Source organism: Ambystoma mexicanum, chromosome 3p (genome assembly GCF_040938575.1).
Source record: "Ambystoma mexicanum isolate Mex_15411 chromosome 3p, UKY_AmexF1_1, whole genome shotgun sequence".
NCBI classification, from domain to species: Eukaryota; Metazoa; Chordata; class Amphibia; order Caudata; family Ambystomatidae; genus Ambystoma; species Ambystoma mexicanum.
The window spans coordinates 436,637,281-436,781,459 of NC_090925.1; the positions used below are offsets into that span (position 1 = coordinate 436,637,281).

The window sequence follows — 144,179 nt, forward strand, 5'->3', positions numbered from 1 at the left end:
CATATGTGAGCAGACTGAGGTCATTGCCAGGTGGAAGGCAATCAGGAACCATTGTCCCCACTATGGATAGGCAGACAATGGGAGCCGATTCTGGGTTTGGGTTCACGCTGTTCGCTTTGTTGGAGAAAGGGGGGGCCAGACCGCAGTATATCCCCTGGCCCCAAATGGATAAGGATAATTTAAGGTGCAAACTCCCCAGTTTAATGGCTGGGACAGGGAAATGGATTTATGAGCTAGAAAAGATAACAGGAGGAAATATTCTGGCAATAGGGGACATAAAGGGTCTCCTAGCAGCCATTCTTGGGGAAAGGGCTGATGACATTTGGACGAGAGTAGGTTACTCGAGTGTCACGGCACAAAATACAGCTCATGCTGAAGAGCCATTTAGTAACTGTAGAGCAGATGTCTGGAGAGCACTCAGGGTACAGTATCCTGATATGTCAGATATGGGTGCAATTATGGCACGTAAGATGAAAGATGATGAAGATCTACTTGCTTACATTCAAAGTATTCAGGAACGCTGGACTTTGAAAACGAGGGAGCCGTGGGGGAAATCGGTGCCAGTATTTTACCACATTTTATGTCAGGGATTACCAGAGCACATACAGAAACAGCTCAAAAAATGTGTGGGAATGGAAGCAAAGCCATTGGCAGAGATACAACTGACTATAGCACATCTCTGCCGGCTGTTGCAAGAGAAAAATAATAAGAAGGAAGATGCTAGAAAACTTGAGGAAGCCAAATTAGTTCAGAAGAAATTGTCAAAATATGCCAAAGAAGTGGCGGTATTGACAAACAGAGAGGGACTGTGAATCCAACAAGCAGTGGGTACATTGTAGGTGATTAATCGAAGCCAGATGGCTCAAGGAGGGAATGGGCTACAGAGGAAGGGGTGGTTGTCAGAATAACCAAAGCAGGTTTCAGAATATGCAGAATGATAATCAGAATGTGCAAGGTGGGATAGTTAGAAGAGCTCCTCCTGTATGTTGGACATGTGGAATGACAGAGCACATCACGCAAACATGTGGAAGCTAAGGGAATGTATAGAATGGACAATTCTCAAGAGAATATAGCTCACAAAATAGGGATGGGTTTGCCCAACATCAGACAGTGTATCAAGCACAAGCGCCGCAAATGCAACAGGTATTGCAACCACAGCAAACACCACTGAATCCGCTACATGGGCTGTCACAACACGCACCCATGCAGATACAGCAGAATGCAAACACGGGACAGTTATTGACTCCTAGAGTAAGGGGTGTCACTATGGTGGGAGGAAGTCCTTTTACATGTACACGGATACGTATGTACCCACAATAGGACAGCTGACAGGGTGACTTGATTTGTTCAGTACTATTGGTGACACCAGACCTCCAAGAGGAACCAATGGTTGATGTTACCATAGGAGGCAAATCTTTTTCTTTTTTAGTAGACGCAGTTGCAACTCGCTCATGTATATGACAGGGAAAATATCCATTATCGGGAAATGCCATGAATGCGCAAGGTTTCTCTGGAGCTACAAGCAGAGTTCCTTTTACTGATGAATTACCAGTTTCCATAGGAAAGTGTGACATGTCTGTTCCATTACTGTATTCATGGCAGACACCGGTTAATATTGTGGGCCGAGATTTAATGACAAAGTTAAATATGAGAATTTCTTTCACTGATGAAGGCATAGTGTGTTCTACTCCGGGGATACATTATCTGAACAAGGGCAATTTTATATTGGCGTTTACAGGGCAAATGGCTCTGCGAGGAATGCCATTAGAGGCAGAAGTTTTTCTTTATCGGAGCGCATTTTGTCGACATGGCTGATTATGAGAATACCTGATGAGTTTTTGTTCAGGCCACAGATACCTATGGACGAAGAGGGGGGACAGACTATTCCCCTAGGGTTAACTGCAGCCATAGTGCGAGAGAAATTGGCCATGCTCGAAGGAACCGATGACGAGGGCAGGCCATGGAGAACAGTGATTGCCATCGGGGCAGGGTATAGATTGACTGACGTCACTGACAATGATATATTCAGAGATGATCCCTCAGAAGACGAAGTAATATTCAAGATGAGTATTACATATTGGATCAGAATAGAGAAAAGGGAAATCCCACAGTAAATGATGATAGTGCGGCATCGTCCAGCATTTTCTGATGAAGATTTGGAAAAAGTGCCAAACCCTTTGTGGACTACAGGCCCCTATGATGTAGGACTATTGAAGGGGGCAGGGGAAGTTAAAATTAAGCTGAAGCCAGGAACAATTGTACCTCGAGCAAGGCAGTACCCAATGTCTCGAGAGGCGGTTGTGGGTATTTTCAAGACTATATCAGCACTAATGGAACAGGGTATCTTAGTGATGTCAGAGTCACCGTGTTATACCGCAGTGTACCCTATGAAAAAATCGAAAGGGGGGTCATGGAGACTAATTCAGGACATGAGACCAATTAACCAGATTGTGCAGGTAGAGTTTCCTTAAGTTCCGAATCCGGTGACGATACTATGTAATATCCCCACAGAGGCACAATATTTTACAGTGATTGACTTGAAAAATGCGTTTTTGTCAATCCCATTGCATAAGGACGCTCAAGACCTTACGTCATTTACGTTTCATCAGACTGAGCTGAAGAGCACTCGTTTGCCCCAAGGGTACTCTGAGTCTCCATCGATATTTAATAGGGTCCTGCAAATGGACCTAAGAAATATTGATTTGAAAAGTGTTGTGCTGAAGTACATAGATGATATTTTAGTTTGTAACGCAACAGAAGATGAGTGCAGGCAAGATTCAATTCAGTTAATGATGATTCTAGCAGACAAGGGATATAAAGTGGACAAGGAGAAGTTGCAATATTGTCAAGAAGAGTTGTATATTGGGCAGTTAATCTCACAAAAAGGGAAGAAAGTCACACCTGAAAGGGCTGAGGCGATTATGAAAACAGCAAAACCGCATAAGATAAAATACATGCAGCAGTTTTTGGGATTGTGCAACTATGTTAGAGCATGGGTATTTGATTATAGTTTGTGTACAAGACCCCTTTTGCAGGCTCTGAAGAAAGCACAAGTGAACAAGGAAAAAATAGAATGGACTGAAGAAATGGAGGGAGGGTTTGAAGAATTAAAGAAAGTCCTTTTTATTTTTGCACACAAATGGGACAATAGTGATAGCGGTGCTTACACAGAGGACTACACTAGGGTATAAACGTCTGGCATATTATATTGGGATTTTACATCCAGTTATGAGAGGACACTTTCCTTAAAAACAATCGCTGGCAGTAGCCACGTTCGCCATTGAGAAGTCTACAAGCATTGCGATGGGGTGTTCTCGGACGTTGTTTGTTGATCATGCTTTGTTTGCCGTTTTAAGTGTACATTGACATCTTGGAGGGCTTCTGCATATGAGGTAGTTATATTGAATCCAGCAATCAAAATAGTTAGGTGTAAAATAGTGAACCCTGCCACGGTTGTAGCTAAGCCTGTGGTAGAGGGTGAGCAGTTGCATGATTGCTCTAATTACGAGGAGTTCTACGATGATATCCCGAGGGTGAAGGAGAATGCGCTAGCAGGAGTGGAGGTTCTCTTCATTGATGGGTCTTTAGAAATTGATCAAACTAATGGGGAAAGCCATTCAGGTTCAGCCATGGTAAGGCACAGAGCTAATGGGGAATTTGAGGTTGTAGCAAGTGCAAGACTATCGTCTGACTTTTCGGCACAAGCAGCCGAATTGGTGGCGCTTACTGTCACCCTCAAGAAACAAGCAGGTCAGGAAGTGACGGTGTACAGTGACTCCGCCTATATGATGTCAAGTGGCACAGCGAGTAGAGCGCTCGCTTTGACACCCGTGCAGAGCCTGCTAACGCAGGTTCGAATCCCGGCAGGGCCAAACTCAGCCTTTCATCCTTCCGAGGTCGATAAATGAGCACCACACACCGTGGGTAATAATAAGCAGCGCTCAGATACCTGAGGGTTTGTAGCGCTATATAAATGCCAAATTATTATTATTATTATTATTATTATTATTATTATTATTATTATTATTATTATTATTATGTCAACCATGCATGCAGGGCTTGTATGTTGGAAAAGGAGGGACTACCTCAGAGCGGACGGCACTCCAGTACAGCATGAAGCATTATTGGACAGGCTCATCAAGGCACTACAACTCCCAGCGGCCATCACAATAGTTAAGTGTGCAGCACATACTAAGCAAACTGACTTTATCTCTCCCGGGAACAAAGCTGCAGATGAAGAGGCCAAAAGGGTTGCATATTCACCAGATATTTCAAGTTTTGATACTCTAGATGTAAAAGAGAAAGTAGTCACAATTATAATTGGAAATGAAGGGCTTAATCATTTTGCAAGAACACAGTTGATGGAGGTGCAAGGCAGTGCTCCACATGAAGAGCAAGAATTTTGGACACAGAGGGGGTGTTCTTTATCCTACTCTGAAGCATTGTGGCGACAGGACAGCACTGGAAAGCCAGTGATGCCTATAGGCTTGTTAAGGGTAGCGCTTGAACAGCTGCACTACCCTGCGCATGTAACTATGGAAAGCCTTGCAGCAGCTATTGCGGAGGACTGGTTCTTACCGAACCTTTTACAACACGTTGCATTTTATGTAGTTTTTTGCATCGTATGTCAAAAGTTTACTGCTGGGCACACATTGCGAACAATCAGAGGAGTGATTCCTCAAACGAATGGTCCTTTTCAGCATTTACATATTGACTATGCTGATATGCTGCAAGTATGTAGTGGATAGAGGTATTTGATAGTGGTGGTGTGTCTCTTTTCAAGATGAATTGAAGCAGGTCCATGTACACCCCCTGATGCCACTTGCACAGTGAGGTTTTTAGTCCAGGAAGTATTTCCCAGATGGGGAGTATGTGAGGTGCTGAGATCCGACAATGGGCCCATTTTGTTAATGAAGTATTTGAACAGATAAGCCTATTGCTTAGCATAAAACACAAGTTTTGTTCTGCTTATCACCTGCAAGCGAACAGGATATGTGAGAGACTCATCAGTCTTCTCAAAGAGAGAATTGCTAAATTGAAGTTAACATTGAAGAAGGGATGGCTGTATTGCCTGCCCCTTGCACTATATGCATTAAGGAATCAGCTTGGGTCCGACCAACACGTCACACCCCATGAGCTAGTGACAGGGAGGCAAATGAGAATGCCCTTGTCACCTCCATCAAGGAGCAGAAGTGAAACCCAGACTACTGCAGAATCGTTAGGAAATGAGTTACGTATGTATTTGACATGTATGACCGCTAGTATCTCTGTCATTTCAGATCAACTCAAGTGCAAGGGGTGTCAGTCTCAGCACACAGATGAAGACCATTGAGCAACCAGACTTAAAGAATGATTACCTGTATCTAAAATATTTATTGGAGACCCAGTACTAGTGCACAACATCACAAGGAAGAAAACAGCTGACGGCAAAGGAATATTCGAGAAGGCTTGCCTGGCCCAGTGTCAAGAGTTGGGGCCGCCAAGAAACTGGTTATCTATTTGAGGCGATACAATGAACGTGGGAAGCAAGACGGGTTCCTGTTGAGGTGTAATGGAAAAACACTAGAAGCACCAGGCTTTATTCATTTAATAGTGTTAAATGCGAAGAAGGAGCTCATAATGTGGTCTCCTGTCACACCGTCAGATTAAAATAGACTTTGGGCAAGCTACACCGAGACCAGAGGAAAAGACCATGCTCACACTCCCTTTTATTCTAAGGCATAGTGATCCTTTGCTAGGCCGGGTTTAAAGGACTAATTGAATGGTAGACAGCAGGAGTGATGATGGATGTTCGGCTAATTAGGTGGGAAGGCATAGTCAAGTCCAACCCTCCAGCATCTCGGGTACCAGCTTGCGTGCTGCTAGCGAGTGGAATATTCCAGAAGGGTACAAGCATACCACTGAAAGCCAATGAAACTTTGTTTATTTTCATGACATGTAAGATGTGGGCATAGCTGTCCACCTGACTGCAGAGACCCAATCACAACACGTCCCTATATAGAATGTATACCTAGATGTTCCCCTTAATCCTATCACAGTCCCACATAGGTTTTCTTACTTTTGTAACATAGTATGACGTTAGAGATGACGATTTTCTTTTATATAAGAACAGTTTTTTATTAAATGCCGTGAGAGAATGCTTGTGCGACATATGTTGATGCCCGTTGTACTCCCTGTTTTAGATAATTGTTAATAAAACATCTACTGTTTTGCCAACTTCCTTAATCGGTCTGATTATTGGTGCGAAAGTAAGATCTGCATCCCCATCCACCCATAGAGTGCTAGCTTATTTTAAAGGGCCTACAGGTTCAACCTCAGTGAGGGATCTTCGGGCAGTGGGGTTGAGGCAGCAGATGGTGGGATGTGGTTTTCCCCCATTTTTGTTCCTCTAACCCATCCTATTTTTCAGGATTCTCCAAGGTCCCAACTCCCCCCCTCCTCCTTTTTACACAAACACTAGGCTGCGGAAGAAGGTAACCAAGTAGCCAGACTAACTTTCATACATTGTACTGGACATGCCCCGTTAATCGGGTCAGGCAAAGTCTGGAACTTGACTTTAAGGGCATACACCTGATACCAATTATCTTTCTTCACACGGATAAAAGGCAGAACCTAGAGACACACTCTGAGCAAGGCGGAACACAAATACGAGCAGCACTTCCAGGGCAAAGGCAAAACTACTGGAGCAGAGCGACGGACCAAGGGACGAGAGCAGCAGGTCAAAAACCCCAGGAGTTCTGCACATGAAAGACAAGTGGAGACGGCCAGATCCCACATCAGAAGGCTGCATTGTGTTTCAAGGACGCCAGCAACCCTCCCGGGTGAACAGCAGAGTTGGGAGGCAAGGCCAAGCCTGTGCTACTAACCTTGACTCCTGAATTGGAAATTGGAAGACCAAGAATGAAACGCACAAACCCGGTGAGTTGTCAATGGACTTGAGAGATCGATGTGTGTTAAAGAAAGTTTGAAAGTGCAGCATTATATCGCAAGTGAAGGCTGCACGCATGTGGATGAGACGCGAAGAAAGGCAGACCTGTGAATGTACTTTGAAGTAAGGACAGCTGTGAAGTCAGCGATAATGAGTAACAGAGTGGTCAGGCGAAAGGAAGTAGCCCACTCAAAAGTCTCAGTGAAAGATGCATTGTTTGTAACGATAAAGTAAGAGAACTGCAAAGCGAAGTAAGCAAAATTAACTCCTGGACAAGGGAAGAGTGAAAGTTGAACCTTGAACTTTTCGTCAAAGTGGTCCTGCGGAGGTCTGTAAAGAAAGCCATGCACATTCGAACATCCAAAAGCTGTCCGAGCTGGACTGAGGGAGGACCGAAGTGTTATAAGCTTGGGGAAGGGTGCCCCCTTACAAGTCTTGTTAAGCTTTTTTCAGAAGAGGTCTGAGGCTGAGAGAGGGGGACCTATGTGAACTTTGTGAACTTTGTTGTGAATGGTCTGAGCCTAACAAAGGGGGATCCAAGTGAACTGTGTTTTGAAGGGGTCTGGGCCCAACAGAGGGAGAACTACGTGAACATTTTGTTGAAACATTATTTGGAATTCTGGAAAGAGAGATTTTAACATGGAAGGCCAGGCGGGCCTCGATCTATGTTTTGGAACTGTTTACTGTGTTGAAAACCGGAGCCAGAGAGTGTCATCCTGCCTACCGAGCCCACCTTACTCCATATGGTCTAACGTGTGGAGGAGAGCAGGTTCAGCCACATTTATTCTTTTGAACACTGATTTTCCCTTTATATACATTTGTCCTTAATACACTTTTTTGTACAAGAGGTAAGGTAGACATTAGATTTTGTTAGCATAGGCCATTCTGATTTGACAGACTCCACTAGGACGGTTTTCTTTATCGTTTGATGGTGGAGACTACTCCCACCTTATCTATAGGGCAAAGTAGGAGTTTTCCCAACCCCAGAAAGGTAAATGGAGGTTTTACAAATTGTACCTATTGTGTCAGTGTCGTACTTGTGATACCATGCCTCCCCTACAATGCCCTGACCAACTTTGGAAGTAGTGGACTCTTACGTCTACCTAGGATTCCAAATGACAGCAAACCCCTCTTCTCACAGGACTACGTCATTGACAAGATCTGGAAGAAATGGCTGGCTGTTAAGCGATATGTTAATAGCAAAAGGGGAAACGACTCTTCTGAGCTGTGTACCTGTAGAATCGTTAAGGAGGGAGTTTGGTGTTTACTCTCTCTCCTCTACTTGGCTTGTCCAGCACACTATCCTGTATCTCAGATTAACTGAGCCGAAAGACGGCATTGATAAACTTCACCAAATAGTGGGATTTGGCACACAGGTCATAAGGGCTCCCTGTTTATATGCAAATTAGCACATTCTGCAAATTCGCTTCTTTCCTCTCTGGACATACCGTTGAACTCTGCCCATACTTTACATAATATTGAACAGATCTTAAAACTGAGGTCAAAGGACCGGGACAGGATATTGTGGGACAGGCATCTTATCACAAGAATGACGAGGACACAAAAGATACAAATGACCAGTTTTATTAATTTCAAAAAAGGGGTTGGGAGAACTCCTGTCTTGCCCTAACACTAAAGATGGGAGTACACTCTACCATCTAAATAAAAAGGAAACAGTCGTAGTCCGTTGTAGGTCCAAAACAATAACAAATAAACTAGAAAACCTATTGCCTGCCCTCACTCTAATAACATACAACTGAAATAGGGAAATGTAATGCAAACAGGAGATCAGTGGGAACCAAAAGGATGTCAAAATGGCATATATAGATTCTTGTCCACATTGTATAGCATGCGGGTGGGGTGGAGCATTTGATGTATGGACATGCATTGCTATGCGAGTACACCTGGGGTAGCTGGCTCGGCCCTCAAGAGCCTGCTTGACATTCACATACTCCTTCTCAAAGTTCGGGGTTTTGACCTCTCGTGTCTCCCTCCCCACCCCAAGTCTAGGTCAATCCCTTGCGTTTTACATCACAAACACAAAAGTTCCAAGCTTTACAGTACGAACATAAAAGTTCCAAAGAAAAGTGCATTTTTAAGTCTCTATAGGCCCTCTCAACCGGCCACAGCCTCTCATTTTCAACTTCTTTCTTGGTTCTCATTTCCCAGGCTCAAACTGTTTCAATTTACTTTCTCTGGGTTCCCTTCCCCTATCTTTATTCTTTAGTGTTTGCTATGCCTTATGGTACTCGTATGCTTTTCACGCAGTTCCAAATATTTGACCAGATTCAACAGTTTGCACAATTGCTAGGCAGAAACCTGTGCAATTCCTTTGGGGACCACTGCAAAAGATTTAGGACTACAGGTGTTGTCAGTAAACCCATTTGGTAGCAGTCTGTACCACCCAGATTTACCTGGTAGCTGTGGCTGAGCAGTCAGACTTCCCTCAAGAAGACTTAGGCAGTATGCAAGGTATATAATTATTTATTTAAAAACACACTTATTGAAACACTCCAGCACTATTATTGTAATTCACTCTAAACACAGTTACTATTGTTATATATACACTCCTTATTCCTTATCAGACAAGTCTTAGTTAACACCACTTATTTCCAGACAGAGGTGAGCACTTAACTATAGATGGCACTCCAATAAGTTAACGAACAAGGGAGGGAAAAAGGCAGAATGTAGGAAAATACACCACACTAATACTTAGGAACTCTTAAGCAAGGAAGGAAAGTCAAAAGTTAATTGTGAGCCAAAGTCCATAGGCCGGGCCCACTCTTGGAGAGAGCAGGGCACAAATGCACCCAAGATCACACAATGACAACAGGCTTAAAAGGTCTTGCAGGGAGTTCAGAAAGGTTTTAGTTAGGCTCAGAAAAGTTTAGCCAGGATGTCCCAGGCTAACCCAGGGTCGAAAGCCAGGGGCTAAATCTACCCCGTACAGTCGGTTGCAAGGGAAGCCAGGCGGAACACGGTACCTTATGTGGAAAGGATCCTCCAGCGGGGGCAGTTGTTCCTGGCAGCGGGTGCAAGTCGCGGCATCGTCCAGAGGAAGAGAAGATCTCGACGTGGAGGAAAGATGAAGGTCATTGCACTGCCAGGGAAGAAACCAGCCGCGGAGTTTTCCGGTTAAAGGTACTACCCTTTGATTCGCGGTAGTGGTAAAACATGGTATCCCGGTTGCCGGGGTGCTTGGCACAGGCAAGGCGGCCACGAGATGCTCCAGGAAGCGAAAAAGGAAGCAGACTGGTTATCCCCACCAGTCGAAGGAAGAAGACTCTCCGGGCTGGAGATCTCCTCTGTCGTTGGGAAAAGTGGTGAGACGGTTCAGCAGGGCTCCATCGGTGGTGTTGTCGTAGCAGGTCGGCTCAGCTTCCCCCTCGTCGGATTCTTAGGTCCTGTGGCGACTTCTGAAGTTCCAGTCCCCAAAGCCCTGCTTTTATGCAGAAAACCCCCATTCACTCAGCCTAGCTGTCACTCAAACATGCTAAGTGGTGAGCCGGCCGGCTCACCACTTGGGCCAATCAGGACGGAGTGCGACTTGAGTTGCCTAGGCAACTCAGTCCAGGGTGCCTAAATCCCCCTCTACCCCTCCTAAGTACCCCAGACAGAGTGGCACCACTTTGGAGGGCTTCTGTGGAGAAGCCCGCCAAAATAGTGGAACAAAGGGCTCAACTTGGGTTGGAGTCACAGAAGCGAACACAAACGCCATTTTAGAACCGAGTTCTGGCAAAAAATACCAACCGGAGAATTAATATTAAATAAATAAACCAGCGGTATGTTCGAAGCTAGAGGAATTAAATAATTAAAGATGGTAGCCTCGAACAATGGGAAATCCCATAGGGATATATTCGCGGTCGAATATAAAAAGTAGTATCCGCTGCCTCCAGCCAAAACTCGATCAGGGGGGACAGAGACGTGCCCCCTCGACTAACAGACCCCGGGGCAATCGAATTGCCCCAGCCAGTACGTCCACAATATGATGGTTTGTACTGGTTCAATTCAGAATTTGAGACTAGTAAAGTCAATGGCGACTTTACATGCCCTGGGAGACAGTAGTCAGTCCCAGGGTATGGAGTTTATACTGGGGGGTCACTATGACATCCCTGTGTTACTGCACTGAGGGTGCTGTGTAACACACATCACAAAAACACATGAAGCCCTATGGAGTAAAAGACCCCATAGCCCATTAAACACATCTAGGATCCAAGAGACACACTCAAATCATGTCCAAGAGTGAGGGTAAAAGAGTGTCACTCTTGGCAGGAGAAAAAAAGAAACCCCAAAAATTCCTGCAAAGCTGCTGGGGGACTCAATAGGTTAGGAAATTCAGCCTAAACAGAGAATTCTCCCTAACACTCGCCCACCCCAGACTAAGGGACAGGAGGATTTAATCCACTCCTGGATGAACCTCATACCTCTAGTCGATGACATACATCCTAGAGAGTCCATCAGCATTTTGATGGTGACACCCTGACCTATGCTCAATGGTGAAATCAAACCTTTGAAGGTAGATTGACCATCTCAATAGTTTTGGATTTTCCCCTTTCATTTGCATCAACCATCTCAAGGGTTGGTGGTCAGTCTGAATGACAAAAGTAGAACCATACAAGTATGGCCTAAACCTCTTCAGTGCCCACACAATAGCAAAGCATTCTCTTTCGATTGTTGCCCACCTTGTCTCAGGATCCTTCAGCTTACGGCTGATGAAGCAAATGGGGTGCTCCCTACCCTTCTCATCCAGTTGGCTAAGGACTGCACCTATACCTACATTGGAAGCATCAGTCTGTACAATGAACGTTTGGTGGTAGTCAGGAGCTCTTAGTACTGGTGCCTGGCACAGAGCTTTCTTCAGGTTTTCAAAGGCCTGATTGCACTCCTCATTCCATTTTACCTTTTTAGGGAATTTTGGAGAGGAGATTACATTCAGTGGAGAAGCTATGGTCCCATAGTTCTCTATGCAATTCCTGTAATACCCAGTTAGGCCTAGGAAGGTTCTCACCTGGGTTTGAGTAGTAGGTGTTGTCCAATTCTGCACAGCTTCAGAGGCCTTATTTCTCCACCTCCTACCTCATGCCCAAGGTAGACCACTTTACTCTGTCCAATTTGGCATTTACTTGCCTTTATGGTCAGATGGGCCTGCTCAAGAGCCTGCAAAACACGTCCCAGGTGGTTCACATGTTCCTCCCAGGAGTGGCTGAAGACTGCAATGTCATCCAAGCATGCCATGCAGAAGTCCTCCATCCCAGCTAGAACTTGGTTTACCATCCTTTGAAATGTAGCAGGTGCATTTTTCAGTCCAAAAGGCATAACCTTGAATTGGTATAAGCCAACTGAGGTAGAAAATGCAGTTTTCTCCTTGGCATGGTCTGTCGGGGCTATTTGCCAATAGCCTGACGTAAGGTCAAATGTGCTGAGGTACTTGGCTGCGCCAAGCCTATCCATCATCTCATCTGTCCTTGGCAAAGGGTGGGCATCAGTCTTGGTGACTGCATTAAGAGCTCTATAGTCCACACAGAATCTCAACTCTTTGGATCCTGCCTTTGGTACTAACACAACTGGGCTAGACCATGGACTAGTAGAGGGCTCTATTACCCCGAGATCAAGCATCTTCTTGACCTCACCTTTGATGTGGGTTCTGACATGTTCTGACATTCTGTACCCTCTGCTTTTGACTGGCAGACAGTCACCAGTGAGAATATCGTGCTGGCCCCTAGGGGTCAAGCCTGGTGAAAGTGAGAACAGGGAGGCAAACTGATTTAACATAGATTTGCACTCCTCTTGTTGCTCAGGTGTCAGATCTGAAGAGAGATTAACTCCTTCAACCTTTTCGTCCAAAGGTAAGCCTCTAAGGAGGTCAGGTAGAGCTTCACTCTCCTCCTCCTCTTCCGATGAAGCTAGGAGCAAAGCTCCTACTTCAGGTCTAGAGACATAGGCTTTGAGGCGGTTGGTGTGGAAGACTCTGGGGGCTTCCCTGGGTTTGCCCAGATCCACCAGAGAGTTGACCTCTCCAAGTTTTCCCACAACCTGGAAGGGTCCCATCCATTTGTCTTGCAAGGCCCTCTGCCTTGTTGGGAGCATAACGAGAACTAGCTGGTCTTGAGTGAACTCAACCATGTTAGCCTTCTGATCATGCCAATGCTTGACCAGAGCGTGTCCAGCTTTCAAGTTGTCACTTGCTTCTGCCATCATGTGGGACATTTTCCGTCTGAGACCTATCACATAGTCAGTCACTCTGACTGGCTTGGGGAAGGAGCACTCTCCAACCCCTCCTTGATCAGGGCCAATGGACCTCTGACCGGATGGCCATAAAGAAGCTCAAAGGGAGAATAACCTACTCCTCTATAAGCAAAGAGAAGGCATGGCAGTAGAAGGACCCACTTTCATTTAAGGGGTTCCTCTAAAGCACCTATCATGCTCTTCATGGTTCTGTTAAACTTTTCTACCAACCCATTTGTCTGAGGGTGGAAGGCTGTTGAGAACTTGTAAGTAACTCTGCAGGTTTTCCACATGGCTTTCATGTAGTGGGACATAAAATTTGACCCCCTGTCAGAGATTACTTCCTTAGGAAACCCAACCCTGGTAAAAATACCAAGGAGGGCCTTAGCCACAGCCGGAGCTGTAACAGTCCTTATAGGAATTGCCTCAGGGTACATAGTAGCATGGTCTACTACAACAAGGATAAATCTGTTGCCTGAGGAGGTTGGGGGATGAAGGGGACCAACAATGTCAATCCCTACCCTCTCAAATGGGACTCCCACAACTGGGAGAGGCACTAAAGGTGCCCCATTCTTGGAACCAACCTTACCAGAAGTCTGGCAGGTATGGCAGCTCTTACAGTACTTATCTACTTCAGCCCCCATCTTTGGCCAATAAAAGTAGAGAGAGAGCCTTTCCTTGGTCTTCTTGAAACTCAAGTGACCAGCCAAAGGTATCTCATGGGCTAGTTGTAAGAACTGTTGTCTGTTTTCTTGAGGTACTACAAGGCGCTTGTAGTCTCCAGGTTCAGACTCAGTTGGTTCACTGTAGAAGAGGCCATCTTCCCAGTGTAACCTGTACTTCCCAGGCTCTTGCCCATCAGCCTGAGAAGTTGCCTGTTGGCGGAGACCTTCCAGAGTTGGACATTCTCTTTGGCCCTTACGGAAAGCTGATCTGCTGGGTCCACCTTCTGCCAGTAAAGACTGCAGCTCATGATGGTCAGCTGGATCTAAATCTCCAATAAGGTCTTGGCCTCCTACTAGCTCTTCTTCAGAGTCTAGTTCAACCACACAGGGTTCAACCACCCTCTCAGCCTCAGCTGGAGGGGGAGTTACTGGTGTAACTTTGGACATCCTAGGGGAAGTCCTTGTTGGAAGCACTGCTTGCTGCTGGCTTTTTCCTTGGAGTCTTGGGTTGCCCCTTGGCTCCTGATCTGGTTGAGACTGCAGTAGTTTGCTCCAGTGGAGGAGGAGTGATATCTTTCTTCATCATCTCCTGAGAAGAACCTCTCAAGGTTTTCTCCATTGCAGGTTTAGTGAGCTCCTGTAACCTTTTACTAGGAGGTCTGGGGGTATGTTACACAACTCCAAGAGCTTTCAGGTCATTACCCAACAGAACCCTTCCTGGCACCGCGCATTGTACACTGACAGGTATCTTTACAGTCATATCATTGCACTGGATGAGAACTGGTAACTGGGGACACATCTGCACAGGCCCTCCAGCTAACTTGGTGAGGCATTTGAGTGACTTAGCAACATCCTCTGCCTTGAAAAATGATTCATCCACCACAGTTATGCTGGCCCCAGTGTCTCTAATGGCAGGAGTCTCCTGACCATTCACTTGACACTGTCCTTATAATACTCTTTAGTACTATCTGGGATAGAATTATATACATCTAAATTCTGTTGTTCCCACAATCCCAGAGAGACTAAAGAAACACTGACTGAGACTCCCATGGGTTCATCAGCCAGCAGTAGAAAGTTTCCACTTGCCATTGGGACTTCCTCTTCTTGAGCGAAGGCTAAGGAGGCAAGTTGGATATCCTGAAGGTTTACCCTTACATCTGGGATCTCCTTTCACATGGTCAGTGGCCTTACAAACATAACAAGAGCCAAAGGCTCTCTGGAATGGAGGCTTGTTCTGACCTCCTTCTGGTCTGGGACCAGAAGGTACACTAGCCTGATTTGGTTTCCCTTGTGGCTTACCCTTATGGTTTTGTTTGGGGCCCTCTTTGGAATTTGCAGTATTGGAATTCTCTTTGGAGTCCTTTTTAGGCTGTCTCCCCTCATCCTTTTTCTGAGTTACCCCAGAATCCTTGTGAGTGGCCCGGTTGGCAACCCACAAGTCAGCAGCCTTAGCTAGTTTTCTGGAATCTAATTCCTTTGAATCAGCCAAGTGTTGTCTGAGCTCAGGAGAGCAGGCATCATAAATTGACTCCAACATAAACACATTTCTCATACCTTCATAAGTGTTCACTTTGTAACCCTTAATCCATCCCTCTAAGTTTTTCAACCCTTCACTCACCCAGGTAGCCCAAGGGGTACCATCATGCTTTTTGAGGGTTCTAAACCTCTTAAGATACTGGGAAGGGGTCTTCCCAAATCTAGCTATCAAAGCTAGTTTCACACATTTGTAATCCTTCTTATACTCCTCCCCCATTTCCATTACCACATCAGTTGCAACAGGGGGAAGCCTAGAGAACAACCAGGTGAGTAAGTCATTTCCTGTGATGTTCTGGAGCCCATGATTATATTCAAACAGAGACAACCAATCCAACACATCCAACTTAGGCTCATACATACCAATCAATTCCTTAGGCATCCGGGGTCTTTTTGGACTGGAACTTCTAGAGGAGTCAGAGAGAGAAGCATTGTCTACAGATAATTTCTTCATTTCTAGCTCATGCTTGAGCTCCATTTCCCTTAGCCTGAGTTCTTCATTCAGGTCCTGGTGTCTTTGTTCAGCCTGAGTATTCAGTCTCTTGAATTCTAATTCAAGTTTCATTTTCTGTAGCTCAAGATATTGAGGACTAAGTGTGGGACCTGGTAAAGATCCAGTAGGTACAGCTGGCAGAGCAGACAGAGACCTAGGGTGGACAGTCACAGCAGCCTCATCCTCCTCTTCTGACTCTTCCTCAAGATTATCAACATTTTGATCAACATCAATCTCTATTATGTTATCTACTGTTTCTGGCATGGTAAATTCCTCTGAACCATCATCCAGACTTTGGTTAGCTAAAGACCTTTCTATCAATTCCATTTTCTTGCCTTTAGTCAGGAGATTCTTATGCTTACAGAGAACTCTTAATCAATCAGCAGTTTTTGTAGCAAGGGACTCTTGACTATAATTTTCCATAGTTGACATGTTAGAACGATTACTTTTTCAGTGCTAAGCTTTGTGGTTAGTTGCACTAAGGTCTCTTAAAGCACTCTAAAGTGTATACTCAATACAAATCCCACCGCTGTACACCAGTGTTAGGCAGAAACCTGTGCAGTTCCCTTGGGGACCACTGCAAAAGATTTAGGACTACAGGTGTTGGCAGGAAACCCACTTGGTAGCAGTCTGTACCACCCAGATTTACCTGGTAGCTGTGGCTGAGCAGTCAGACTTCCCTCAAGAAGAGTTAGGCAGTATGCAAAGTATACACAATAGGCACTCAGATACAATAGCACAAGCAAACACTGACCAAAGCTTTGGTATCAAGGTATATAATTATTTATTTAAAAACACACTTATTGAAACACTCCAGCACTATTATTGTAATTCACTCTAAACACAGTTACTATTGTTATATATACACTCCTTATTCCTTATCAGACAAGTCTTAGTTAACACCACTTATTTCCAGACAGAGGTGAGCGCTTAACTATAGATGGCACTCCAATAAGTTAACGAACAAGGGAGGGAAAAAGGCAGAATGTAGGAAAATACACCACACTAATACTTAGGAACTCTTAAGCAAGGCAGGAAAGTCAAAAGTTAATTGTGAGCCAAAGTCCATAGGCCGGGCCCACTCTTGGAGAGAGCAGGGCACAAATGCACCCAAAATCACACAATGACAACAGGCTTAAAAAGTCTTGCAGGGAGTTCAGAAAGGTTTTAGTTAGGCTCAGAAAAGTTTAGCCAGGGTGTCCCAGGCTAACCCAGGGTCAAAAGCCGGGGGCTAAATCTACCCCGAACAGTCGGTTGCAAGGGAAGCCAGGCGGAACACGGTACCTCATGTGGAAAGGATCCTCCAGCGGGGGCAGTTGTTCCAGGCAGCGGGTGCAAGTCGCGGCGTCATCCAGATAAAGAGAAGATCTCGACGTGGAGGAAAGATGAAGGTCGTTACACTGCCAGGGAAGAAACCAGCCGCGGAGTTTTCCGGTTAAAGGTACTACCCTTTGATTCGCAGTATTGGTAAAACGTTGTATCCCGGTTGCTGGGGTGCTTGGCACAGGCAAGGCGGCCACGAGATGCTTCAGGAAGCGAAAAAGGAAGCAGACTGGTTATCCCCACCAGTCGAAGGAAGAAGACTCTCCGGGCTGGAGATCTCCTCTGTCGTTGGGAAAAGTGGTGAGACGGTTCAGCAGGGCTCCACCGGTGGTGTCGTCGTAGCAGGTCGGCTCAGCTTCTCCCTCGTCGGATTCTTAGGTCCTGTGGCGACTTCTGAAGTTCCAGTCCCCAAAGCCCTGCTTTTATGCAGAAAACGCCCATTCACTCAGCCTAGCTGCCACTCAAACATGCTAAGTGGTGAGCTGGCCGGCTCACCACTTGGGCCAATCAGGACGGAGTGCGACTTGAGTTGCCTAGGCAACTCAATCCAGGGTGCCTAAATCCCCCTCCACCCCTCCTAAGTACCCCAGACAGAGTGGCCCCACTTTGGAGGGCTTCTGTGGAGAAGCCCGCCAAAATAGTGGAACAAAGGGCTCAACTTGGGTTGGAGTCACAGAAGCGAACACAAACACCATTTTAGAACCGAGTTCTGGCAAAAAAAAACAACCGGAGAATTAATATTAAATAAATAAACCGGCGGTATGTTCGAGGCTATAGGAATTAAATAATTAAAGTTGGTAGCCTCGAACAATGGGAAATCCCATAAGGATATATTCGCGGACGAATATAAAAAGTAGTATCCACTGCCACCAGCCAAAACTCGATCAGGGGGGACGGAGACGTGCCCCCTCGACTAACAGACCCCGGGGCAATCGAATTGCCCCGGCCAGTACGTCCACAATATGATGGTTTGTACTGGTTCTGTTCAGAATTTGAGACTAGTAAAGTCAATGGTGACTTTACATGCCCTGGGAGACAGTACTCAGTCCCAGGGTATGGAGTCTATAATGGGGGGTCACTATGAAACCCCTGTGTTACTGCACTGAGGGTGCTCTGTAACACACATCACAAAAACACATGAAGCCCTATGGAGTAAAAGACCCCATAGCCCATTAAACACATCTAGGATCCAAGAGACACACTCAAATCATGTCCAAGAGTGAGGGTAAAAGAGTCTCACTCTTGGCAGGAGAAAAAAAGAAACCCCAAAAAATCCAGCAAAGCTGCTGGGGGACTCACTAGGTTAGGAAATTCAGCCTAAACAGAATTCTCCCTAACAACAATCTTCTCAGGCTCTCTTCAACCTTGCTTTACTTCAATACTTTATCCACAGTTTCTATACCCTTCTTCACACCCGACCCCTCGGGTTTTCCTTACCCGAGTCCGGGCCTCACGGAGATTGTAAAGTCCCTCAACTTTTATCAGAATCAAACACAGTTTTCATATAACTTCTTCAAACACAATTCTCATGGAGGCTTCCTTCTGTCGGGCTCAAGTCTGTTTGGCTCGCAAATATTACCACAGTTCAATTCCTTTAGGCTTCCCTTTGTCGGGCTCGAGTTTAAACACAGTGCACAGAGTCTTTAGAATGGGCGTACTTCCGTTTTTCACCGGACCACTCTGTTACTTTATTTTACAGTTCAATTTCACTTAATTTCAAACAGAACTTCAGGTCCCATAATTCCTTTCCTGGGCCTTTTTATTTCCTGCTTTCTTTCTCAAATTCAATGCTCAGGTTCCCGCTCCAGCCTCAAACACGCTCACTGAGATTTCCTCTCTCTCGCCATGAGGCTCACCCGGTTAGTGTGGCTTTGGCGAGCAACTTCTCCTTTCTGGGTTGAGGTCAGGGTCTTCCCACCTGCCTCTCAGGTACCTGGCCTTCGCTACATATGCCGAGGGGAAACAAGTATCTCTGTGGACAGAGTCAGCAGGATATACTCTGCCCTCTTTGGCTCTTGGAAGGCACAGCTACCCAGCCCTACTGCAGCCCTTCAACAATACAGGATCAGTGTCTTGGCCCTCAGCTCCCTTCCAGAATTTCCAGGGTTCTTTAAGCACTCTTTTCTGCTCTTCAGCTCCTCTGGTCCACACTGCATGCCCAGCTCGCTCAAGGTGTTTCACAGTGCTCCACCTTTTATACTGACAGGGAGTGTTAATTGGAGTGAGGTGTGGGCGGTTGAAAAGGGAGACCTGACTCTGCCTGTCCTCGTTAATGGGACAAGATGGAGACTGCCCGTAGGAATCCATGGTACATTGGTTCCTTTGGGCAATCTTCATCGCTCTGTTCATCTTCTTCCCAGTGGTTTTGAAACAAGGCAATGGGGAGGAAGTATGGGAGTTGTAGTTTTCCCTAATGATGGAGGGAAACTTCTATAAGTGTTTGTCAGGGTGAAGGAGGCAGATGTGTGGTTTTAAGTGAATGGGTTTTAGATGATAATGTCCCATAGTGACTGTGGGGATAGCGGCTAGAGATATATTTCTTCTCCTACGTCTCCCTTTAACATTAGTACCTGTTGGAATTGGGGAGAGGGCAACGGGACAGGATTCATAACAACCTGTAAAGGTGGAAGAAGTATCGGGTAGGAGTTTATCAGAAAGGGGGAACCCCGGTGTCTCTCCCAAGGGCATTCCTCCAACTGTCCCCAAGGACCCCCTGCTCAGGTGATCCTCCTCCACTGATACACCCCAGGGTCTGGTTCCAAATGCGATGGCCGTGCCCTGGCCACATGAACAAAGAATACCTGGGGTCCATAGGTGAGAAAGCCCTCAGGTTTCTCACAATATGTAGCTTGGACAAGCTTGCTACAATGAAACGCTACAGGTCTTATGCCAAACAAGGCTTTTTTTTAACCTAGTGGCTAACTGTCGCACGAAGCATAGTGACTCAGAATTAAGGAAATTTATGGTATAACTTTGTTTTAACCTACTGCCAACACAGGAATTTCAGGGCGCTTGGCAAAATATTCTTATTGCCCAAAGACTCTGTCGACTTTGTGGCAGAGAAACCAAAACAGACCGCCACATACTGTCTATGTGCCCCGCTTTAGAGTCCATATATCGAGAGAGCTATGGGAAATTAGTGCACCATATCGACCATGTTAAATCCGATCAATTTTGGATTAGCCTAAATGGAGCCACATATCTAGTCATCACTGCTGCAGCCTTACATGTATGGAAGATGGCTTTGACACTAATCCCATGATATGTTTTATTTCTTGGCGTAATTATTTTTAATGGAAATCATATGAATTTGATTGCATTTCCTGATTTTGTTTTGTTGGTCTTATCCATTTTATATAATTATCTGAATGTTTTATTATTAATGCATGTTATTCATGTATTTTAATGTAACTGGGCATAAGGTATTTAATGCAACCAAATGCACAATAAAATATATTAAAAAAAGAAACAAGACAGCTGCCATAGGAGGAGGTACCGTAGAGCTCCAAAACAGGCCCCCAGAGAGTGGAACGCAGCAACATCCTGCACACAGCTGGCCTAGAGGGTGATGGAGGCTCAGAGGTAATAGTTTGCCAAGTAGCAGACATAGTTGCATCTACAGTGAGTAGAGGAATGTCCTTTTGGCAATGTTGGCAAGTGATACCATGATTGTCACCCTGCTGACTCCAGGTCTGGCAATATACATGCATAATGAACAAAATCAATCGGTGGGCCTAATAGTGGTGGACCAAGGCAGGCCACACCCAGACAAGACTTCCAGTAAGAGATCACATGTTGTCAACGTACCAAACCGTTCACATATATGGTGTGTCATGTATCCTGGAGCATCCCGAAGGTTCTCAGTCCATGGTCATGCACTAGAACTTGTCAACCTCATATACATGCAGCCCCAGAGCATGATGGACAATGACCGCCACATCAGAAATATAATACACCAAACAGACATATTCTGGACATATGTCATCTACTCATGCACCTAAACAATGGATGGGTTTCCCCTACTTCGCTGGCAGGGGGGAAGCAACAAACGGTAATGAACAGGGGTCAAGCCAGCAGAATGAAAAATAGGTTCACTCAAAAAGACATCGTCCCACCAATTAGAAAGGGAAGAGTCCCCTAGTCCACAACACAGATCACCCTACATAAAACAGAAAATGATGTAAAATACTGAATTTGTTTATTTGAATTTATATCTTTTAAAAAAGAGCTTGGCACTTCCGGCCTCTTCCGTCTGAGTGTGGTCTACGTTTGGAAGAACAGGTTCTTTCTTGTCCTCATTGGAATTCAGAGGCTTGGTACATTTGGAACCTATTGACAAATGGAATTATTGTTCCCTTTGGGGCCGGACTAAGGACAGAGTGATCACCTTATATCTTCATCACTTCAGTCAGACCATTAAGTTGGTTACGACTGACAATTACAAGATGGTTTAGCTTGTTGCAAGATCCAATTCATTTGAGATCTTCTTCCGGTGTGGCCGGATTGTTATTTCCTGGACTTATAGACAGGCTTTCGGGACCAGCCCTAAAGGGTCGAGACTGTGGTGCAATTTTTGCCTTTTACATGTTTAAAATGTCAAATGGAAAAGTTTTTAAATCAAATCTGGGTATGTCCATAAAGACACAGATGAATTACCAAGAATCAATGATGATTACGGGAATGCCACGTCCTGAAGAAAATGGATATCATCTGCATTTAGGTTAGATGTGTTATTTCCATCGAAACTACTATTTTCTAACGGTGTCATGCTTACTGTATCGTTTGTTATTTTTATTATTTCTTTGCATTACACGTTAGTAGTCGACGTATAGCATCCCATGGTTACATTTTAGTGTGTGTGTGTTCTGTTTCTTTCGATTCGTGTTTCTTTCAGTTTTATGTTTGTTATAAAATTGGACTGCTACAATTGTTTTTTTCTTTATTACTGATATTGTTCAGATTACATTGGTACATTAGTTGTTTTCTTATTTAGATTTGTTTAGGTGACCGGGGGGTTCCTCATCTGAGTGATCCCCTTCACTCGCTCGGGTCATCCGATCCGGCACCTGTACATCAATATTTAGGATTATTGTGATTTATTCCTTTGTTATTTTTTGCAGCAGCCGAAACTAGCACTTTACCACACTATGCACTTTATCTTTGTGGCACAGTTATATGTTATATTTGTGTACATTGTACATGAGCTTTAGATGATGTAATACTATTTTTAAAAAGATATACATTCAAATAAACACATTCAGTATTTTACATCATTTTCTGTTTTATGTAGGGTGATCTGTGTTGTGGACTAGGGGACTCTTCCCTTTCTAATTGGTGTGACAATGTCTTTTTCAGTGAACCTTTTTTTTCATTCCGCTGGCTTGACCCCCGTTCATTACCTATCTACTCATGCACCTGCCAGTTGAAACGTAGCCTATACAGATGTATTACCCATCAATAATGGGACACACCAGGGTGTGTACCATAGACCTCTCAGCTCTGAACATCACCTGTACCCACTGTAGTGCCATTTTCACCTCACATCACCTACAGCATGCAGGTCCACAACATGCTTTGGGTAGACTATGAGAACAATTAATCAGAAAACGTCCCCAAGGTGAGTTGGCTATAAACATAAGAAATGCAAAGCCATGCCATCACAAACAAGTAACACACACTTCAAAGGGCTCATGTAACCCCAGGTGTAATGTCTACACCCTTCCTGGCATAATTTGCATTGAGCTGCCTACAAACTGGATTTTAGTAATTGACAACCATGCCCTTCTGAACATTGCAAGTGACTGCATGTTACATCTCTCACAACAGGTACCCAAGCTAGACAAGGAGTGGAAGAAGGTGCAAGCACAGTATGCACTTCTGTGACTTCTGTCCCTACCTCAGCACTTGTTTTTGCCTACACCTCCAGAGATACATGGAACAGCGGCATCATTCACTGGTAAACACATGGCAAGACATTGGGCCTCATTACGACCCAAGCGGTAAGGGGTTAACAGAGCCGTAAAAGGTGGCGGCACCGTCAACCCCTTACCGCCTAATTACAAGGTCCCTTTGCGGGTCCCTACCTTAATGGCTGGTTTTACCAGCCGTTAAGGATTGGACCCGCAAAGGGACCTTGGAGGTAATTACAGTACCGCAATTTGCGGTACCGTAACTACCACCTTCCCCATTTCCATTGAGCCCTATGGGGCAAAATGGGAATGGGGAAGGGCCAATGGTGAATGGGGAATTACCGCCCCGCCAACCTTGGAATGGGGCGGTAATTCTGCCATTCACCATGGCGGAATCGGTAAAATACCGGCAGCAACCATGGGGTAACTAGCGCAATGGTTACCGCACGGGTCGTAATGAGGCCCATTGTCTGCAATCTCATTGCCTCTGGTTACCACCTGTCTCCAGCATTAGATTCCATTGCCCCACTTAAAATGTGTAAAAGTAAACCAAAGTCCACCTCAACTCATGGGTAACCCCCCAGCTAAAAACTTTTCGGGCAGAGAAAAGAAAACTGGAAGTCCCATGGAAAAAACGAGCCATCCAAAGAAAATAAACACAACTTGACTGAAATCTCCATAAAATACAAAGCTGAAATCTTACAAACTAAACGCGTAACGTACAATGACAGAATCAATAAAGCTAGCTCCAGTTCTAAAAAACTCTTTACGATCCTGAGGGAAATGGAATCCCTCATCACACCTGATGATTCTTGTACAAGGATAAAGCATGGTCTATCAACATCCAAAATGCTCTTTCTACCAAAATCACCACCCTAGAAAATAAAATTTCAGCAAAAAGGCTTACCCTTACCAAATCAGATACCCTTCCTAGACTCCAAGAACACCACCCTCATCTTACCCAGGAACCTACATTCTCTCAAGTCACCGCAAAAGAAATTGAAAAGATTATCGCATCACTCAAGCCTTCAAGATGCCAAGGTGACAATCGGCCAGCCGAAATAATTAAGGAAGCTGCCAGAGACCTGACGCCTTTCATCACCAAACTAATAAATGCCTCATTTCGCACTTTCAAGGTCCCTACCAACCTGAAGGATGCGCGGGTTCTTCCGTTGCAAAAGAAAGTGTCACTGGACCCAACCATTCCAACTAACTATAGGCCCATCACCACGGTACCGTTCCTTCTCAAAATCATGGATAAAGCTGCATACCTGCAGATCCAACTGTACCTCAAGACCAACAATCTCCTAGGATTAAGACAATCGGGTTTTAGACCATGACATGGCACAGTAACTGCACTGATAGACTTGAAAATGCAAATAAACCAACTCAAATATAATAGTCAATGTGCCTTACTACTCCTACTAGACTTATCAGCCACTTTCGATTTGGTGGACCACAATGTCCTTTGTAAACACCTTTCATCCGCTGCTAACTACTCCCAAGAAGCCTCTGACTGGGTTCAATCCTTTCTTAACAACAGGCCTATGAGTGTCTTTTCTCCTTCAGCTGCTGCTGACCCATCCCCCATTACTTGTTAAGTAACAGAGGGCTCATGTGTGTCACCCACCATGTATAACACGTTTACAAAGCATTTGTTTGATGACCTGGATCATCTGGATGTTATCCACACGAATTATACAGACGACACCCAGATATTCCTACCTCTCTGTGGCGACTATGACACAGACCTGGCCCTAGTCAACAAAATATTCCTAATCATTCAGGCATGGATGGCAGTCCACAGCCTGTGCATGAATGATGACAAAACTGACATCCTTATTTTAGGAGCCCTGCCTCACCTCAATAAACTTGACGGTCAATACGCATCATTCAACACTGCTGGTATTGCCATTAAAGTTGCTAAAGAAACCAAAACGTTAGAATTCTACTTGGACTCAACATTGAATATGGGTAAGTAGGTGAACACCGTAGCCTCTGTAATCTTGTACACCTGTAAGCTAATTCATGCTTGCAAACCTTATCTATCTACTAAGAGTTGTATCACATTAGCGAGAGCTCTTATCCTCTCAAAACACGATTATTGTAACACCCTTTATGCAGGGGCCAGAAAACATACCACGAAAAAAATCCAACTACTACAAAATAATGCTCTTAGATCAGCACTAATTATTCCCAGGAGAGAACACATTTCCGAGGCTAGAAGAAAGCACAAATGGCTCCCCATTAAAGATCGGATCCAGTTCAAATTAGTCTCCATCACCTACAAATGTTTAAACAATGCGTCCCTGCATTACCTACGAGAACAAAAATATCAAAAAAGCCTCAACATGCCCTACAAGGACGGTTAACTCCTGCTGCATTGTAGCTCCCAGATATAACCTGAAAAGGGCAGGTGGTATCATCTTCCCTGTCCAGGCTGCCCAACGTTGGAACGCCCTCCCACCCCTCCTGCGAATTGACAAAACCTTCATAGGTTTTAGGAAAAACATTAAAAACTGGCTAGTTATGAATGACATCTAACTCCGCTTAGACTTCTATGACTTTATGCCACACCTGTCTTTATTCTTGACCTTCTGCAATGTACCTGACTTTCTGCAATGTTCCTGCTTCCCGTTTGTATAATGTGTTAGCTGCTGTATTGCTATACGATGTTTCAAAAACTTTTTATGTGTATGTAACCTTAACCTTTCAAAATTTTGCGCGAACGTGCCCAGATATCTACGGGTTTGGTGCACTTTACAAATTAATAAACAAACAAACAAACAAACATTGTAATTAAGCGTGGTCAGCGTGGGGTGCTTCATTTCTGTTAAGGCTTTCTCTATGTCATCTGCAGGGACGTGGGTATTGTGACTACATAGTGTGGCGTAATAAGTAGCAAATATGTAATTGATTGCTGATTGCGCCCTCCATGGTACCCCACTTTCATCTTTCAGTAGAGTGATCAGTGTTTTGGGATGCTCTCTGCGGCATAGCCATGCAAGGAGCCTCCCTGATTTGCCCCCTTCCGTAGGTGTGCGCTCAGTGCTGGTGGTGTAGTCAAACTTGGATAAACGCTCCCAAGTAGTTTGGTGGTAGTGTCAGGCTTCCCGTAGCGTTCGCTCAGCGACTCCCCGTGTGGGTTGTATTGTTTCCAGTTCTCTTACTTTACTTTCTAGAGCCTCAAGCTCCCCCTTCAGTTGTCTCTGAGTACCCCCAACCCCTGCAATAACTTCTCCTCTAGTGACCACTTTTAGGGTTTCACATGTCACATACACAATTAAAATCCCCGCCCCCTATAAAGAATGTGTCCCTGTGTGGGATAATACGGGCAGTGAGTGTTTATATGTATGCTGGTATGGCTTGGTTTGGAAAATAAGAATTAACTATGACCACCTCCACACAGCTTATATGCCCTTTGAGGATGACGTATCTGCCCTCTGCATCCGTATCGCAACTCAGAAACTGAAAGGGTAGTGAGTCATTGACACCTCTTGGAGTATGGGGCCCCATAAACTGCGCCTCCCCAATATTTAGCTACGGCCTCTTGTTCCTTGCCTGTCAGGTGGGTCTCTTGTATGAGGGCTATTGAAATTTTCTTGCGTTGAATATATGACTTAAACCTGTTCCTGCACATGTATGTGCCAAAACCTCTAACATTCCGTGTGATGATTTTAATCTGCGTCATCTTCCCGCACATGTCTTACTGAATGGGAGGCTCTAGCACTCTGCATTTTAGGGTATATGTGAATGTGAGGTTGCAAGCGGTGCGATACATGGTTCAAACAATAATCTTTTTTGCTTACTCTCATATTTATGCAGTGTAGAGAACAAAAGGCATCAAACTTCTTCTTGGTTGGGTAAATCAAACTGAACTTCAATAACCAACCCCGGAACATGGGGCTCCAACTGTGCCCAATAGATGCGGTATGCTCGGTCCTGCCAGTGCTGGCTTTTATGAGAAGGCACTGGCCAAGAGATTCAGCAGGGGTAGCCTGCCAAATGTCCATATGGATCGGGGGGGGAGTCCATCAGAACTCAGAGGGCTGGGTCTCCAGCTCCGGCGTATGAGCTGCAGTTGTAACTGCTTCGTTCTTATCTTGTCGCAATTTGTCATGCAGTTATATTTCTAGTTCCCATGTCCAGACATTCATAGCGATCAGACGCGGTGGTAGTCGTCTGCCATAGTGTCTAAATAGCTGTGGCCTTTGTCCCCTATTGTGCAGGATCTTCATACGAGTCCAGGTTGTTGTGCTTTAGCCACATCGTTACTGCCTCTTGGGTTTCGAAGAACCTTGATCTGCCATCATGTATCACCTTGAGTCTTGCAGGGTACGTGAGCATGTATTGCATTCTTTTCTTTCAGAGCCTGGATTTGACTGTAATGAATCAGTTTAATTGTTGCTGTTCTAGGGCGGTGTAGTCCGGGTATACGGCTACCTTTAAGCCACCACGCTCAATCTCTCCACCATCTCTGAAGAACTGCAGCAGCACCTCCCTGTCATGTAAGTTGAGTATTTTGGCTATAATCGGATGGGGTGCAACCAGGTTGGGGGCTTCTTTTGGAGAGATCTGCATGCTCTCTCTACTGGGAATGCTTGTGAAAGCTGATTTCTTGTAGGAACAAGTTTTCAATACATTTCATAGGGTCTCTGCCTTCTGTGCCCTCCGGAATACCGAGTATCCTGACATTATTTCTGTGGGAGCGGCCTTCCGCGTCCTCAGCCCTATGCTCGAGAAAGCGATTTTTGGTTTCTAGAATTTTCAGCTTAGCAGCCAGGTCAGTGGCAGTAGTTCTTTTAGCTGTTCCTCCGTGTTAGAGACTCACTCTGCCAAATTCTGCACATCGTGGCATAGTAGTTGCACATCTATTTTAACCTCATCTATTTTATGTTCCAGTGAGGTTCTTAGGGCTGCAATCGCCGCTAGCACCTTGTCTTCTTGTGGATCTGAGTGGGCGTCTGTGTCTGTTTCCGTTATTTCTGGACCGCTTTCTGTTGTAGTTGGTGTCTGCTCCTTTGCGAGCCCTGCAAAGGAGTCTGTTATATTGCCTTTCTGTTTATTCTTTGTAGCAGGCATGTCACCTGCCTGTGCTGTTGCTGTTTGTCCTAACGTTGATGTACCTCGGTGTACACTTCAGAGGATCGCTACTTCGTGGCCGCCTGTCTTTCTATTGTGACCACTGGCCTGTGAAAGCGTGGCGTAGCCAGGTTGTCTGCAACAATGGTTTACTCAGTTCTTCAGTGTCTCTCGCCTATGACCTTGCCCTACTACCGCTGGAGTAGTTCCTTCAACCCTTATGCGTTAAAAAGGGATGTGTCTTCGAAGTGGGCTGCACTCCAGTGTCTTAGGCCCCGAGAATTGTGTCTATGATTGGGGTTTTCATTAAGGTAGCGCTCATGTCCGCAATCCACCATATGCTTGTCTGGACCTACCTAGGGGCACTACCTGTTGTAAAATAGGCTCTTCTCTGAAGTTCCTTAAATGCTGGCATGCGTGTCATGGATAGCACACCCCTATGCCAATTGAAAGAGTGCTGGCACGATCACTCACCCTACCAACCTGCTGGAGCGCAGCGCCTCTGTTGTTGGTAGACTATGTGCAGTTCATGTGTAGGCGTTCACAGCTGCAGGGGTTCAGGGGTCTGCGTTATGTGTGAGCAGGAGGAGTCTCCAAGTCCTGCACAGGCTAGTTAGTAGGGTCTAAGTAGGTCCCTCTCGGGCAATTGCAGTAACTGCTCAGGCCACACTGTCCAGTGTCCAGGGCTCAAACAATTAGTCGTGTAGACATTCAGGTCTCAGGTTCTGGGAAGGGCTGGGGGGAGTCACTTTATTGTTGATACCCTTGTAGCTCCCAGGAGTATTCTCCTGCTGTCACGCTCTCAGGCTTACTCCTGTACCTGTACCATGTGTCTCAATAGAGACGGTGCAGCCTGGGCTTTGGGTGCGGAAGGGGAGCTCCCGGTCTTCGCTCTGTCTACCAGCTGTGTTTTATCTGCGCAAGGGTAGCTGCTGCCTGTCTGCAGGGCATCAGCAGTAGTGCCAGGAGAGGATACATTGCCTGGTGGCAGTCTTCAATGTAAGTCACTTTGCAGAGCCTCTGCCGCTTTTGGCTCCTATTCTATGTCGGCTCTTGCTACCAGTCGTGCCTGTGTAGCTTCACAGGCTGCAAGGTACAGATTAGTGGGTGGGTGTCTTGGCGGATCCGTCGCCACCCGTCTCCCTTGTGAGGGGCTTCATGGGCTCGCGTCCCAGCAGGGATGTTATTCGGTGGGAGTAGGAGGGGGTCCGCGCGGGTCTCCAGGTGCCTTACTGTCCTTTTGTAACTGTTAATATCTCCCGATCATCTTGCTGCTCTCTATTGCGGCTGCCGTGTAGAGCTGTGCATATTAACCCCAATTTTGCCGTCTTCAGCTTTGTGTGTTCTTTCAGAGTCCACTCAGATTTCAGACTGCAGAATGACTTCAAACGTGTTCCGCACCCAGCACTATGCAGCAGTAGAGGTTGTCAAGTAGGCACTGTGGTGAAATATAGTGGGAAAAGGCAGATTTGTCACCGATTTCCGGATCTTTGTAAATGGTACGCTGGAGCTAAGCACACAAGAGCCTCACGCCATGAGCTCCAGGCCACAACCTTTGCTGTAGCCTGGATGGTACACAGTTAAAAATGCCATGTCACAGTAAGGCATATCTGCATGGGTTGCACCAAAATGCCAATCTAACCACATAGGAACACGTATCATGCTTGCTTTATCATAGATGCCCAGAAAAATATACAATGCCAAAGTAAGGACTGGCTGCACCCAAATGCCAGTCTAGCCAGGTAATTACACTTATCACTCTTACTTTATTATAGATGCTCTGTCAAAATGTCATGCCACAGTAAGAAATTACTAGACGGGCTGCACACAAATGCCAGTCTAAACAGGTAATAACACTTATCATGCTTACTACATTATATATGCACAGAAAAATATGCCATGATGCAGTAGGAAATTACAAGTCAAGTCAAGGATACATGGGCGTAGGACATAGGGGAATTGGGGGGACAAATCCCCCCCACAATTTTAAGTGGGGGGATAATAGCTTTTATCCCCCCCCCAGAATGTGTGTCTCCAGCACCTTCACGTGTGTGTGTTTCATTCCTGTTTCATTCCTGCGGCAAGGTTGCATTGGCCCCTCGGTCTCTCGGCCCCTGGCTGGGCCGAAATCGTCCCTGGGCAGTGGGGGCCGGTTTCTGGCAAGCCTGGGCCTGTTTGAAAAAAAAAATAAAACGATTTGAAAAAAACCCATTATTTTGCAGATGAACTTAACTGGTCTGCTGTAAAATATTAGTTAGCACTTTAATGGTATCCACTACAGAATAATTGCTCATTTTACTATAGCCGATATGATAGCTCAGTGGGTTGAGCGCTGGCTGCTGAGATGTGTGTGTGATCTGCAGGTTTGAATCCCAGCAAGGCCATCTCAGCCTTTCATCCTTCTTAGGTCGATAAATGAGTACCAACACAGGTTGTGTGATATTGTATGCATATTTGTTCTATAAAAAAGAGCTTAAGCGTAAGTGCTATACAATAGCATATTATCATTTGGCCTTGGACGTCTGCTTGCATTCACAGTAATTTGACAATATGGATGTATACACACAGATATTAATGATACATATGGTGATCCATTCTTATATGGAATGTATATCACAACCATGTAAATCATAACCATATTTTTTGTAGTGTACTTAACAATGCTATTTGATGCCACTTCCTGTTTTGTCAAGGGGTGTCAAGGGGTGAAAGGTAGTGTTTCATCGCTTCCCGGGTTGTCACTTAGGGTGAGGTCAAATTATATCACTTCTGGTGATGTCATCAGAGGTCAAGGTGTTAAATGGGAAATCATATAGTGCCTTCTTTTGATGTATATTGGCCTAAGCCTAGTCGCTCTATGAAGAAAACCGCGTTGCAAAGTTCCGATTTTGGATCGACTTCGCTGCCATTTTAGAATCATCCGCCATTTTGATTTATGTTCGTACATTCTCTGTTCTAAAATGGTGGACTGTGTTTTCAACTTGCAACCAAACCTGTCGACCTTTGAGTTCTGTTAATGTTTAGACTGACCAAGAGCCGACTGTTTAGACTAGGTAAATGAGGCCTTGTACTGAGCATGAACTGTTGTCCCAGCATTGTCTGTGCTCGCAAGACTAATCCACGAATACACGTCTAAGACAATGAAGTGTAAATGCCAAGCGTGGACACAGGCCGAACTCAATTGTAACATAGTTGTAAAAGATGCTTGTTGTAGGATTTGTGAACATACACTGTCATCATTGTATAACCCCGGAAATAAAAAATCATATAATCCTTCTGCATGTTATTGTATAAACTGTATGTGAACTATGCACAAACTCTAGACCGCAGATTATTAACATGGGGCTGGACAATATTGTTGAGAAATGTATAAAAGTACGAATGTTTCTAATGTCCAGCACTCTCTCTCCTCTCTCTGACGGGCTGGTACTCATTGCGGGGTGTTGAGAGCCAGACAGCTATCTGTATCTATGTTTCTTTGTAAACAGCGCAGAATTAAAGATCTGTGAATCTTTATAGCCCGTGTTTGGTGTATTTCCTTTTTGTGGTACTCAGCCTCGATATTTGCTTGTTTTTACAGATGGCGCCCGAATAGGGACCCTCAAGATTGATGCCACCTCGTTGAAGTGTTGATGCGGCTATCGGACCGGGATCGGACGGTGAGAAAGGGGGCCCCTTCTTGGATGAGACGCGACAACTCAACAGTACTGCATGATCCGATCCCTGGACGGTGAGCTCGCGGTCTGAGACGGCATCTTGACGAGGGTCCATATATCGAGGCAGGCAGTTTTGCCAAAATCACCAACCACGAGGGTCCTTTGTTGTCCTTAGTAATCTGATCAGACCTCCCTTAGTTGTTTGATCAGGTGAGTCATGCCCTGATTCCTAAGTATCCTGATATTTGATTTGGTGCATTGTCCTCGCGAGTACAATTATTGACCAGGTAACACCAGTAATCTGATATGCCTGAGAAATTGTCTGCCTGTTTCAGGGCATTATTCCGCAGAAACAGACAATCTTTGTAATTTGGCTGTCCGGCACCACAGGAGGGTTCGCCGGCATGTACCATGTACTGTAAGCATGGCATTGGTAGTATAGTGTTTAATGATATTTGGCACAGACAAACTAGAAATGCTTCCGAACTTCAATGGCCAATAAATGGTAGCTTTGAGATTTCTCGCATAGAATATTTTGAATCTATATTGTTAAAGAAAAAAGCTAGACCTGCAGCGTTTGATGTATTACAAAATTGGAAGAAAGAAGCTATGCAGCAGCTTAAAAGTAGGGAGAAACATGCACGCCGACATATGTTGAATGCCGAGAAAGTGTTATTGTATGATCAACAAAAACAGTCAGTTAGAAATATGGATAGGGCTTTCCAACTTGGCATCCAGAAAATATACCCATCTAAAGATTTCCATGCGTCAGACAAATTAATTGACAAGCTTTTAAATGAATGAAGGCCTGACGCCACTGCGCCACCTCCTTATGTACCTATTCCTGTTGCTTTACCTCTTCCTGCTGCCGTTCCTCCTCCCGTAGTAATTCCTGTACCTCTTATTGTTCCTCCTATTGCTCCTCCGCCACCAACTATTGCTCCGCTTCCTATTGTTGTTCCTCCATCTGTACCTCCACCTTTGCCTGCTGCTGTGGGTTTGGTAGATTTGTCTTTTTCACCAGTGATAGCACCTTTGTTACCTAGTATGCAAGATTTGTCTACTCTTTCTCTTCCGAGTGGTTCTGTTCCGCTTGTAGTTGATAAGGGAGCGGAATCAAAAATTGTAACTCGTAATACAGTTTCTAAAGAAAGAAAACGAGAATTGAATGCATGGGCTAGACAGTGCATGGAGAAAGGTGAACAATCTGATGTTTTTGCTCCACTCTCTAATCTAGAAGGGTTTCCTGGGAAAACTGTTTTTATTGAAGGGTTGGGAATTCATGTATCCGTAATGTGGAACAGACTGAATGATGTAGATCATCCACAAGGGTTGAGGGTTCTGAATGTTTTAGCATATTCAAGAGATACTGCGGAGAAAGTATATGAGCACGTCGAGAGGGTTTTTGAGTATAGAAGGGAGTTAGAAAGGTTACGGAATGATGAAATAGATGGTGATAGTTTGGGTGCTATGTTTGTACAGAAATGGTTCCTTCCTCTTTGTAAATCGATGAGTGAAGAAACACGAATTTGCACAAAAGATGCACTTAGATGGATTTCAGCCATGTCGATATCCCCCGTAGAAGTATATGATACGTATAGTCAGTATACGCCAAAAATGCAGAGGAAAGTGATACAAGTTATGGTAGAATACCTGCAGGATGAATGCATAAAAAAAAGATTTGTTGTCCCGCAGAATTATTGAATATCTATAAGAGAGCTTTTTCGTCTGACACTTCTTCAGTTGCTTTAGTGCTCGATTTAGCTCTGTTGCTCAGTAAGCGTTCGGAGTTGCCTACTTCTCAGTTGCCTATGAGAGAGGTTCCTCCGACATTTGTCCCTAAAGTTGAGGTTCCGGCTAACACTGCAACGGGTGTGGCTGCCTATGACATTGATGCACATTATGTATCGCAGTTTGTTCACGTCCCGTTCTCAAGACAGGAGGTGAATACTATTAGACAATCTATCCCAGATATCAGGAAGAATCTGACAGGGTTTTATAAAGAAATAGAATCTGTCTTGCAGTCGTCAGTATTCACTTTGGGTGATATAGATTTGTTGTTTCCTGTGCTCCTACTTGCCGATTTGTGGAAACAGATTAGGACAGTAGACGATGTACCAGGGTTAGGGGACACATGGGATAATTTGGCTACACAAGATAGAGATAGACCAGCTGGTGAGAGACCACCACAGGTAATACTGACTTTGCCTGATAGAATAGTGACAAAACTGAAAGCCTTAATTCCTGAGAAAAGGATTGTTTGGGACAAACTTACTGCTTGTGTCCAAGGAAAATCTGAGGGTGCTACCGAATTCTTTAATCGGTTTGAACAAGTATTTTCAGATTTTAGTGGACAAGATTTAAGCACAGAGTCTGGAAAACGATTATTTGTGGACACATTTGTGCGTGGATTTTTACCTGACATCCAGTCACAAATTATGACTTCTGAGAGCGCTTGGCAAGCTAAATCTCAGTCTGAAGTGTTGCATATGGCTCAGTATTACAACAAACTGTTAGAGGTCCTAGAGGGGGTAGTATACAGTTTAGGGGTCAGTATGTTCCACAAGGTAATGTACCATTGGTTCTTGTACACGCAAACCAATGTGCTTATTGCAGACAAGAGGGTCATTGGCGAGCACAATGCCCGATCCTCCAGCAGAGGTCGAATGACACATTTGGTATAATGGGTAGATGATCCAGAGGCTGCTATGGGGTAGGGGGTCCTGCTAGAAGCCAGTTTTCTCAGAATCCTCAGTCCTTTTCGCAAGACAATCAGCCACTGAGTATGGATAAAAGAAATATTTTTGATCATCCTTCCACTGCTTATCTCTCTGAAGATCTTCCCTTTGATGATATATTGTTTCACTAGGATTGCCCGAAGCAGGGTTTGGAACCGATGCCTATTCCCATTAATCAGAAAGGTCCCTACGTTGAAATGATAGTGGGAAATAGGAAACATCTATTTTTGATAGATACAGGAGCACAGAAGTGTTCCATTGACCATTCACGAGTTCCAGACATTCAACTGTCAGGGCAAACTAATGTTTCTGTAGGGTTTTCTGGTACGCCAGTGGTTAGTCAGGTTTCTCTGCCGGTACCGATTTCACTGGGTCCATTTACAGACAACTGTCCGTTTCTTTTGACATCTAGCTATGGTGAGAACAGGCTGCGGTTGAATCTGTTGATGGAATTAAATGCGGTAATTCATTGTTCTTTGGATTGGGTTCATTTGACGATTTCACCACAGCAATTTTCTGCCTCACAGTTTCTGACTAGACCTTTTCCGCCGGAATTTAGTGACGTTCCGGAGTGTTTATGGGCGATTGATGACAATGATGTTGGTGTTTTACAGATTGAGCCTGTTAAAATCATTTTGAAACTTGGAGTAAAGTTGCCACATATTCCACAGTATAACATTTCGATTGATGGTGAGCAAGCTTTGAAGTGTATAGTTTCTGATTTTGTTGCCCGTGAGGTAATTGAAGAAATTGCAGGTAGCTTGTGCAATAGTCCGATTTTACCGGTGTATAAGAAAGGAGATAATGCAATTCCTTTCCGTTTTATTATTGATTTACGCGCTATCAACAAGATTGTTGCTCCATAATTTCCAATTGTGCCTGATGTAACAACGATATTAACGATGATTCCAGCTTCTGCTACTCATTTTAGTCTTGTAGATCTTAAGAATGCCTTCTTTAGCATTCCTATAAACAAGAATAGCAGATACCTATTCGCCTTCACCCTAGGGGGACTCTCGTTTACATTCACCCGTGCGCCGCAAGGGTACACGGAAAGTCCAAGCATTTACAGTAGGGCTTTGAAAGAGCAGCTCGATACACTTGAGTTGCCTGCTACTTGTACATTGCTTCAGTATGTCGACGACCTTCTTTTAGCTGCAGACTCAGAAAGTGCTTGCAAGGCGGGCACTGTGTTGTTGCTTATTCATCTAGCAAAGCATGGACATAAAGCTTCACTGAAAAAGTTTCAATATTGTCGACAGGAGGTCGCCTATTTAGGCTATCTCCTGTCAAAGGAGGGAAGAAGATTGATGCCTGAACGGATTAAAATCATTTCTAGCATGTCTGTCCCAAATACACAGAAGGAAGTCAGAGCCTTGATAGGAATGGCTTCTTACTGTAGGCAGTGGATCCCAAACTTTTCACTAGTGATCAAACCAATGTTGGCTTTGACAAAGAAGGGTATTTCTTTGCCATTGCCATGGAACTTGGAACGCCAGAAAGCTTTTGATTTGCTCAAGACTGCACTGTGTTCAGCACCAGTTTTGGGCACACCAAATTACAAAAAGGCCTTCGATTTGTATGTGCATGAACGTGATGGATGTGCTTTGGCTGTACTAACGCAGAAACATGGGGGGAAGAATAGGCAGTGCGGTTACTTTTCCTCCACCCTTGATCCTGTAGCATGCGCTTTGCCGAGATGTCTTAGAGCTTTCGCTGCTGCGCTCTGTAAAACAGAGCGAGGGTATGGTCCTAGGCTATGCTTTAACCTTGTTGGTACCTCACTCTGTAGACGTTCTATTAAATAGGACGCAAACACAACATCTCACCTCCGCATGATTAACGAGATACAAATTGATCTTGTTTGCACCGCATATTAAAATTAAGAGGGGTTGTGTATTGAATCGGCTGAATTATTACCCCTTCCGCAAGATATTGCTTGCAGTGACGAAATGTCACATGACTGCCTTTATACCACAGAGCAAGAAACTAAAGGCAGGATTGATTTGAAAGACACACCTTTGAACGATCCACAAGGGGAGCTGTTTTGCGATGGCTCTTGCTTCAAACTTCCGGATGGTACATCCACTGCTGCTTATGCCATCCCTACAATAAGCACGATTGTGGAGACCAAAGGAATTGCGCATAACTCCGCGCAGGCCGCAGAGATTTTTGCATTGACTTAAGCTTGTGAACTTTCCGAAGGGCTTAGAGTAAACATATATACTGATAGTCAGTATGCTTTTGGGCTAGTTCACAACTTCGGTAGACTTTGGGCAGAACAAGGTTTCTTGACCTCACATGGAACGAAGATCCAATACGACACCTTGATTGTTCAGTTACTCTCAGCGCATGCACTTCCCACTTAGCTAGCAATCATGAAGTGCACGGCTTATCAGAAAATTACAGACGATGTAGGAAAAGGGAATGCTTTCGCTGACCAGATAGCCAAACAAACTGCTACTGATCTCTATTCAGATATGTAGACTACAAGGGAAGCCACAAATGTCTGTACGATAGATGAAGGTATTGATCCTATAAAGAATATCCAAGCCGATGCCACTCTAGAGGAAACTAAGCATTGGGCTGAGGGCTTGGCTAGGTTGGATGATGATGGGTGTTGGGTGGATAACTTGGAGGGAAAATGGATGCTGCCAGATGAATACATCACTATGATGGTTTCAATGGCTCATGGTCCCACTCACATATGTGAAAATTTGCAAAATGTTAGAAACTGTCTGGGTAAATATTAACATCCTGAAAACTGCTGAGTGTTTGTCCAGAGTTGTATGGTCTGTCTACAGCAAAATATGGGGAAAAGCACATCAACACCAACGGGTAGTTTTGGTCCATCCTCTGTCCCTTTCGAAGTGATTCACTTTGACTTTATTGAAGTGGAGCGTTTCAAGAATTTGAAATATGTCCTGGTTGTTATTTGTGCCTTCAGTAAATGGGTTGAAGCCTTCCCTGTAAAAGATGCCACAGCAATGACGACGGCGGAAAACATGCTTAAGGAATCTTTTCCTAGGTTTGGTTTGCCGAGGGTCATCTGGTCAGACAATGGTCCACATTTTATCGCTGCTGTAATTCTACAAATATGTGCGGGATTACAGATCGATAAACGGTTCCATTCGGCCAGATATGCTCAGAGTGCTGGATTGGTAGAACGGCATAATGGAATCTTGAAGAACAAGCTCTCTAAGACGTGTGCCGGCACCAATTTGAAGTGGCCGGACGCCTTACCAATAGTGTTACTCTCTATGCGCACAACCCCACAGACTAGGACTGGGCTCTCCCCATATGAGGTGGTAATGGGCAGGCCAGCTAACATTTTGAATCTTCCTAAACCTAGGGCTTTGAGGGTTATAGAGCATGTACTTCTTTCTGAATATTGTGAGCAGTTAACTCAAAATTTGTATTTGATTCATCAACAGGTGCGAGAAGCCCTGCCAGCCAAATACGAGGGGCCAGGTCACAGCATCAGACCTGGCGAGTGGCTAACTAAAGCATTTGAGAGAGCATCCTGTCTCGCACTGAGGTGGAGAGGGCCGCCTCAGGACCTGTTGGCCACACAGACTGCCGTACGAGTGACTGGAAAGAAACACTGGATCCACGCTTCGCATGTCAAGAGGATACCTTTCCCTTTGCCACACGACGGAGAAGATAACGAGAAACTTACTTGCTCTGCTCCCAGCGATCATTCAGCATTGAGCAATACTGAGAGTGCTTCTGAGACACTCCCTTAGCCCGCGGGGCCTGGGGAAACTGTTGCTTCGTCTTCACACTCTCCTGCAGATCCATTTGCAACTTTGTCTGGTTCTGCTGCAAATTCATCACTTCCATCCATCAGGACGTGCTGTTCGCAGATCACACAGTACCAGGAGTCACAAGGTACAATCTGCGTCCACGGAGCTAGACTTACTGCACGGTTCGGCTGTGCCCAAAGGAAAATAAACATAGGGCTTATTCTTCGCCCCATATTTTGCATCTGAAGGAAAATAGGCGGCTGGGGATAGGGAAAGACTAAGAAAATGCCTGATCAGGAGATCACCAGCAAACGGACTACGGAGTTTTCGCTTCAAAGGAACAATGCCTGTTATAGACCCTACTCGTGCGGCACAAACAGTCGCATGTGTGGCCAACAATGACAATGGACGATCAAATACATTGTCATTTAAAACATGTTGTTATCTTGTAATTGCGTTAACCAGTTTCACAATATTAGCTGCCTTAGGATTTTGGTATATGGAGGAAGTATGCCCACTTGAAACATTCTTGCCTACTGAAAATGTTTCTACTGTATCTACACCTTTCGTGTACCTGCAAACTCTATCTCCTAGAGACTCTCAACATAGACAGAGCTATAGCTATCCTAACAATACATTACTGCTTATAATGAACACAACTCATGCCATTTTGAATAGGACTAACTGTTGGATCTGCTCCCATTTGCCGCAACATGGCAAAAAAAGGGTTGGGCTGGTATATTCACCCTTTGCCTTTAACTACTGCATGTTATGCTTCTCTACGGGCACTATTCTTTGGCCGATGGAATGATAGCATCTCGGGGAACTTTGATGGGACGAATTTGAACAAATTGGAAAGGCGAGTCCTAAGCCTTTGGGATGCTCACTCTTTGCAAATAGGAGCAAGCTTACAGGCCGATTCATGGAATTAATGTGCGCCGAAAATTCCGGCGCAGAGGTGCCAAAACGTGCGATTCACAGTAAAAGTGCGAAAATCGCAGTGTAACTGCAGAAATCGCAGGGAAACCAGCGCACATCGATTCATGGAAGTCCGTGCGCGAGAAAAATATTGGATGTGCGCTGAAAAAGTGCGCGGCGCACGCCGGCGCACAGGTCATCCAAAGGCGTGCGCCACGGCCGCTGCTAAATCGCACATAGCGCGGCACACATTACAAAAGTAGGCGGAACACGGGGCGTAACACTCGGAATGGGGTACAACGGGTGAAAATATGGGCGTCACGGGGGAAGTACAGGAGGCAAGTGCGCGGAACGCCCACATGCTCGCCTACAACTCGTATTCATGGAATCGAATAGGGCAAACCAGCGCACGGTCAAAGACGCGCACAGGACCAAACAAGTACGTCACAAGAAAGCAGGTGGTAGTGTCCCTGCGCCTGAAATAAATGTGCGCCAAAATGTGCGCTAACAAAAAGCACCCATATACAGCTATGATGAATGATCCATACAGTGGCCCTCTAGGACAAATGAGGTGCAAAGGGGTACCGACAAACACGGACACCCGCTGTGTGAAAAATAGCGTGTGCGTGTATTACGGGGTTCGCGGGAAGTTCCACACGCGATTGGCCTGGGCACGTGTATTCCGGGGTGCGCGTGAAGTTTCCCACGCGAATTAGCAGGGTACGTGTATTTCGGTGTGCGCGTGAAGTTCCACACGCAATTTCATCAGGGTACGTGTACTCCGGGTGCGCGGCAGATTCCACAAGCGAATCCAGCAGCCTACGTGTATTTCGGGGGTGCCGGGGAGTCCCACACGTGAATTGGCCGTGTGGGTCCTCCCAGCTGTTCCCTATACACCCTGCACGGCCCCTGCAGGTGGCCCACACCACAGGGGACTACCCTGCACCCCTGCACATGTCCCGCAGGCAGCCCATCCACAATGGCCATGCCCCCCAGCCAACCCACATGTCACCTTGCACTACTGCCCACCAACGCATGTCTCCCAGCACCCCCACACCCCAGCACTGTAGGGCACCCTCCACCAGGCCCCCACTCCTGTCTCCCTGCACCCCAACACCCCGGCATCCAGGGGCACCCTCCACCAGGCCCCCGCTCCTGTCTCCCTGCACCCCCACCCCCACCCCCCAGCTCTGTAGGGCACCCTCCACCAGGCCACCACTCCTGTCTCCCTGCACCCCCACCCCCCAGCACTGTAAGGCACCCTCCACCAGGCCCCCACTCCTGTCTCCCAGCACCCCCAGCACTGTAGGGCACCCTCCACCAGGCCCCCACTCCTGTCCCCCTGCACCCCCACCCCCCAGCAGTGCAGGGCACCCTCCATCAGGCCCCCACTCCTCTCTCCCTGCACCCCCACCCCCTGCATCCAGGGGCACCCTCCACCAGGCCCCCACTCCTGTCTCCCTGCACCCCCACCCCCCAGCACTGTAGGGCACCCTCCACCAGGCCACCACTCCTGTCTCCCTGCACCCCCACCCCCCAGCACTGTAGGGCACCCTCCACCAGGCCCCCACTACTGTCTCCCAGCACCCCCAGCACTGTAGGGCACCCTCCACCAGGCCCCCACTCCTGTCTCCCAGCACCCCCACCCCCCAGCACTGTAGGGCACCCTCCACCAGGCCCCCACTCCTGTCCCCCTGCACCCCCACCCCGCAGCAGTGCAGGGCACCCTCCACCAGGCCCCCACTCATGTCCCCCTGCACCCCCACCCCCAGCACTGTAGGGCACCCTCTACCAGGCCCCCACTCCTGTCTCCCAGCACCCCCACCCCCCTGCACTGTAGGGCACCCTCCACCAGGCCCCCACTCCTGTCTCCCTGCACCCCCACCCCCCTGCATCCAGGGGCACCCTCCACCAGGCCCCCACTCATGTCCCCCTGCACCCCCACCCCCCAGCACTGTAGGGCACCCTCCACCAGGCCCCCACTCCTGTCTCCCAGCACCCCACCCCCACAGCAGTGCAGGGCACCCACCACCAGGCCCCCACTCCTGTCCCCCTCCACCCCCACCCCCCTACATCCAGGGGCACCCTCCACCAGGCCCCCACTCATGTCTCCCTGCACCCCCACCCCCCAGCACTGTAGGGCACCCTCCACCAGGCCCCCACTCCTGTCCCCCTGCACCCCCAAGGGAATCATCAGCTCAGTATATGCCAACTATCCAGGGTCCACCCACGACAGCTTCATTTACAGGATGTCAACCCTAAACCGGGACATGGAAGCTGGGCGGCATGGCGATGCATGGCCGCTTGGTGAGTAGAAATACCACAGCACACGCATGCATGACAGATACAGAGTAATGTCAATACCCCACTAATGATCCCCATCACCACCTCCCCAGGGGACAGTGCCTACCCTCTGAGCACACACATAATGACGCCAATTCGGAACCCCATCACGCCTCCCGAGGTAAGATACAACACAGCCCATATTGCAACACGGGGCATAGTGGAGCGCACATTCGAAGTGCTCAAGTCAGGCTTTCGCTCCCTTGACCGTTCTGGTGGGCAGCTGTTATACGCTCCCCCAGTAGTGTGCAGGATCATAGTGGCAGCATGTGTCCTGCACAATGTTGCAACACGCCGGGGCCTGGCTGTGGACATGGTGGTGCCCCCACATCCCCAACCACTTGCACGACCGCTGCGCATGGGAGGGGAAAGGGCACGGGGTGAGGCAGCCCATACGCAGCTGGTGGCTAATTACTTCACATAGAAAGCACACCCCTGTGGAGTGCACACAGCCCTGGCACATACCATCTGACAATCAATGATGACTCAATCTGACAATTCTGATGAATTAAGGGACAGTCAACTGTCAGAACCATAGCAGCCTGAGATTGTTCATCTGGAAGTGTCACAATGTGTGCATCCCTACCTACACAAACACCACCAATGCAGTGTCATCAAAAGACACACTTCCATGCAGAAAAAATGAATACCCACTTGCAAAATACAACATGAGAACAGTGGCATGTCACCCAACCCCTCCCCGGCACGGCCACACAACACACCATGGCATGTCATGCAATGTGAGAGCAAACAAATTAATCCCCACAACATGAACCAAGTGTCACCAACTACAGTGTCCCTAATGGAAACTGGCCACACATGAAATGCTCACAGTAATGCAGGACCAACAACACACATTACCAAATACTTACCAATAATACCAATCACCTGCACAACCTCCAACCTACCATAAACATGACAGTACGGACTTAAAAAATTGGTAGCCTCACTACCTGATAATGCCAGCACTTCGAACACTTCCAACTATACAGTGTTAGCATCACGCAAAAGTGTAGGTGCACTGCTTACACCATGGACTCCAGTTCCAAAGTAGACCGCCTTGTGAAGACATGAGAAATGGACCTGCAAATTAGGAGGATGAGATGGATGCAGAGGCACATATCAATACACCATGCAGTGTACAATACAACAACAATATGTACTAGGAATGCATACACAGTATTGACTACAGACTGCCCACACATCAAATGGGAGTCTAACGTCACCGTGTAAGTCAATGTCACTTGGGCATACCCTTTGCAAGCCCATGGAAACGGGAAGCAGGAGGGGTGTGTGTCACACAAACCCAAGCATCTGACCCAAATTCAGGGCAAGCCTGCATGTGCCTAGCCACAATACAGTGTATGCCCACGGGAGCCACACAAGGCAACACACTGTCCAAAAAATCAAGAATCAAAAAAAAAAAATAAAAAAAAAAAATACAAAATAAAAAATGGCCATGAATGGGCCCGGGGGGGGGAGGCCACCCAGGAGGTCCGAGGACAGGGTACACCCTAAAACCCACCTGTGTGGATCTTGCGGAAAAAAAACACCTCCATGGGCTCATGGCCTGCACGACTACCCTATTGTGGGAGAATCGCTGCTGTCGCTCTCCTCACCCTCTGCAGCTGCATCAGGAGGTGGTGGCACTATGGGAGGCAGCCCACGCAAAGCCCTAGTCTAGTCCTCCATGGCAGCAAGCATGCGGGTGTGGAAGGTCTGGTTCTGGAGGATAATTGTGCGGAGGTCCCCATGCAACAACTCACAGGATGCCCGGACCTCCTCCCTAGTTGCCTGTATCTCAGCTGAGAGCGTACGTGTGAGCCGCTCCAGCTGCTGTTCTGTCCTCGTGTTAGCTGAAGCCTGAAGCTCAACCAGAGTTGCCCTGAGCTGACGGAGTTCCACCCTCAGGGCTTCCCTGTGGCCCTGGGACTCAATAGAAATGGCTTCCCGCAGAGTCTCCAGTGCAGCCCGCCTGTCCCTGTTGGATGCCAACATGTCCTCCCTGTGTGACTGGCTAATGGAGTCTGTTGCCTGCTGTAGTTGTTCAATTAGCCTTTCTTGGGGGACAATGGAAGTGGCCACCCTATCCATGGCCTGAGCCATCATCTCAGTTGATGCTGCCTGTTGGTTTGCCATACCGTACATGGATTGCTCCCATGCGGTATTGCCAGGTGGCGTACGGCCACCGCGTCGGCGGGCACCACACCTGTCTGGGGCAAGGCGAACTGCGCCTTGCTGTGCCGGCACTGCCTGAGGCTGCAGGACTGCATTCCCCCTCTGATCTGCTGGCCCAGGAACAGGATCAGATGTAGCGGAGTGTGACCCTGCATCCATAACCACCAAAGGCGGACCTACCAACACTGACATCCCCATTGAGTTTAGTTTAGTTTAGTTTATTTATTTGTACCGCGCACCGAACCCTGGGGTAGCTGGGCGCCGGAGACTTAAAAACAGTTACAGCATGGCAAAAATATACAGTACAGATTGTGAAAAAACAACAACGGCTTAGTAGACCGGGTTACAGGTGGTCAACAAAGGCAAGCAGAGAGAAAGTGCATTAAACGGCATTTTTGTTGGAAAGCCATGTTTTTGTTTTGGCTCTAAAAGTCCAAAATGAGGGTTCTGCTCTATTGAGGGTTCTACCCCTGGTGCAGGTGGGTTGGACAGTACAGAATCCCTCCCAGAAACACTTACCTGCGACGGCACATAGGTCTCATCATCCGAATCGACACCTGAATAGAGCTCGGGGGAGGTGCACCCAAAGACACCCCTTGAGATGACGGTCTGCAGCAAGTGTGGGTTCTCACCCACCACCACACCACGTCCCTCACTGGTGCCCGGTCGGGCCTGAGACCCCTCCTGGGTCTGCACCATCTCCACAACCCCAGCAGTATCAAGTGCGTCATCCCCTGCAAAGACATGAAAGAAAAGAAATGGGAACAGGCATTAGCACCATGGAACACAATTAGGGCTGAGAAGCAACAGAAACAGTACTTCATTGACACATGTCCCACATGACTATAACCCTCCCATACATGCACTGTCACTGCGTATGAAGGGGAGGCAAATGGCACACATTGATGACACCAAGATGGAAGACCAACACATTTGCTGCATGCTGCCTAGCAGTGCCATCACACATTGGCCTGTGATTGGCATGTCCAATACACATGCATGACACATGCCATCACACAGATGGCATGTACCCTAGCCATGTCACACATGTGACAATAGGACTGAGAAATGCCTAGTGAAAGTGGTGGAATGCCGACAATCAGCCTGAATGAACACAGAATAACATGCAACTATGTTGTGGCAAGATGACACTTCAAGGGCAACTGGCGTGAGGTTGGGCTGAATGTCTACTGTTGCCAGAAGGGATATTGCAACACCCAAATCCTGGTGCGCAGAATGTATTGGATGAAGCACATGGGTGACCCAAACCACTCAGGCACACACCCCCTCACCTGGCACTCAATCAGAAGCACTCACACACACACCATGCACATGGATGACACACACATGCATGTGCACTCACCGGACAATGCCTCGTAATCTGGCAGGTCTCCCACGCCTTGGATCTGTTCCTCCATGACGTAGGTCCCAGCAACATACTCATGTGGAGTGAGTTCTATGTCCTCTGCCGGAGACCCACCTCCAGTCACTAGAGTTGCGGCATGACTTGAGGCCAGCTTTTTCTTTGCCCTGCGCTTAAGGTAATTCCAACGCTTGTAGCAATCATTAGCTGTGCGCCTCACGAATCCAAGGGCACTTATGAGTTCCGCAATGATCTGCCAGTGTGCCTGACGTTGTGCAGGTGTGGTCTTGCATCCTGCAGTAATCACCATTTCGCTGTCGTGTGCGGACACATACTCCACAAGTGCATCAAGTTCGGCCTGATTGAAGCTGGGCTTCCTTGGTGGGCCGGACTGTGTAGCCGTGTCTGGGGCATCAGCCTGTACTGGACGAGCACTCTTCCTCTTCCGCTTGGAAGGTGGTGGTGATACTGAGTGTCCTACGCCGCTCTGGACACTAGGGGCAAGAGCCCCGGTGGACTGTGGGCTAGGAGTGTGGGAATGAACACTCACCATGGGACTTGGTGCAGGCATTAGCTGAAGTGTGATGTAGTCAGGGGAACGTCAGCAGGATAGACTAGGACCGACACTGTCCTGGCTGGGAGACTCAGAGCTGGGGTGGATGGAGCCGCAGCTGCCCCTGCAGCCTCCCCACCCTGCCTACTCGGGGCAGCAGATGACATAGCTGCCCCTGATCCACGTGGGCTGGTGACACCAACGTGCACTGCCACACGTGGCCTAGACCTGCTGACCTGGAAGTCATCCATGGAGTCACCCTGTGCCAGGTCTGGTGCCACAATGGGCTGGTCCAACAAGGGCTGAGCAGGGATGGTGTCAGCCACGTTACCCTCAACCAGGGGGGGGGGTCCCTGACTGTTCACCCACACATGGGGGGCTAGGGGCACCCTGCAAGTCTTGGCCACGTCCCCTACCGTATCCACCATGGCCACCTCTTGTGGCTCGCCCACCTTTGCCACCCTTACCGCGTGCTCGCCTCCCAACCATGGCACTGATGTTGTTGTGCGTATGGGAGTTGCAGTAAACTATAGTCCTGGGAAATTGGGGGTCAAAGGGGTAGGGCACTAGATGGAATTCGTACCCTAGTGCTCTTGCAAGGCTGTATATGACCCCTGGGGGAAGATGATGGGTCACACAATGCACAGGCACCCCGAAAAAGGGAGATAATGTGCACGCAACCCCTCCTAGACCACATGCGTGGAAAAAAAAACCTGCACTATGCTGTGGCACCCAGAAACACAAAAATGAACGTATGCGTGTCACACGCAGCCTAGACTGACCTCTGAAGGGGTAGGCAACACACGGGCAAGCACAGATGTCAAATATGTGCGCGACTCACCGTCTGCCAGGAAATATCGCGTGAAAAATACACGCGTGTGCGCGTTGGCAACACCCCTGCCAAAAGAAGAATTGTACGCTGTCTGAGGAGACAGGACAAAAGGAGAAGTGAAAGCTGTTTGAGGAAACAGGCCCAGGAAAAAGACAAGAGAAAAAGCTGTCAGAGGTAACAGGGAGTACGAACTTGGAACGCCGTGAAGTAAATCGCGTGTGAACCGACAAGAAGTACAGATTTCACCCACTCGCTCTCCACGAAAAGCACGTACAAGGAAATGGCGTTCTACACGTACCTTTTAAAGATGCCCACACGTCCAGCGTCACTTCCGCGTGTACGCGCTAAGGCCCCATCCTACAATTACACGAGCTGACACTCTGACGTGCAGTCATTGGATGTGTAACATTCACCCGTGTACAGGGAAACGCCCGCGCACGCACGTCACAGACGCGCATACGCGCTGGTGGCCTTTGGGCCAATGAATTCACCTACGTGTGCTGATGCGCTTACGCGCTAAGGCCCTTTCCTCGAATTACACGCAGATGTGCTGGATTTTCACGTGCCAAATCACTCTGTATCAAGCTGGCCACGCGTAAGCACACGGAACACCACGCTCCTGCCCAGAAGGCCGAATTACTGCCCCCCAGAGCCCCGAGCACGCTCCCACCTGCCATCTGCTGCTGCCTGATTGCCTGCTGCCCACGTGCCCTGCCATTTGCTGCCTGCACATCAGCCAGGGGTGCTGTTGCTGTGACCACCCCTGCTGGAACCAAAGACTCCCGACTGGGATTCCATCGCTCCACAGACCAGCCCCAGGACCCAGTTGCCCACCCACTCCTGCCTCTGGGGTTGTCATGTCGGGCACTGCAACATCTGGCACCACTGACAACCCCCGGCCAGAGAGGCAGAGGGGCACCAGCTTCACTGCCACCGAAAGTTGGTGTCCTGGTGGAGCAAGTCCTGGGGCAGTATGATGCCCTCTTCGGAAGTTTGTGCGCCGACAAGGACATTGTGACTGCCATCAACACGGAGGGGGTGGCAGTCCGACTATTCCATCATGTCAAGAAGCGCTGGGAGGACTTCAGGTCCACGACCCTCAACAAGGCCCGACGCCTCTTGAAGGCAGCGGATGCTGAGGGGCGCCGGGGCCACTTGTCGGACGATTAGACGAGGGACCTGGAACGCATATCCCCAGCGCTCCACGTCCAGGTCCTTGAGAGGCAGACCCGTCTGGAGTCGAGCGGTAAGTGTACATGCATCATGATTGTGTGCTGTGCGTGTGGTGATGTGCCAGTAGTGTGCAGGTTGCACATGTGTTTTTATGGTGCCATGGTGCCAAGTATGGGGGGGTGTACAGGGCCGTGAGGCTAACACATGCGAGGGCAGTCATGTGTGAGACATGGATGGTGCTTGTGTGTGTAGGCTTGCATGCCAAATGCAGTTGTGTGGGCACAAGTTTGGATGAATGTGTATGTAAGTAGGCATGTTCGTGATGTCACACATGGATGTTGTTTTCAGCTGCATGTATCAGCACTGTGTACATGTGCATTTGTGTGTATTTGACAAGGGTGCAACAGTGATGCAACATGGATGCATGTGACAGCGGGATGTGGAAGCCTGATTGGCAGATGTGACATGGATGCCAATCTGAACACTGCCACAGTTGGCAGAGGTGTACACATGCATGCAAGTGTGGTGGTGTGTGTGCATGTGTAGTGCACTTCCTGTGTTGCATGTGATGTCTGGCTCACCTTTGCCTGCTCATGCTGTTATATGTGTATGGATGGTGCTGGCTGTTGCGATATGGCTGTGGTATGGCTCATGTGTGCGAGTTGAAATGACATGTGTGTTGGCGATTGTGATGCCATGTCTGAGGTTTGCCAATGCCACTCATGTACAACTGTCATGTGTGTATGTGTCCATTGTACAGTGCCCTGATGCCTGTGTTTTATTTCTCCCTGTCTGCAGCGTCAACTGATGAAGAGGGCGGAGAAGGTGCTGTGGAGCACAGCGGCGGGGATCGCACCGCCAGCCGGAGACGCAAGGCCTGGCTCCCCTCCCAGGTTGTGATCTCGTCGGGGAGTGAGGAGTCCGGTGCCGCGTCCCAGGCCGCAGCTGCCGGGGGGAGGTCCAAGAGGCGGAGGTCGGAGTTGGACTCCTCGGCAGCAGAAGGGGCAGCTGGGACCCCACAGGGCCCAACGGGGGAAGATGGCACGGAGTCATCCAGGTTGGTGGGGGGTTTGGTGGAGGAGGAGGTCGTGCAAGCGACAGAGACGGGGTCTGGAGGTGGGGATTCCACTGGTGCTAGTGGTGCAGTACAGGACCAGGGACAGGAGGCAGCACAGGCCGCCGCGGAGGTGCCTGTGTGCAATCCTGTCCCTGATCCTGTCACTGCATCATCTTGCACCAGCAGGGATGCCTACGTCCAGACCCGTTTTCAGGCAGGGGATGAGCTCACAACAACTGGCCTTCCTCTGCCTGCGGACGTGGCTATCCAGGTATGGGTTGAGCCTGTCCTGACTGGTGTGGCGTTGCGTCAACGGGCCATGCGAGGTGACCTGCAGTCTATTCATGAGGAGACTGCACGTCATCTCGAATGGCTCGTTGACCGCCTCGGCCTACTGGGATAGGTCACCCAGGCCGGATTCCTCCATTTGCTGCAGCTTGCTACGACCCCCTCCTCAACTGAACACCCTATGCGTCCTCTGTGCCATCTTCCCACCCATTTGTCACCTGGGTGCCCTGTGGAGCTGCTCTGACGGTGCGGCCAGGCTGGTGGAGGAGGCACCAACAGTCGGGAGTCGGACGGCCAGCAGGGGTGGCCACATCAACGACTGCACCCCAGCCGGTGGTGGATGTGCAGGCAGCAGGAGCCAGGCATGGGCATAGGCAGAGGCACAGCAGCAGCAGCAACGAGGTGGGAGCCATGATGGCTCAGGGCCTTCGCCATCGGAGGGGCAGGCATCGGCCGGAGGGCAGGAGGACCCAGGACGGGAAGTGTCTTACGTGTGGCAGCGGTTGGGCCACGCCATAGATGCGGATCGGCAACGGGCGGAAGAGGCACGGCTCACGATGGTCAGGGCGGAGAACTCCATGCGGAGGGCCCTGAGGCGGGCCGAGTGCCTCGAGGCAATCCGCAGGGAGTTGGAGGTGAACATGTCGTCGGCCCTGCGGACCCTCGGGGCCATGGAGGAGGACCGCCTCCGGGACATTGAGCAGGAGTTTGATGATGCCCTGGCCCGGAACATCCCGAAGTGAGCCGTCGGACTAGCCCGCTGCCCTTGTAAATAGTTCTGTAGTTAGTGTTAGGTTTCCTTTGCTTTTTTATATTTTTTGGACCTTTTGGACAATGGGCCACATTTTTGTATATAGTTATTTTTTATTAGGTAGTCTTATTAGATAGGTTTCATTTCTTCTGTTGGGATCATGGACCTTGGATTGTTTTTCTGTATATAGTTGACTGTTGGGATTTTTTTTTTTCATTTTGATTTTACCCATGCAGCAATGGTTTTTGGTCTTATTTTTCCATTGGATTTACTTTTGTGAACTGTGACTTTGGACACCTTTCCTTTGGATTATGATTTGTGGTTTTACATTATTTTACGGACATGCTGCTTTTTGTTTTTAATTCACATTTTCGTTTGTTTCTTTTTGATTCCATTTATGTTGCTTTTAATACATATTTTTTCATCATACTTCAATGTGTAGTATCGTCTCATTGGTTTCATGCATGTCATGATATGGGTTTTGACATTCCCTGACACCCATTGTGTGTATGTGAGGGAGATGTGTTCATTTACATACTTGCCATTGGGGTTGTATCATGTAATTGGCATTTCTAAGTGGGTGGATGCAATACTTGGGTGGGTGTTTGGCATGTGGAGGCTCCCCTTAAGGGCCAGGGATCTAGATTGTGATGACGTGTTGGCTGGGGGACATGTGTGGGAGCCTGCTGGCAGGTGCCCCTGACTGGTGGGGGGTGGGGGTGCAGGGAGACAGGAGTGGGGGTCTGTTGGAGGGTGCCCCTGGATGCAGGAGGGTGGGGGTGCAGGGGGACAGGAGTGGGGGCCTGGTGGAGGGTGCCCCACAGTGCTGGGGGGTGGGAGTGCAGGGGGACATGAGTTGGACATGAGTGGGGGCCTGGTGGAGGGTGCCCCACAGTGCTGGGGGGCTGGGGTGCAAGGGGACATGAGTTGGACCTGAGTGGGGGCCTGCTGGCAGGTGCCCCTGACTGCCGGGGGTTGGGGGTGCTGGGAGACATGAGTTGGACCTGAGTGGGGGCCTGCTGGCAGGTGCCCCTGACTGGTGGGGGGTGGGGGTGCAGGGAGACAGGAGTGGGGGCCTGGTGGAGGGTGCCCTGCACTGCTGGGGGGTGGGGGTGCAGGGAGACAGGAGTGGGGGCCTGCTGGCAGGTGCCCCTGACTGGTGGGGGGTGGGGGTGCAGGGAGACAGGAGTGGGGGCCTGGTGGAGGGTGCCCCTGGATGCAGGGGGGTGGAGGTGCAGGGGGACAGGAGTGGGGGCCTGGTGGAGGGTGCCCCACAGTGCTGGGGGGTGGGGGTGCAGGGGGACATGAGTTGGACATGAGTGGGGGCCTGGTGGAGGGTGCCCCACAGTGCTGTGGGGTCGGGGTGCAGGGGGACATGAGTTGGACCTGAGTGGGGGCCTGCTGGCAGGTGCCCCTGACTGGTGGGGGGCGGGGGTGCAGGGAGACAGGAGTGGGGGCCTGGTGGAGGGTACACTGCACTGCTGGGGGGTGGGGGTGCAGGGAGACAGGAGTGGGGGCCTGCTGCAGGTGCCCCTGACTGGTGGGGGGTGGGGGTGCAGGGAGACAGGAGTGGGGGCCTGCTGCAGGTGCCCCTGACTGGTGGGGGGTGGGGGTGCAGGGAGACAGGAGTGGGGGCCTGGTGGAGGGTGCCCTGCACTGCTGGGGGGTAGGGGTCCAGGGAGACATGAGTTGGACATGAGTGGGTGTTAGGCAGAAACCTGTGCAGTTCCCTCTGGGACCACTGCAAAAGATTTAGGACTACAGGTGTTTGGCAGTAAACCCACTTGGTGGCAGTCTGTACCACACAGATTCACTTGGTAGCTGTGGCTGAGCAGTCAGACTTCCCTCAAGAAAAGTTTGGCAGTATGTGGAGTATACAAAATAGGGCAATCTACACAGTAGAACAAGCGAACACGGAACAAGGCTTCGGTGTAAAGATATATAGGTATTTATTTATAACAACACATCTATGGAAAACACTCTGGCACTAATACGGCAAACAACTTCAATCACAATTACTATAAGCGAAAGATCAATCCCCCTAACAATAGTTCGACAAGTCTAGGTTCAACGGCACCACTTATTTGCAGACAGAGGTGAATGCTTTAACCTAGATGGCACTCTAGTATTCGTTAGGACGGGAGAGAAAAGGCAGGTTATGAAATCACTCGGCACCAACACTTTTACGAACAAATGCAAAGCAAGTAAGGCAGGGTCTACTGCAGATCACAAAATTCAGAGGCCAGGCCCACTCAGAGAGAGGCAAGGCGATATGTCCCAAAAAGTGTCTCAGTGGAAATGCGCTTCGAGTCTTTATCGCAAATTGTTATAGAAAGATTGGACCAGTTAAGAACAGAAAGTGAAGAAAGCTTGGAGGCGACCCAATGGAGAGGCGAGGATTAAGACACCTCACTCTATCCAACAGAAAGGGAAGCCAGGCGGACACGGTACCTTGTTTGTGGAGAGACAGCTCCGGCGGGGGCAGTTGTTCCTGGTGGTGGATGCACGTCGGGTCTTTGCCAAGAGAAGAGAGGATCTCGTCGTCGAAGGAAAGTTGAAGATCGTTGCACCACCAGGGAAGAGACCAGCCGCGGAGTGCTCCGTCACAAGGCACCACCTTTTGGTCGTGGTACAGGGGTAGTGGCTATCCGGTTGCCGGGGTGCTCTGCACGGGCAATTCGACCACTGCGTCCTGGAGCGTAGAAAAAGCAAAGGGGACTGGTTGTTCCCACCAGTCAGGGGAAGAGATTCTCTGGCGGGGAGATCTCATCTGTCGTCGGGAAGTGGTAAGTCGGTTCAGCAGGGCTCCACCGGAGGTGTTGTCGTTGCAGGTCGGCTCAGCTTTACCCTCGTCGGATTCTTAGGTCCTGTGGTGACTTCTGAAGATCCAGTCCCAAAAGCCCTGCTTTTATGCAGAAAACCCCCATTCATTCAGCCTAGCTGTCATTCAAAACACGCTAAGTGGTGAGTGGGGTGGCTCACCACTTGGGCCAATCACACCAGAGTGCGACTTGAGTTGGCAAGGCAACTCAGTCCAGGGTGCCTAAACCCCCTCCCACACCCTCTGTGGTACCGAGACAGAATGGCACCACTTTGGAGGGCCTCTGTACAGAAGCCCGCCAAAAGTGGAACAAAGGGCTCAACCTTTGGTTTAGGAGTCACAGAGACGAACACAGACGCCATTTTAAAAACCGAGTTCTGGCAGAAAATACCAACCGATAGATTTATTTAAGATAAATAAACCGGTGGTATGTTAGAGATTAAGGAGAAAAAGTATTAACCTCCAACAATGGGAAGAATCCCATAGGGTTATATTCGAGGTCGAATATAACAACTAGTTTCCACTGCCACCAGCCAAAACTCGACGAGGGGGGACGGGACAGTGCCCCCTCGAATAACAGACCCAGGAGTAATCGAATTACCCCTACTAGTACATCCACAATAGGATGGTTTGTACTAGTTCTGTTAGTAAATTTAGGTCTAGTAAAGCCAATGGTGACTTTACATGCCCGGGGAGACAGTAGTCAGTCCCCGGGTATGGAGTCTATGGTGGAGGTCCGCTAGGACGCCCCGGTGTTACGGCACGGAGGGTGCGGTGTAACACACATAGAAAAACATATGAGACCCTATGGAGTAAAAGACCCCATAGCCCATAGAACACATTGACAGTCAAAGGAATTACACACATTCATGTCCGAGAGTGGGAGAAAAAGAGTCTCACTCTTGGCAGGATGGAAAAAACAAACTCCAGAAATCCAGCAAAGCTGCTGGGGGACTCACTAGGTTAGGAAATTCAGCCTAAACAGAGAATTCTCCCTAACATTCGCCCCCCCCAGACTAAGGGACAGGAAGATTTAATCCACTCCTGGATGAATCTCATACCTCTAGTCGATGACATACATCCTAGAGAGACCATCAGCATTTTGGTGGTGACATCCTGACCTGTGCTCAATGGTGAAATCAAACCCTTGCAGGCAGATCGACCATTTAGTTTTGGGTTTTCCCCTTTCATTTGCATTAACCATCTCAAGGGTTGGTGGTCAGTCTGAATGACAAAAGTAGAACCATACAAGTATGGCCTAAACTTCTTCAGAGCCTACACGATAGCAAAGCACTCTCTTTCGATTGTTGCCCACCTTGTTTCAGGATCCTTCAGCTTGCGGCTGATGAAGCAAACGGGGTGCTCCCTACCTTTCCCATCCAGTTGACTGAGTACGGCACCTATTCCTACATTTGAAGCATCTGTCTGCACAATGAAAGTTTGGCGGTAATCAGGAGCTCTGAGTACTGGGGCTTGGCAAAGAGCCTTTTTCAGGTTTTCAAAAGCCTGATTGCACTCCTCGTTCCATCTAACCTTTTTAGGAAATTTGGGCAAGGAGATGACATTCAGCGGTGAAGCTATGGTCCCATAGTTTTCGATGAAATTCCTGTAATACCCGGTGAGGCCTAGGAAGGCTCTCACTTGGGTCTGAGTAGTAGGTGTTGTCCAATTTTGCACAGCTTCAATCTTACTGAGCAAAGGCCTTATTTTTCCACCTCCTACCTCATGTCCAAGTTAGACTACCTTACTCTGTCCAATTTGGCATTTACTCGCCTTTATGGTTAGATTGGCTCGTCCAAGAGCCTGCAAAACATCTCTCAGGTGGGTTACATGTTCTTCCCAGGAATGGCTGAATACTGCTATGTCATCCAAGTATGCCATGCAGAAGTCCTCCATCCCATTCAGAACCTGGTTTACCATCCGTTGAAATGTAGCAGGTGCATTCTTCAATCCGAAAGGCATTACCTTAAACTGGTATAAACCAACGGGGGTAGAAAATGCAGTTTTCTCCTTGGCATGGTCTGTCAGGGCTATTTGCCAATAGCCTGACGTCAAGTCAAATGTGCTGAGGAACTTGGCTGCGCCAAGTTTGTCCACCAACTCATCTGTTCTTGGCAAAGGGTGGGCATCAGTCTTGGTGACTGCATTAAGAGCTCTATAATCCACGCAGAATCTAAGTTCTTTAGATCCGGCCTTTGGTACTAACACAACTGGGCTAGACCATGGACTAGTAGATGGCTCTATTACCCCGAGATCAAGCATCTTGCTGACCTCACCTTTGATGTGGGTTCGTACGTTTTCTGACATTCGGTATCCTCTGCTTTTGACTGGCAGACAGTCACCAGTGAGTATGTCATGCTGGCCCCAAGGGGTCAAGCCTGGTGAAAGCGAGAACAGAGTGGCAAACTGATTCAACATAGATTTGCACTCTTCTTGTTGCTCGGGTGTCAGATTTGAAGAGAGATTCACTCCTTCAATGTTTTCGTCTAAAGGTAAGCCTCTGAGGAGATCCGGAAGAGCTTCACTCTCTTCTTCTTCCTCGGATGATGCTAGAAGCAACGCTCCTACATCAGGTCTTGAGACATACGCCTTGAGTCGGTTGGTGTGGAAGACTGTCGGAGCCTCCTTGGGATTGCCCAAGTCCACCAGATAGTTAACCTCTCCGAGTTTACCCACAACTCTGAAGGGTCCCATCCATTTGTCGTGCAAGGCCCTCTGCCTTGTTGGGATCATAACGAGAACGAGCTGGTCTTGAGCGAACTCAACCATGTTAGCCTTTTGACCATGCCAGTGCTTGACCAATGCTTGTCCAGTTTTCAATTTATCGCTTGCTTCTGTCATCATGTGCGACATTCTCCTCCGGAGACCTATCACGTAGTCAGTCACTCTGACTGGCTTGGGGGAAGGAGCACTCTCCAACCCCTCCTTAATCAGGGCCAATGGACCTCTGACGGGATGACCATAGAGAAGCTCGAAGGGAGAATAACCTACTCCCTCCTGAGGGACTTCTCTATAAGCAAATAGAAGGCATGGCAGTAGAAGGTCCCACTTATGCTTAAGGGGTTCTTCTCAAGCACCTATCATGCTCTTCATGGTTTGGTTAAACCGTCTACCAACCCATTGGTTTGGGGGTGGTAGGCTGTTGAGAACTTGTAAGTAACTCCACAGGTTTTCCACATGGCTTTCATGTAGTGGGACATAAAGTTTGATCCCCTGTCAGAGATTACTTCCTTAGGAAACCCGACCCTAGTAAAAATACCAAGGAGGGCCTTAGCCACAGCCGGAGCTGTAACAGTCCTCATAGGAATTGCCTCAGGATACCTAGTAGCATGGTCTACTACAACAAGTATAAACCTGTTGCCTGAGGAGGTTGGAGGATCAAGGGGACCAACAATGTCAATCCCTACTCTCTCAAATGGGACTCCCACAACTGGGAGAGGCACTAAAGGTGCCACATTCTTGGAGCCAACCTTACCAGAGGTCTGGCAGGTGTGGCAGCTCCTGCAGTGTTTTTCTTCTTCGGCCCCCATCTTTGGCCAATAAAAGTAGAGAGAGAGCCTTTCCTTAGTCTTCTTGAAACTCAAGTGACCAGCCAAAGGAATCTCCTGGGCTAACTGCAAGAACTGTGGTCTGTTCTCTTGGGGTACTACAAGTCGTTTGTAGTCTCCAGGTGCAGACTCGGTCGGTTCACTGTAGAAGAGGCCATCTTCCCAGTGCAACCTGTATTTCCCAGGCTCTTGCCCTTCAGCCTGAGCTTCTGCCTGGTGGCGAAGACCTTCCAGAGTTGGACATTCTCTCTGTCCCTTACTGAAGTCTGCCCTGCTGGGTCCACCTTCTGCCAGTAAAGACTGCAGCTCAGGATGGTCAACAGGATCCAGATCTCCAATGGGTTCCTGGCCTTCCATTAGCTCCTCTTCAGAGTCTAATTCTACCACACAGGGTTGTACCTCCCTCTCAGCCTCAGCTGGAGGTGGAGTTACGGGTGTAACTTTGGACGACCGCGGGGAAGTCCTTGTTGGCTGCACTGAAATGCTGGCTGCTGGTTTCGGGGTAGAAGTCTTAGGTTTCCCTTTCGCTTCTGATTTCTTCAAGACAGCGGCCGAAAATTCCAGTGGAGCAGGAGTGATTTCTTTCTTCATCATCTCCGGGAGAGTACCGCGCATGGTCCTCTCTCTTGCAAGTCTGGTTAGCTCCTGTAACCGTTTACTAGGAGGTCTGGGGGTGTGCGATACAACTACGAGAGTTTTCAAATCGTTACCCAACAGAACGCGTCCTGGTAACTCACTCTGTATGCTGACAGGGATCTTCACAGTCATGTTGTTACACTGGATGAGAACTGGTAATTGGGGAAGCATCTGCACAGGCCCTCCAGCTAACTTGGTGAGGTGTTTGGGTGCCTTAGCAACATCCTCAGCCTGAAAAAAACGATTTATCCACCACAGTTATGCTGGCCCCAGTGTCCCTAATGGCAGGAGTCTCCTGACCATTCACCTGGACACTGTCCTTATAATACTCTTTAGTATTATCGGGGATAGAATTATAGACGTCTAAATTCTGTTGTTCCTACAACCCCAGAGATACTAAAGAAACACTGGCTGAGACTCCAATGGGTTCATCAGCTAGCAGTAGAAAGTTTCCACTTGCCATTGGAGTAGCCCTGTTGGCAACCCATAAGTCAGCAGCCTTAGCTAGCTCCCTGGAATCCAATTCCTTCGAATCAGCCAAGTGCTGTCTGAGCTCAGGAGAACAGGCATCATAAATAGACTCCAACATAAAAAGATTCTTCATACCCTCATAAGTGTTCACTTTGTAACCCTTAATCCATCCCTCTAAGTTTTTCAACCCTTCACTCACCCAGGTAGCCCAAGGGGTACCATCATGCTTTTTGAGGGTTCTAAACCTCTTAAGATACTGGGAAGGGGTCTTCCCAAACCTAGCTATTAAAGCTAGTTTCACACTTTCGTAATCCTTCTTACCTGCCTCCCCCAACTCCATTACCACATCAGTCGCAAGAGGGGGGAGCCTAGAGAACAACCAGGGAAGTAAATCATTCCCGGTGATGTCCTGGAGCCCATGATTGTACTCAAACAGTTTTAACCAATCCAGAACATCCAATCTCGGTTCATACATACCCCCTAATTCCTTCGGCATCCGGGGTCTTTTGGGACTGGAGCTTCTAGAGGAACCAGAGGAGAGAGAAGCATTTTCCACAGACAACTTTTTCATCTCTAACTCGTGATTAAGTTCTATTTCTCTGAGTCTTAACTCAGCCTGCTTTTGCTCAGCCTGGGCATTCATCCGTCTGAACTCGAGCTCTTGGTTTCTTTCAGATTTAGCCAAGAACCGTTTGTATTCTAATTCGAGCTTCATTTTTTCAAGTTCAAAATAAGCAGGGTTACATGTGGGACCTGGTATGGGCCCCGTAGGTACAGTAGGTAAGGCAGACAGAGGATCAGAGTGGCTAACTTCATTAGGTTCACTTTCCTCTTCTGACTCATTATCAAGACTTTGATTTAGATCAATACCATTACTGTTTTCGACATTCGCTGGAGACGTTGGTTCCTCTGAACCAGTACCTAGACTTTGGTTTTCCAGCAATCTCGCTATCAGTTCTACCTTCTTGCCTTTTACAGAAAGATTCTCTTGTCTACAGAGGGCTCGTAAACTCTCAGTATTTTCACCTGACAAGGACTCTTGACTGTAAACTTCCATAGTAGACATGTTTTTGAAAGTTGCTTTTAGTGCTAAGCTTTGTGGTTAGTTATCCTAAAGTGTTAAAAAGCACTCTAAACTGTATACTCGATACAAATCCCACCGCTGTACACCAGTGTTAGGCGGAAACCTGTGCAGTTCCCTCTGGGACCACTGCAAAAGATTTAGGACTACAGGTGTTTGGCAGTAAACCCACTTGGTGGCAGTCTGTACCACACAGATTCACTTGGTAGCTGTGGCTGAGCAGTCAGACTTCCCTCAAGAAGAGTTTGGCAGTATGTGGAGTATACAAAATAGGGCAATCTACACAGTAGAACAAGCAAACACGGAACAAGGCTTCGGTGTAAAGATATATAGGTATTTATTTATAACAACACATCTATGGAAAACACTCTGGCACTAATACGGCAAACAACTTCAATCACAATTACTATAAGCGAAAGATCAATCCCCCTAACAATAGTTCGACAAGTCTAGGTTCAACGGCACCACTTATTTGCAGACAGAGGTGAATGCTTTAACCTAGATGGCACTCTAGTATTCGTTAGGACGGGAGAGAAAAGGCAGGTTATGAAATCACTCGGCACCAACACTTTTACGAACAAATGCAAGGCAATTAAGGCAGGGTCTACTGCAGATCACAAAATTCAGAGGCCACGCCCTCTCGGAGAGAGGCAAGGCGATATGTCCCAAAAAGTGTCTCAGTGGAAATGCGCTTCGAGTCTTTATCGCAAATTGTTATAGAAAGATTGGACCAGTTCAGAACAGAAAGTTAAGAAAGCTTGGAGGCGACCCAATGGAGAGGCGAGGATTAAGACACCTCACTCTATCCGGCAGAAAGGGAAGCCAGGCGGACACGGTACCTTGTTTGTGGAGAGACAGCTCCGGCGGGGGCAGTTGTTCCTGGTGGTGGATGCACATCGGGCCTTTGCCAAGAGAAGAGAGGATCTCGTCGTCGAAGGAAAGTTGAAGATCGTTGCACCACCAGGGAAGAGACCAGCCGCGGAGTGCTCCGTCACAAGGCACCACCTTTTGGTCGTGGTACAGGGGTAGTGGCTATCCGGTTGCCGGGGTGCTCTGCACGGGCAATTCGACCACTGCGTCCTGGAGCGAAGAAAAAGCAAAGGGGACTGGTTGTTCCCACCAGTCAGGGGAAGAGACTCTCCGGGGGGGGGAAATCTCCTCTATCGTCGGGAAGTGGTGAGTCGGATCAGCAGGGCTCCACCGGAGGTGTCGTCGTTGCAGGTCGGCTCAGCTTTACCCTCGTCGGATTCTTAGGTCCTGTGGCGACTTCTGAAGATCCAGTCCCAAAAGCCCTGCTTTTATGCAGAAAACCCCCATTCATTCAGCCTAGCTGTCACTCAAAACACGCTAAGTGGTGAGTGGGGTGGCTCACCACTTGGGCCAATCACACTAGAGTGCGACTTGAGTTGGCAAGGCAACTCAGTCCAGGGTGCCTAAACCCCCTCCCACATCCCCTGTGGTACCCAGACAGAATGGCACCACTTTGGAGGGCCTCTGTACAGAAGCCCGCCAAAAGTGGAACAAAGGGCTCAACCTTTGGTTTAGGAGTCACAGAGACGAACACAGACGCCATTTTAAAAACCGAGTTCTGGCAGAAAATACCAACCGATAGATTTATTTAAGATAAATAAACCGGTGGTATGTTAGAGATTAACGAGAAAAAGTATTAACCTCCAACAATGGGAAGAATCCCATAGGGTTATATTCGGGGTTGAATATAACAACTAGTTTCCACTGCCACCAGCCAAAACTCGACGAGGGGTGACGGGACAGTGCCCCCTCGAAATACAGACCCAGGAGTAATCGAATTACCCCTACTAGTACATCCACAATAGGATGGTTTGTACTAGTTCTGTTAGCAAATTTAGGTCTAGTAAAGCCAATGGTGACTTTACATGCCCGGGGAGACAGTAGTCAGTCCCCGGGTATGGAGTCTATGGTGGAGGTCCGCTAGGACGCCCCGGTGTTACGGCACGGAGGGTGCGGTGTAACACACATAGAAAAACGTATGAGACCCTATGGAGTAAAAGACCCCATAGCCCATAGAACACATTGACAGTCAAAGGAATTACACACATTCATGTCCGAGAGTGGGAGAAAAAGAGTCTCACTCTTGGCAGGATGGAAAAAACAAACTCCAGAAATCCAGCAAAGCTGCTGGGGGACTCACTAGGTTAGGAAATTCAGCCTAAACAGAGAATTCTCCCTAACACTCGCCCCCCCCAGACTAAGGGACAGGAGGATTTAATCCACTCCTGGATGAATCTCATACCTCTAGTCGATGACATACATCCTAGAGAGACCATCAGCATTTTGGTGGTGACACCCTGACCTGTGCTCAATGGTGAAATCAAACCCTTGCAGGCAGATCGACCATCTCAGTAGTTTTGGGTTTTCCCCTTTCATTTGCATTAACCATCTCAAGGGTTGGTGATCAGTCTGAATGACAAAAGTAGAACCATACAAGTGTGGCCTAAACTTCTTCAGAGCCCACACGATAGCAAAGCACTCTCTTTCGATTGTTGCCCACCTTGTTTCAGGATCCTTCAGCTTGCGGCTGATGAAGCAAACGGGGTGCTCCCTACCTTTCCCATCCAGTTGACTGAGTACGGCACCTATTCCTACATTTGAAGCATCTGTCTGCACAATGAAAGTTTGGCGGTAATCAGGAGCTCTGAGTACTGGGGCTTGGCAAAGAGCCTTTTTCAGGTTTTCAAAAGCCTGATTGCACTCCTCGTTCCATCTAACCTTTTTAGGAAATTTGGGCAAGGAGATGACATTCAGCGGAGAAGCTATGGTCCCATAGTTCTCGATGAAATTCCTGTAATACCCGGTGAGGCCTAGGAAGGCTCTCACTTGGGTCTGAGTAGTAGGTGTTGTCCAATTTTGTACAGCTTCAATCTTACTGAGCAAAGGCCTTATTTCTCCACCTCCTACCTCATGTCCAAGATAGACTACCTTACTCTGTCCAATTTGGCATTTACTCGCATTAATGGTCAGATTGGCTCGTCCAAGAGCCTGCAAAACATCTCTCAGGTTGGTTACATGTTCTTCCCAGGAATGGCTGAATACTGCTATGTCATCCAAGTATGCCATGCAGAAGTCCTCCATCCCATTCAGAACCTGGATTACCATCCGTTGAAATGTAGCAGGTGCATTCTTCAATCCGAAAGGCATTACCTTAAACTGGTATAAGCCAACGGGGGTAGAAAATGCAGTTTTCTCCTTGGCATGGTCTGTCAGGGCTATTTGCCAATAGCCTGACGTCAAGTCAAATGTGCTGAGGAACTTGGCTGCGCCAAGTTTGTCCTCCAACTCATCTGTTCTTGGCAAAGGGTGGGCATCAGTCTTGGTGACTGCATTAAGGGCTCTATAATCCACGCAGAATCTAAGTTCTCTAAATCCGTCCTTTGGTACTAACACAACTGGGCTAGACCATGGACTAGTAGAGGGCTCTATTACCCCAAGATCAAGCATCTTGCTGACCTCACCTTTGATGTGGGTTCGTGCGTTTTCTGACATTCGGTATCCTCTGCTTTTGACTGGCAGACAGTCACCAGTGAGTATGTCATGCTGGCCCCAAGGGCTCAAGCCTGGTGAAAGCGAGAACAGAGTGGCAAACTGATTCAACATAGATTTGCACTCTTCTTGTTGCTCGGGTGTCAGGTTTGAAGAGAGATTCACTCCTTCAATTTTTTCGTCTAAAGGTAAGCCTCTGAGGCGATCCGGAAGAGCTTCACTCTCTTCTTCTTCCTCGGATGATGCTAAAAGCAACGCTCCTACATCAGGTCTTGAGACATACACCTTGAGTCGGTTGGTGTGGAAGACTGTGGGAGCCTCCTTGGGATTGCCCAAGTCCACCAGATAGTTAACCTCTCCGAGTTTACCCACAACTCTGAAGGGTCCCATCCATTTGTCTTGCAAGGCCCTCTGCCTTGTTGGGATCATAACGAGAACGAGCTGGTCATGAGCGAACTCAACCATGTTAGCCTTTTGATCGTGCCAGTGCTTGACCAATGCTTGTCCAGCTTTCAATTTATCGCTTGCTTCTGTCATCATGTGCGACATTCTCCTCCGGAGACCTATCACGTAGTCAGTCACTCTGACTGGCTTGGGGGAAGGAGCACTCTCCAACCCCTCCATAATCAGGGCCAATGGACCTCTGACCGGTTGACCATAGAGAAGCTTGAAGGGAGAATAACCTACTCCCTCCTGAGGGACTTTTCTATAAGCAAATAGAAGGCATGGCAGTAGAAGGTCCCACTTACGCTTAAGGGGTTCTTCTAAAGCACCTATCATGCTCTTCATGGTTCGGTTAAACCGTCTACCAACCCATTGGTTTGGGGGTGGTAGGCTGTTGAGAACTTGTAAGTAACTCCACAGGTTTTCCACATGGCTTTCATGTAGTGGGACATAAAGTTTGACCCCCTGTCAGAGATTACTTCCTTAGGAAACCCGACCCTAGTAAAAATACCAAGGAGGGCCTTAGCCACAGCTGGAGCTGTAACAGTCCTCATAGGAATTGCCTCAGGATACCTAGTAGCATGGTCTACTACAACAAGTATAAACCTGTTGCCTGAGGAGGTTGGAGGATCAAGGGGACCAACAATGTCAATCCCTACTCTCTCAAATGGGACTCCCACAACTGGGAGAGGCACTAAAGGTGCCACATTCTTGGAGCCAACCTTACCAGAGGTCTGGCAGGTGTGGCAGCTCCTGCAGTGTTTTTCTTCTTCGGCCCCCATCTTTGGCCAATAAAAGTAGAGAGAGAGACTTTCCTTAGTCTTCTTGAAACTCAAGTGACCAGCCGAAGGAATCTCCTGGGCTAACTGCAAGAACTGTGGTCTGTTCTCTTGGGGTACTACAAGTCGTTTGTAGTCTCCAGGTGCAGACTCGGTCGGTTCACTGTAGAAGAGGCCATCTTCCCAGTGCAACCTGTATTTCCCAGGCTCTTGCCCTTCAGCCTGAGCCTCTGCCTGGTGGCGAAGACCTTCCAGAGTTGGACATTCTCTCTGTCCTTTACTGAAGTCTGCCCTGCTGGGTCCACCTTCTGCCAGTAAAGACTGCAGCTCAGGATGGTCAACAGGATCCAGATCTCCAATGGGTTCCTGGCCTTCCATTAGCTCCTCTTCAGAGTCTAATTCTACCACACAGGGTTGTACCTGAAAAACGTTTGAGACCCTATAGAGTAAAAGACCCCATAGCCCATAGAACACATTGACAGTCAAAGGAATTACACACGTTCATGTCCGAGAGTGGGAGAAAAAGAGTCTCACTCTTGGCAGGATGGAAAAAACAAACTTCAGAAATCCAGAAAAGCTGCTGGGGGACTCACTAGGTTAGGAAATTCAACCTAAACAGAGAATTCTCCCTAACAGTGGGGGCCTGGTGGAGGGTGCCCCACAGTGCTGGGGGGTGGGGGTGCAGGGGGACATGAGTTGGACATGAGTGGGGCCTGGTGGAGGGTGCCCTACACTGCGGGGGTGGGGGTGCAGGGAGACATGAGTTGGACCTGAGTGGGGGCCTGCTGGCAGGTGCCCCTGACTGGTGGGGGGTGGGGTGCAGGGAGACAGGAGTGGGGGCCTGGTGGAGGGTGCCCTGCACTGATGGGGGGTGGGGGTGCAGGGAGACAGGAGTGGGGGCCTGGTGGAGGGTGCCCCTGGATGCAGGGGGTGGAGGTGCAGGGGGACAGGACTGGGGGCCTGGTGGAGGGTGCACCACAGTGCTGGGGGGTGGGGGTGCAGGGGGACATGAGTTGGACATGAGTGGGGGCCTGATGGAGGGTGCCCCACAGTGCTGGGGGGTGGGGGTGCAGGGAGACAGGAGTGGGGGCCTGGTGGAGGGTGCACTGCACTGCTGGGGGGTGGGGGTGCAGGGAGACAGGAGTGGGGGCCTGCTGGCAGGTGCCCCTGACTGGTGGGGGGTGGGGGTGCAGGGAGACAGGATTGGGGGCCTGGTGGAGGGTGCCCTGCACTGCTGGGGGGTGGGGGTGCTGGGAGACTTGCGTTGGTGGGCAGTGGTGCAAGGTGACATGTGGGTTGGCTGGGGGGCATGGCCATGGTGGATTGGCTGCCTGCGGGACATGTGCAGGGTAGTCCCCTGTGGTGTGGGCTGCCTTCAGGGGCCGTGGAGGGTGTAGAGTGAACAGCTGGGAGGACCCACACGGCCGATTCACGTGTAGGACTCCACGGCACCCCCGGAATACACATAGGCTGCTGGATTCGCGTGTGGAATTTCCCGCGCACCTTGGAATACACGTGCCCTGCTGAAATCGCAAGTGAAACTTCACGCGCAACCAGAAATACACGCACCACGGACAATCGCGTGTGGAATTTCCCGCACACCTTGAAATACACGTACCCTGCTGAAATCGGGTGTGGAACTTCCCGCGCACCCCGAAATACACGTATACAGGGCAATCGCGTGTGGAACATCCCGCGCACCCCGAAATACACGTAACCATGTCCATCGCGTTTGGAACTTCCCACGCACCCCGAAATACACGTAACCAGGGCAATCGCGTGTGGAACTTCCCGCGCACCCCGGAATACACGTACCCAGGGCAATCGCGTGTGGAACTTCACGCAAACCCCGTAATACACGTACCCTGCTGATATCGCGTGTGGAAGTTCACGTGGACCCATAATACACGTACCCTGATGAATTTGCGTGTCAGACTACACACGCACCCCTGAAATACACGTACCCAGGCGGATCGCACTGCTGAGGGGTGGGGGGGTGGTAGACAGGAGTGGGGGCCTGGTGGAGGGTGCCCCTGGATACTGGGGGGTAGGGGTGCATGGAGACAGGAGTGGGGCCTGGCCTGGTGGAGGGTGCCCCTGGATGCTGGGGGGTGGGGGTGCAGGGAGACAGGAGTGGGGGCTTGTGGAGGGGCCCCTGGATGCTGGGGGGGTGGGGGTGCAGGGGGACATGAGTTGGACTTGAGTGGGGCCTGGTGGAGGGTGCCCTGCACTGCGGGGGGGTTGGGGGTGCTGGGAGACATGAGTGGGGGCCTGGTGGAGGGTAGCCCTGGATGCAGGGGGGTGGGGGTGCAGGGAGACAGGAGTGGGGGCCTGGTGGAGGGTGCCCCACAGTGCTGGGGGGTGAGGGTGCTGGGAGACATGCGTTGTTGATCAGTGGTGCAAGGTGACTTGTGGGTTGGCAGGGGGGCATGCCCATGGTGGATGGGCTGCCTGCGGGACATGAGCAGGGGTGCAGGGTAGTCCCCTGTGGTGTGGGCTGCCTGCAAGGGCCATGGAGGGTGTAGAGGGAACACCTGGGAGGACCCACACGGACAATTCACGTGTAGTACTCCCTGCGCACCCCTGAAATACATGTGCCCTGATGGAATCGCGTGTGATACTTCCTGCGCACCCCGGAAATACACGTACCCTGCTGAATTTGCGTGTGATACTTACCGCGCACCCCTGGAATACACGTGCCCTGACGGATTCGCGTGTATTACTTCACGCGCAACCCTGATGTACACGTACCCAGGACATTCGCATGTGAAACTTCCCGCAAACCACTGAAATACACGTTCCCCGCTTGGCGTTTGCTGTTTGGCAGCCCTGTGGACTGGTCCAGGGTTAGTGCAGACATTTGCGATGAATTGGGAATTTTGATGGCTTTTCCTTGCGCGAGGGCGTTCTTGGGGGCGTAACTGGCGCTGCTGCAGGGTTGCTGCGCCACTCTGCGCCACGGCTGGTTTTGGAGGCTAAAATCCATGAATACGCTGTGCGATGAAATGGATTTTTTCACACGCGGCTGGCGCAGTGTATCGCACGGGGACACTGTGCGCCAGCCGTGTGCGCCACTTTTGTGCGAAATTCTATGAATTACCCTGTTAATGTTGCTTCTATTAGGCCTTCTGATAGATTGTCCCGACCTTTTCAATCTTTGATTTCTTTTAAGATGGCTCCTATAGGCAATAGGGACGCCACGCCACCTTCTTACACTGTTAACCATAGCCCCAACTCAGTTTCTTTCTGCATACAGAGGAATGGTACTCAGTCAATGGGTGATTTTGAGGGTTGCACTAGTGTTGCAAACTTGACCAGTGAGGACAGACCTCTGTATGTAGGTGAACCTGTGCACTTCATTTGCGGTAATGAAGCTTATCCATGGCTACCTAGGGATTGGCAGGGAACTTGTTATTTGGGAATTTTGCTACCTGGGGTATATGTAGCCAGTACCATCGAAATCTCTAGAGCTCGTCCTAGGCGGGACGAGAATGGAGATAACCCATCACAAGTTCTGGGCGATGTAGCGAAATCCTTTGTACCTTTTTGGGGACAGATCCTGAATTCCGAGGATATCAGGAGACTAGCGAGAAATACTGGAGAAAACCATCAACCGGACCACAGCCATACTCTATAACATGACTTTAGAGCAAAAGGCAATCAGATTAGTGGCACTACAAAACCAGATGGTATTAGATGTCATCCTGGCTGAACGTGGTGGAGTATGAAAATTAGAGGTGTCCGTTTGCTGTGTTTTCATACCAGATTCCTCCACAACCATCTTTAAGGCAATACAAAATCTGCACGTCCTAAGTTCAGAAGTACATGTTCCTGAGGGAAACTGGGATCTTAGTGCTTGGTTCTGGGACTTCTTACGATCTTGGGGATGGAAGCCTCTCTTGGTCTTATTGATAATTTTGGGTATTCTGTTGTTTTGCTGTTGCTGTATACAATGTCTTTATGCCATATGTTCAATGTTAGGGGGATGTTGTGCACAGACTATGGGAACGTTAGGACCAAAGGTATACGCACTGGAAAGAATAACCAACGAATTTGTGATGAAGGAAATTTCTGTCACAGATCTTATGGCGATTGATATATCTGACCAATGTGATTCAGGATGTATGGACATTGAAACGTGGGGTTACTTGTAAAGCGACTAGTTTTTAATTTAGCACTTGGCTTAGGCCAAAAGGAGGGTTTGTTAAACGGGAAATCATATAGTGCCTCCTTTTGATTTATATTGGCCTAAGCCTAGTCGCTCTATGAAGAAAACCACGTTGCAAAGTTCCGATTTTGGATCGACTTCGCTGCCATTTTAGAATCATCCGCCATTTTGATTTCTGCTTGTACATTCTCTGTTCTAAAATGGTGGACTGTGTTTTCAACTTGCAACCAAACCTGTCGACCTTTGTATTCTGTTAATGTTTAGACTGACCAAGAGCCGACTGTTTAGACTAGGTAAATAAGGCCTTGTACTGAGCATGAACTATTGTCCCAGAATTGTCTGTGCTTGCAAGACTAATCCACGAATACATGTCTAAGACAATGAAGTATAAATGCCAAGCGTGGACACAGGCCGAACTCAATTGTAACATAGTTGTAAAAGATGCTTGTTGTAGGATTTGAGAACATACACTGTCATTGTATCACCGCGGAAATACAAACTCATGTAATCCTTCTGCATATTATTGTATAAGCTATATATGAACTAGGCACAAACTCTAAACCACAGATTATTAACATGTAGAGGGGCTGGACAATATTGTTGAGAAATGTATAAAAGTACGAATGTTTCTAATGTCCAGCACTCTCTCTCCTCTCTCTAACCGGCTGGTACTCATTGCGGGGTGTTAAGAGCCAGATAGCTGCCTGTATCTATGTTTCTTTGTAAACTGCACAGAATTAAAGATCTGTGAATCTTTATAGCCTGTGTTTGGTGTATTTCCTTTTTGTGGTACTCAGCCTCGATATTTCCTTGTTTTTACAAAGGGTCATGGGCGAGGGGTGGAACACTTTTTTGAAGCGAGGGGTGGGCCACTTTTATTTGGGTGTCCAGGCCTATTAAAATGAGACACATTGAAATGGGGAAGATTAACATGTGCAGGCTTCCTACAAGGTAGTACTTAAGGCCATTCTCAAATGGTGCCGACTACAATGGCTTCATTGTGCCCCTGACAAACTGGTCAAAATATAATAAAGATTTCTCCAAAATGTGTTTACGCAAAGCGCAAAATGTAAGCACCACACCTCTCACATCAACCTCATTTGAGGGGGGCCAACGGCATCCTCCTTGGGATCAGCTTCACCCTCAAGAAAAGCCAAAAATATTTCATAATCTAGAAAGGGGTGGGCGGACTAGTAATCCCTCATTACCGCCAGAATATATGTGATCTAATTTGTTTTTAACAGGATCACCACTAGCAACATCTGAATTCGGCCATCTTGAAGGGACAGGTGGTTTAGCTGGGCCTGGAACACCAGGCAAGTATCTGCAGCGTGTAAAATACGATGTCAGCTTGCAAAAGTTAAAAGTTGACTGTCTGCAACTTCTGCTGTGGTGCCCGGTGCCTGCGCATAATGAGCGTGCCCAGGCCGGGGAACAAACTGCACGTGCCCTGCCTGCGCAGTGCACTGCTGCGCAGCCTCAGCCTTCGTTTTTCCAGAATGAAGGAGAAGCCAGGCAGCGACCCGTGCTCCAGTGACTCTGGGACAGCGTGTGTTATCGAGGGAGACAGAGTGAGACAGACTCCGAGTCCGACTGCGACTCGACCTCCACCTGAGACCTCAGCTACTGTAAGGTAAGTCAAGTGGCCTGGCCCCCCTATCCTAGGTGCAGAGCGACATGGGGAGGATTTATTAAAGGCAATGTGCCACTGCCAACGTCAGATATACAGTTTCTAAACACGTGCGGCGCGTTGGAAAACCGATGGGAATCCTGGCCTCTTAATATTTCATGATGAAGAGGCCATGATTCCCTGATCAGTTTGCAAGGCACTGTGCGTGTTTAGAAACTGTATATCTGACGTTGGCACACTTTCATGGATTGAAAAACCTGAGGCCCTGCTGCCTTCAGGTTTTCCAATTCATGAAAGGGTGTCCCTGCCAAAGAGGAACATCGCATTGGAACAGCTCTTTGTTCGTTCCTTACTGTTGGGCAGCCAGGGCTCACATTTAAGCTCCAACCATTGGCCAACACAGGCTTGCAAGGCCGCACAAACAATATACAGAGGCCATTCACCGATACAGCGGAGGATCAAGTGTGCACAATGGGAGCTGGTATTTGTTAAGATGGATTTCTGAACTCTGACCTGGTGGGCAGAGGTTCAGGAGGCCAACCTAGTTTCTTGGAACAGGGTTACCTTCTGGATAAGCCAGACCAATCAAGGTAGATTGGCGGTGGTAAAGACTAGGTCTCAGGAGGGGTGAGGGTGACTGAAATACCTCAATGAGCAGACAGAGTAAAGGACACTTACAAATAACTCCCAGTCAGGTGTAGATATATCAAAAATACATATACATGTATTTCAAGGCCTTCAAACACACAATCAAATCACAGTAATACTATTTAGACCAACACAATACTATCAAAATACATATATACAAGACCAATGGGGTCTAAAGGGTTAAAACACAAAATGGGTCCACAACCTAAAGGGGAGGGAAACTGGCAGTGCAAATAGTCTTTAGCCCCGTCTACATCCAACACACTCCTAACTAAGAGGCAGTCCAATCCCTAAGAAGGGAGGAGCCTAATGCACAAAAGTACAGGCAATGCAAGCACACGCGGTAGTTCCAATGGGCAAAACGGGGTCTCTTCAGGGGTCTCTAGCAGCTTGGAAGGTGGGTGAGGCGATGAAGAATAGGTTCCCACTATTCGAGGAGGGTCTCCACTTGAAGGCAGATTCGATTCCATGAGTTGGGAATAGTTCGCTAGTTCGCATTAGCAGTGGAAAGGAGAGGGGCCTCCAGGGGCCACTCATGCGTAAAAATGGATGGAGGCGCAAGGGGCCACCAGTTATGGTTGCGATTACTCACCGACCACCATCGCACTCCCGACCAAACTTTGGCAGTCGAGTCCACTTCGGTTGCAGGTTCAAGTGCAGCAATTTGGCGGCTCTGCGGCTTTCAGAGACGAAGATATAGCAATGATTCCCAAAAGGGACAGTGGCAATTTCTCCACTCCTGGTGGATGGATCAGGCCAATTTCACTGCAGCAGGCTTCAGGGGCAAGAGGGGTACAAATGCAGTGCACCTGCAAAGATCGTCACCACAGCTGGGCGACACAGTAACCGCGTATGCTCCGGTTCTGGCACACTCGTCTCACCTCGGACCTGGGAATGCCAAGTGTACGAAATTCGGTGTGAGGGTACCGTGAACAGAGAGCTAGCAGTATACCAAGTTTTGAGGGCCTCCTCAAAACGACAGCGGAGACAGAGCAAAGGTCCTGCGTAAGTTGGTCAGCCCACTGGTTGGCCCAGGGACACTTCCGAGAAGGCTTACTTGCAGGTTTTGGTGAAGGTGCTGAGAATAGTTGGTCCCACTATTACAATAGTTCGAAGTGTCTTCGCAGATCTTCTATGATGACCAGATGCAAAGGGACGACAGCGGGCTCAAGAAGGTGCCAAACCTTCCAGCAGGTCACCAGCGGTTCCTCAATTCGGCTTCTTAGCTTCAGGATACTTGGATCCTATCCTTCATTCAGTGAGAACTCCAGAGATTGACATGGTATAGCTGTTTGGGGGCTTCTCTTATCCAGGATCTCCTTCGTGCCAAAACGAAGAGGACCCAATGGGAGATCTGCTCACATTCAGGCATACCATACGTGGACCAATTATGGACCATGGTGGTCCCAGGCATTCACAGCACTCCAGACTCTCTGGCATCCAGGATGTGCATTGGGGACAGACACCCCAACCCACATCCTGGAGGCACACACACAAGGCATGCAGAAGCCTGCGAAAGCTTGGCGTTTTGTAGGAAAATGCATGCCCAAATAAGGACTGACCCGGGTCGGCTCGACCTGGGGAAGGCGAAGGGGCAAGATGGCCAAAGGACAGGACAAAGAACCTTGTGGCATGGCCATTTTGGAGCCAGGCCACCTATTCGTGCCAAACGCGGTTATTGCTGTTTACCTGGCAGGAAAGGGTTAAAGTTATCTGAAAAGATAAGCTGCTACCAGCCTGTCCGTGACACATCTGCACTTCTCCTAAAAAATCCTTCAAGAATATCTAGGGCCTTTGGAAATTATTAAGAGACCCAAGTGCACTGTACTGGAAGGTACATTGAGATTGTTCCTAGTTTATTTCCTTAGATTTGGATCACGCTGACTGCACCTGACATGTTTCTCTGCAAAAAAAACATTACAAATTCTATGAATGTATCTATAACTGCTTCCCAAAATGAGACCCGGTCCCCCAGCTGGAGGTGACATCTATTGCTGTGACACTTTGTCCCTCTTCGCACTCACTCAACATGCTTAGCATACATGGAGCAACAAGAAACTCTGTTAGAACATTTACGATTGAGGCATTTCGTTATAGTGTACACTGCCAACTGAGTCACTTCTAGGTAACCCCAAGTAAACCTTTAGAGAAAATAATGCACAGTGAGGGGTCACACGATTCGCCCAGGATCACACAATCTGGCAAAGACTGGATTTTCTCCAAGATGTCCCTGTACCACAGGCCTGGCTTGCAAAGTGCAGACACTGCCTGAGATATCCGCCTGACATTGTATACAAAATCCTCATGAAACCATATAAAGTAAAAGGAGGATGAGCCAATCTCAAGAAGGGCCACTACGTGGGATGTGTGCTCTTTTCCATAGTAGTGTCTAAGGTAGGCAAGGGAAAACACTTGATGTATACTCTAATATCAGTAGGACTTAAAGCACACCCCTCCACCTCTTCCCACCAACTCACACCTGCTTGAGGTTTGGATGGTACCACACCTAAAGCTTGGTCTCTGACATGAGGGCTACTTGCATTTCACTAGTTCAAACCCAGCAGCAGCCGGGTCCACTTAACCTTTCATAAATTCAGTACCGTTCAAATGAGGGTAATAATACCTGCTATTACATTGACTAGAAGGTGAAAGCATCTAGCATGAAGCGCTATGACCAAAGTGTTATTATATTCTATAAAACAAACTATTACCAGCCCAGACCTGAACTCTGTCCCTGTCCAAAATATACCATTTGTTGGTGCCCATCCTGCGCATCTCTCAAAAGAAATCAAGCGCTAGTCTTCTGTAGGTCTTGGCTAAGCTTCACCCTGTTTTATTCAGCCTGGCTGTTTCTGTCAGCGTACTTGAGTGGTTGCAGTGCGATCAGATTTTAGGGGTAGAGCCACGGTAGTACGTGGATTTAGTGACTTCTGTGTCTGTCCCCCCTTCCAAATATACATGCTCCTGACTATTTCTTAAGAGTTAATTCTTGCAGGTATCAATGGGCCCTTTTAAGGCCATGTATCTGGCATGCCTGTTCCAGCTTATTCTGAGAAGCTATATGGAGTGGTTGGTCATGCAAGGCGGGCAAGAGGAAACCTGTGAAATGTAAGCCAGGACATCGAAGATTGAGGAGAAAGTGCTGAGTAAGTGTACAGATGAGAGTTGTGTGGGGTGTTGGCCATGGGGGAATGGGAAGTGAGGGACTGGGGTGCAGTAGAGTGTGGGACTGCAAAGTGAAAAAGGGTAGAAAGGGTGCACAGGACAAAAAAAGAGAGGAGCAAGGGAGGGGAGAGATGGGAACAAGAACAAAGTGCAGATGAAAGATAGGGATGGTTTGCAGCACGGGGTGGCCAGAGTGTGCTGGAGAGAGAGGGGAGAGACGTGTCCAGGAAAGACGAGAACACAGGGAGAGTGGTTTAGAGCAGAAATGGCATAGGAGGTGCTTTGGGTTTTGCAAATGAGAGCGAAGTACAGACAAGTGAGAAAGTGCAGACGGCAGTGTGTCAGAGGAGTGACTTGGTGTGGGGTGCCGGGAAGGGACTTGGGAGAAAAGGGTGTCCAGCAGACAAGAATGTGGAGTAGAGAAAGGTACAGAGGGCAGATTTGTACAAGGAAGAATGGTGGCTTGCCTCATTTTCCCAGATAATGGGTGCAGTCACGAATGCGTCTTCTAACGCTTGATCCATGCTCATGAGGCCTGCACGAGGACGATTAGAAGTCGTTTGTTGAAATAATGGCAGATGTATACACTACACCACATCTGTCTGCGCCTTGATTGGGCCTGATAATACACACAGTGAACCCCCTCTACCAGGTGCAGGCCGGCATGGGGAGGATTTATTAGAGGGCACGTGGGAGCTCGGGCTCGGTGTTCTCCCACTGCCCCAGTGTCCTTTGCACTCCTGTCTGGTTCCTCTCCAGGAAGAGACAGTCACAGCAGGATGTTCCTGCATCAACTCCCTTTTCACTCAATCCTAGCTGCAGCCTAGGTCTGAAGTCAGGACTAACCTTAAATGAGGTATATATTCACCTCTGACCTGTCCTGTAGTGGGAGCTGGTGCCAGGTTGCGTGGCATCTTGCCTTGTGACACAGCATCATGTTATTTGGGCTATCTTAGCATCCTTCTTCGGTTTTTGGTGGATGGATGCCACGCAGGCGCAGACTTTTCCTTTTAAAAACACTAGAATTATCTATAAAGGGCACGTAAAGTGGCAGTTCTGGTTTAGATAAAGCTACTGACTTAGGGATCTTTACTACAAAGCCCTGTGTAGTTAATAACTTAATTTGAGCTGGGAACATACTACTGGTGTAATACAAAGTCTTATCCAGGGATGCCTTCAGCCACTCTTTTAGCACTATGCATTTCTTTCACTGAAGTCCTGCTAAAAACCAGCAATGGCAAGCGTTTGCTTGAGTATAAATATTGGGCATTTGCCAGGCACTTCTATTAAATGTCAGGTACTTGCACCATTTTGCAGCTGCCACATCAGTGGGTACCTAATACCACTAAGGCGGTGCTTGGCAAGTGCCTTTTCTATGCCTACATTAAAGCCGAAATGGTTGTCGTTGCCACCGCTTGTTTTAAAATAGGGATGCAACTGCATTTTTGGTACCCACCACCAGCTGAGTTGTAGACAAGTTTTAATAGAGGCCACCATAAGCCATCTGGGTGGCCCAGAAAAAAATAAAGCAGAGCCTCGAGATTCACAACAGCACTTGTTCTGCTATCCATGTAAAGACAGTGAATACCCTGGTGCTGAGGTATGATTGCAGCCACTGCTGTAAAGGGGCACAATCATGTTCCATCATTGAGGGTTCAAGTGGAATAGGATAGGATGGGTTGGCCAAACTCCATAAAGCACCTGCACTTAAAGTGCAGGTGAGAGTATTATAAAAGATCTCTCTAAAGGTTCATACCTGGGAGGATTTTATACTCTGAACTGCTTTTCTTTTTCTTAATTTTCTTCTGTTTTCTTTACTTGTTTTCTCTTGTTTTATACACTGATGATATATGTAATTTAATACATATTGCTTGTTTAATGTTGTGAAAAGTCAAGTTATTTGACTAAAACACAACAAATACATTTTAAAAAGCAAAGTCCCCCAGGTGCCCCCTGCCCCCCTGATTTTATGGGTCTCCTACGCCCCTGCAAGTATAGCATACAAGTATACACATTCATGAATACAACACATAACTTGAACCAGTTGGATATAAATGCATGACATATGATCTAAAAGTGCATTAGTTATCAATGAATACTGCATGTAGAACACAGGAGTAACATTTAAAGTGTTTTACACGGGATTCATTTTCAAACAAAAGCATTAATTGTCCAATAAATACCCAATTCGATATCTACTAAATCCCTGTCCTATTGGATTGGCATTGTTCAACAGAAATTTCAAAAATAATGATACACACTTTAAAAACGAGATGCTTAAAAGATAATAAAAGGTATGACATCCTAAAAATAGGGAGAGTGAACTTGCAGCCCCAATATAAAAGTATTTCCAGTCTCAATAGTGACTTTGCAGAAGAATTCAGACATCATCTCTAATAGGGGTCCAGAACTTCGTCTGCATAACCACGCCAGATGAATATAGCTTGCAATGCTTATCAGAGAAGTAGGGCTAGTGGTGCTTTCACAAAGTTTTAAAGCCTCCACTACTGAACGTATGCCCTTGCTTTGTCCATGCTCTCACCCGTTTCAATGGTTCACATAAAAATAAAAAGTGCCTAATCCTTTCTTCTCCTGCATTACATAGAGGACAGAGGCCATTCCCACCGTTTTTCCATGATTTGCGGAATCAGCCATTTTTAATGCCCCTATCCTGAAGATAACAAATCGAGCACACACATATGAAGGCTTCAAGTAATCCAAATAATCTTCCGTTCCAAATTCTGGCTTGCATGCTAGATAGTTGGGGCGCAACTTTAACATAGCTGCAACTTCCCCCATTTTACTCCTATGTAGGGCAGTGGCTTTATCCTTTAGCCTAGATATGTCGTCCTTAACAATGGATTGTGGATTCATCCATAATGAAGTTTCATCAAGGTGTTATAATACCATTTTCACATGGGCAAGCCAGGGGATGCTGTTTCCCCTTCTAGGGCCAGGACATGTGACACTGCATCCAGATATTTCTCAAAGTGCTCCACAGCCTTATCCAGTAAAAAAACAGGATGCATCTGTTCTCCAGTCGGATACACGTCTGTTTCCAAGTGTGACAATGCATTTGGGAAGCCTGAAGGAACCTGAAGGAATTGCTTCAGATGTTTGTTTGGTGAGCAGTGGCATATTTCCCCAGGGTAGTGCAGGCTTTGTCTGAGTGGGCACTCCAGAGAACGTTCTTATGGCAAATGATTCCAAGAAAATCAAAGAGCGGAACCTGTTCTAATCTTTCCCCCTCCACACTAATGGCAAGCCTGTGATGCTTAGAAAACCTGGGCCTGAAAACCAGGATCTTAGTTTTATTGATATTCAATCTCAAATTTAGTTCTTCCCACTTTCGTACGGAAATATTCAAGGTTACTTTCAGATGAGGAGGGGTGGTTGATAGCAACACAGCGCCATCTGCATATAAGGAGTGCAGGATACTTTTCCTCCCCCTTTCTCAGACAGTCCAAACACTATTGTATCAGAGGCACAATGATCTGCTCTATATAAATGCAAAATAACAGCGGAGAAGTAGGCACCCTTCGATACTGACAAAAGATTTCGCAGCTTCTCCAGCCAGGCCATATCTCACTGCTGCTTCATTGTTACTATTGCCTGAATAACAGAGTTGAAATGGTAGGGTGCTTTCCGTTTCTTAAAACTTGCCAGAAAGCTTCCCTACACACCCCGTCAAAAGCGGTTTTTGAGAGCTACAAAAATTGCATTTAACTTCATGCCTCTCAAAACCGTATACTTTTCAACTATCATGAGTAATCGGAAGCTTTGATCTATTAGGCATTTATTTTCGAAGCCAGGCTGGCGGTCGCTGATAATATTACTATAGTAACAAATTACTGTAATGGCTGCCCCCAAATGCCAGTCTAGACAGGTAATAACACTTTATCATGCTTACTTCATTATAAACGCCCAGGAAAATATGTTGTGTTGCAGTAAGAAATTACTAGACTGACTGCACTGCAAATACCAGTCTAGACAGTTATTAACACTTATTATGCTTATTTTATTATAGATGCCCTGTAAACATCTCATGTCATGCCACAGTGGGAAATGACTAGACTCACTGTATCACAAAATTAGTCTAGTCGCTAATGACACATATCATGCCTGCTTTAACATGGAAGCCCATTACATCATGGCACACCCCCCTCTTACCCCAACCACCTGACACATCCCCTCAACCTTCCACTCTCCTCCTCCAAACTCCAAACCCAAAATCTGCACATTGACCCAGCGTTACCTCCGCATCCCTATTCCTCGTCCCAGTACTTACAGGTGGTAGAAGGACCAGCACTGGGAAGAGGAAGAGTACGACTAGGAGTAATGAAGATTACTGGTAAGTAATCCAGCCATTGAAAACAAGAACACACATTCACACAGCATTCACATGTTCATTTACATGTGCACCCATTCCCTCACCCACGCACACCCCACTACCTATACATCATGCACTCACTCACACACATTACATAATATACATATACATACACACCCTTTCATGGACGCACGCACACACATTTACAAAAAAAACACTTTCTTACCATTCTCAAAATCCATTCCTGCAGGCTGGCCTCTCTGTCTCCCATGCTCCATGCACGCAAGGCCTGTCATGCTCAGAGCAGGGGTGCCAGAGAATTCCATGTCCTGTGCGGGGCAGTTTCTTTTTTTTGTAAGAGCCCTCTATACTTTTGGTTTCTCTCTCCCCAAGGGGTCGCAGAGGCAGAGCCAGGGGTTGTATGGGAGTTGCCAGTTGCGACCCCTGGCAATCCCCAATTTACGTTTTTGGATGGGAGGTCATTTTCCCCTGTGTAGGCTTACCACCTATGAATGTTGACATCTCTTACTGGGTTTCGATTTGGTCACCTGACCTTCATCTATAAACTGAGGTCTGGAGGGCGGGTTTAGGCTGTTGCGATCAGACTCCTTATAGTGAATGTCTGATGGCAGTAATTTGTCTTGCTAGATAACAAAGTTGTGTCTGCTTTGCTACAATACTAAACTGATGAGTGAGCTTGGTTTCTCCAACTGTTTATCTTAACCACCTGCTCTGGCCTCTCAAAGTTCCTGATGGGAGTAATGATCCACAAATTTGCAGATAACCTCAGTCACCCGAAAGGCATGGTGAAGGGAGTATTTATTTATTGACAAGGTGCTGATCTGTCAACCTTTGTAATACTTTGCTGGTGGCCTCCGTTTTATGTCACTTCCATATGGATGAGATCACCCTACCATGTGCCATGGAAAGGAAAATAGCCTAAGTGTACAGCCCATTCTGTCGCATAGCAAAGGTGTTAACCACGTTTTACATTTCACCACCATAACGGCATCATGTAGCATACTCTAAGCCCAGTCCATTATTTTAACTTGATAATCTGGGCTGATGTTACCCCACATTTGTGTGGCACATGGTTTTTTTCCATGAGTTACGAAGCATTCGTTGATGTCACAGGGTTTATACCAAATTTAAGTTATGGGAGCCAACTTCCCTGCATGCCTGGGTGCACACCGGTGGTTTAGCATTGTGTCACACTGTGTACAGCAGACAGGAGGCTTGTGACTCTTTTACACATTTTAAACAATGCATTCTGGTACATATAGTGCTTTCATCCACAAAGAATGCAAGGGTAAACAAGTGACTTATGCAGGTACCATGCTCCTCAGGGTAGAAAGGTGTTAGCCATGTAATGTGGTGCCCTTGCAGCCGTGTGCATTATGCACAGGGCAGTTTGTTGGTATTTATGCAGTTGGAGAACAAGGCTGACGCTTCTATTTAGGGTGATGACCAACAGTGGCATCTTTATACGTTGTCTTGCAGGCCAAGGAAACAGCATCCTCCACCTAACAGTAATTTACCTAACTGACCTGATCCACCCGCCAGACCCTTCACCTTTATAGATCACTGGTCACCTGACAGAATTGAAACCCCAGATTACTCTAGAACATAACGCTAGGCCTTCCAGCACACTTATCCCGACTCCCGACAAACAATGCACCCATTTATCATTGCATTGTCTGTCGTTTTAATGATTTCTTCCTGTTATGATTTCATATGACGACTTCGGGTCTGTTGATCCCTGCCAAGGGACTATGGACCTCCTGTTGCTTAGGAGACTTCTTATTATTCATCACAGTTCCAGCTGGTTACAGCTATCACGTGGGTATGTTTGAACTTTGTACTGTTTCTTGCTTAACAGATAAAAAAAAAAGAAATTATCATTTTTCAAAAAACGGTACATCAACATTTTCTCTCTTAAACCTCAAAACATTGCAATTGTAGCAAGCCCCATCATGTAATGTAGCTGTAATACTCTACATCAGATATATTTGCTTAGCCTTAATCACCCCTTTCCTCTCGAACGGCAGGTTTTTAATTTTCCATCGAATCACCAAACAGGCTCTAGCAGCTGTGAGAACCTTGAGGGTATTCTCCCAAGTAGACCTCAAGAATCCCTTATTCAAGTGGCCAGGGAAGGGCTGGCGCTCTTAGAGCCCATCCCTGGGGGTGGACGAGTGAGGAAGGATCATCTGGGTAGGGGAGCCTGGGGTTGTGCTCCGGGGAATACCTTAGGTGAGCCGCTGTATTATACCGTGGAAGAATGAGAGGAGGCTGAAGTCCCTGAGGCTTTTGTAGGATATACCACATCTACCTCCCTTCAACCCAATGAATCTCCTTTGCCCAAATCCAATGAACCCTCTGTGCATGGTAAATCCAGTAGGAACTCAAACACCTCTGCACTAGGACACTATAACTCCCAGAATCCCTGTTTTCCTGTTGCATACCCAAATACTCCCAGTCATTCTTCTCCACGTCCTCTGATTATTATTTCCCAAACTCCCAGTCTGATTTGACAAAACACTACCATTCCCACAATCCACCTTATTGATCTCACAAACCTTACAAATCTCACCTTCCAGAGTTGACCAAACACCCCCCTCTTTCTACACGTACACTTTCTCACACCGTGGCAGACAACGGACTAGTACCAAAGCCGTTCATCTGACATGTCCCAACACAAGGGTCAGGCAGAGTCAGGAAATTGCTGACAACCACACACACCTGACTTCCCTTTCTCTTCTCCATAGTGATAAAAGGAGGAACCTTAGAGCACACTTTGAGCAAGGCCAAACGCATGAGGAAGCAGCTATTCTAGACCGGCAGTTCAAATGGAGGAGAAAGGCAGCAAGATCTGAAAGGACAACGAGGAGGGAATTGCCCTTGCCCTTTTCAACTCAGACCTGCAAAGCTTCCGAAAGGGAAATCATAAGACCGGGAAGTCCAGCAGGCGTGTGGTGTGACAGGTGTCAACGGTACACAGGGCCCTTCTGCGCTGATGGCCAGAGCGGGGAGAAGCACTTGCCGCCGTGGTGCCGTCCTTGACTCCCGAGACAAGAAACTCCAACAGTTCAGCACAGCCAGTGAGTCGGAGAGGACAGATAATGATCAAGTTGTGCTGGGCCCATGGTTGCAGGCGGCAACATTGTTGAACAAAGAACTTGTGCCAAAGAACTTGTGTATTCGAACTTTTAAAGAAACCCCAATGAAGGTCCAGATGCAGAGTGGTCCGGCATTGCGTGGTAGCTCATTCAAAGTACTCTGACTGGTCCCCTTTGTTGAAACGACAAGTACCAGGAGGCCCTAGGAGAGGCTGGCGTGAGGAGTCAGAGGCCAGTGTGAGGAGTCAGAGGGGTCATACAAGGGTCGAGTCAAAACCCTTGTACAATCAAAAGTCTCTGACGCATTGACAAGAAGGAAAGCAAAGGGAAGCCTGGCTGGGGGCTTAAAGGAAAGCCTGACTGGGAGCTGAAATCCGGACTTAGGTAAAAGGAAGAACATAAGGGGCCTCATTACGAGTTTGGAGGCAGCCATGGCACTATTAGCGCCATGGCTGCCTCCAAACCGGGCTCCATTACCGGGTTCCTGCTATGGGGACTTACTGGGTCATTCCGACATAGGAGGACCCGGTAATTCCTCCTTCCAGGAACCATTCCCCATTCCCATTGAGCCCATATAGGGCTCAATGAGAATGGGGAGGGAGGTAATAATGGGCAGATTTCAACTGGCCTGTTATTACCTCCCTCTTCCCCTCGCGGGACCCAGAAAGGATGCCTGGTTTTACCAGGCGTCTGATCCGGATTGCGCAAAGGGAAGCTTGTAATCGGCACTCCCGTAATGAAGGGGGCCGGTCCCGTACTGGCACCCTTCATTACGGGAGCGCCAGCACCAGGGTCATAATGTGGCCCAAGGTGTCTAAAGGAACTTTCGTGTGAATTGTGGCAAGTGTAAACCTGACGGAGGGATGCCATGAGATAGCTGGGGGAAGGGAACCCCTGCTTTCTAATAAGGTTATGAAATTGTGAACTAAGGCAAGTGTGAACCCCGATGGAGGGATGCCAAGAGAGATCTAGGGCAAGGGAACCCTGCTTTCTGATGAGATGAGCAAATCCTGAACTGTATTAGAAAATCATGAACTGTGTTAGAATGGTAATGTGAACCCGACGGACGGGTGCCAAGTGGAAAGCTAATGAGAGTGAATTCCGCATTGTGAGAAAGCAAAGTGAACTGTGTATTTGGCAAACGTGAACCCGGCTGAGGGATGCCTGCGAATTGGGGTGAAGCTTTATACACCCGTAAACATTGTGTTGAGAAGAGTGAACCCGGCTGAGGGTTGTCCACAGTGAATGGTTATTTAAAATTACATCAAGACTCTTGAATATTACAAGCTGCTAAGAATTTGAATGAAAGGCCATAGTGAACCCGAGGATGGGAGGCCCACCTTGTATGAAGGATAGGAGCCTGGCTGCGCGGGATCCTAAGGGGAAGAGTAATCGCCCTGTGAAGATGAATTGTAGGAACTTTTGTTTTTGTTGTTAATGGCACATCAAGTCCTCTTAGGCAAGAGACTTTCGGCCTCATTACATGAATGGCGGAGAACCATGGCGCTATTAGCGTCATGGTTCATGCCGGTAAAATACCGGCACCGCCTTGGCGGAAAGGGGAATTACTGCCCCATTCCAAGGTTGGCGGGGCGGTAATTCCCCCTTCCACCATTGCCTTCCCCATTCCCATTTTTGCCCCATAGGGCTCAATGGGAATGGGGAAGGCGCTAATTACGGTACCGCAAATTGCGGTACCGTAATTAGCTCCCTGGGTCCCTTGTCGGGTTGGTTTTTAACGCCTGCAAAAAGCAGGCGTTAAATCCACCAACCCGCAAAGGGACCTCGTAGTAAGGCGGTAAGGATTTACCGGTACCGGTATTTTACCGGTACCGGTACAACCTTACCGCCACCCGTGTAATGAGGCCCTTTGTGTGAAAGAGACTTGGCCACAGAATTTTGGAAACAAACTGTAACCTCATGCTGGCGAGGCTCAGGAGTGTATTTTGCTTAAGAGTCTCAACTTGTCCCCTGCTAAAAACTTGCGGAAAGGAGACCCCAGTTATACCTTCCTGACTTATCATTATGAGAACACTTCTTTCTTTTCATGTGAACACTATCCCACACTATTTTGTAGCATAGCGGTGAGGAATGGTAATAGTTATTTTAGTATAGGCCCTTTGTATTTGGCTAGGCTCCACTCGGACTGTATTATTATTATTTGATGGTCGTAGCTTGCTCCCATCTTAGATTTAGGTTTAGATTAGCTGTTTTTCTCACCCATTTACACAGTTTAATAAACACCCTTGAACTATGATCACTTGTGTCTGTCTTTACTGTTGCCACCATGAGTTCCTTACACAGCCAAAAACAAGAAGTGAACCATGTGTGGAAGCGGCCTCCATGTCCCCTCTCTTCCTCCAACCCGAACAGCAGCCATACTGGATCCATTCACCCTTCAAGCCCTTGCACTCCCCTGATTCACTGTAACACTTCCTTCCAAAAGGCCTGAACTTTACTACAGGACCACCACATGTGCCAATAAGAGGCTCTATGCCCACAGCCCCACCAACACATTGGATCAACCACGGGAAACATTCTGGACAGCTGCACTGGATCATACAGCCACCTGTGCAGGAGCTTTAACCCATGCATTTTATACTGTCACGCTATAGATGTCTCGAACGCCCCCCTACACATTACTCCCCACAGGTCCTCATCTATGTCCCTCCACATGTCTCATTCCCATTTAGCATTCACATGTTTGTAACTTCTACCCCTTGCCGACAGCAAAGTCCCATAGAGGGTAGATATCAATCCCCTGCTACTCCAACACGTATCCAGGAATTTGCCTAAATGTTTCAACTCCCGCTGTGTCTTGACCCTCCACTTCTCCGCCATCATCGCTTCTTTCAGTTGTGGTCTCCAACTCCCGTATTAAAATATACCTCACCTTTACCCAAAGTTGACCCACCCTCTCCAACCCTGCCTCATACCATTCCTGGAATCTCAGCAGGTCTGGCAACTTAACCCGCAACAGGGGCGCCCACAGATGGCTTGAAGGAGATGGCCATGCTGTAACCCCCTGGATCCCGGGGTGCTGCCTCCAGATATCCCACTGCAAATCCAAAATACCATGTTCCCTAATACTCCTCTGAATTTTACCCCATGAAACCCATAACCACTCCGCTACTGTAACCGGTATCAATCTAAAAGTTTCCAGATAGACCCATTGCTACTGCTGGCCCATCAGCAAGTGGGGGACCAATACCCTCAAGTGCGCTGCCCTGTAGTATGTGCCGGGTCTGGTGGTCCGACCCCTCACTTTTAATTAGGTAAAATTGACATGCTATAAGCCATCCTTTGCTTTTTACCTTGTCATAAAAAGCGCAACCCCTCGCTTCCCCCAACATTTGCTCCAGTATGCTAATTGGCAGCATCTGGAGCAAATAGAAAACCCTGGGAAGAAAGTTAATCTTCAAGGCATTTAGTCACCCCATCCAGGAGAGATTTAGTTTACCCCAGAGGTCCATTTCCCTGTACAGCAACAACGGAGGAAAGTTTGCTTCCATTAACTCCTCAAGTGACCTGGTCAGCTTCGCCCCAAGATATGTAATATTCTCAAGACGGATCTCCAGCCCCAGAGACACAAGTTCCTTTATGTCCCTTTCTGAGTCCACACCAAATGGGAAGAGAACTGACTTTCTTTTGTTAATTTTAAATCCAGAGAATGTCCCATTTTCCTCAATTATTTCAAACACTGATGGGACCCTCCCACCGGGGTTCAACAGATGTAAAAGAATATCGTCCTCATAAAGTTCCAATTTAAACTTCTTATTGCTCCACCTGAGGAGCAGCGCTAATTCATTCCGCTAACAGTCCAGCGTGAGGGCAAACAACATTGGAGACAGTGGACAACCTTGCCTCGTCCCCCTATGTAATGAGAACCATCTCAATGTTTCCCGTTTACTGCTAGTATCGCAATAGGTTCCATATAAATAGCCTTGATCCCCTTTAAAGTTATACTCCCAAACCCAAATTTCTCTAGGATAGCATACATAAACTCCCACACCACCCTATCTAACGCCTTCTCAGCATCCAAGGCAAGGAGCATTGTGTTACCCCCTTCACTCTTCCCATAGCCATAAGATTCAGCATCTTGCACATTGTATCTGCCCTCTGCCTCCCCGGGATAAACCCCACCTGGTCTGGAGGGACCAATTGCAGCATGATCCATTCAAATCTAAATGCTATTGTCCTTGTGAACATTTAAGCATCCACATTCAGCAGCGATATTGGCTTGTATGATGTACATTTCTTAGGGTCCTTATCCGCCTTCGGAATAACCGCAATTAAAGCCTGTCCAAACATAGGTGGATCCCTGTCAGTCTCCACTATGGAATTAAATAATTTAGTAAAAAATTGAGGGATCAATAAAGCAAATCTCTTGTAGAACCCAATAGAGAAACCAACTTCCCCCGTGCCTTCCCCGAAGGCATTTTAGAAATGGCTCTCTGGATTTCTTCCTGAGTAAAAGGGTCTTCTAAGATTTGTACTTTCTCTAAACTCAACTGCGAAAGTGGAGTATCCCTCAGATACTGTTCCATGAGCCCCTCATCCAACTCCTTGTTTTTACTGTATAGAATCTCATAAAATGTTAAGTCCTGTGATATCGTTCTGGAGGCCTACCCCTCTTACCACCTTTCTATCCAATCCCGGGTATGCCCACATATTGAAGTCCCCCTAGAACAACAGGGGCCCCAGAGACTATTTTAGAACCATATCCAAAGCCGGAGCCACCTGTCCTGGATTAGGGGCATATATTGTTGCAACTGTCATGTTGATCCCGCCTATACCTCCTTTAACCACTAATACCCTTCCCTCCCTTGCCTCTCAACCGTTTATGAAATAGGACTCCCACTCCCCCCTTTTTCACCTCTCCGCGGTACAATAAGACACCCGTACTTGCGCACATGTGATATGCCTTTCCTCCCCTTCTAGTAGCCTTGTTTCCAGCACCATCAATATGCCCAAACCCGCCTTTAAAATTCCTGAGCCACCAGGGATTGTTTCGTTGGAGAGTTCAGGCTCTTCACATTCAGGGTTCCCACCTTAATCTGACGCTCCATTGTTGCCCTTTCCCCACCATCGTGAGCCTACAGCTTGTCTCCTGATCATTCCCTTGGCTTCATCAACCCAGCTAACCTCCACTTCCCCCTCCACCTCCCCCTCCTGCACCACCCAATTTACGGCTCCCATCACTCACCCCAACCCACCTCCCATCTGCCCCTGCATCCTCTTTGACCAACATCCCCCTCCCCCACCCCAAGATGCCCATTTAAACATGCCTGCAGTCCAACGATGAGAGTGCACCCACTGGGTTTCAACCATCTCATTAACTGTCCCTTCATTGGGGCGGGCGTTCCCAGCCATTGAAACCTCCTTCCTCCTGGGACACGTTTCCATGTGGGTAGTCCCGTCAGCGAATCCCTATTGTTCACTGTACCATCTCCAAGCAAAACATTCCCCTCATCCTGTACCTCCTCTGAGAGATGTTGGAGGGCTTGGGTCACTTCAGCACCCAATGTGATCCTGTAGTCCACCTCTTTGACCTAAAGAATCATGGCAAATGGATAGGCCCATCTATATCTTACACCCTTGTCATTCAGCCAGGCCTTTAGTTGTCTACATTCTCTCCATCTTGCAAGCGTAAAACTCAATAAATCCCGGTATATACTAATCTACTCACTTTCATATTGAACCTTTGGATGGTGTTGTGTTCATTCCAGAACTGCAAACTTTTTGGCATAATAATGGAAGCGGACTACCACCGAGCTGGGGCCTTTATCTCCTCCACCTCTGCCCCTGTCAGCTCTATCCAAGGTAGCATCTTTATTATTATTTTTTTATTATTAGTTTTATATGGTTTACAAAGAAAACCTTTAAAACAGATAACAAGATACACTACTTCCTACTTCTTTCACCAAACATATGTTGTTAGACGATTTGTCAATCGTCCCCTCCTACTGTCGGAATCGGCTCTTTTAGACGGGTTTTCAATTCCTTCAACAATTGAACTAAGCCAAACATAATTTTTCGGTCAGAACCTTCAAACATAACTTTCCACCAATCATCAGCCGTATAGGTACTTCGTGCCTCAAAGAGCGGTCCGAATAACTTTGTTCGCAAAGAGCGAAATTCTGGGCAGAACAACGTCAAGTGTTTTAGTGTCTCTGTCGAATGTTTACAAAAGCGACAGATTAAATCGACAGGTTCCTTACGTAGCCAAGTACCTGTACGGTCTTTTGTCATGAACAGATTAAGTCGAAAGTGCAGATATAGTAATCTTGAGTTCTGATCAGGAAATTGCGTCAGATACGGTTGTAGTTTGTCTAGCTCTCTTGCTTCTGGTGGTACTTCTCTTAAGAGACGAGAGCTAGATCTGTCAATACAGGTTTGATGCCAGTCCACACTCCATAGTTTACGTTTGGCCTTGTCAGGATTTTCAAGTAAAGTAGCATCTTTACCACCTTCTCAGAGAAAGAGAATATTAACAATCTCTTTAAACTTCATCTCCATGTCTTCTTCTTTTGCCCCTCTTGGCTTCTTGAGGCTGATAACCCTCAGGTTGTTCCTCCTCTGCCTGTTTTTGAGGTCATCAATTTTCAACCAGACATCTCCCCGACCTAGTCTCTAATTCCAACAGCATCGCATCATAACGCATCTCCAACAAGTCCATGCTGATTTGATTATTCTAAATAACTTTGATCCTATTTTCCAGTGAGTCCACCTTCACCCTCAGGTCAGAGATTGAGGGCTGTATATCTCCTTTTACAGCTTTAATTTCTTGGAGGATGCCCTGTATGTCAACCTTCATGACGACTGCCAGGGGGCCACTATTATCAGCCTCTTTCTGAGCCATGTTTTGTTGCAGGGCCTGCACACCTTGCAGGCTTTTCCCTTCCAGTCCGCCTCTAACAACTCAGATAGACACAACCAAGCATTTTTCAGGCCTGCAGAATGACCCTGCCACACCTTCTTTGAACTCCACGGGGCAGCCCTTGTATCAACCAAGAGCTTTCCGAGCAAACGCCTCCCAGCTCCGACCAACACCTTAATACAATAAGGTCACCAGAGATACTGCTCTCCTGCGTGGGCCCCTTTACCAGGATCAAACCTAGATCCTCGCTGAAGGCATTCGGGACACCCCTCAACCAACCACTCGAGATCCTGGTTGGCAGGGTCGCATGTAATGAGTCACAATCCCTGTTGTGTGGTCTTTATTACCCAACGCTCTTATCCAGTGGTTGCTCCTCCACCGTTCGGTTCCTTGCTCCGAAAGCACCTGGAGCCAGACCACCTCTCTCGTCAGCATCAGCAATGCCAATCTGCTTCCTCTGTGCACCACTGAATTACCGACTCACTCGCAGGGAGACTGTACTCCTCGCTCCTTTGCCAAAATGTTCAATCTCCTGTCCCACCCAGGGTGGAGGGGACCCTCTCCAATCCACTCGGATGCGCTCCCTGGGGTGTACTGCAGGCAGGCACTGCTTCCCTCAAGGCTGTCCCGAATCTCCCGCTATGCAACTATGGGCACCACTTCACTGCACTCTTCTGTCCCTCCCGAAGTGATCACTTGCTCCGCACCGGGGCACAGGGCATCATCCATTGCTCGTCGTTCCTGTATAGTATCAATACCGCAACCTAATACTGAAGAGTGGGGGAATAACAGGAGTTTGGCTTTAGGTGGCGATCTTTAGCCGTGCCCCTAGCGGTCTCCTTAAGAGCTCATTTAAACTATCTCAGGCTGCATGACCAATAAGGTAAATGGGGGAACAAGTATTGACAAAGTCAATAGAGTCGTCAATATCTAAACGTCGGTTATAAAATCAACCTGGATATTAGCAAATGGTGCAAAAGTAAAGACATGCCGTTATGTAATGGGTACAGGATTTACATACTTATTCTGTAGGTAGATAACACACCTTCTGCAATAATCGTTAGCCATGGCCATGAACTCCAGAGTAAAACAGTTGTTGTTTAAAGTTGAAATAATTCCTCCTTTGCCCACATGTGCCAGCCTATGATAAATTCTCACTAAATGAGATCAGATTATCTTCGGGGCTACTAAACATTCAAGTTAATATCTCCACAGATAGTCCTCATATAAGTATCACCCTTTACAGATCCAAAAGTATTTTCCATTGAAAGAGCAGCCGCTTGTATTTGCTCCAGTTCCTCAAGAGTTTTGGAAGACAGCGTCGATCTTTCCCTTCCCTAGTTGTAATACAATCGGAAATGGCAGCCATCTTCACAGACGAACCTGCAAAGCCATTCCCACAACTAACCTCACTATCTAACTGCTGGTGTGCTGCAAATTTGATTATAGCTATATGTATGAGCAAAATACTTATAATTTTACAGTTATATATGCTTTTGAGCAATTCAACCATCCGCACAGCGGGTGTGCACTCGCCTGGGCTTTTTTGAAAGAAATTGAATGATGGGAGATCTACCTTGGAAAATGTGTGTGGCTAAACCGCCCACATTCCTATGCTCGCTGCACAACAAACACATTGTCACATGTACTCTGGGTGGATACACCCTACAGGCGCAGTCCCCCTGTCATTTTCAGCTGGAATGTCACAGCCACGGGTACATCAAAGCATCTCACATTGTCACATGTACTCTGGGTGGATACACCCTACAGGCGCAGTCCCCCTGTCATTTTCAGCTGGAATGTCACAGCCACGGGTACACCAAAGCATCTCAGGAAAGGGGAAGGCAAAACCTTCCTCCTGCCGTGGCCACCCTAATTAAATATCAAAGGCTCCATGGATCCACCCTGCCTATTGTCAAAGTTCTGCTGGTGGCAGTGAATACTAATAAGAGTTAATTGAAACAGGCCTGCAACAGGCCGGATCACAGAACTGACAAAAGGGGACAGGAAACCAACACCTCTCTGAAATGCAATGCGTCAACTTGAAGCTAGCACCCACCCCTTTGTTTGAAGGGCAGTGAATGTTATATCTGGGACACCTGTTTACAGTAGGCAGCCCCTGCAGGGGGACCCCCTTTCAGAGGGAAGAAGTGTGTTATTTTATGGAGACAGAAAGCCTGTTTTCACCACAAACTTCAAGGGGGACCTACGATTTGATCAGAAACCACAGAGAATGTAACCAGGTCATGAAGTCTTTGAAGTCTGATGTAGTTCCTGTAAATATAGCCAACACATCATCAATGTACCGGGTCCATAGTGTGACCTGGGATCTGAATTCAGACTTCAAAGACTTCATGACCTGGTTAAATTCAAGGAACAGGTACCTTAAATGTACACATTGTATAGCAATACATACCATCCACTTTCTCGATGCGGAGATCACAGCGACACAAGGCAAATTAGCAACAACTGATTACTCCAGCTTCCATCCTAGGAGTCTTTCGAGAAAATGTGCCTTTTGGACAATTCCTGCGTTACAGGAGAAACTGTTCCAGCTTGCAGTAATATGACACACAGTCCAAAGGACTCACAGACCGTTTACTCGAACGGGGGTATCCCAAACAAAAAAATCATAAAAAATGCAAGGAAATGTGTCGAGAAATATACCCCGTGATATCACCTTGCAACAGAAAGAGCGCCCGGCAGAAGAATAAACCATCACCGTGGTTTCCAGCTATTCGAATAAGGTCAACCAAATCAAAAGGGAAATAATGAAACTATGGCCCATTCTGAACGTAGGCCCGGTCACCTTACCTACACCTCCCTTTGCAATGAAAAAAAGAAGGAATCTAAGAGATACATTGATACACTCGTATAGGCCCATGAATGAGTTCAGTAACCAAACCACACTCTGGAATTCCGCACAGCCACTTGGCTACACTCCCTGTGGACAATGCAATGTATGTATATTAACAAAAAGAACCAAGACTCTAGACCTTGGGCTTAATATGCCTTGGAAGCAAAATTCATTGACAACTGCAACTATTCGAACGTAGTTTATATGATTAAATGTCCATGTGACAAAAAGTACATTGGCATGACCACTAGGCCAATCAAAAAGCGGATACAAGAACATATGTCATGTATAAGGACGCAACGCGAAAAATGCCCCAATGGTAGAACACTTTACGCAGAAAAAACACCAGGCAAATGAATTAGAATGGACCATAATTGAGAAGGTTAAATGCCCCAGAAGAGGGGGCGATATGGCCAATCTATTATTAAAACGAGAACAAAAATGGGTGTTTCGATTGAACACAGACAAACATGGCTTGAATGACAACATCCTCTAGCATTCCCTTGCCTTAATTACATGAACTAAGTGAGTCAGTGCTCAGCAGTATACAATCCACTGGGAATGACCACTATCTAATAGGAGATGGACTGAGTGATTGAGGTATACTTGTCACCTCTTCTTTGGTGGCGCTGCTCACCTGCTCCCTTGGGATGCAATATTGAACCTTTAGTCTTCGTCCATTACGGCTTTTTTACCCGGTAATGTTAGGCCTGACATTGGGCCTCATTACGACCCAGGCGGTAAGGGAACAACAATGCCAGTAAAGGATTACCAGCATCGCTTACCGCTCATGACCCGCCAATCCGCTATTAGCGGCACCGTAATTAACGGTGCCTCTAATAGCGGCACGGGCATGGGCATGCAACCCTTCATGTTGGCAATACCGGCATGGCGTAAACAGGAGGACATCACAAGTCGGGTGGCCATGCAAATAACAGCCTACTGAAGGCCGAATAGTACCTTACCGGCATGGAGCAAATACCGGCATCGCGGACCACCCGTAAACGGCCATGTGCAGTGTTCCCAACTGCCACAGGTGCACACAATCAGCACAGATGGAGGAAATATAGACTAGGCCAGCACAAAAGGAGCACACCCCACCCCTTCCCACACCCAGTCACACACCAAAATGATTCCCATACTGCTAGCAATGCTGGGGCTGGAGGACATGATTGCAGTGGAACTCCAACTACAACAACAACAACAACAACAACAACAACAACAACAGGCAGCACAGAGGAGACGCAGGAGGAGAATGAGGGTTAGGCAGGCCCAGCATGCCCCACCAGTGCAGCCACTGGTACCACGCAGGCAGCCAATCCCTCGCATCAGAGCCAGTCCATACAACCTAACCCCTGAGCAGATCCACACCCTGTACCGTCTGGACCGGGACACCATCACCACCATTGTGGACATGATACATGACGACATTGTCAGCCTGATTGAAACATGCACCGCCATCCCACCCCTACTGAAGGTAGTGTCTGTGCTCCACTTCCTGGCCACAGGCACCTAGCAGCACACAGTGGGGCACATGCATGGCATATAACAACCATTATTCTCACGTACGCTGACCAAGTGCTTGATGCCCTCCTGAAGCACACAGGTGACCACATTTACTTACCACGGACTGCCCAGGAGATCTCAAACACCAAAGTTGGTTTCCATTCACTGGCCGGCATCCCTGGTTGCATTGGCGCCATCGACTGCACCCATGTGGAATTGGTGGTCCCACATGCCATGGAGGTAGCGTACCGCAACCGTAAGTTATACCACTCCATCAACGTGCAAATGGTATGTGACTCAAAAAAGATCATCACACATTGTTGTGCCCGATTCCCTGGATCAACCCATGATTCAATGGTCCTGCAGAACTCCACGATACCACGCTACATGGAGCGACATGCAGGGCAAAGATCCTGGCTTCTCGGTGAGTTGCATGTTAGGCTCATGGAAATGCGATGTGGGTAGGTGATTGGGGGAGAGATGCATACTTCACCTGGCTGAGATGGGGGGGAGAGATGCATACTTCACCTGGCTGAGATGGCGGGGAGAGATGCATACTTCACCTGGCTGAGATGGGGTGGGGGAGATGCATACTTCACCTGGCTGACATGGGGGGGGGAGAGATGCATACTTCACCTGGCTGCGAGTGCCTGAGAGAATGGACCATGCTCATACCCCAAAGCAGGCCAGACCGGACCTGACACCTGACCACATAATGCAAGATGTAAGCTGCCCTACCATGTAAATGATGCAGTGTCACAACCATTCCATAGCCATCTACATGTGCACTGTACTCAATAAGACCGTATCCCCCGCAACACAATGCAGCTACAAGCAATTAGTATGGCCAATACACAGCACCAAATACCATCAACAGAAAGGACAGTCCGCCATTACTGCGTACAAATGAGTCACATGAGGGCCAAATACATTAATACACCACTACACTGACACAGAGGTCCAACAAAACTGCATATCACCATTTGTTGTGCATAGTGAGATCATCATGAGGTTGACATCAACGGTGACAGGATGAAAGCATACAAATAACTGCACATCAGCCAGATCATGGAAACAACCGGTGTGGACTAACACAGTGCATGAGCACTCACAAGGAACAGGACCCCCCTGGGCCCACTAGACGATGGCACGCACACCTGTCCATAAGAGGAATACACACATGGCAGTCACATCGTGTGTCTCCATTCATGCGTGGTTGCAATCAGGAAATAAATGCATGCTATGGTGTCATTGATACAGGTCCCATATGATGTGATGACTTACACATATACATTGTTTCCCACATGCAGGTTATTGCAGGCTATCCCTTGAAGAGGTGGCTCCTTACCCCAGTCCGGAACCCACAGAACAGGCTCGAGGAGGACTACAATCGTGTGCATACACGTACCCGTGTGGTGATTGAGCAGACATTTGGCCTCTTGAAGGCACGGTTTCGCTGCCTCAGCAGGTCTGGTGGGGCACTCCTGTACGGCCATGAGAAGGTGGCCAAGATTTTCATGGTATGTGTCATGCTACACAATATGTGCATCAGACGGAATGTGCCACTGCCCCCTGATGCTAAACTGCAACCACCTGACGATGAGGATGAGGAGGGTTGAGATGGGGCTGCACTTCAGAGAGGCAGCGATGCACAGGAGGGACGTGCCGTGCGTCAGACTCTGATCAACCAATGTTTCTAGCACACATGGATGGGGAGTGTGACATGGAGGTGGCACTCAGGGCACTGGGTGTGTCAGGGGCATGGACACTGTAGACTGTTCACATATAAAGTACACATACACAGTAAGCAATGTCTGCACATGTGAATTATGATTTCCCAACAGGTGTATTAAAGAAATATAACAAAGTGCACAAGCCCTCCACCCCACACCCCCTCTCCCCCCTCCCCCTCAATGCCCCCACACACCCTCTCCCCCCTCGCCTCCCCCCTCAACTCCCCCACACACCCTCTCCCCCCTCCCCCCTCAACTCCCCACCACACCTTATCCCCCCTCCCCCCTCAACTCCCCCATACACCCTCTCCCCCCTACCCCCTAAACTCCCCCACACGCCCTCTCCTCCCTCCCCCCCTCCCCCCTTGACTTCCCTACACATGGTGTGCAGTAGCGTGCAACATTAGTCCACATGGCACCAGTATGCCTGGCTGTACCTACAGCCCTCCCCCTCTTCCAGCACCAGGTGCACTCCTTTCCGATCGGCGCAGGTTCCGGCCAGACCTACGCACAGGGCTTGTCCTGGTTGAGCTTGCATTGGAAGATGTCCCAGGTTGTTCTAGCAACTGTAGTGGACGCATGGCCTGCATTTCTGCCACCATTTCGTAGAGGACCTGCCACATTGCAGCCAATTCGCTGCAAATGTCCTTCGAGGTGGTCTCGATTGCTGTTTTCAGGGATGCAGCACATTCCCTAATGTCATCCCTTGCCCGGCCACATTCTGTTATATGCTGTGTCAACAGCCCTGTCAGCTCCTCCTGGCACTTCTGAATAGCCCTGATCCCCTCTTGGCTGGTTGGAACTGTGGTGGATGTGTGAGGGGTTTCCAACATGCTTTGTTCCTCATGCACAGTTGGCGTGGGGCTAGAACTTGTGGGCCATGAATCACCAGGAGACAGCCCGTGCATGCTGCTGTTGTGCAAGCTGCATCGAGAGGGTTGTGGTGAATGCAGGGGGCCTGTGTCGGTAGTTGCGCCATGCAGCTGAACATCTGCCTCATCATCCCACACGGCTGCTGTGGCAGCTGTCTCACCTGCTGTGCTGCTGGCAGCCGATGCAGTGCCTTCTGCCACTGGCTCCTGGTTGCTGGTGGCTGGTGTGGGTGCTGTTTTGGGGGCCGTAGTGCACATTGATGCTGTGGTCTCTCGGGTTTTCTTGGCCTTCCGCAGTGGTGCAGGTTGGCCTCTACCCCTTGAAGTCGAGGGACGGTGTTCTCCCTCCTCGCCCCTGGCCTTCTTTAGTGGTGTGGCATCATCCTCCCTAGTGTCCTCGTCACCGCTGTCTGAATATGTGCCTGTGGGGGACCAATAGAGGGAGAGGGTTAGTGATGGGTCTACAGGCATCAGGCATGCATTGGGGTGGCTGCATTGTGGGAGTAACATACGGGTTGCTTGGCTTTTGGGTGGGCGATGCATGGAAGTGTCTGGTTTGAAACACATATGGGGTGCATTATGCATGTGGACAAGATGATGCTGTGCACTGCCCGTAGGCAGTCTTGTACATTTGTCTGGTGGATCCTGCTCTACATCATTGCACTGTCAGTTCAGGTGGACATCATCGTGTTGGTATTAGCATTGTTTCATTTGGGACACCTACCTGCATTGGCCGATGACGGGGCTCCTCGCTCCATGTCCCCCACTCCCTCAATTGCCTCTGTCCCTATGGTGCTTGCGCAGATCTCCTCCCATGGTTGCAACTTGATGGGGGAATCCGCACCTCTGCCTGTCGCCATCCCCAGGTTGCGGTTGGCAGAGAGGATGCTCTGCATGCATAAACGCAGATCGTCCCAGCGCTTACGGACATCTTTGGGAGTGCGGGGTGTGGTGCCAACGGCACTTACTTTCTGGGCAACCTCCGCCCATATCTGTTTCTTGCGCTGCACTGCAGGGCGGGACATGTCGGAGGAGAAGACAACATCTGCATGTTCCTGCAGCACCTCCGCCAGCATGGTCCACTCCTCTCAGGAGAAGCGCTCCTTACGCAGGCGATCTGTGCTTTTTTTGACAGCTTTCGGTATGGTGAGATGCAGCAGGTAGTGGTGGAGGTGTGTTAGAGTTCTGGGGGTCAGATGGCTCCTGGTTGTGGTGGATGGCAATGGATTGTGTTTTTAAAGATGGCCGCCGTGTTCTTTCCCATTCCTGTGCGATGATGCTACTTCCGGTTCCGCTTATTAGTGGTGACCGCTAATAGCGGTTACCGCTATTAGAGGTGACTGCTATTAGCGGTCACCGCTAATGCCCATGGCTTGGATGCCGGTGGAGCTATTTGCACTTCGTACGATGCTGGAAAGGGAGATTTTTCGCCCTTTTACGGCATGGCGGTGGGGTCATTACCGGCATGGCGGTGGGGTCATTACCGGCATGGCGCAAAGCTCGTGCCCGTGTACTCGTAATAGGCCACTTTTAGTGGTCTATTACCAGCACGGACACGGTAGTTGCTCCATGCCGGTAATGACCGGTACTTAGCGCCCGGGTCGTAATGAGGCCCACTGCCTCTCTCTGTCTTTTGTCTTTGTTAGCATTCTTTTGGCTCGGATCACTGTGCTTAACAGCCATGTGGAGTAAATGCACTGCGAACTACACCAGTATGCGCAGGGACACCTCTAAAAAGGTCAGGGCATTCATGCGGTCTAATGTCTTTCCCGCTTGCAGTACCCTCCTTGTCTCCTTGTCCCCTTCGTTTGCTACCGCGTGGGCCAATAGGGGTGCAAATTACTACTGCCAAATAGGAGACGAATCAGATTGATTTGGTGATTCTCTTCTTATGTTACACAAGATGGAGTTGTGCAGTGTTATGTGGCTAAGAGACAACAGATCAATGGGTTGTCTAATCGCCCCTTTTTTTAACAATCCACATAGAATTTACAATAACAATGATTAACAACCTTCTTTAGCAAATGTGGTAGCACTACCAGCAGTATTGAATTTATGAACAACATGGAATAGTGTGTTTTTCATAGACAATTGATTTGAAGTTATCAGCCCTGAGGTAACTATGGTATATTTTCTTTTTGTCCATAGATTCCCTCCTAAACTTATCCAGCCTTTTGGCACCAACGACTAGGTGGTAAAGTATACATACTCCCATCTGTCGAAACTTTTTTTCCTTCAATGTGGTCAGTACTTTGTTGACTGTACCCATTGACCGAATTTGAAGACTGTCCTGATGAAAGTGGCTTCACTCACACTCTTGCCATTGAAACCGGTCGACAGTGGTTGCTACACACAAAAGGCATAAATTGGGCCTACCTTGTAGGTTGAGCATACCTTTTTAGTCTGAAATCCCACACCCTGCTAAACAACATTATTGACAGACGGAGAGTGGGATTTTGGTGCCTTTGTGTTGAATGTTTATCTTTGACATTGTTAGTTTCTGTGTCATTCTTGCTTTCTTAAAACCCCAGTTTCCCAGGGTCAACTAGACAATCTGTAGGTTAATAAAATATGACATACCCTACTAGATGCCTATGTACCTGACCCCTGGCGTGCTGTTTTAAAATTATTTTTTCTCTTCCATACATGCATAAGCATAGTTGAAGAGAGTGGTGTAGGACCCACAAGGCTGAAAGTATTACCACACCTAGAAGTTATTCGTTTATCTCTTATCCTATCCCTGTTAGATAAGCGGCACACCATCGCAACCTAGTTGAGGCGTGGGATTGAGGCAGGGATATTTATACACTCGCTCTATCCTTTCTGTCCCTCGCCAGAGCCTTGTTTTTCCTTCTTAGAAACTGAACATTGGTCCTCACCACTTAGGTTTTAGTAGCTGGATTCTAATTGGCTATAACACAATTATGAGACAGCTGGTTTGTGCCTATTTTTCATGTTAAAATGTATATAAAGTAAGGGCAATGCCCTGTTAACTTTACCTTCTGCCCCCCCCCCCCTGTTTGGTCGAGACTGATACAAGACCGGTCTGTGTTGCAGCCAAGGTTGCAAGCAGAAACATTGTATGTCGAGCGTTGGAATGAACTTTGAAATACGTGTGATAAAAGATGAAAGTAGAGATGAACTGCTGATGAGTGATTGAACTTTTTGAAACCAAGATATGATAACTTTGATAGAGTGGTCCTGCACCGCATGTGTGCTCAATCGATGGTCTCTATAAGGTATCCAGCTGAAAGATGAAAGAGTTGTAGAGAATTGTGAATCAAAGTGGACCTGCAACGGGTCAAGCTAAATCATATGCACAATCAAAAGTCTTCGATGTTGATACAGAAAAAGGAGGTTTGTGGCAAAGTAGATAAAGTTGGTCTGAACCCGGCATAGGGAGATTAACTGAAAGCTTTGTGTTAAAGTGGGTCTGAGCCCGATAGAGCGGGACCCGGGGCGAAGCGAAAATCATCCAAGAAGGTTTTGTGTTAAAGTGGGTCTGAGCCCGGTGGAGGGGGAACCGTGGGTGAATCGAAGCTCACCCAAGAAGGTTTTGTGTTAATATGGGTCTGAGCCCGGTGGAGGGGGACCCCGCGTGAACATAAAATCACCTCAGAATTTTTACATTTGAAATACTAAGAAGAAAGAAACTGCAATGTTTGTCGTGTTGCATCAGGCTCTCTGAAAAAGAGACGTTGAATGGCAAAGACAGTTTGGCACAGAAAGCCATGATGTTGAAGTTTTGAACTGCACCCTCGTGCTAGAGAAGCCAGAGACCGTGCTAAGCTCCAATGTGTCACCTTATCCGTGCTGAAAATGTGGGGAAGGAGAGCCAATGGCTTGAATATCCTGACATATCATTTCTTGAACACTTTTCTTTTGAATTACATTGTTTCCCACACTATTTGTATTTAGAAGTACCGATTGGCAATAGATTTATTAGTATAGGCCCTTTTTATTTTTACAAGACACCACTAGGACTGCGTTATTACTATTTGATGGTCGTAGCTTGCTCTCATCTTTAGATTTAGGATTACATAAGCATTTTCCAAACCTGATTGAAGTTCAAAACACACCTTTGAACTGTGATCACTTGTGTCTGTGTTATTGTTTGATACCATGCCTTCCTTACAGCAGACACCCTCATCCTTAACCTCCCCCGGGCTTCACCCTTGTGGTAGGAGGCCCAGGTTTTTATGGTAATGGGGGTGGGGAGGGCCGGAGCAAACAAGGCGCTGCTTCCTTCCCTTCCGAGGTAAACCGCAAGCTGCAAACTGCGGGTTGCAGAAACCTACACCCAGGGACGTCATTTGGGGGTTGCCAGAGGTCGCAACTGCGACCTCTGAGGTCTCCCTTGCGACCTCTGTGGACACCCTTGCAACCTCTAAAAAAAAAAAAAAAAAATAGAACTTTTTTTTTTTTTTTTTATGCAAGCTCCTGGGCTGTGGCCAGCACCATATGGCTCTTTACTTCTGGAATGGCTGACCTTCTTGTTCAGGCCCCTTAAAAAAAGAAGAAACGTGGCACAATTCTAACACTTTCAGCACTGACCCTAAATAAGAAAGAATAGGAATACCAAATAATGTGTCCTTCTGGAATTCTATGCATTAATTGCTAGACTCATTAAAGGTTTATTTCAGGCACACTTCAGGGCGAGAGTCACTAATTTAGTCTGTTCTTAAATGCCTCAACTCAGCCTTTCATGCTTCTGAGGTCGATAAATGAGTTACAACACAGGTTGGGTGATACTGGGTGTATGTTTTCTATATAAAACGCTTAAGCGTTAGTGCTATATAATAACACATCATTATCATTTGGTCATGGATGTCTGCTTGAATTCATAGTCATTTGGTAATATGGGCCTATACACACTGATCTTAACGATACATATGGCGATCCATTCTTGTATAAATGTACATCACATTATAGTGATATCGTAACCATATTTTTCGTAGTGTACAATGCTATGTGATGCCACTTCCTGTTCTGTCAATGGGTGAAAGGTTGTGTTCCATCGCTTCACGCGATATCAATCCGGGGTGGGGTCAAATGACATCACTTCCTGTGATATCATTGGGGGGTCAAGGGTCATGTGATGTCACTTCCGCTACCCCTGGCATTTTGGTGAAATGACGTCCCTGCCTACACCCTTAACCTCCCACTGACTTTATATTTGTAGGTACAGGAAATAGATATGTACCATGTTTTGATCTTAAGCAAGAGGGCAAATACTGAATGGGGAACTGCAACTTTCAGGGGAGAACACAAGGCAGTATTTTCACATTGTTGATCCGTTATAGCTGCAGCTGATGCAGAATGAAGACAAGGAGGTAGGCATATCCACAGCTACTAGATGTAGCTCCTTACTGTAATATGAAATAGGTCTCAAATACTGTCCATGCGTTTACATCAATGCTGCTAATGCTATTGCATTTTTTTTCATGAGAATACAGGGTGAATTTCTTTCTGTAATCATGAATCCCTACAGCTGGTGCGTCAGTCAATTGTTTTTTTACAGTTTCAAATGCTTCCTCTGTCTCTGGTGTTACTGATGAGGTTTTACATTGTTGGCCTTTGTATAGTGTTGTAATGGATTTACTATCTCTGAGTTACCCAATATCCATTGCATACAATAACCTACCATACCTAAGAAGGCTCTCATTTGTGTAACAGTTTGGGGTTTAATAATCTTGTACACAGCTTCCTTTCTAGATTGGGCTATGACATTAGGTCCCATTATGATGGCACACCCTAGATGGCTTATGCTTTCCCTACTTAATTGTAATGTCTGCTTGGATGATTTATGTCCTCTGTCAGCTAAATAAGTTAGTAATACTTGGGTGTCCTATTGCCATGCTTCATATGTTGGGGAGGCAAGTAGCAAGTCATCTAGATTCTGAATTAATGCTGCCCTTCTAGGAAATTTAATGTTGTGTAAATTCTTCTTGAGATGCTGTGTGAAAAGCATAGGTGACTCTGTATAACCCCTGGGAGATCTAGTCCAGGTGTACTGAATTCTGCAACATGAATATACAAACAACAATTGGTTTTTAGGGTATATTGATACAGTACAGAATGTGGAATATAGATTCACTACAGTGAAATGCATGGCAGTAGGTGGTATGCAAGACATGACGGTGGCTGAATCAGGCACCACTGGAAAAGCTGGGATGAACATCCCCAACTGCTGAATTTACAGATCCCAGATCGTGTAGAGAAATCATGTGTATTCCTTCTGGTCTTCTTGACAGACAAAAACAGAGCTTTAGAGGAAATAGAGGTAGAAACGGTAATTCCTTGTTTCAAGAATGTTTCCTTAACTGGGGACAACGCTGTGTCTGCCGCTTGCTTTAATGGGCACTTTGGAATACAGTGTAGTTTCTTTGTTGGATCGATCTTAAACTTGATTTTCAGCATTTCTTGTACAGCCTACCTCATCATGTATTTACCAAAGGGATTAAAGGACGGTGTTGATACATTCTTGCAAATCTTGTGACCACTCTCTAGCGGTAGGTGAAAGAGGCTTTTTCTGTACGACATGCAGGGAGGCTAAGAAAGCTTCAATGTGTTTACTAGGGACACTCGTGAATACTCCATCAGGGCTGCAATAAATGGTGCAATTGAATGTACACAACAAGTCCCATATAAGTAAGTTCACAGGCACTGACGTACTGAAAAGAAATGCCTGTGTATCAGTGATTGCACCTAAGGTAACCGTTACAGGTTCAGTGACTTCACGTGGCACTGGGACATTGGACATATCCATTGCTTTCACAGTCTCAGAAGATAACACTCAGATTGAAATGATGACCTACTAGCTCCAGCATCAACCAGGCATGGAACAGACTGTCTGTCAATTTCACAGTGAACATAAGGCCCTTCCTATTCTAATGATATCATAGGGTAGTTAGTGAGGTGATCTCTCGGGCTGTGTCAGAAGACTTCATCTTTATATTGGTGCTGCAGTGGGTTATCTAGGGTGAACTTTAATGCAGTGGGCTTTGGGAAGGTACACTTTCGTAGAGCACGAGGTGGAGGAGGATGCAGGTTGTTTCTTTGTGACCTGTATGGGCATTAATTCTTCCAGTACCCCAAGTGCTTACAGTGATTGCATTATATGGGTCAATATCATCCCCATTCTGCCTTTGCTTATTTCCATTTGGATTCATCTTCCCCTGGCCCTTCCTCAACCACCAAATCATTTGGTGAACCCACCTCTCCATGTCGGACGTCCCTGCCATTGTAAATTCAGTAATTAAGCTTACTTTCATATTCTCTTTCTTCTATTACTGACAGGCAACACATTGACTTGCTACAATTACAGGCCTTATTCTGCCACCAATAAAAGTAGTCTTAAGCTGCGTGTGTATTTTTGGCTGCAGACCAGAGACGAAAGTTAGCGATTGCTTCTTAGGTGTTCTCATTGGGCTTAGTTATGCCTCAGTGTTGGGCAAACACTATCTTCAAACAGGCTAAATAGCCTGCTGGTGATTCTTGCTTATTCTGCCTACAGTTACATATCTTGCCCCAATCAGTCATTCTGGGAGACACCTATGGGTCAGCAGCTATAATTCTATTTCAAGCTTAATCCAATTCATCCCCTATACCAGGATCAGCAGCTGACCGATTGGCAGGCTGTACGAGCCGCGGCCTAATCTCCAGAGGCATAGTCACACGCATGCGCTGTTTCACATCACCGCTGGCAGGATTATAGCACTGAATAACTGTCTGATGCTCCTTGATAAAACATTAAGGTTCCTCCTATATATTTAGAAATTCTTTGGTTAGATTTCTCAGGTCCCCTGAAGTCCATGGAACATGAACAGTAACCAGTGGTTTACCCTCTCCCTCGGCTCTGACTGCTCAAGGGACCTGCCTGAGGGTTGCCTGAAAATGGAACTGTCTCGTCCTTACTTGGTACCACTCCTCGTCACAGATGGAGAATGTGAGGGAGATGACATAGGTATCTGTACAAATCTAGAGGCGGCTGTCTCTTTCTGCTATAGGGGAAAAGGTTCATGTGTGCTCGTTGCAAGTTGGGAAGTCACTCTGATTGGGACAGAGTTTGCTGAGGTGGCGGAGGAGCAGGAGGAGCTAGAGCACTGGGCAGAGCCAGGGTGGTCAGGCAACCACTTGCGCTTCCTGGGCCATGTGTGCATTTTAGCAAAAAAGTCTATGATTTCTTCTACTGTTCATCATCTTGCTTATTATATACTATCTGTGGACAGATCAACAAGGAGGTGTTATCTATCTTAGTTGTCCCCGATCTTCTCACATACTTAATTTGGCTTTTTAATCACTCATTTGAGTCCTCAAGCCCCCTGATTTTTTAAATGTTCTGTCAGTATCTGGCCTTCTCAAACCAGGCAGAATATTCTCCCCACTGTCTTGGACCTTTTGTCAGCTGCACACCTTACCTGTGTTCCTTTCTGGGTCTGGTTAGGGAAGAGAAAGGGTCTGTCCTTTCGGGCAGCCACCCAGACCCATGACTGAACAGGGGGAGAGAGAGGCTGAACCTAAGGACAGATCCTGGTCTAGCGGAATACCCAATGATGGGGAAAAAACCCTGCGTAGTAGAAATGCAGTCACAATATGCAGGTCTGCAATGCAGGATGATGTAGCAGAGTAGACTAGGGCAGCTGAGAAGGCTAACAAGTCAGAACTGGGCATCAGCTGGTGCAGAAACCAAAAAAGGAGAGGAAGCAGCAAAACACAGTGAAGGAGGAATCAGGAGCAGCAAAAATATAAGGAAGCAAAAATTAGGACCAAGGGAATAACAAGAGTTTCTTAGTAGTAGCAGGATGCAGGAAAAACAAGGGGACGCAGAGGAGAAACAAGCGTTATAGCAACAAGTAAACAGTTACAATGCAAGAGTTTACCGGTGCCAATGATTCTTGTAGGCAGTGCAAAGCTGGAATGCCTTCCGCGGGCCACGTCGCGTTCACCCTGACTCTCCGTAGTGGCTGTCGTTTTAGGGAGGTCAGGGTGAAGCAACTCGGCCTCCATGGTGGAATGGGCACCTTCCTCCACCAGCGCCACCAGACCGAGACTCACTGCTGCAGGTGAGCCTTTCTGACACCTATCTTCCCTTTGCCCACTCAAGGGCATGCTTCAAAGCTGCTAATCATCTCAAATGGAAGCCCTTTCTAGTACTAACTGAATTTGTCTATTCTCCTGGGTCAGCTGTGCCAAATTTTGATAAACTCACATGTTCCATTGTTGTAGCTACTGAACATGTAATGAGAAGGTGTGCCCTTAGGTGATGGTACAAGCACCTGCTTCGAGTGCCTCTTGCCTATATGTGGCCATTGTTTTAGTGCCACTCACTCAAAACTCACCTACCCCGGTTCCATACACATCGCGGCTCCTCTTTCTGATGCGATCCTCAGTGAGTGGGGGGTGTCCGGAGACATCGCTGAGTTGTCCTGACAGGGCGTGGGGCACTCACTCTCAACTCGCCCCATCTGACCCTATTGAAATAGGCTGTTCCAATAGTGCCATTCCTGATACGTTATCCAATTATCAGTTTATTTTCCCATTCCCTAAATACAAGGCCAGATTACCAGAAGACCATTTGGCCATTACCAGACAGAGTTCCCAAAGAATCAACAGAGCCTTTGCAGATCACAATGACCAGAAATCAGAACTGCTAGTACTTTGCCAGGTCTATATTAGGAAAGAGCAAATATTTTACGGCAAGAATCATAATAATACGCTAGGCAAAGATGAACAATAAAACTAAATAACCTACCCAGAATTTCCAACACACACTAGCATCACCCTGAAACAAAACTGCGACTTGTTTAGTCATCATGAAAACACTTAGCTCCCCTGAGCGGCGCACACAGCTGCACCACTTATGGTCAACCTTCTTTTGACAATGCCTAAAGTTTTAAAACAGGATTTTTTACCTCTTGGTTTGGCATGAGCTGGCTCATTCGAGAGGAGATCGTCTGCAAGATGACAGTGTTCCAGCGTTGCGTGACAGGTCCGAGGAGGAGGCCAAGGAGCCAAAACTGTCAGAGAAACCAGGTTCACTCATCATTTTAGGGTGATAACAAACAGCATCTTTATTCATTGTTTTTGAAGCCAAGGCAACAGCATCCTACACCTAATTCGAATGAACCTAACTGATCTGACCCGCCCTCCAAACCTTTCACCTTTATAGATCGCTGGTCACCTGACAGAATCAGAACTCCAAATTATTCTAGAACCTACTGGTATGCCTCCCAGCACACTTATGCCACCGCCTGCAAACAAATAAATCCATTAATTATCTCATCGTCTATTGTTAATGTTTACTTACGGTTATGGCATCATACAATGACTTCTGGTCTGCGGATCACTGCCATGGGGCTTTGGAACTCCACCCCCAGGATCACTTCAGTCGCTTCTGAGCCATCTTATTGTTTATTTCAGTTCCAACTGCTTTAAGCTATATTGTTGGTGCTGTTGACATTGTCACTGTTTCTGTGTTGTGGGACTGTTTCTCCCCTCTTTCCCATTCCCTTCTTTTTTCTAGCTCTCCATGCACGACTTAATTGACGAAATTCAAGTACGCTACCCTCTGTTGGTGTCCATGTAACCTGGCAGTGTGCTGTTGTTTAAAAAAAACTTGGGGTTATCGGTGCACACTAATGGTTTAAAGTACATTTTTCATATATGGATATGAACATTCTAGAATTTTAAGGTGCAGGGGAGAAAAAATGGTCTTGGCACAAGACCAGTATTACATAAAATGGGAAGAGTCAGAGGATCCAAATTGGGAGCCCTCCTGTCCCCTGCACACTATGTTATGCTGTCAAAAGACGTTCAATGGTTCAAACAAAATTCAACATGCAAAACACGTTCAATTGTATTCAATAATGATCTCAGTTTAAGAAATTAGAAACATTTAATCAAACAAACAGATTTTTTCAGTTTTAAGTATATTGATATTCAATGCAACGGAGCACGTCCATGAGTTCAATCTACTTGGCTGTTGCGTTTCGAGGTTGTTTCCTCTTTTTGAGCCTAATTGAACTAGGGCACATTAAAGCCAATTGTAGACAAATGGAGAATATGGGAAAAAAAGGAGGTGGGGGAGGGGAAAAAAGAAAGGGAAAAAAATATTTCCCATGAGAATGTTTTTCATAGTTATGTATAACAAAGAATACAAAGCAGATGGTAAGAGCTAATGCCCAGCGGTAAGGGTTAAATGTAGAAACTACAGAGTGCTTAGATAATCGTAATATAACATACTATACATTTTCTGGACGGTAATTCCAGTGACCAGTATCCTACTGGTTTTAGACACTCAGTGTCTCAAGGGCACCCGGTGAGCACCAATTTGCCAAGCATAAGTTGAATAGGTTGTCAATGTAGCACAATAATGACCCATTGTGTGTAGGGCTGATAAGTGACTAGTATCGTGATATTCATGGAGTCTGGCTGATTTTACGGCATCAAGGGCTGACAAATTATGCAAAAAGAGATAATGACTAATCAGGCGAAAAACAGCGTGATAAATGGTAGATATGGTTACTCACATTCAGGAAAGAATGAACAGAGGTGTCTTTCTCTTGGCGTTAAATAAATAAATCCTTAATTCCAGGAAATACAATACAATTGTATTCTAATGGATTCGATAAAGCTAACCTTATCTGTGGGTTAAAAGAAAGGGTATTATGTGTCACCTGACGAGTAGAATCGGAATAACTGTTTAGCACGTTGTGTTTAAAAGATGAGATAACTAAGGAAATCGGGCAAACTCACTCGTGTAGCACTTAGGAAGTCACACAAATGCAGAAAAACTCGTGGCTGGAAAATACGTTACAGCGCGTCCAAAAACGTATCTTCTTTCATGCCGGTTTGTAGCTCTATGCATGCTCTAAATTGGAGAGAGCAAATATACGCTATGTAACACAAGACATTCCTATAAGTCTGACAGGAAATTCTTATTAAGTGGATTGTATCTCTGAATTAGAATAACTGTTTTAAGAAAGTATGTACGCGGCGAGCGCATTGGCATAGCGTGTGATGGTTACTATGGTGATAGTCGCTGGAAGCGGCAGTCATTAGCTGTAGTACAGGTCGCTGCCCTTCACAGAAGTATGTCACTAGTGTTCAGTATCTCTTAGCCAGTATCTGTAGTGATCAAGAGAAAAGAATGATCACTGTTGGGTCAGCGGGAAAAATGTCTCTAATCAGTACGTGCTGATCGAGGGTTTACCTGTCTGTGCACAACGTCCGCTGTGTCTCGCGAAACTGCACTCCAGGATGCGTGGTGGTTGCCACGGTAATGGAAGTCTGCAGACCTCGTGTAGGTAGCCGCCATATTGGATCGGTGAAATGAATTGCTGGATAGGTCATTAAGACGAGGTTCTAACATGAGTTCCATATTGAAGTGTGTACTGTAGAGTAAACTTCAATGCAGAACATTAAACAAATCAAGATATGCATGTATAAAGAAACATGCGGTACGAAACAAAGTAGTCTGACTCATCCTAAACTTGTGAACCATATTGTCCAAAATCAATATTCTCAGCGTGTTATCTGCCCCCAATCACCCTCCAAGGGGCAAACAACCTGGGGGACGTGTAGGAACAGTGTCCCATATTACAAAAATAAAAGAGTTGGACAAAAAGAGGAGGATTTCTCGAAAAATAAGGATTTGTCATGTTATTACACATGTTGGACTAATGCTATAGATTGGTGTGGAGCGGGTGCCCTTTTACTTTGACTAAAATCGTAGTATCATATGTTTCATATTCAGATACAATATCCAGCAATGATGCTCTGACAGTATGGGTCCCAATTAGTTTCTTTAGAATGAAAGTATAGCAAGTAAAACACAGTTAGTGATCAGTTAATAGCCATGTATCAATATGTTTGAAGTTCCCAACTGTACAAATGCATCACAGGAAAGACCTTGTCATGGGTTACTGCTAGTAGTTCATGAAAGTTTTTTTTGACATAGTAACAATCTGATCTTAATCCAGACCACCGTGCTTGACGATGGTGTGTGATGCTCATTCTGTAAATGGCCCGCTAGGCAATGTCATCATCTTCAGGGGAGCACTCTAGGTCTAGAAACCTAGTTGATAATGTGGAAAAAGAGATAGTAGAATGTTTATGGGCAAAACGTGTTCATAAGGATTGTAATATCCATCAGGTCGACATACGATATCTGCGTGGAAACAAGTGGGATTTCAACATGAATCAAATGAAGCATCTCCCAGGGTGCTGTTGTTTAGCAGAATGGTTTCTTGAGTTGAGTGGGGGAAACAGGCACAACAGTGGCTCATGTCAGATCAGAGTTTCACGTCATCTGTATGTTCATGAAATAGCACTGTTTTCATTTGCGGTATACCTGTTCCACTGCCTGGCCAAGTAGCAATGCCATGTGCATGCAGTCTAAGGCTGTAATGACGTTGGGTTTCCTACACCTGAGCCAGGGTGGTGCAGCAGGGACAAGTGGTTTGGTGCATGGTTGATAAGTGCATCCAGCACTTTGGCCAACACTTTGGAGTAGGCTAGCTGCTGGTATGTGGCATTCAGGATTCTACGGGTGTGAAATGTTATCCAGTGGCACAGAAGTGCAGAATTGTTCCCAGCTTCAGCAGGGTGGGATTTCAGTCTTGATGTTGATCCTGCTCTGGTGGGCAACCTAAATCAGGGTCAGCTGGTTTCTAATGTTGTCCCAGATCAGTTGACAGAATGTGATTATTTAGTCATTGGCCGGCCGCCTCGTGACATGTCTCAGCTGCCTTTGGTGTGCCAGTATCATTGGCTGCGCTACAGACTAATGGACTGCAGGCTGTGGATATGGGTGTTCACGCTTGCTAGGGGCTTCATAGTGCCTGGGACTTTGATTGCGGAAAGTGTGGGCCTTGATTACCTTTTTGGAACCAATTGGATGCTCTAGAGGCTTCATGTTCACCATCTAGTGCATTTACCTCCGCCTCTTAGGTGGGGGTAACTGCACTGTATTTTGGTATGAACTACAGCCTGTTTTTTTGGCAGTTTCTCAGTGTTGATTTACCTTGAAATAATGTGGGTTTAACGTTTCTACTTTTGGCACTAATTCCTCTGGAGGAATTTGCACTGGATTACGCTAACGACGGAGGAATTACCGATAGATTTGTGTAACCTGGAATTAGGCCAAACAGTAAAAGTGGCAGTAATTATGTGATGGCCACTTTTTACCGTTAGCACCAAACACTTAATGATCCCATTGTCCTATGGATACTGGTCATTATTTGGCATGGGCACTTTCCTGCTGACAGGTGTGTTGCATTCTATGCGCCAAACCAAAACAATGTTGCCCACTTTGCCCGGCGCTTACCACAGGCTTCTACAATTCCATGCAGGTATCAGAATCTGCTTTCAAACAACCCGCAAATATGTTGCGCTCATTAGTGGACCGGCCATAGGGTACTTCATTTATGATAATAATAATAATTTAGCATCTCAGCGCTGCTTATTATTACTCACGGTGTGTGTGGTGCTCATTTATCGAGCTCGGAAGGATGAAAGGTTGAGTTTGGTCCTGCCAGTATTCACACCTGCCTTGGCAGGCTCTGCACGGATGTCAATGCAAGTGCTCGACTCGCTGTGCTATCTGACCGACACAGCTGTTTTATAAGGCACCAACTAATGAACTCAGGTGATTTGCAGTGGCTGATATAGAATATATGCATTTTCTCCAGAAAGCTGCTGTGGTTGGAGTAGAGCTGGATGTTTCCAGTGTCACAGAGCTGTGGAGAAAGCAGACGCACGCCCCTAACATTTAAATATGCATTTTATTCATTTTGGCTATTATGTGGTGTTAAAGTGCCACCTATAACCTGAAACTATTGCATTGGAGTACAGGTAGGGGAATGCCATATGGGGAGGAACACAAAGATTGCAGGTGTTGTTTGGTTATTTACCCACCGATTGATTGCCCATGGCCATGCTAATCGTCATGGCCATTCCCACCCAGTTCCTGCTTCTCCTGACCCAGAACAAATCCTCTCGGGATTTCTTTCAGCTCGCTTTGACATGCCTTACCATGGCACTTTGTGCCCGAAGCGCTTGATGTTGTTTTTTATAGCAGAGTTAGTCTTAATTGGAGCTGCAAACGCACTACTGGTCTAATAGAAATGTCAACCAGTTATGCCTTTAGCCACTCAATTTATAAGCACTGTAAATGTCCTTCACTGACATCCTGTTAAAAACATGCATTGGCAAAGCCAACAGTTTTCGCTTGTGTATATGAATTATGTATTTGCCATGCTCTGCTACTATATGCCCAGGTAATCACACTATTGTGCAGCTGCTACCATCAGTGGGCATTTGATACAACTACACCGATGCCTGTCACATGCTTTTCCCATGCCTACACAATGCTTGTTTTGTTGGCTGTGGAGTTCAGAAAGTGCAGATGTCAGTGCAGCTCATCTCAACTGCAGTGTGGGCATGCAAAATGGGCACCCGATACATGGCTGAAAAGGTGAGCACTGCCCCCTAGCTGAAATAGTGAGCAGTACAAGAAGTGAATCTAGCTTTATTCATTATAATTTTGCAGCAATTAGGAAGTTACAGGTAAGTGAATGTTAAGCGGTTTGTTTCCGGTTATTTCAGAACCACCTTGAAGGATACCCTTAGACATTCTGCCACACTGCCCTGCCAGATCACCATAGCGGGAATGGGCCTGAGATTCTCATTTCTCTGCACATGTGCCTCTGAACGATGTAACGTTTCCAACATGGTACCAATTTGTAATCATGTTAGCGTCAATAAAAGAAGGGTGGAAACAATAACTTTGAAAATGAGAAATAAAATCATTCCACGCAACCGGCTTCTTGTCGGCGTCAGAGCGCCCACCACTTCAAGCACTTGCGGAATGACGCTATTGGCGAATCACGTGAGGTTCTTGGAAAGTTTGCAGTGCATAATATCACTCTGCGCACCGCGTCATACGTTCATGTATTGACTATTGCGGTTTCCTATTTTGAATCCGGTACTCTTGCGCATGTGGTGCACTGCCAACTATTTCATGGAATGCGGCCAGATAATAAAACCCACTTTTCACCTTGGTCAGTGCCTCAGCCAACTTTGGGAAATATATACATTGGTCCGTCCATTTCAACACACCCTGGTGGCAGAACTACCCAGTAGGCTGATTGGGACCCCCAACTGTACCTTGAAAAGAACTCGAGGCATATGCTATGTTATTTGATATTGGTGTAGCGCCTTCTGCCATTGCTATGGCCTCCAGGAGACAGTAGTCTGTGCAAACATGGACATAAAAAGTGCATTACATTGCTTGCGAATGGTAATTAGAATTAGGCGCAGATTCAATTACTAGTGCAGTTGACGAGCTGAAAACATTATAACAATCATGCAGTGCATTGTGCTCAGATGCAGACATTGCTGCAATGTCAGTGGCTATGTGACAGCTCCACTGAATTTTCCACGGGACATGGGTTGTAGGGCAAGAGGGGGAATGGCTGTTAAAATAGACTATCAACCCTTACGACAACCGCCTTCATTTGAGCGCTCTGCTATACCTTGCACAAAACACATGCAAAGTGAATAACACACGGTCACAGGCAAATGACATGCACAATTGTTAGATATGTCAGATACTTTCAACGCATGCCCTCTTGTTTGTATCATCAGGTTATTGCAGTGCTAATGTTTTATATTGGATCCAAATGTGATGGCTGTAATACATAGCTATCTGTAGAGAAAAATACTCCCTGGTCCTCCATGACACCACCAGTTTCCAAGACTCCCGGTGCTCTAGAGAAAAACCACTTGCCTGCCCTCCCACCGAGTCCCCGAATATTCATTTCCCTGCCCAGAGGAGTCCCTGTGTGTCAGAGGTGGGGCTAGTGGAAATTCTATTGAAGATGTATGCTCCTGTTGGCACCCTGCAATCCCCCTTGGACCACCACAAGCCTAACGTGACACCACAAGCACAAGACAACACTAAATGAGCATGCACACTTGGCAGTCACAGCCGTGAAACATTGCAACACACATCCTCCTATAGGGTGGACCACAGGGGAGTATCCAGCATTGCAAGAGTGGGGTGTGGGTGGGGGGGGGGCAGCCAGGAAACAATTCCTGCTACTTTACCCCCCCCAAATGCAGTGCACGCAATTCCATATGGTCTCATTTGCGCGCGCAAACTACCCACTCCTGCCCCAATCTACTTTTTTGGAAACATTAATTGCAGATGGCATTTTTAAAAATATAACAAAAAAAAATAAAACTACAAATCATTACAGATGCATGAAACTCATCTATTAGAGCTCTGTCCAGGCGCTCTGGGGAAAAATGCATACAAACTTCCTAATTTTCATATCAGTTGCATCAACAGAAGTGACTTCAAAGAAAAGGACATTGCATCAGTATTCGATACTTGGAGGCACCATGAAAGTGACTTTAGAATAAGTTGCCATAAGTAAGCCAAGTGGCAAATAACTGTGGTGCAAAATACCTAAGTTGCACTATTGTTCTATATGGAAGGAACAACTCCATAGTCAGGCTTTTATTTTTTTAAATAACAGCATGATATATTAACATATCCTCTGAAGTGAATCACAGAGCTGCAGATAAGACACAGTGTGATTAAATGATCTGCCCAGGATCACAACATTTGGTTAAATGGTGAAACCAGGATGTGGACAATGTAAGCAACTGAGCACATCTTCACAGGTTTAGTTGATATAGATATTTATTAAGGTTTCCCTTTGCATTTCATGTGCTTAAATAATACTTTATTTGTAGAAATGCCTTTGAAGCAAAGCACATTACATAATAAACTATCCTTTCATGATTAGCTTTACTTTATATATATATATCATCATAGAAATATGTTGAGCAGTAAGAGTATGCTTTAGTTTTATTCTCCCCATCATGCATGCAAAGTAACAATAGCACAATCATGCACGTTAATGTGAGCCTAACAAATCCCCCATTGGGTAAAGCCATAGGGCCTCATCACGACTTGGGCGGTAACGCTATTAGCGCGGGCGGTATTAGCCCTACCTCCGAACTCCCCGGTGCTAATAGCGCCGGATCACGAGTTCGGCGGTAATGTCAATCCCCATTCCCCATTGAGCCCATTCGGGAATGCCCCATTCCCTATTGGGCTCAATTGGGAAATTTCGCGCTAATACCGCCGGCGGATTTCCCGCCAGCGGTAATAGCGCACATTTTTGGCGGATTTCCCCCCAGTTCAGAGCTGGGGAGAAATCCGCCGAAGTCCTGCTTTGGCGGACCCTTAAATCCGGCGGTAATAGCGCTACCGCCGGATTTAAGGGTTACCGCCAAAGTCGTGACGATGCCCATAGTCATTATTTCATAAAGCCTGCTGCATTATGCACCCTTTCCTTCTCACTGCTGATCACTCCCTTCCATGCACATTTCTAAAGGGCCAAAGGTCCCTGCTAATAGTCCCCCTCCCTCTCATCAGTGCCTAATGGCTCACATTGAAATTCTCTGTTGACACAGAGCAACGTGACATCCCCTCTGCTGCCCCAAGCTCCTCGGGACATTGTGCTGGCAGCCGGACCCTTCTCCCATTTAGAAAGGGTAAGGTGTCCTGCTGCCAGGACAATGAGCGTGCTGAGCAGTAATTGCTCAGCACACATTGTCCTCCCAGTGGGATACCTTTCCAGTTGGGCACCCTCATTGAGGTGCTGAACGGGAGCGGTGTCCCACTGCTAAAAGTTCTGATCAGGCTCTCAAAATAGCCTGTGGGGGGGTATTTTGCCCATCCCACCCCGTCTCGGTATGCCACTGGTGGACCCTCAGGTATACTCAGTAGACAAACCACAGATTCATATGAAGAAATATATATATTTAAATAGCAATATATCAGTGGGAACAACAAGGTAACAGTATCCTGAAATATCTTTCTGAAATATATTGTATGAAGACCGCCTCTTACTTACAAATCAAAGTCTAACACATAAATAAGGATATATGGGTGAAGAGCTCATGAGTGTAAAGCATAGCGTATCATGTAGTAACATCAAAGTTTGTGTTGTGCAAGGCCTGCCAGTATTATTTGTAAGCACTCTTCTGAGATGTAATGCATTGATTGTGCATGTCCCTGAGTTCCTGTTGTAATTAAAATAAAACAGATGCGTGCCTTTGCACCTGTACCTTGCACTTAGGTCCAGTTCAAAATAACTACTGGCAAAGACTATAACTTAGGCCTTTGTGTAGGTAATAGATAGGCATTTGCGAAGCGCGACATCATATAATTGGGTACTTGTAAACTTTTCCAGCTGTTGCCATGTCATGGCCAGGTCTATCATAACATTTCTTGGGAAATGTCTATTCCTTGTTTTCTAGCTACTTCTACCATGTAGAAACTTCAAAGTTTGTGTTGTATAGGGACTGCCAATGTTTTTTTATCAGTCTTCTGAGTTTGAATGCCTTAACTGTGCATGTAAATGAGTTTCTGTTGTAATTCAAATAAGACAGTTGTGTGCCCTTGCACTGAAGTCATTTTAACAAACAGTACAAACAAAGTCAAATGTTTGGGCTTTTGTATATGTATTATGTAATGTTAAGTAAGTGGTCTTGTATGGTGGCCATCTGCCACTATTGGTGGTGTTGCTGCACTTGACTCTGTAAGATAAAGGGGGTCGGTTCATTGGTGGGACACTGGAAAAGGCAGATGTGAAATCTGTGGCGTAGATGGGTGCAGGTCGGAAGTACCCGCTTTCTGAGTGCTGCTGTCTATGGTTTTGGCAGAGGAACTTTCAGTGCTTTTGGAGTGGTTAACTGCTGATGTGGGTGGGATGCATATAGATGTAAAGGGAACAGCAGCTTCACTACTTGAAGAAAAGAAAGCCATTCTATTGCCATCCTAACAACACTTCAGCCATGCTAGAATGTGAAGATGGAACGCCTCATCCCGGTTCTATACATGGTTTCTCCCTCTCCCGTTCTCATTAGCCTAATCAACTTGGTATATTCAGGCTATCCACACTGCGGTGCCTTAAATGGGTCAAGGTGTGGCAGTCTCATGAAAGTGCTGTTCAGCCGTGGCTCTCCGAAGTCTCACCAGTATGCAAAGTGTTCCTTCACCTGGGCACTGCAGACATATGTGTCCCACGCTGTCTGGAAGGTCCCGCTGCAGTAGGAGTTGTGCATTTAGAGTTAATTTCTGCATCCTGGACCCTCGAGAGGCTTGACCCCCCACACACCCACAGGGTTCGCCATGGCATCACTTGTGTGCCATCTTTGCAAAGAGCCTAGGTGAGCCCTACGGAGGCTAAGGCATCGCCATGTGCAGGGTGGCAACATTGGGCTATCTGCCCGCACAAGTGGGGTTTAAAAAAATCCTGTTTTGCTGGGGAAAATGGAATTTCGACAATCATCGAAAACCTTAAACCCACATCATGTATGGGTGACATCTTCCCTGCATCAATGTTTAAAAAATATTTCCCCAGCATAGCCGCCCCCATTACTTCATTCATAAACCGTTTGTTTCAAGAAGGGACAGGTCCAGAATGCATCAAGGAAGCCTGGATCACCCCCTTACTGAAAAAAGAAGGGCTTGATTCGTAGGAACATCTGAACTATCTCCCCATAACTAACGTCCCCTTCCTCCTTGAGATCATTGACAAAGTTGCTTTTATTCAATACGATACTTTTGTTGAGGAGAGGGGCCTCCTGTCCAATGGACAATCCGGATTTAGGACATATCACGGCACAGAAATGGTGCTGGTGGATGTTAAATCCATGCTAATCGGAATTGTTAACCAGGGGAAAGTGGCCATGTTGCTGCTATTAGATATGTCCACCACATTTGATCTTGTTGATCATGATAGGCTGGAGGACAGGCTTATCGAGGTGGGCAGATGCTCGAAATCAGCAGCAAATTGGTTTAGATCTTTCCCTGGACCCAGGAGAGCGAAGGTAGCTCACGGGGACTTCAAGTCAGAAGAGGTTGCTATTAGCTGTGGAGTCCCGCAAGGCTCCAGTGTGTCCCCACTGCTTTACAACATCTACTCTAAGCACTGCTTTGATCTCCTGGGTGTCAAATATGCAAATTATGCACACAACATCCAGATTGTCCTGGAACTAACAGGCTCTTTCGAGGTGGACTCCTTGCTGATCACCAGAGTTTTTGACAGAGATATTGATTGTTGGCAGTGTGGCTAAACTCAAGACTCTTGACCCCCAAGACGAAGCATTATTAGTTGGAGGGGCCACGGTCCAGGTCTCCAGCCATGTCAAGACACTGGGAGTGGTCTTTGACAGTGATCTAAACTTTGAAAAACAGATGGCCAACGTAAGCTTCAGCTGTACGTATACAACTAATTTGCTGTGGCAGATTCGACCATACCTCTCAGAAGTCAATGGAGCTCTATTAGCAAAAGAGACTAATAACTTGAAGCTCGACTACTGCAATGGCTTATTGGTCGGTACCACAATGGCCAACGTAAAGAAATTGCAGATAATCCAGAACAGAGCCGTCAGATCAGTGTGTGGTTTAGGACGCAGGGACCACGTATCCAACGCCTGCAGCAAGCTGCACTGACTCCCTGTTCATCAAAGGGTTCAGTTCAAAGCATCCTGTCTAGTATACAAGTGCCTTTCAGGCACAGCCCCTAGGTATCTTCAGTCACATATCAAAAGACTGCCACACAGACAAACCCTGCACTCCAACGATAGGGACCTTGTATCTCAACCACGCTTTAAATTGAAGATATACGGTAAACTGAGCTTTGATGCCTAGGGGCCAAGAGTCTGGAACAATCTCCCCCTATCTATTAGACGACTGCCCTCGTCTGTCAATTTAGGAGAGCACTCAAAACGAATCTGTTTGATGGAAGCAGTATTTAGGCTCTTTTCTCTTACCCTACCCATTGACTGGACAGTTACCTCAGCGTAATTCTGCTACCTGTTTTTTGTTTGTACTGTCTGTTGAGTGCATTGAGGACTGCGGGCGAGTTGGCGCCTTACAGAAATCTATTAGATTAGATTAGAATGGTCGTTTTTGGGCCGTTATGGACCACATATTCAAGAAAGAGTTTTCTTTTCTTATCTATTGCTTTCCATTGATTCACAGGACTGGCCCCGTCATTGCCCTGTGTATGGCGAGTAACTCTGATTGATTGTATTCTTGAGGGGCCGCTCTGGTGACGCTTTTTTTTACTGCCCGACCTCACCCAATCCCACTCCTGTGAGGATCTGGAGACACCTCTCCAGCTTCCCAGCAGTAGCTGCAAAGACCTGGGTCCTCACAAATAGGTTACCGCTCATCACTCTCTTTGTTTTGAAAAAGCATGGGGGCTATTTATTAGTAACTATTATTTTACACAAGCCATTCTTAACATTTCAGTCATAGGAACTGCAAAAGGAAAAATTGTATTCTGAAAGCACACACAGCACCAGTTAGCTGCCCAAATCTATGTCTTCTTTCAAGAGAATTAAATTAAGCGTTTTAAACCATATCCTTTATTTTCATGTATTTTTATTTTGGCATCAGAAAAAGTGTTGTCTAGTGTCACTTTTTCCTTGCAGATGAAGCATGCCTTTATTAAACAAGGAAAACCAACCAGATTACTTTTCACACATTATCTTTTGTTGTATTTAAGACTTGAAAGTTCATTTTACAAAACCCACAGGCTAGTTTCTTTTATCTTTCACTGAACTGCATTGTGGTAGTTGTAGTCCCCCATTCAAGATGTTGGAAATAATGATACAATCATACTCTTTTTGCTTAACAAGCGTATTTATATATGTGGCCGAGTACTTTATTATGATTTGTGTACTTTACAATGTAATGCTCACCTGATATCCACAGGGATGTCACTCAGCCTGTTCTGACCTCTTACGACCTCAAACCCTTCCCTGGAGTCTACTCGACTGGAGACTGGCCTGAAACACAGGATTGGTAGAGTTTAAGTCCCTATTGTCTATGTGTGCTTGAACCCCTTCTTCCCCAGGGTCCAACCCTTCCCTTTGATCCACAGCTACCTTGTTTTCTTGGAAAGTGTGCTCTTCGTCCTGCTTTCAGAGCAGGGGTGCGTTGATTGATGCGGGCTCGTTGCTGCCTAGTTACTTCACTGGCAAGAGTCCGACAGGTAAGTATAATGAGTCTTTTGAACAGTTCTCTAACTTCGTTCCTTTCCTTCCTTAGATGATGGCCGGCGTCCGGGGATGGCGACGTGTTGTTGAGAAGAGTAGCGCTGAAGGTGAGTGAGAGCGCGATGCACGATGTGACCCTTTGATATTTGTATTGAACTGAGTTCTTTTTCTGTGTCTTTTAGGTGCCGCGACGTTTTCAGCGTGGAAGCCGGTTATGAAGAAGAAATGCGGTGAGTAAGCGCGGTATCCGGCGCCTCTAGATGTTTCCACGCTAACCTGGAGTGTCTTTTCCCTCTTGCAGATGGATGAGAAGTTCCGGAGACAGAGTTCCCTCAGAGCGGCTGGGATTCAGGTAAGCGTTTGAAGCTCATACAGTCTTTAAAAATAAGCAAAGATTTGCTGAATGCTTACTAATGCCTTTTTTCTGTTCTTTTCCCTTTTCCTTAGGAAGTGGCGTGCCGGGATGGGAATGACACTGCCGAAGATGCCCGCAGAACAGAAGGAGCGGTGAATGATGGGCAGAAGTGCCGCAAGGTAAGGCTGTTCCTAACCGTGTTCTTGTTCTTGCAGGAGCTGAGCGCAGAAGAAAGATGCAGGCCTACTGCAGACTGATTCGAACACGGTGAGTGTCACGTTGCAGGTGCAGAAAACACAAAGCATGTTTCTCAGCTTGGGCGTGGCTTAAATAGTCTCTGGGTATCCCAGGTGTCTCTAGGCTGAACCACACCCAAAAGACTAGACTGCACATGCAGTTCTGGGAACCAAAATATGTGGGGGCATCCATCTTGTCCCCATCAATGCACTACAAGTGCAATCCCCAATGTTATCCTATGGGAGTGAGTGAGTCTGGTGCCACAAGCGCCAAGTCTGACTCCAAGTGGGTCTTTGGAGGGATGGAGAGGCCCTTGAGGGCCATGTAGGTGATCGTGGCCTGGCCCCAGACTGACATCTTGGAGGGCTGGGGACACGAGGGGCAGGAATCATGACATACAAGTCATCTTTATAAAACAGAATGTTTTTGAAAGCTGAACATGGGGGTGAGAAGGGGAAAGATGGAGAGGGCAAGTGGATCATGATGATTTATGAGGTCTAGGAACATGGCAAGAGAGGATGCTGGCTTGGAGACTCGAGAGGCTGTGTTCCCTGGTTCTCGCCCACTGCCGACTTTCAGGGCACAAATCGAAGGGACATTTGGGTGGATGGTGCCTGTCCACTTTTTTGAGAGAGCAGACACTGTCAGATTTTATAGTTATGATGATGTGTGATTTTAATTTCTTTGCCTCAGTTGTGACAGCCCTGGGCTTGAGAGGAGAGGGGAGATGTAGCTTTGACATGTGTAAGGCAGGCCCAAAAACCGATTGATAAAAACAATCCAAGCGGTCATGAAGGAGTGCATGAATTAGAAGAAAAACAAGTTTTATTACATGCAAACTTCGTCTGGGAGGGTCAGTCAACTCTGTAGAACTGTAAACTGAAAGCTCACTCGACATGCCCACACTTCCTTTATAGACAGAAACCGCACAATCTACATTTCCAAAAAGTATTCTAAAACAGGTTAACCCACATTTCCTATTGGCTATCTCTAATACAGAAATCTAAACACAACCTACATTTTATCACCCCATTGGCCACTAGAGTAACAACCCCCTGCGAATGACCGAATTGTGCAGTCAGCAGAAAATACTTTGTTCTTATTCGCCAATTACATTTAGGTAACTTGTTTGTTTGTTTGTTTTATTTGCTTATATAGCGCACCGAGCCCAAAGGTATCTGGGCGCTTTTCTTAAAGTACATGTTACAGAATTATATACAGTAAGATACAAAGTAAAATGAGTTATACATTGGAGGATAACAAATAATTAGCATTTACAAATATATACAGGTATTGGTATTTTACATAATTAGAGCTTACCTAGGAATACAACTAGCCGTGGATGGCCTCAGAGTGAGACCTACCAGGCTCTGGCCATAGTCGAGAGGGTAGCTAGGGTCTAGAAGTCACGATAGAGCAAACTGTTTTTTTAGTTAGATTGTGAGAATAACCAGCATTTTGTTTTGTGCCAAAATGAGAGGAACACAGGCTCGATTCTTAGTGCAAGTGGAAGCTTGTTCCAGGTCTTAGCTGCTAACAATGGGAAACTGGATCCTCCTGCTTTGTTTAGCTTGAAGGTCGGAATGGTTAGACAGTGGGCGTAAGTAGATCTGGTAGGCCTGGTAGACTCTTTCCTCGAAAATGTGTTCATCATGTACTTAGGAGCTGAATTATTGAGGCACTTGTGGGTGATCATAAGCGTTCTTAAAGTGATCCTATCTTGGATCGGGAGCCAGTTAGCGTTTTGTCTGATTTGTGTGATGTGGTTAGACAGAGGGATGTTACGAGCAGCCCTGTGTAAGTCATTTCAATCCAGTACTTCACCGAAGTCAACGCCTAGCGTGTAATGCACAACTGAAATCCTTATTTATTTTGTGTCTGAAAGTTCTTTTATTCTGAACGATGTACCACTCATATCACGCCCCTCTCTTGGAACCCCCCGGTCACACTGAACCAGGAATCAGGCTGGTTTGCAAAGTTAAAATATTTATTTATGTAGTTCACAATATAATCACACTATGTTTAAGGGGTATACAATAATTACCAATGGGGTGATGTAACAATAAGCTAGCTCTTTAATCACAAGAAGTAATAGTGAGCAAAACAATTCAGGTCAGAAATAATACATTTGTGTGTGTTCAGATCAAATAGCAGTATGGTTACTATTTCCCCCCCGCAAACCCCTGAGCCCCCCAACAGTCAATGCAAAGAGATAGAAGGAGAGAGAGCAGGTACTCAGGAATGCAGAATTCAAACAAAATGTCAATCCCAATTTCCCCCCAGCAAACACAAGAGAGAAACAGAATTGATTGGCGAACTGTCAAATGGTTTTAAAGTTATCTGAGAATGGATTGGGTAAAACACTAAATATGGTTTAAATTGCAGAAATTGTTTAAATTCTTATGGGAGCCGCTTTAGATAGTTGCAGACAAAGACTAGCAATGATTTCATACTAATGAGCAATGTGAAATCTTAAAATTGAGGTTGGGTGCAATCAAAAGCTGTTTCACACGTGTAATATTTTGCCAAAATGAAAATTTGCGGCAAACATTTCCGCACGGGGTAATCACGATCGTGGGAGAACTATATGGATTTGGAATGCCATTTTTGGCAGGAAAGCAGTTACAGCACAGCCCGGCTGTTTTTGGTTCCCCTTAGCTTTGTAGGATTCTTTCTGGTTGTGGAAATTCAAGGCCTAGTTGAAAATGGTTCAACTAATGGAATGGGCCTTTCTGTTTGCCAAGTTTCTGGAGTCTGGAGCAGGGAATACGGATGGTTCTCTCGCAGGGTGCTCCGCCAGTAATCGGTTAGTGGGCGAATCTGTGTGTCCCTCTAAGCCCTCAGCTGTCTCTATTTATGCTTATAATAAAGGGGTGTGTGTGCTGGCTTATCCTAAGTGCGCTCCTTTAGGTAGGCGATTGGCTAGAGTCGCTTCTCTACCTTGATTGGAGGAGAAAACAGGGTGTCACCATGATGGTGTGAGTTTATGAGTCAGAGAATCCTCCCTTTTTCCCTTTGAACATAAAATCTACCTTTGGTACAATACATATTTGCATGTGTGCAATCTCTAGAACAATAACATATATAAATCAAATATTTTGTGCAGCAGATACTCCTCCAAGTCTCGTCGCTGTGGGATCTTGTGTGTGCTTTTGACAGAATTTTGCCCCTGTTGACCGGAACACAATGTCCACTTTATCCAAAAATGTTTACAGATATGCGCGTTGAACATGGGCATAAGGGTATAACATTTCATACTTCTGGCACAAATACATTTGGTGTAAAACCACTTTTTTCTCCGTTTCCTTCTAGAACATGTCACACGGTGTTGCTGCCTCTCAAAATGTACAGTCAGAGTTTAGATACACAAATATATGATTTTTGTAATTTAAACAATTTTAGGTGGTGAGTTATATGTCTTTAACAAAATGTTTCTTTGTCAATGTCCAGCCCCAAATGGCTGTTTGTCTCTGCCCCCTTCTGACTCTTTGCAGTTAGAAGCAGTCTCCTCCCATTTCCTCCAGAGGCATAGGCCACTTACAACTCTTCATAATTAGCATCTCCTTGAGCTGGAGGAAGTCCATTGTCTCCTTCCTCTGGCAGACCAAATTCTCCTCCCCTAATCTAATCATCACAGACGTGTGATTTCCTGGTGGAGTGAGCAGAAGGGAGATGCCTGGCCCCCGTGGGCGAAGCTGTTGGACTGGTTAAATGGCTTTGAGGCAGTCTTAATTTCAATGTCATTTTGTTACATTTTTTCTTGGTTTAAAACAAACTTGCAATTTCAACACAAGCAGCTAGAACACTTATTCCAGATTGTAAACTATGGGATTTAAATAGTTACAACCTAGGTTACTTTCAATAACAAGTCCCTTAATTTTCAGACATTAGATTTCAGTTGTACAAGTTTAAGGGGGTAATTCATAGAAATCAGCGCACAAGTGGCGCACGCGGCTGGCGCACAGTGTGTGCGTGTTAGGGAGAATTCTCTGTTTAGGCTGAATTTCCTAACCTAGTGAGTCCCCCAGCAGCTTTGCTGGATTTCTGGAGTTTGTTTTTTTCCATCCTGCCAAGAGTGAGACTCTTTTTCTCCCACTCTTGGACATGAATGTGTGTAATTCCTTTGAATGTCAATGTGTTCTATGGGCTATGGGGTCTTTTACTCCATAGGGTCTCATATGTTTTTCTATGTGTGTTACATCGCACCCTCCGTGCCGTAGCACTGGGGCATCCTAGCGGACCTCCATCATAGACTCCATACCCGGGGACTGACTACTGTCTCCCTGGGCATGTAAAGTCACCATTGGCTTTACTAGACCTAAATTTACTAACAGAACTAGTACAAACCATCCTATTGTGGACGTACTAGTAGGGGTAATTCGATTACTCCTGGGTCTGTTATTCGAGGGGGCACTGTCCCGTCCCCCTCGTCGAGTTTTGGCTGGTGGCAGTGGAAACTACTTCTTATATTCGACCCTGAATATAACCCTATGGGATTCTTCCCATTGTTGGAGGTTAATACTTTTTCTAAGTAATCTTTAACATACCGCCGGTTTATTTATCTTCAATTAATCTATCCGTTGGCATTTTCTGCCAGAACTCGGTTTTTAAAATGACGTCTGTGTTCGTCTTTGTGACTCCTAAACCAAAGGTTGAGTCCTTTGTTCCACTTTTGGCGGGCCTCTACACAGAGGCCCTCCAAAGTGGTGCCATTCTGTCTGGGTACCACAGGTGGTGTGGGAGGGGATTTAGGCCCCCTGGACTGAGTTGCCTTGCCATCTCGAGTCGCACTCTGGTGTGATTGGCCCAAGTGGTGAGCCACCCCGCTCACCACTTAGCGTGTTTTGATTGACAGCTAGGCTGAATGAATGGGGGTTTTCTGCATAAAAGCAGGGCTTTTGGGACTGGATCTTCAGAAGTCGCCACAGGACCTAAGAATCCGACGAGGGTAAAGCTGAGCCGACCTGCAACGACGACACCTCAGGTGGAGCCCTGCTGAACCGACTCACCACTTCCCGACGACAGAGGAGATCTCCCCGTCGGAGAGTCTCTTCCCCTGACTGGTGGGAACAACCAGTCTCCTTTGCTTTTTCTTCGCTCCAGGACGCAGTGGCCGAATTTCCCGTGCAGAGCACCCCGGCAACCGGATAGCCACTACCCCTGTACCGCAACCAAAAGGTGGTGCCTTGTGACGGAGCACTCCGCGGCTGGTCTCTTCCCTGGTGGTGCAACGATCTTCAACTTTCCTTCGACTACCAGATCATCTCTTCTCTTGGCAAAGACCCGACGTGCATCCACCACCAGGATTAACTACCCCCGCCAGAGCTGTCTCTCCACAAACAAGGTACCGTGTCCGCCTGGCTTCCCTTTCTGCCCGATAGAGTGAGGTTTCTTAATCCTCGCCTCTCCATTGGGTCACCTCCAAGCTTTCTTAACTTTCTGTTCTGAACTGGTCCAATCTTTCCATAACAATTTGCGACAAACACTTGAAGCGCATTTCCACTGAGACACTTTTTTTGGGACATATCGCCTTGCCTCTCTCTCTAGGTGGGCCTGGCCTCTGAACTTTGTGATCTGCAGTAGACCCTGCCTTACTTGCCTTGCATTTGTTCGTAAAAGTGTTGGTGCCGAGTAAATTTCATAACCTGCCTTTTTCTCTCCCGTCCTAACGAATACTAGAGTGCCATCTAGGTTAAAGCATACACCTCTGTCTGCAAATAAGTGATGCCGTTTAACCTAGACTTGTTGAACTATTGTTAGGGGGATTGATCTTTTTCTTATAGTAATTGTGATTGAAGTTGTTTGCTGTATTAGTGCCACAGTGTTTTTCATAGATGTGTTTTTATGAATAAATAACTATATATCTTTACACCGAAGCCTTGTTCCGTGTTTGCTTGTTCTACTGTGTAAATTGCCCTATGTTGTATACTCCACATACTGCCTAACTCTTCTTGAGGGAAGTCTGACTGCTCAGCCACAGCTACCAGGGGAATCTGTGTGGTACAGACTGCTACCAAGTGGGTTTACTGCCAAACACCTGTAGTCCTAAATCTTTTGCAGTGGTCCCAGAGGGAACTGCACAGGTTTCCGCCTAACAGCGCGTGCGACAGTCTGCGCCAGCCGCGTGCACCAAAATCCATTTCCGCACACAGCGTATTCATGGATTTCAACATCCATTACCAGCCGTGGCGCAGAGTGGCGCAGTGACACTGCAGCAGTGCCAGTTACACCCCCAACCCCTCCCTGTGCGCCATGCACAGCGCACAAATCCCGTATATGGCCCACAGGCCAGTGGACCAGCATACAGCCCCCCAACCACGCCTGTAAAACTCCCCGCGCACCCCTCCCAATACATGTACACCCCTGTGCGGGGAGTTTCACACCCGATTGGGCCTGTGCGAGCAGGGTACGTGTATTAATGGGGTTCGCGGGGAGTTTGACACGCGATTGGCCCTGTGCGAGCGGGGTAGGTGTATTACTGGGGTTCGCGGGGAGTTTCACACGCAATTGGCCCTGTGCGAGCAGGGTGCGTGTATTACTGGGGTTTGCGGGGAGTTTCACACACGATTGGCCCTGTGTGAGCGGGGTACGTGTATTACTGGGGTTCGCAGGGAATTTCACACGCGATTGGGCCTGTGTGAGCGGGGTACGTGTATTACTGGGGTTCGCAGGAAGTTTCACACGCGATTGGCCCTGTGCGAGCGGGGTACGTGTATTACTGGGGTTCGCAGGGAATTTCACACGCGATTGGCCCTGTGCGAGCGGGGTACGTGCATTACTGGGGTTCGCAGAGAGTTTCACATGCGATTGGCCCTGTCCGAGCGGGGTACGTGTATTACTGTGTTTCGTGCGGAGTTTTGCAGCGATTGGCCCTGTGTGAGCGGGGTACGTGTATTACTGGGGTTCGCAGGGAGTTTCACACGCGATTGGGCCTGTGCGAGTGGGGTACGTGTATTACTGGGGTTCGGGGGAATTTCACACACGATTTCGCTGTCAGAGCAGGGTACGTGTATCCAGTGGGGTGCGCGGGGAGTCCCACACGTGAATTGCCAGTGTGGGTCCACCCAGGTGTTCTCTCTACACCCTCCACGGCCCCTGCAGGCAGCCCACACCACAGGGGACTACTTTGCACCCCTGGTCATGTTCCACCATGGGCATGCCCCCCAGCCAGCCCACATGTCACCTTGCATTAGTGATCACCAACTCATGTCCCCCAGCACCCCCACCCACCCAGCATTGACGGGCACCTGCCAGCAGGCCCCGATTCATGTCCCCCTGGACCCTCACCCACCAAGCATTGACGGGCACCTGCCAGCAGGCCCCGATTCATGTCCCCCTGGAAGCCCACCCAGCCACCAGTGAGGCTCAGGCCCGGACTCATGTCCCCCCAACACGTCATCATGATCCACAATCATGTGCCTCATGGCCTCCCAAATCCCACCGCACGCCACCCCTGTGCAAAGACCCAACCAAGTATCCCATCCACCCCACATTGAAATGGCCATTACATGATACAACACAAATGGCAAGAATGTACATCAACACATGTCTGTCACAAACCCACAATGGGTGCTGGTGATTGTGAAAACCTACACCGTGACATGCATGAAACCAATGAGAGAATACCACACATCAAAGTAATAAAACAAAATGTATTGTACAGAAAAATAATGTAATGAAATGAAAACATGAAAAAAAGTATCAAAAAAAGATGAAATGCAGCATGTCCAAAACACAAACAGAAAATCATGAAGTCTGAATCCAAATCAATCGCAATGAAAATGTGTCCAAAGTCTCCGGCCAACAAATCAAATCCAAAGGAAACTAAAACAGTAAAATCCATTGATCCATTGTGAGAAAAATAATAATAGACAAATCCGCTGTTCAACTATGTACAAAGAAGTAATCCAGGGTCCATGAGCCCAACGAATGAAATGAAACCTAGCAAAAAAACGACCTAATAAAGAACTATATACAAAAAGGCGGGGCATAGTCCAAGCGCCCCAAATGAATGAAAAAGATAAAGGAAAGCTAAAACTACAAACTATATACAATGGCAGCGGGCTAGTCCAACGGCTCACTTCCCGATTTCCCGGGCAAGGGCATCATCAAACTCCTGCTCGATGTCCTGGAGGCGGTCCTCTTCCATGGCCCAGAGGGTTCGCAGGGACGATGACATGTTGACCTCCAACTCCCTGCGAATTGTCTCGAGGCACTCGGCCCGCCTCAGTGCCCTCTGCATGGAGTTCTCCGCCCTGACCATTGTGAGCCGTGCCTCTTGCGCTCGCCGCCGCTCTGCATCTATGGCGTGGCCCAACCGCTGCCACACGGAAGACACTTGTAATCCTGGGTCCTCCTGCCCTCTGGCCGATGCCTGCCCCTCCGATGTCGATGGCCCCGAGCCATCATGGCTCCCAACTTGTTGCTGCTGCTCAGCCTGTGCCTGTGCCCCTGCTCTTGCTGCCTGCATGTCCTCCTCTGGCTGGGGTGCAGTTGTTGTGGTGGCCGCCCCTGCTGGACGTCCGACTCTCGACTGTGGCAGGGATGTGTCCCCCACCAGCCTGGCCGCTGGGTCAGAGGCAGCTCCACAGGGTACCCAGGTGATACATGGGTGGGAAGATGGCATGGAGGACTACTGGTGCGTAGGGTGTTCAGGTGAGGAGGGGGTCGGAACAAAGTCCAGCATAGGAAAGAATCCAGCCCTGGTGACCAGTCCCAGTAGGTCAATGCGGTCAATGAGGCATTCGAGATGACGTGCAGTGTCTTCACGAAAAACACTGCAGGTCACCTTGCATGCCCCATTGACGCAACGCCATCCCACTCAGGACAGGCTGAACCCGGTCTCAGATAGCCACATCCGCAGGGAGGGGAAGGCCAGTTGTTGTAAGCGGATCCCCTCCCTGAAAACAGGTCTGGACGTAGGCATCCTTGCTGGTGCGGGATGATGTAGTCACAGGATCGGGGGACAGGATTACACACAGGCACCTCCGTGGCGGCCTGTGCTGCCTCCTGTCCCTGCCCCTGCACTGCACCACTAGCACCAGTGTCCCACAGCCTCCTCCTCCACCAAACCCCCCACCAACCTGGATGACTCTGTGCCATCTTCCTCCGTCGGACCCTGTGGGGTCTCAGCTGCCCCTTCTGCTGCCGAGGAATCCACCTCCAACCTCCGCCTCTTGGACCTACCCTCGGCAGCTGCGGCCTGGGACGCGGCACCAGACTCCTCACTCCCCGACAAGATGGCAACCTGGGAGGGGAGCCGGGCCTTGCGTCTCCGGCTGGTGGTTTGATCACTGCCGCTTTGCTCCACAGCACCCTCTCCGCCCTCTTCATCAGTGACGCTGCAGACAGGGAGAGATTGAACACAAGCATCAGGTCACTGGACAATGGACTGATACACACATGACAGTTGTACATGAGTGTCAGTGTCAAACTTCAGACATGGCATCACACTCCCCAACACACATGTCATTTCAACTCACACACATGAGCAATTCAACAGCAATATTGCACCAGGCAGCACCATCCATACACAAACAACATCATGATCAGCCGAAGGTGAGCCTGATGTCACATGAAACAGGGGGAGTGCACAACACATGCACACAGGCCACCACACTTACCTGCATGTTTCCATCTCCACCAACTGTTGCAGTGATGAGATCGCCATCCATGTCACATCTGCCATCCAGCCTTCTACATGTCCATGTCACATGCATCCATGTTGCATCACAGTTGCACACTTGTCAAATACACACAAATGCACATGTACACAGTGCAGATACATGCAGCTGGAACCACCATCCATGTGTGACACCACAACCATGCCAACGTACATACACAGTAATTCAAACATGTGTGCTCCCACACCTGCATTTGGCCTGCATGCTTACCAACACATACACCATCCATGTGTCTCACACATGAGAGGACTCACATGTGTCAGCCTCACGCCTCTGTACATACACATCCATACATGGCCCTACAAAAACACATGTGCAACCTGCACACTACTGGCACACCACAACACGCACAGCGTCCAATCAGTATGCATGTACACTTACCGCTCAACTCCAGACGGGTCTGCCTCTCAAGGACCTGGACGTGGAGCGCTGGGTGTGTGCGTTCCAGGACCCACATTTGGTGGTCCGACAGGTGGCCCCGGCACCCCTTGGCATCCGCTGCCTTCAAGAGGCGCTGGGCCTTGTCCTGAAGTCCTCCCAGCACTTCCGGACATGTTTGATGACATGAAAATGGCCTTTTGGGCAGGAGCGTGGTCTTCCGTCTGTATTCACGTGGCCAGCTTGATACAGAGTGATTTGGCACGTGAAAAAATTGCACGTCAGCGTGTAATTCGAAAAAAGGCCCTTAGCGCGTAAGCGCATCAGTGACGTTACGCGCACTGGCGTTGCCCACAACACGGGTGCATAGTGAATCAGCACGTGAAAAAACTGCACGTCATCGTGATATTAGAGGAAAGGGCCTTAGTGCGTAAGTGCGTAAGTGACGTTTCACGTGTGGGGTGGCTTAAAATGTACGAGTATCACGCTATTTCCTTGTACGTGCTTTTTGTGGAGAGCGAGTGGGTGTATCTTGTACTTCTTGTCGGTTCACACGCGATTACTTCACAACGTTTCCAGTTCGTACTCCCTGTTTCCTCAGACTGCGTTCTTTTCTTCTTTTGGCGGGGGTGTTGCCAACGCGCACACACACGTCTTTTTCACGTTCTTTTACAAGGCAGACGGTGAGTCGCGCACGTATTTCCCAACTGTGGTTGCCCCCGTGTGTCGCATACCCCTTCAGAGGTCATTGTAGGCTGCGTGTAACAAGCATACGCTTATTTTTGTGTTTCTGGGTGCCACAGCGTAGTGCGGGTTTATTTTTCCACGCACGTGGTCTACCAGGGGTTGTGTGCACGTGTGCTTTTTTTTTTGGGGAGCCTGTGCGTTTGCGTGACCCGTCATCTTCCCCCAGGGGCCACATACAGCCTTGCCAGAGCACTAGGGTACGAATTCCATCTAGTACCCTACCCCTTTCACCCCAATTGCCCAGGACAATTGTTTACTGCAACTCCCATACGCACAACGTCAGTGCCATGGTTGGGAGGCGACCAAGCAGTAAGGGAGGCAAAGGTGGCCGACCTCCAAAAGGTGGGCGTGGTGGGCGCGGTAAGGGATGTGGCCAGGATTTGCAGGGTGCCCCTAGAACCCTGTGTGTGGAGGACCAATCGGGGACACCCATGCCCCCCCAATGGTTGTGGGAAACGTAGCTGACACCATCCCAGCTCAGCCCTTGTTGGACCGGCCCATTTTGGCACCTGAACCGGCACAGGATGACTCCCAGGCTGACTTCCAGGTCAGCAAGTCTAAGCCACGTGTGGCGGTGAAGGTTGCTGTCACCAGGCCACGTGGATCTGGGGCAGCAATGTCATCTGCTGCCCCAAGTAGCCAGGGTGGGGAGGCTGCAGGGGCAGCTGCAGCTCAATCCACCCCAGCTCGGAGTTTCCCAGCTGGGACAGTGTCGGTCCAGGTCCATCAAACCGATGTTGGCCCTGCCAACATAACCCTGCAGCCAATGCCGGCACCAAGACCTATGGTCATTGTGCCTTTACAGGCTTCTGTTACCCAGTCCACCTGCGCTTCTGCCCCTACTGACCAGAGCGGCGTAAGCCACTCAGGATCCTCACCACCTTTGAAGAAGAAGAAGAAGGGTGCTATGGCACTACAGGCTGAGACCCCAGACACGGCTAGACACTCCGGCACGTCAAGGAAGCCTAGCTTTAATGACGCCGAACTTGATGCACTTGTGGCCTATGTGCCGGCACATAGCCACGAAATGTTGGTGACTGCAGGGTGCAAGACCACACCTGTTCAACGTAGGGCACACTGGCAGACCATCGCGGACCACATTAGTGCCCTTGGATTTGTGAGGCGCACAGCTGATGATTGCTACAAGCGGTGGAATGACCTGAAACGCAGAGCAAAGAACAAGCTGGCTTCCAATCATGCCTTTACTCTGGTGACTGGCGGTGGGTCTCCACCAGCGGACAACCAACTCACTGAACATGAGTCTGTTGCTGGAACCTTCGTCACAGAGGAACAGATCCAAGGCGTGTGAGACCTAACTGATTACGAAGGATTGTCCGGTGAGTGCCCATGCCTGTGTGTGTAATCCATGTGTATGTTGCATGGGTGACGTGTTCGGAATGAGTGCCAGGTGAGGGTGTGTAGTCCTGAGTGGTATGGGTCACCCATGTGCTTCCTCCAAAACATTCAGCGACCTTGGATTTGGGTATGACAGTATCCCTTCTGACCACAGTAGCCAATTAGCACAACATTACTGCAGTTGCCCTTGAACTGTCATCTTGCAACAACATTGTTCTGAATTTTTCTGTGTTCATTCAGCCTCATTGTTTCAATTCTCCCATTTTTCAAACACATTTTTCAGCCCTAATGCCACATATGTGACATGCTTCTGTCATTGATTACACCCCACATCGGGCCACATTTATTACCTTGTTATGGGAATGATTAGACCATTCAGGCTGATTGAGTAAGGCCCTGCTCACGAAAATGTTGGGGCCTGTTTGAATGTGGAACCTGGTACTCTTTTCGTGTCATGTTGAACTGACCAACCATTGATGTATCCATCTGCATGCCATCACTGTATCATTGTACACTGGATGTGTTGCAGTGTGTGGCACATGTGTATTTTGACACACTATTTTGCATTTTTCATCTCATCATGTCCATCTCACATGGATGGGTGACAGTACTCATTCACTGACATATGGCTGTACTTGTGAAATGTACCATGGCTATGCTACATGGCATCTATGTGCTGGCATGTGTCATGTATGTGTATTGGACATGCCACTCAGAGGCTAATATGTGATGCCAGTGCTACCCAGCATGCAGCAAATGTGTTGCTTTTCCATCTTGGTGTCCTCAGTTTCTGCTTTTTGCCCCCCCTTCCAAATCATTGCCAGTGCATGCATGCCAGGGATATAGTCATGTGGGACATGTCTAAATCATGCACTGGATCTCTTTCTTGTCAGGCCTATGTGTGTGCTATGGTGCTCATGCCTGTTTCCATTTGTTGTCTTTCATGTTTTTGCACCTCCCCAGACCTCTATGATTCAGGTGCTGAATCGGTTGATGAGACTTATGTGCTGTCGCAGGTGAGTGTTTCTGGCAGGGATTCTGTTCTGTCCAACCCACCTGCACCAGGGGTAGAACCCTCTATGGGGATGTCAGTGTTGGTAAGTCCGCCTTTGGCTGTTACGGATGCAGGGTCACACTCCACAACATCTGATGCTGTTCCTGGGCCAGCAGATCAGAGGGGGAATGCAGTCCTGCAGCCTCAGGCAGTGCCGGTGTGGTGCCTGCCGACGCGGTGGCCGTACGCCACCAGGCAATACTGTATGGGAAAACTCGATGTATGGTATAGCAGCACAACAGGGTGCATCGGGTGAAATGATGGCTCAGGCAATGGAGAGGGTGGCTACTTCCATTCTCCCCCCTGAAAGGCAGATGGAGCAACAACAGCAGGCAACAGACTCCATTTGCCAATCACACAGGGAAGACATGTTGGCGTCCAACAGGGACCGACGGGTGGCTCTGGAGACTCTGCGGGAAGCCATTTCTGTAGAGTCACAGGGCCACAGGAAAGCCCTGAGGTTAGAACTCCAGTTCCTCAGGCAGACTCTAAGTGAACTTGAGGCTTCCCGAAATGTAAGGTCAGAACAGCAGCTGGAGCAGCTCACACGTTCGCTCTGAGATGAGCTGCAGGCAACTCGGGAGGAGATCCGGGCATCACGCAAGGCCATGCGTGCAGAAATGCAGGCAACCCGTGAGGTGCTGCATGGGGATCTCCGCACTATCATCCTCCAGAATCAGACCTTCAACACCCGCATGCTTGCTGCCATGGAGGACCATACCAGGGCTTTGCGTGGGCTGCCTCCCATAGCACCACCACCTCCTGATGCAGCAGCAGAGGGTGAAGAGAGCGACAGCAGCAGTTCTCCCACAATAGCGTAGCAGTGCAGGCAATGAGCCCATGGAGGTTTTTTTTCCCGCAACATCCACGCAGGTGGGTGTTGGTGTGCACCCTGTCCTCGAACCTCCTGGGTGGCCCCCCGTCCCCCACATGGCCATTTTTTATTTGATTTTTTTTTTTTACAGTGCGTTGCCTTCTGTGGCTCTCGTGGGCATCCACTGTGTATTCCAGCTGGGCACATACAGGCTTGTCCTGTCTTTGGATTAGATGCTTGGGTTCCTGACACACACACCCCTCCTACTTCCCTTTCCATGGGCTTGCAAAGGGTGTGACCAAGTGACAGTGACTTACACAGTGACATTGGGCTCCCATGAGCTGTGTGGGCAGTCTGTAGTCAAAACTGTGTGTACATCCCTAGTGGGGATTGTTGTTGTATTGAACACTGCATGGTGTATTGATATGTGCTTGTGCATCCATGTCTTCCTCATTATTCACAGGTACCTTCTTCATGTCTTCACAAGGCCGTCTCCTTTGCAGATGCAGTTCATGTTGTATGCAGTACACTGACACATTTGCCTGACAGCAACACTCTGCAGTTGGAAGGAGTCAATGTGCTGGCTTATTCAGGTTGTAAGACTTGCACTACTTTGATTTGGTACTGTCATATTTTGTCAATGTTTCATGCTGTGTTGCTGTATTGTGTTGCTGGTAAATATTTGGTCATGTGTGCTGTTTGTTATTGATTACTGGGAGCATATTGTCTGTGGCCTGTTTCTATTTGGGACAGTGCAATTTGTGACACCTGTGTCATGTGTTGTGCATTCCTTTGTTTGCTTTCACATTGCATGACATGCTATGGTGTGTTGGGTAGTGGAGATGGGGAGGGGTTGGGTGACATGGTGCTGTTTTCATGTTGTATTTTGCAAGGGGGTAGTCATTCATGCAGCATCTATTTGTGACACAGCATTGGTTGTCTTTTGGTAGGTAGGGATGCACACAATGTAACACTTCCAGGTGACCAATCTCAGGCTAGTATGGTTGTGAAAGTTGACTGTCCCTTATGTCATCATTATTGATTGTCAGCTGGCATGTGCCAGGGCTGGGTGCACTCCACAGGGGTGTGATTTTAGGTGAAGTAATTAGCCACCAGCTGCGTACAGGCTGCCTCCACATGCCCTTTCCCCTCCCATGGCCGTGGATGTGGGGGCACCACCATGTCCACCGGCAGGCCCCGGCGGGTTGCAACGTTGTGCAGGACACATGCTGCCACTATGATCCTGCACACTACTGAGGGCGCGTATAGCAGCTGCCCAACAGAGCGGTCAAGGGAGCGAAAGCGTGACTTGAGCACTCCGAATGTGCGCTCCACTGTGCCCCGGGTTGCAATATGGGCTGTGTTGTATCTTACCTCGGGTGGTGTGGTGGGGTTCCGAATTGGCGTCATCATGTGGGTGCTCAGAGGGTAGGCACTGTCCCCTGGGGAGGTGATGATGGGTATCATTAGTGAGGTTGTGACATTACTCAGTATCTGACATGCATGCATGTGCAGAGGCATTTATACTCACCAAGCCGCCATGTATCGCCATGCCGTCCAGCTTCTAGGTCCCGGTTTAGGGGTGACATTCTGTAAATGAAACTGTTATGGGTGGACCCTGGATAGTTGGCATATACTGAGGTGATGATTCCCTTGGCATCACATACTACCTGCACGTTGATGCAATGCCAGTGCTTGCGGTTTCTATAGATGTGCTCAGTTGCCCTGGGAGGACGTAGAGCCACATGGGTGCAACAATGGCACCTAGCACTTTGTGGAAGTGTGCCACCTCGTAAAAATCCTGGACGGCAGCCTGCCTTTCTGCAGGTTTTCTGGGCAGGTATATGTGCCTGCGGACTGAAGAGCGTGCAGTCATGATGGCCAACACCTGGTGTAGGCAGCGTGACTGTGTGGCCTCTGACACCCCCCCACACTATGGCACTTCTCCGCTGAAATGAACCAGTGGCCAAGAAGTGCAGTGCATTGAGCACCTTTTCCAAGGAGCTCAGTGCTTGGGAGCACAGGGTGGGTGATGTGAGGTCATCCTCCCACTCACTCACCAGGTCGAGTATTATGTGAGGTGGAAACCTGTACCTCCTATACACCTGGTCCTCAGGCATCCCAAAAAGGCTGGTCCTGGGTGTAAAAATTCTGGGCCTGACTATCCTCCTCCTCCTGCGGTGTCCCACGACCACTGCTGTGAGGAACGGTATGTTCATCGTAGCGTCTGAGCTTGTTTGTTTGTTGTTTGCGTGCACTTTTATGCTGCGCAGGGTCGCGTACGCCTGCTTCCTGCTGGCGTACGTGTTTCCGGATTAGCGCGTCTTTTTTGGCGCATGCGTTTCCCCTGTTCGATTCCATGAATACATGTTGTAGGCGCGCGTGTGGGCGTTCCGTCATTTAACTCCTGTAGTTCCCCGTAACGCCCACATTTTCACGCGTTGTTCCCCATTCCGCGTGTTCCGCCCCGTGTTCCGCCCACTTTTGTTGTGTGCGCCGCGCTATGTGCGCTTTCGCTGTGCCCATAGCACACGCCGTTTGATGACATGTGCACCCGCGTGCGCTACGTAGGATTTTAACACACATCCCAGGATTTACACATGCACGGACTTCCATGAATCGATGTGCGCGGCTTTCGCCCGCTTGCGCTGCGATTCGCATGGTTTCGCAAGCTTGAGTGGAGATTTTTGGCGCACATCAATTCCATGAATCGGCCTGTAAATCCTTATGATGCAATCTACTGACAGCTGTCATACAGGCAACCACGGGTACTGCACCCAGATTTTGACAGATTTCACAGGCAGGCACATTTTTGCTGTGAATGTTTTGATGACAAATTTAGCTTTTCAGGACATTGTCTGTTCATAATGATTTATAATCATTTCTTGAACTAAGTGACTTGTAGCACCCAGCAAGAATATTGGATCTTTGCGGGTGTATTGTACCGGCATTCTGCAGTTTTAGCAACCAAGAAAACGATTTAAAAACACGATTCTGGATTTATTTCAGCAAAGCACTGCTTTTCCTGCAGGCTTTGTTGGGCAGCCCAGTGACATGTTTCAGGAGTGCGCTCTCTGTTCCACCACTGACAACATGCATGGTAGATTTGGCAGCCATCTTTTTGTGTTGCAAAGCACGATTTCCGTTTTGTGGCCATTTTGATAATTCTGGCACCAACAGAACATAGTGATGCCGCAGGGCAGAGCATAAGTGGGTTAATACATCCCACAAAGCCCCCCCTCATGACTTGAATTTGACTGCCCATCAAGGGGAAGTCGGGAGATTGGGATGTCATTCTTTCTTTTTGGTCCAGTGGAAAAATTTGTCTGCTTCTCCCATCAGTGCTGGATCGACAGGTTCTCCTCGGTGGTCCAGATGGGAGTCGGGAGCAATACTCTGGGTCCCCTTGGGTCTTTCCTTCCGGTCCCAGAGTGCTCCTCCTTGGTGCTTAGAATCCATGGTTTCAGTACTATGATGGCAGAGCAGAGCCTGGTTATGGACATTTCCCCACCACTATTCGTGTAGTGGGGCAGATGCATACATTTGACATATAATTGACAATCTTTTCCTGCCTGTAATTACTACTGATTTTAATGGGTGGAATGGTTTTACAGTTGGAATTTTCTAGGGATCCGGAATGTCCCCCTCTGGGTCTCCAGATGAATCCTCTAGTTGCCGCAGAGTATGCCTAGGATGGCAACACTTCAGCTGGTTGATATGGACCCACTTATCTTCCCCTTCTGCAAAACTGCCTTTTTGTAGGCGACTGGTGAGATTCTGTCTACAATTTCAAAAGGACCCCACCAGCTAGGAAGAAATTTGCGCTGTTTGGCCTGGTTCCTTTAGAAATTTTACAAGTAGACCCGATCTCCTACTTGGTATTCTTTCCTAGTTGTCTTAGATCATTGTGGGTCTTCATAATGTCTGCAGATCTCTCTAGATTCCACTGAGCATAGGCAAAAGCATGTTGAAGGTGTTTTCTCAGATTCTCAACATACTCATGAGTTGTGGAGGCATTTATCAAGGTCTGCTCTTGGGTTCTGTAGAGCAGATGCTGGGGCAGCACCATCCTTCGTCCAGTCATCAGCCCAAACGGCAACATTTTTGTTGCAGAAGAAGGGGTAGATCTGATGACCATCAGGACAAGAGGTAGTCGAATGTCCCAACTTGGCCCAGAATCTGCCACAAACTTTTTTAATACGCTCACAATTGTCTTGTTGTATCTCTCAACTCCACCACTAGAGGCTTGCCGGTAGGAAATGTGTAGTTTCCTTTTGACCCCAAGTATCTCCCACATCTTTGTCATCACTTCGCTAGTGACGTGACTACCTCGCTCTGACTCAATCCTTTGGAGTAGTCCAAAACGCGAGAAGATGTGATTGATCATCAGGGCAGCTGCTATTTCTGCCTTGCAGTTTGGGGCCAAGAGACATTCCACCCATTTAGTGAACAAGCATGTTACGGTCAACTTGTATTTGTTCCCCCTAGAGGAGCGAATCACAGACACGATAAAATCAACTTGTAAATCTGACCAAGGCAGTGTCATCCCCCTCTTTTGGAGGGGAGCATGGTGTGTGAGTGATGTTGTCTGAAATTATGCACACACAAGACACCCTTTCAAGTATTGGTCGAGGTCCTGCCCCAGGAGTGGCCAGTATGCAACCTCTCGTAAGATATCTAGTGTTGTACGAAACCCCCGATGACCGGCTGTGGCCGCATCATGGGTGTGACTTAGCATCAGGCTTCAGAATGAGGTGGGGACCACCCACTGGTCATGGCCAGCTAGGGATCTCCTCACCAACAAACCGTCTTGGATTCAGAACCTTTTTGAACATTTCATCAACACTTTGAGATCCTCTTTCCCTATGTAATTGGTATCCGTCAGGGGAAAGTTCTCAGGGTCCTCAATGTGTTGATAAAACTTACCAATTATTGGATCCCCTTTTTGAGCCGTAATCAAATCAGCATCTGGGGTCTCCTTACTCCATTGTGCAGTTGAGCGTTCATTGTGAGCATTTGTCTGGGACCTAGTGATAGCAGTGACCTGTATTTCCCCCAACAGGGACCCAATCTCAAGTAGATCCCCTTGGATGGCTCTCTTTTTGGCCAGCTGATCAGCTAGGTAATTTCCAGTTTTGTCTGGTCCCTCTTCTTTAGAATGACCCTTGATCTTTTTCCAGTAGATGGTCATCCCATTCGAGGTGACCAGATCATCAATATTTTGGATTCATTTTCCATGTTTCAATGGTTTGTGATTAGCACATAGCATGCCTCTGGTTTTCCAGTTAACCAAGTGCTCCACGAACCCGTTCCGTACATAATCTGAGTCTGTGATTATGACCAGTTCATGGAGTTGGTGTTGGACAGCAGTGAGGGTGGCTTGATGCACAGTCATCAGCTCTGCCACTTGACTACTTCGGGGACTGATTTTGTACCCAGCGGAGGGTTCTGAGGCGTCATTCACCCATGCATTCCCTACGCCGGCCACAAGTTCCTTTTCCCCGTTGTTGTCAACATGGTAGGAGCACCCATCCACATAGACAGTGAGCATTCCCTCACACTGGTCTTCTTCATAGACTTTGTGTGGGGAATTAAGGTATGCCTCCATGTTGTCCTTGATTTTAAGACTTTTGTCCTCGAGACAGTTTTCTCTGGCATAATCATGCAAGTCAGCCAGACCTTGTGCGAGGGGACTCTTCTTGTTTTGGCCATATCTGACCTCCACAGGAAAGCCTTGCATTGACAGAATCCAGGAAGTAATTCGGGAATTACTCACATTTCCGGCCCGGATTCTGTCACTCTGAATATATTGCAAAGGTTGGTGTGGAGTCTCCACTATGATGTGTTCCCACTGGATAAATGGGCAGTAATTTTTCAATGCCCACACCGTTGCCAGGAGTGCCTTCTCACAATCGTTGAATTTTTCGTCCATGGAGAATAAAGTCTTACTCGCATAGGCGATTACTTTATTGACCTTGTCATGCTTTTGATATAATACTGCAGTCAAGCATGTATTTGAGAACCCTGTCTCCAAGAAGAACTCCTTGTTTTTGACAGGGTAAGCTAGGCAAGGTGCTTGTGATAGGCTTCTTTTGAGTTGTCTTACTGCCTCGGTTTGTTCTGGACCCCACTCCCACTTGACCCCCCCTTCAAAAGATGGATCAGGGGTCTTGTGATCCCTGCATAGTCCTCAATGAACTTTCTGCTGTAGTTAGTCCAAGGAGGTTCCTTAGTTCCCGCAGAGTTGTGGGGTCTTTTCATTTCTGGAGTGCTTCCACTTTGTTTTCCTGGGGACAGAGACCCTGAGGAGTTATCTCATGCCCCAAGAAATTGACACGGGTTCTGCACCACTGTGCCTTTTGAAAGGAGACTTTTGCTCCGGCAGCCCTCAACTGTGTCAGGACATAACGGATCTCCGCTATGTGTTCCACCACATTTGAGGTTTTGACTAAAACATCGTCTACATAGGCCAGGTTACCCCTCTCACCCAGGTCGGGCATGGCTTTGTGTAGAAAGATATTAAATTTGTTCCTGGAGTTGATGTATCCGAAGGGAGTCCGGGTCCATGTGTACTGTTGGCCCCAAAAGGAAAAGGCCAGATTGTATTGGTCCTCCCTACTGACAGGTACAGTCCAGTATCCATTGGTCAGGTCAATGGCAGTGAATACCTTTGACCCCTGGATCTCGGCCAGCCCTTGGTCAATGTAGGGAAGAGGCTATCGGGAGGTATGTCTCCACTGGCCATTTGGTTTCAAAATCCCCAGCACCAGATTATTGAAGGTGCTGTGGACTGGACGAATTATCCCATGGGACTCAAGGTTCTTCATTATTTCAGTAAGGGACTCCATTGATGCGAGAGGCAAGCAATATTGCTTCACAAACACTGGAGTCCTGCCAGGGTCCCTGGGAATTGTTGTTGTATGGATGTCGGTGTGACCACAGTAATTTGAGTCCACCGCAAAGAGATCTTGAATATCTAAGAAAACTTGTTTCAATTTTTGCTTCTGCTCCAGAGTCTCACAGGCATCAGCTAGGTTGACTCTCTCTTCGACCATCTGCCTGAAGCCTGTGAAGACTTCCGGTTTTGCTATCTCAGCGGCCTCTTCCAGCTGGGTGGAGAAGTCCCTGGTCAAAGTGCTGATTTGGACTGGTGGCTTCAGGTAGGGAAGGCAGTCCATGTGGACCTGAAAGATCACCTCATCCCTCCTGAAGTCACAGGTCACATCTTCCTTACCACAAGGGCAGGAAGAGTACACCAGGAAATTCCCCCCATGCCGGGTGAAGATCCTGTCTGGTGTTGCGCCATTGTCGCTATCACTGTCATAACAATCCTTGGGGATTGGTCCTAAAAGTTCATTACCTAAATCTATGGAAAAATGTCGGTCATCAACCGCCATGCCAATAATGGTGCCTGCGGCCAGAGTGATACTCTTTAGGTCGCTGTTATCCACCTCTATTGGAATGGGATTGTGTTCTATGTTGACTAATGGTGTTGAGTTTACCCCCAACCCTTGCTGTTGGAAGTGAGCATTAAGATGAATATAGGTGTCAGGGTTTTTCAGTTTCTGTCCTCTTTTAATTTTTACTTCCAGTGAGAATTGTCGGGTCCGTTCTGGGATGGTGACTTCCTCTGCAATCTGAATTTCAACTGCATATGGCAGCAGTTGTGCTGACCGAAGTGCTTTCTCTGGGTCATCAAAGTCCATGGGATTACCCGCTAATCGGGACCAAGCTTTGAAGTTTATTGGGTCCAAACTAATGGCAAAGCGATTGAGAATGTCACTGTCTAAATAAAATGCAGCAGGGACATCTCGCACGACCCAACAATTATGGACTATGCTCTTGTTGCCTATGGAAATTTTGAGCATACACCTGCTAGTCCGAAGATGTTTGGAATTCGGTGTTTCCAGGTCCATTTCCCATTTCTCTATCAGTTTAACTGTGGGAATGGCTGGATCTTTTGGGAGTTTGCAGAACATGGCTCCACTGATGAAGCTCTTACCGTTGTTCACACACACTCAGGTGAGAACAGAGCCCTTCCCTTCATTTAACTGAATAGGGATGAACAACTGCGCTCCAATTTTCTGAATATCAGCCAAGCTTTGAGCTGATTGCTCATCTTTCTGGACTATATGAATGGGATTTTCTGATTGTGAATTGGTAAAGAATTTCAGAGTGTTTCAGTCCAGTGTGGAATGCCACCTTAGACTGGAAGGAAGGTTGATTTTCAGAAATAGAGAGGACTACCCATCCCCAGTTTGTTGTCCTACTGCAATTACTGTCACGTCTGGGATTTGGTTATTCTGGAAGTGAAATTCTATTTGGTCAGGTTTTTGTTCAACCATGTGGCATGTGCCGTTTAAACTAACATGGTTGACACTATGTTTCAATTTTATTGGTCAGCTAATCTGGGTCCAGAGGACCTTGTTTACACAATCTATGAGGGGTGACAATCTACGCAGGATGTCATTCCCTAGTAAATAAGGGGTGCCCTCTGGAGTCACAACTATGACCAAGTGCTTCACCTTGTGTCGCCCAATTTTAATGTCTAAATACGCAGTCCCCTCAACGTGAATTTCCTTCCCATCGAAGTTCTGAGGTTGTCTAGGTAGAGGGGTGAGAGGAATTTGGTATTTCTCCCCTCCTTCCTGAATTCAGTTGATCGAAGGCCCTTTTTGACAGAAGGGTAGCTTGGGATCCAGTGTCCACCAGTGCCAAAATTGTCCATTGTCCCTGTATTTGGACCGGGGCATAGAATATTCCCTCCTTTTCCTCAAGGGGGCAGAGGTAATGCAAGTTTTTGGTTAACTGGTGGGTTAGTTTCTTTGATTTGGACACTGACAAAGAGGTGATTTGGGCAGGATTCTGTTTGGGCTCTTGGGTATCTGCAAGAAAAAGGTGACAGCTAGATATGGGAGAAGTTTTGGGTTCCCCTGGTTCTGATTCTGGACTGCCTCCTCCCCCCCTTTTGGAGGCAGTCACCAGGATGGGTTTGAACAACGGGATTTTCGTGCTGGTAATTCTGAGTACTGATGATGGGCGGTTTCAACTCGGTCCCCACATCTACCCAGTCTGGATTTGGATCCTTTGGGACCCATTTTTCTTTCGGAGGAGTTCCCCCATCCCTGAGGATCCCTCTCCTTCAAACTGGAAGATTTGTACCTCCCCCTCAAAATGGGTCTTTTTGGGCTCTTTATTTCTCCTAACCCCCGCCCCCCCTCTGCTCCTTGGGTTGCAGACTTTCGGGGGAAGGAGATTTTGGTTCTGGTTCCTGGGTTTCCAGGGGCTTTCTCCAAGTGGGGAAGGAAGCTTCCTCTGAGGCTTTACACCCCCCTTTCCCTTGTGCCTCCTCCTTGGGAACCAGTGGGTTGTAGAGGTTCTGCCCCCCGTCATTGCTCTGGAGCAACAGATCCTGGATTTTAGGCATTCTGAGCCACCATGCTCATCTGGTGGTTCTGTTGAGCCCTCAGCATGCGACCCAGATCCTGTGCCATGTTCTGGACCTGGCGCTCTAGTTGGGACACCCGCTCTGGCTGGTATGGGGGTCCTCATGTCTCCCCTGGTTGATCCCGGGAAGGGTAACTATCCCTTCTCACAAAATACCCCGGGTTAGGGAAGTTTGGGTACCCCCTCCACCCTTAGCCTCCCCTCTCCCGGATTGGGCGGTCTAGGCTCAGGAAAGTGGGGAAATAAGGATGGATTGTTTTGGGGTTAAAGTTTGGCGGGTACCTAGCAAAGAAATTTTGTCTGGTATTTGGGGGATTACTGTCCTCCTGGGGGAAGTGAGGAGGGAAGTTCCCTGGGTTTCCTGCTGTCTGGTTGGACCCCCCCCTTGGGCTGGAGGAGTCCACCTATAACCCAGGATGGGCCTATTAACCTTGTAGCTTGGGCTGATGTAGTCAGGGGTTACCTCCCTGGCTCCCTGTTTGTGATTGGCCCGAGGGCCTTCTGGGTTTGGGTTTTTTTGGATTCTGTGTGGGAAGGTTTTTACGCCCCCCCATCGCCAGATCTAAAATGGGGGCAACCATCACCTCCGCCACTTTAGCAGCAGCATGGGTGTTGGTTGTTTTGGGGTTTTTGGTACTATTTTAATTTTCCAATGGCTTCTGCACCTCATAGATGCGCGTTGCTTGTTCAATGACCTTTCTAGGTCATTGAACAAGCCTAGTCTAGTGATCTTTTCTCGTGAAAGTCCCTCACTAGCTGGGTCATGATATACTTGATATACTTAGGGAGTGCATGAAAGAAGATGTTTACAAACTCTTTACTGTCAGTGCGCACCCTTCTAGTGTTCTGCGCAAAGGAGCGTTTCAACTCCTGAACAAATTCTTGTGGGGCCTGATCTTCCCCACATTGTTAGTTGTAGGCTGCCTTGTGAGCCTCTTGAGGGTTCCTGTGAACGGAAAAATGTTTTAGGATGGCTGCTCTATAGGTGGACCATCTGGAATGATTCTGATCCTCCAGCCCCGCAAAGAAGCTGGAGTACTCGGGAGAAAATGTCCACTTTACATATTGAATACAGTTTTAGCTGTCCTTCAGATGGAAAGTGTCCATCATCTGTTCAAATAGCTCAAGGTGCTCCCAAACCAAATATTTTGCATTCTTGTGGTAGGGCGTAATGACGCTCCTAATGGCTTTTATTTGTTTCAGGGGATCCTTGAGCAAGGCCCTTTTGACTTTGTTGGCTTTTTTAGTTCGGGTCAACCTAGTCCACTCATCCTCTGACTCAGAGGCACTGCTACCAGAGGTGGCTGTCTGGTCTTCTAGGCTCTCCCGGATTCTGCGAGCTTGGGAGTGGCTGGCGTAATGTGGGGGGCTAGTTTCTTGAGTCCTGTGGCGCTCAGAAGATTCTTCTTACTCTTCCTTGCTCCCAGGATTGGTTGAGTGCGCCCCCACTGTCTTAGCTGGGACGAGGTTTTTAATATACTCTTAGTGGGCCTACCCTCATGGAATTCCCACCTAAATGTTACCGTCTGATCTCTGGATCAGTGATATTTCTGAGGATCCATTTCTCTGATTCTCCCCTCATTGGAGTCATTGGAGTCTCCCTGATCAGAGAAGATGGCCCTAGTACTTGGGAACCCATACATAGATGCCCGACCATCCATTCCTGGGAGGCGCTGACCTATGAGACCCATATTTCTCATTGGGTTGAAGTCTATCATCCCCGCAGCCCTTGGCTCGTGTGAGTCAGTGGTCAGTGGACATGGGGTTGGCAGAGTCCGTGGAGGTGATGCTCAGATGTTTCCCTCTCCCAGCGGACCTTATCTCTCTCAGCCCCTACTCCCTGTTGCCATGCCATGTTAATGGCGCCGCCACCTTTTACAGCGCCATTAACCCCTTACCGCCTGGGTCGTAATGAGGCCCAATGCAAAGAGATAGAAGGCGAGAGAGCAGGCACTCAGGAATGAAGAATTCAAACAAAATGTCAATCCCAATTTCCCCCCAGCAAACACAAGAGAGATACAGAATTGATTGGCGAACTGTCAAAATGGTTTTAAAGTTATCTCAGAATGGATTGGGTAAAACACTAAATATGGTTTCAATTTCTGAAATTGTTTAAATTCTTATGGGAGCCGCTTTAGATAGTTGCAGACAAACACTAGCAATGATTTGATACTAATAATCAATGTGAAATCTAGAAATTGAGCTCGGGTGCAATCAAAAGCTGTTTCAGACGTGTAATATTTTGCCAAAACAAATATTTTCTGCAAACATTTCTTGATTGCGGGAGAACTATATGGATTTGGAATGCGGTTTTTGGTTCTATGGAAAGCTGAGGATGTTAGCTACAAGCAAAAGTTAAAATTTTGTTTCTAGCATAAACAATTGAGACATTTTAGTGGGGGTCAATTTCTTTTTTAGATCGGCGCAAGAATGGGAAAATAGGGATGCACTTTTCAAAGACAAATGGGATTTCATTTACACTAGGTTATGACTATAGAAAAAGAGAATGCCACACATGAATCTCCATCAATCCTAGCCATGGACCCTTCATGTGGTGGATAATCAATTTCTTTCTGGGATTCAATTCATTGATTCACAACACTATTGATTTATGATTTTAGAATACAAATAAGAGAAACTCTGCACAAGAAACGCTCTGACAATTCGGACTTCTCCTAACAATATCAGATCTAAAGACAAGATAAGATGGATTTAGATGGGGATTGGACTAAGCCAGGTACATAGGCTAGTGACACAGTTCTATTCTATAGATACTCACTATATGGGTTTGAAACGGAACCATCAGGGATTCTGGTCAGGGATTCTGGTTCTGGGACAGACTGCTGGGCACACTGGACTGGACTGGGTCTGCAATCAGCAAGGCGCTCTGGTCACTGCCCGACAGGACTGGACAGGATCGGCACAGCACGGCACAGCATGGCACAACTGGATTGGATCTTTTGGTTCTGGTTATAATTATTTTAGAAGGAAAGCAGTTACAGCACAGCCCGGCTGTTTCTTTGGTTCCCCTTAGCTTTGTGGGATTCTTTCTG

At 47.5% G+C, this 144,179-nt stretch overlaps 1 long non-coding RNA gene across 1 annotated transcript; it reads right to left on the reverse strand.

The window, feature by feature from the left end:
* Positions 1 to 29,904: 29,904 nt before the first annotated feature.
* Positions 29,905 to 103,981, reverse strand: LOC138579550 (uncharacterized). Its single transcript, XR_011304060.1, has 2 exons — positions 103,876 to 103,981; positions 29,905 to 30,329 (listed from the first exon to the last, which is right to left on the reverse strand). It is a non-coding gene; the product is annotated as an uncharacterized lncRNA (long non-coding RNA).
* Positions 103,982 to 144,179: the final 40,198 nt, after the last annotated feature.